The 144,179-nt window shown below is 35.5% G+C and overlaps 2 protein-coding genes and 2 long non-coding RNA genes across 8 annotated transcripts; 2 read left to right on the forward strand and 2 right to left on the reverse strand.

Moving 5' to 3' along the window:
• Positions 1-921: 921 nt before the first annotated feature.
• LOC138403658 (uncharacterized) lies at positions 922-3,295 on the reverse strand. Its single transcript, XM_069505020.1, has 3 exons — positions 2,534-3,295; positions 1,641-1,954; positions 922-1,000 (listed from the first exon to the last, which is right to left on the reverse strand). Exons 1-3 carry the CDS (start codon positions 3,293-3,295, stop codon positions 922-924), a joined length of 1,155 nt encoding a protein of 384 aa, XP_069361121.1.
• A 2,272-nt stretch (positions 3,296-5,567) lies between these two features.
• Positions 5,568-7,475, forward strand: LOC138404384 (uncharacterized). Of its 3 annotated transcripts, XR_011238355.1 has the most exons (3): positions 5,776-5,852; positions 5,961-6,581; positions 6,923-7,475. It is a non-coding gene; the product is annotated as an uncharacterized lncRNA (long non-coding RNA). The 3 variants fall into 3 exon arrangements; XR_011238354.1 differs by lacking the exons at positions 5,776-5,852; positions 6,923-7,475 and adding an exon at positions 5,568-5,747 and having other exon boundaries at positions 5,961-6,618; XR_011238353.1 differs by lacking the exon at positions 6,923-7,475 and having other exon boundaries at positions 5,961-6,618.
• Positions 7,476-14,734: 7,259 nt separating this feature from the next.
• On the forward strand, positions 14,735-103,705 carry LOC117990018 (lachesin-like). 3 transcript variants are annotated; one of them, XM_069506228.1, is made up of 9 exons: positions 14,735-14,958; positions 51,903-52,020; positions 86,229-86,332; positions 90,370-90,555; positions 92,815-93,007; positions 97,058-97,186; positions 99,046-99,165; positions 99,680-99,850; positions 100,290-103,705. In XM_069506228.1, the coding sequence occupies exons 2-9, from the start codon at positions 51,960-51,962 to the stop codon at positions 100,538-100,540; spliced, it is 1,215 nt and encodes a 404-aa protein (XP_069362329.1). In that variant the 5' UTR covers positions 14,735-14,958; positions 51,903-51,959; the 3' UTR covers positions 100,541-103,705. The 3 variants fall into 3 exon arrangements, with proteins under 3 accessions (XP_069362329.1, XP_069362337.1, XP_069362341.1); XM_069506236.1 differs by lacking the exon at positions 14,735-14,958 and adding an exon at positions 50,829-50,964; XM_069506240.1 differs by lacking the exon at positions 14,735-14,958 and adding an exon at positions 51,306-51,426.
• LOC138403987 (uncharacterized) lies at positions 49,668-50,888 on the reverse strand. The gene is made up of 3 exons (XR_011238100.1): positions 50,814-50,888; positions 50,333-50,490; positions 49,668-49,724 (listed from the first exon to the last, which is right to left on the reverse strand). It is a non-coding gene; the product is annotated as an uncharacterized lncRNA (long non-coding RNA).
• Positions 103,706-144,179: the final 40,474 nt, after the last annotated feature.

Genomic DNA, 144,179 nt, shown 5'->3' on the forward strand with positions numbered 1-144,179 from the left:
TTTCTGCAGGTATTCCATGAGTACTAAAAATATCTTTTAATGTATTAATTACACTTGTAGCAGTTTTACTGGATATGTATTTTATCTCTAACCATTTAGAATAATAGTCATATACTACTAAATAACTTTTCCTTCTAAAGTCCATGATATCTATACCTAATTTTAAAAATGGAAGGTTGGGAACTTGATGTGATAATAACGGCTCTTTAACATTACTATTATGATGCGTTTGACAAGGAAAGCATTTCTTAACATACTCTTCAATGTGAGAGTCCATATAAGGCCAGTAATACAACCTTCTAGCTGTCTGCTTCATTTTTGACATACCTACATGCCCTTCATGTAAAGTTTTAATGACATTCAATCTTAAACTCTTCGGTACTATTAACCTATCATTATAGAAGACTAAATTATCGCCCACACTAAGTTCAGCTCTTAATTTATGATAACTTCTTATTACATCTGGAATATGAGAAATTTTGTCCGGCCAACCATTCTGTATAAATTCAATTATTTTTAATAACTCTTCATCTTTAGAACTTTCTGAGATTAATACTAATTTTTGTTCTTCTGTGCATTCTAATTTCTGTGCTAACCCTATACAGTGTATGACTTCATACATATAAGAATCATCTGTATCATTACACTCCTGATACGACCTTGATAACAAATCTGCTATGTACATTTGTTTACCTTGTAAATATTTAAATTCAAAATTATATTTTAACAACTTTAACTTTAATCTCTGTAGTCTAGGAGACGGTACCTCATGTAAATGCTTTTTTAATAAACTTTCTAATGGTTTATGATCATTAACTACGGTAATCTTATGACCATAGATATAATAATGAAATTTCTTAGTTGCCCATACTATACTTAACAATTCTTTTTCAATTTGGGAAAAATTACATTCTGCAGGTGTTAAACTTCTTGAAGCAAAGCAAACTGGTTTACCATTTTGAAGTAAACAGCATCCGAGACCACTCTTTGATGCGTCACACTGAATCGTTATAGGCAATTTACTGTTAAAATTCTGTAAAATGGGTGCTTGGCTTAATTTAATTTTAACATTATTATAAACATTTTCATGAACTTCCGTCCATAACCACTCAACATCTTTCTTTAATAATAACTGAAGCGTTGATGCAATATCAGCCAAGTTAGGTATAAATTTTCTTAAATAATTGACCATGCCAAGGAAAATCTGTAACTCTTTTTTATTATTGGGACTTTTCATATTAATAATTGCACTTACCCGCTCTGGGTCTATTTGCATACCTTTCTCAGAAAAAATATGGCCAAAATACTTCACCTCTTTTAATTTATATTGAAATTTATTCTTATTAAAGCGAACATTATGTTCTCTAGCCCGTTCAAAAACCTTTTTTAATATTGCATCATGCTCTTGTTCAGTTTCACCACATATTAACAAATCGTCACAGTACACTATCACGCCTGGAATATCTCCAAAGGCTGTTTCACTATATTTTTGGAAAATTTCCGGTGCTACTGATAAACCAAATGGCAATCTTAGGAACTTATAACAACCAAATGGACTATTAAATGTACATAAATCATTCGAATCTTCTGAAAGTTTAATATTATAAAAACCATCGGATAAATCTAGCACTGAAAAATACTTTTTATTACAAAGTTTAGTTATAATTTCATCAATGGTGGGAATCAAATGATGTTCTCTTATTAATACTTTATTAAGATCTTTAGGATCTAAACAAATTCTAAGCGACCCATCTTTCTTTTCTATAATAACCAAGTTGCTTACAAAACTTTTAGGGTGATCGACCTTCGCGATGACTTTGTGCTTCACCAGAGCTTCCAACTTGTCCGCAAGGCGATCCTTCAGTGCGTTAGGCACTCGCCGTGGGGGTCGCACCACAGGCTCCACGCCAGGTTGAATGCGTAGCTGCAGTGAGCTCTTAAACTCCCCGACTCCCTGAAACAGTTCGTTATTCATATTAACAATTGAGTCTTTACTCATTTTCATATTAGTATTAGTGCAACTTGTAAGTGTATTAATATTATTATTAGTATTTAAGAGCCTAAGCTGTACCAAAGAGCCTAGCCCTAGGATCGGTCTAACCGGTTCATTAATAATTAAAAACTCAGTGTTGAACCACTCATTGTTATTAATATTATTATTAGAATATACTTTTAATGTGACCTTTCCTATAGGAAATAATTTTCCTCCACCAAAGACTTCTATTATGGTTTTTGTCTCAGACATTTTTATTTTTGTCTCATCATCGACAATTTTTTTAAGGTCCCGCAAACTCAAAACATTTATTTGGGCCCCCGTGTCACACTTAAAACAGACCCTCTTATTTTCAACTTGCAACAACGTATTCCATTCATTTTTAGTAAAATCTATTGAGTATACTAGTCATAAATCATGAATGTTATTAATATTATCAAGCTTTTGATTCTTAGACATACATCCTATACTAAAATGATTTAATTTTCCACATTTTAAACAAGTTTTTCCAAAGGCTGGACACTGCCTAGGACCATGTACCTTATTACACTTTTTACACTGATAATTGTTTTTATTCAAGTTATTTTTATAATTATTTTGACAATTTTTCTTATTATTAATATTATTATGGGGCCTACTATACTTAGCTTTGCTATTGTTGCTCGCCGGGGTAGTCAGCTGCCGGGTTGTGCTTGCTGCTGCCACCGCATTCACCTCCGAGCTGTGTAGCACCATAAGTTGCTGACTGGACAGCTCCGCTGATCGACATATGTCCAGTGCCTTGTCCAGTGTGAGGTCCTTAATTTCTAATAATTTTTGTTGCACTCGTGTCTGTTTCACGCCGATGACGAGTCTGTCCCGTAACATCCTGTCCTTTTGTTGACCAAAGTTACAGCTGTCTGCCAGTTTTCTTAAGTCTGAGTAAAATGTGTCAAAATTTTCTCCGTCTTGTTGTACTCTTCTATTAAAATTGTAACTTGCCATTACTTCATTACTTTTCGGCTTGAAATATTCGTCGAATAACTTGATAACTTCCTCTAATTTCGGTTTATCTTCTTTTTTTAATACGTTGAGGTATAGTTCCAGGGCTGAAGATCCAATGCAATTTAATAATAATGCTGCTTTTCTTGGTTCAGACAACTTCTCAAAACCCGCCGCCAGCATAAATATCTTAAACGAATCCTTGAATTTTTGCCACTGCTGCCAGCACGTATCCAAATCTTCCAGATCTATTCCTCGCGGCATCTTAAATTCGACACCACACATGTCACCTTGCATCGTAGTCGTTGCCCCGTCAGCCATTGTCTTTGTTCAGTCCAAACTTGTAATCCGTTTTAATCTGATGTTTTGTTCGAAAACGGCTGCGCCATGTAACGTTGTGTTAAATAAAATAATGTTTCTTTAAATTATCTGGCTTTATTTTAATATTTACACTTGGATTATCTTAGTAATTAATATTAATACAATGAGCTTAGTGTGCACGGATATGGCCAACTCTTACAAGTGGAAGTCTATCAATTGACGTTGACACATGACAGGTGACACCTACGTACGACATTGACAATTGGTCACTTGTCTATGAGTTGTCTCTGCTACAATAACTATATCAAGTGGGGTATCATATGAAAGGTCTTCACCTGTGCATTCTAAAACAGATTTTTATTTATTTTTATGCATCATAGTTTTTGAATTATCGTGCAAAATGTCGGAAAAATACGACTGTAGTATGGAACCCCCGTTGCGCGAGCCTGACTCGCACTTGGCCGGTTTATGATTTGCCAACATTTACGAGAACATTAACTCTATCAATATTCTCGTTAAGGACCGTATTTTTTATAACTACTTCTTTGAAACAATCTATCTGTACTTTTGATTTTTGAAACAATTTGATATTGCGGTGGTTATTTCTCAATTAATGTTTTGTTTTCTTTATCTCACCTAAAGCGCAAAATACACCTGTAGAGTGGAGTGCGACTGAGGCGCACCTTGTTTTCTGATAACAATTACTTAAGCTTCGCTTTATTTACTTTGACAAAGGTACGATAAACAATAAAAACGATGGCCGCCGTTATGCTACAATTATTAAAGTGGAATTTAAGTTTTTATCATAAATTATGCTATATTTATATACTTATTTTTGATAGTGTTTTAACCTACACTTCAAGGAAATTTCTAAATAAAACTTAAATCTTGTAAAATAATATTTAAAATAGATGCTGTCCTAGCTCCACTCAAGTCTGTAGGTGTGTGTTGCTCCTTAAAGTCACTCCTTGCTTTTTCTAAATACATTTATTTCTACGACTTTCTCTAATGAGAATAAAATTACTATGAATGAATGACACAAGATAGAATGCTTATAATAATGGACGAAGATAAAAATTAGTAATCTCCCAGCCTGTTCTTTCTGTTCCGTGCTCTCCCAGCGAACAACAAGACGTGTTGTGCTCAGGAACTATTTAAGCTATAACGCGCGAAGCAAATGGGTTAATGAAGAACAAAATGACGTCATCCATCTTAGTTGGATTCCTCTTAACTCCACGCCGTGCCTTCCCGCCCTTTCTTCCCTTCATTATTGTTTTTTTTTTCATTTCGTGTGGAAAAACCACCGTGATTTACTGTATTGTTGGGTCGATTGAACCTCACTGTCATAACTCAAACGCTTTCTTCTTTTTAACCGACTTCAAAAAAGGAGGAGGTTCTCAGTTCGTCGGAATCTTTTTTATGTAAAGTTTAGGTATACAATCCTTGTAAAGTAACAGGATTCTTAAACTCAGTCTAGAATATTCGTCGAACGCTAACATTTTTCTTGATACAAGTGAAAAATATTGTGTTATAAAATAAATTGAAAAAGAAAAATATGAATTACTGAAGAATGGAGAGAATTACTTGAATCCACAGTCTGCTGCACTTTACTATCGATGATAACAGGTTTACGCAAAGTTGTTCATACATTACCTATTCTTCCATATGTGTACAAAAAAACGCTGTCATGTTTGTAAATAAGCTTTGTAAATATGGATACAATAGAGTCCGTCTGTCATTTGTTATAAAATCTTTCACATAAATTCATACGTAGAATTAATGTAAAATAGAAGCTTACGAATAAACCGTCTTTTTAAATTCAGTTATAAATAAAACAACAGCAGAAACAGATATTTAAATTGAACAAAAGCCTAAATAATGGACCGCCAAATTATGTTTAACAATTTATATCTTAATTACAAGACGGGATCCTGAGGCCGGGTTGCAATGTTCAAGAAATCTTACACCTTAAAAGGGGCTGTAATTTATAGATGTACTTAAATACTGCTACTTAAAAGAAAGAAAGTCGACAAAAGTGTATGTATATACTTTATTGCATCACAAAACACAAATGACAAGTCACAAAAAAAAACTTAAAATGTAGGTACCTAGCTAGAAAAGGCGGTCTTATCGCTAAATAGCGATCTCTTCCAGCAGGCCTAGCATGGGCCGGGAAATTTTCTCCCCGAGGAAAGGATAAAAATTTTATCCCCTCCGATAGTTATTTCCACTCTCCGAGCATGGGCACAGGGTTGGATATAATTATCCCCGGTGATAAGGCGGGAAAAGACTAGTCCTCGGTTAATGTCAAAGTGTTATTATTTTTTATCTGTGCTTTTGATTTTGCTCGTTTTCGTTACTCGTAACTCGTCTGTGGCTGCTTTTTATTTTAAAAGAGCTAGAAGCCGGAGCCGTAAAATAGTTTAAAAAACATTCACAGAAGATTATGCACGTAAGTATTGTTATTGTTTGTGTTTACTGTTTACCTAACCTAACTCCACTTTTGAATTATCCAAATTAAAAAATAATCGAATAGTTGAAATTCCTAGCTATCACAGTAAGTATCACTAAGACAATTTGTGTTAGTCAGTACACAAAATTGAAGTGATAATATATTGATATTGTTAGCGACAAAGAAATGCATCAATTGTTGTTTTATTTGCAGACATGGAAATATGTACTTGAAGAAGGGCACTGGCCACTGACTGACAAGTATGATGAGGCAGCTCGGGATGTAGGACCACCGGGAAATGTCTCAATAGTGCCGTCGGTCACATATATGAGCACATAAGTGTTCAATATTAATTATCACTGTTGGGCATAAATGCTCAACAGGAATTGGACCTGAAGACTCCATAATGGGCCAGCCAGAGAGATGCGTGTATTAATTTAGTTCTATTAAATGTGTGTCTTGTATAACAAACTCAAAATAACTTTAGGTACCTACCTATTGGAATAGGTAAGTTAGGTACACATCTTATCAACATAAAATATTTTCATTATTGTTTGAGATGATGATAAAACTAACAGTTCAGCACACTGCACTGAGAAGAGTTCAATATCACTTAAAATTGGTTAAGCTGGTATGGTTTGAGCTATTAAACTAACCTAATTTCTTTATAAGCATGTCAAGCCAATGTTTTTTATCTTATGGCAGGAAATCTTTGAAGTGTCGGTGGTGGACTATGGTGAGACTGTCGTTTAACCCACTTTGTACACAGTGGGTACTTTATAAAACCAATAGCCCCGAGTGGTTTTCCTATAAATGCCAATAAATAAATAAAAAGTAAGTAGAGGATATGTACATTTTTGTAATTTGTAAATAGTTATGAATATAGGAAGTTATTCTATGGCAGTGTGGTTTGATTGAACATTAAACTTGTTACTTCCTTTTCTTAAGGATAATAGCACTACTTTTAGATCTGTTAAGTTAACATCAGAGATTTGTGTTCACCCAAATAAACATTGTTTTAATTGGTATTCCTAATATTATGCCTAAAAGTTTGTGTTTGTTACTCAATCACACAGAGTACTTAAAGCAAAATTATTTTTTGAAGAAACTTATTTTTTGTTATAGCAGCAATAGAAATAAGTACAAAATTTCAACTTTAACCTGTTACGTTTCAGGAGACAGACAGATGGAGAGCTGAGACTGTAATACGGTCCCATTGGTACCCTACAGAACCCTAGTAGTAGTAGTAGTAGATATAAGGATGGGTTTGCACAAGGTGGTTTTAGGTAATAGGTACTTAAAGAAATATATTTTAATGCAAATATGTATTTATTATTCCATCCCTTTTTCCCTTTTATTGTCGGGCAACAGTTAGCAGTCTGGTTTGATCCATAGATATGTGAGACTTCTTTATTTGTTACATTTTCTAGTCTGTCCTTTGGTTGTTCCATTGGAATTCTGAAATATACAATTTATACATTAATGATTTTCAATAATAATAAATTAAGAGTAAGAGGATATACTGAAATGGTCTATAAAGTATAATAGGCTAACATATTTACTCTTACAAAACACTTATGATGAACCATTATAATTTGTAAAGTGTTATTGTGTTTGTGTATCATTATGTATTTAACTATGATATAGGTGTGTATTTTAATTTAAGAATTGTTTTGTTAAATTAGACTCCTGCCTATTTTGTTCAAATAAATGATTTTATTATAATGAGTCATTGTGTTATTTTATATTTCCAATAATCCATACTAATATTATAAATGCGAAAGTGTGTCTGCCTGTCTGTCTGCTAGCTTTTCACAGCCCAACAGTCTAACCGATTTAGATGAAATTTAGTACCTACAGAGTTAGCTTACATCCCGAGGATGGACACCGGCTACTTTTTATTCTGGAAAATCAAATAGTTCTCACAGGATTTTCAAAACCTAAATCCACACAGATGAAGTCGCGGGCAATAGTCATCCCATGACCTTGACTTGTATCTCACTGGTAACTACCATCTGCCAAGAGTCTTATAGATGTGAGGACGTAGAATAAATAGGGAATAGCCGCGAATACCTATTTGTAGGTACCTACTACCTACCTAAGTAGGTAACCTAAATTAGGTACCTATTCGTTTGCACAAGATGGTTTTAGGTAATAGGTAAGTACTTACTTACTTTTATGAATCCATCCACCGAATTAATCGGCTTTAGTGCTTCATTAAGCTGCTCGCATAAGTACAGCACATAATATTTGTCCATCCGAAACAAGTGTTGGAACTCAGCGTCGGGAAATTCAAAGGGATTACTTCCATCACTAATTACGTGCTCATGTTATTTTCGTTCTAAATTCTCTATTTCAAACTAATAAAAAAAGCGCGAGACATGTTTTTTGATCTTTTAATAATTGAGTTAAAGTTCTATGAGCTTATACCCACCTCTAATCTCGATGATAAAATTATCCCTCTCAAATGTCAAAAAAGGACAGTTTATCTTCTTTTATTTGGCCCCATGCTATAGACGGTGGATAAATAGTCCCCCGAGTCCCCGTGAAATGTCAAACGGGGATAAACTTCTCCTCTCCCCTGTTGCCGTGCTCTGAGGGGTGGAGAAGTTAATGTTATCTCCTGTGCAGTGGATAAAATCGGGGGATATAATTTTTATCTTCGGCCCATGCTAGCCGTGCAGACAGAAGAAAATGAACAACTGGACAGTGGGAGGTGGTGTATATAATTAGTCTATATACTAAGTGTGACGTATTTCTCTTCTTCATAATTGTGTTCCTTATTGCTAAGGGTCGTAACCCCTTTCCATAAATCTCATAATGGTAGGAGCATGGACATTTTGTAAAAATTTGAACTCGCTAACTCTTACGGTTCATGAGATACAGCCCGTTGACAGATAGATGGATGGACGGGCGGACGGACGGACGAACAGCGGAGGCTTAGTAATAGAGTCCCGTTGGCACCCTTCAGTAAGGATCCCTAGAAAGTGATACTTAATAGAGTTTTCAACTTCACGCCTCAGTCTACTTACTTACATTTTCTTAGCTCCAAGGGCGTTATATTGTATGACATAGAGAATATTAAGCAGGCACTTTACCTAGAGTGCACTACCGTGACGATGTAAGATATTGCTTAGACCTATGATAATATGATACAGTATAACGCCACCGACTGTCAATTATTATAATCATTATACTAAATTAGACCTCTAGAAGGTTTATTCCAAACAAAAATCGTGTTCCCTGAAGTAAGTAAGTCAATACAACACTTGACATCAAGTTGTAGCGAAAACGATTTGCAAACCGCAATTTTTTTATTCAGATTATGACCCTCTACGTAGTAATGCCTATGTATCGTGATTGTTAATTATAATGTTTATTAATAATATGATAAACAAAATTGCAACGATATAATAATATAATATCATACCAACGGTAAGTAACCAATTTTTAATAATTACTTTCGAACTAGTTTTTGACTTAGCGAGAACAAAAATATTATGGCTTTTCCATATTATAGTTTCTAGCCGATCGATACCGTGACTTTGTCTGCGTGGATTAAGATTTTTCAAAATCCCGTGGAACTCTATGATTTACCGGGTATAATATATCGCCGTTCCAAATTTCAGCCAAATCTGTCCAGTAGTTTTTACGTGAAAGAGTTGCTTCAAGTTTGGTTTGAGTTAAGTTTGTAGATAATTTAAATGAGCATAAAAAAATTGCCTTAGATATACTCGTATTATTACCAACTTGTATAGTACGCGACAGGTCGAGATAACAATCCTGGTATGGAGGTATGAGAGGGCGCGGCCGGACGCCCTGCACACCCGCACGTCGTCCCCGCCCGGATTGCTATCTTGACCTGTCGCGTATTGTATGTTAAAGATTAGTGTGTTAGTCTACTTCTAGTCTAGACAGACAAAGGGACAGACGGACAACAAAGTGATCCTATAAGGGTTCATTTTTCCTTTTGAAGTACGAAACCCTAAAAAGGAAAAGTTGTAATTGAGAGTTAAAAAACAAATATTCCTCTCACGATCCTAACTAAACAGATTTGAAGTCATGCTGTCGCGTCGCTCCGTCCATGCGGATATTCCTACAAAGAACCTCCATTAACCAGCTAAAATGAAATATTTTACCCTTAACACCTTTCATTTGAATGCTAAACCTCACCTTTTAGCCGGTTATTTATTGCTCCCTGCCATAATATCTACATCGGATATTATTTTTGTGGATACCCACGATACAAAATAGGTAGATGTTTTTGAAATTCTTACATTTTATCACTCCTTTTCATACATCAAGACTAAATAAGCTTGTTGGCATATTTTAACAAGGTAAGGTGTTTCATGGCTACCGTACCTTATTATACTTTAACCAGCAAACCCAACTTATCCAATCAGTCACACTTAGTATTATGGATTATTTTGTGGGCCAATTTTAATCGTCAAATAACTTTAAAGTGAGTTATGAAGTATTGACAGTTTTTGTGTAGGAAATTTTTCGACAGACAAAGTTTATCTGGTAATTGAAAAACTGATTTACGGGCTAAAGTAGGTACCTTACCTTGGCTTACGTTGGATTCATATTAAAAACATTCAATCCTTTCTATGATTCCAATGCGCAAAAATTTCTGCTCTTACATACCTAAAATATCATTAAAATATCAATTACCAAAGACCAATACAAATATTTTGCGAACAGAACGGTATAACCGGCTTACAATTCAGACTTAGCATTCAAATGAAAGGTGTTGAAATGAAACATGGCCGATTTTCCGGTTAATGGAAGTTTTTGTACGATTATCCGACTGACCACATGACTTAAAATCATTTTAATGAGCCGATATCAACATCCTCTTCAAACACGATTTTTTATGCTGTATTAAACGTTATTTTATTAAGACTATGGAGGGCTATTAATTGGTATATATTTTTAATGTATGTTTTGCTTGCAATACGAACATGGTTATCGCAGACTTTGTATTACTTTGAAGTAAAAACCACTTTACGAACTTTATTGTAAAAAAAATTACTCTACAAGTATTCATCGCTTAGTCAAATGATTGGGATCTAGGAAGTTATTCAACAAAACTGAGTGGTGAAATTGCGAAAATCTTTCTACCAGCGAAAGATTTTTTTAATAAACCAGTGCAATAAAACCGAGAAGAAACAGGAACACTCGCAAAGTAATTATTTCGATTATAAAGTTAGGCAACATAAAGTTGATTCATTTTTGTGACGTCAACTTAAAATGATTTTCAAATGTTACTGTTATAAATTCCGAATCTTCTTGCTTCATTGTAAATCTTGAAAATATAGCTGTTGAGAAGGCCTAGATTGTAAGTATTAAATTATAACTTCAAGCCGAACTACTGTGGTTGATTTTGGTGACCTATTTGACGTTTCTTAGATATAGAAATAGTCAAAACAATACCAATTATAAAGATACATTTTGCGTGGGGGTGTGCACAGCCAGTAGGTAGTTTTTATTCGAGCCAGACATAATAATTACTAGGTACCTATCTAATGGCCATACCAAGGATTTCGTGATAAAAGTCAACAGAAAAGTTTTATTTAACTATTTTTAATTATATATCTGAGTACCTACACTCATTAATATAATTAGAAATTTTCTATTATTTTTATGAACTGTGTTTTTTATTAAACTTTGCGCATCGATTACATTCTGATAGTAATACAACATTATGTATCTACACTCTAGGTTCCATCTTTTCGTAACGAAGGTTCTTCTTATTATAAATTGTTTTTATTTTCGGTAAAATAGTATTACAAAAAATTATGGTACATTTTTGAATAAATTTATTTAAGACATGATTCAATCTATATAAACTTTTTATCTGATTTACGAATAGGTACCTCTGATTTCAACAATTGATCTCACTTATAGTCATAATATGAGTCTAGCAAAAGATCTGCAGACTCTGCTCCTTTTAATTCTCCTAAAGATATCGTCCATGAAAAATATTTTCAGTAAGATGAGTTGATTATCGTCTGATACGTTAAAATAAACTACAAAATTTTCAAATCGAATGCACTTTAAAGTGTCCTCATAACAACTTGTAAAAGTAAAAGGATGAAGTCCGCAAACTTCGGTCATGAGAAGCAATATCGAACTCCCAAGTACCGATTCACAATATCTACTTATTATATTCCGTTTTATTCTTGTCTTTGGATCTGAACATTTATTACTGTCTTATTGCCTGTGGAGTGCCGGGGGCGGTGCGGGGGCAATGTCAACAAGGGGTTATTATGTTGAGACTGGCGAAAATTGAACGAGAAAAGACTGTGCAATGGTGCCAAAAGCTAACGTTTACTTTGTAAACAAATTTCGCAAATTGTTGTTTAGCGCTATTGATGTTATTATTTTAGTCACAAGTAACTTCATTTATCCGAGTTTATTTCACTCTACTCCAGTTATTGCTACCTTTACAGATGTTTTTGTAAGTTAATGTGGCCTAAACTGCAAGGTCCGATGTTAGAAAGTGTAAGGTAGCTTTTATTTTACTGTTTGAATTCAAAGAATTTTAAACCATACCTTAAGATACTTAAGTATATCAATAATTACAAACAAATAAATATATATAAGTTTGCAAACTTAGTACTCAAAGTAAATAATATTTTACAGTATTGGCAGTCACATAAAACGATCGACTTGTTGCTGTACGGCGACTGTTCTTTAGAACGAGAGCAACCCTATAGCCAGCTTTGCTGGGCAAACTGAATAAGTGATGAATGAATTCTAATAAACGAAAATCCTCCTACTTAAATATATAAAAGGAAAAAGTGACTGACTGACTGACTGATCTATCGTTACCCTGGCTAAAATACTCTTGGTTAGTACCTAATCAGTTTCGAAACCACGTAACTTTAATCTGATTTCGTTACGAACCCGGATAAAATATTATTGATTAATAACCAGTTACTAATCTTATTTGGTAGCTGGTTATGAAACTTTGGTTACCAACGTCGACGGAACCAAATGTATCACAAGCGCATGATTTTGCCTTACGGCGGGTTGAGCTACCATATTTTTACTTAAAGTTTATTGCCAATACAGAAGTAAAATATTGAAATGATATAGCACTGTAATAATATGATAAGCAAGCAACAATAAACGGATAGAGATACGACTTATTTGTTGGGTTTAAAAGCGTCGGAGCAAAAAAGTATTTCCGATGTTATGGCATAATGCGTATAAAGGTACATTTGGAGGGGATTTATGAAGGAGGCCTCGGTTGGTTTATGATGACAATGCCGCCGCGGAGCGCCACCTCATTTCCTCACCGAAAGTTATAAAAACATATTGAAAATGAGATTCTCGCGGAGAAGGACCTAGCGAATGTTATCTTGTTTGTGATTTGCCTGTTTTTATGCATGCTCGCGGAGAGTAATCGTATTTCAGAGGAAAAATCTTAGGAACAAAAATTGGTGCGCGTATTACGAATCCTTTCATATTTTTCCATTTTCACTCTTTCAATATGAAGTGTTTTTAGTAATTCGATGAGTTTTGACAGTGGTGGGAGTGCAAAACATTTTAATCAAGAAGTAGGTAAGTCTCGCTCGTAACATTGATAGGTATATAGTACGCTATAGGTTGAGATGGCAATCGGAGTATGAGGCGGGGGATGCCCCGCACACCCGCCCGTCACCCGTGCTCGCCCGCACCGGGTTAGCGCGGGGGATGTGTGGGTGGGTATGCCGGGCATTCCCCGGTACTTGTAACGAGGAGACGAGCTTAATGTATTGTAGACAGGTATAGTGCAGTCAAAATAAACTGGCGGGTTTCCACTTGAGACCGGCATTAGCAATAACAATAGGATTACATTCCAAATGCCACGTAAAAAATAAGGGTAATAAACCAAACACTCATAGAGCCCATTCATTTTTAAAGGAGCCGGTTCAACCTTATATATTTTGTTGCAAACCAATCAGTGTTGATACTTTTAAATTCACCCGCCACGAATGAATCCTATTGTTATTGCTAATGACGGTCTCAAGTGGAAACACGCCAGTTTATTTTGAATGCACTTTATACATTCTTTCAACTTAATTAGTTTGTAGTAAAAACAACAGCATAAATTAACTTTAATTCACGTAAAATAATTTTTATATGATCAGTAGCATAACCTATCAGAATTTAGCAACATGCTTTAAAGTTAATGTAGATAATTGTCAAAATTTAAGAAAAGGGCTCCACAATTTTTCTTTTTCTAAAAAAATTATTTCTAATTTCTAAAAAAGCACAGTTTCCTACATAAGAGCTCATAACTTCTTAAATACCTATTTATTTAAGAAGTTTCACAAGACACGACACGACACAAGGCACCTGTTCGGTTTGTATGAAATAAAATTCAATTTTTTCTCATTCCATCAGATTGTATACGTCCACTGCTGGACATAGGCCTGTCCAAGAGCGCGAAACAAAAAACGGTCCACGGCCTTCCTCATCCAATCACTTCCCACCACCTTTATCAGCCTACTGATTCGCTAACTCAGTGTCTAACACTGAATGATAGCCACTGAGCTCATTTGACATTAATTTATAATCCTTCGAAGATTTTATAAGAAAATTAATTTTAATACCACTCAATGAAGCAGCAATGTAGAACAACGAATGTCAAATGACCTCGGTGACTATCATTTAGTGTTCGACACTGAGTTACCGAATCAACCCACGTCATTGAACGACCGGGTTGGAGGTAAATAAAACTTTCGTACTTACATATGGTACATGTTATTTATTATAACAATGTGAGTACTTTACAAACAAATTTTAGCTACTTTAAAATATACTTGATTAATTCATATAGGGCGACAACTGTTGCAGCCAGTTGTAAAGCATCTGGAAAACAAAGGTCCCGAACGCGAGCGTCACTCGTATGAGAGCTCACAAGTTGCTGTTATCTGTTGAGGGCCCTGTGTACAGGGAAAGATTGTCTTGTCAAGAGCTCAGTGCGACGCGCCCCGCGGATCCGGGCAGACGCTACGACGTAGTACATCACCCGTACCTCGTAGCACTCGCAGCACTCGTAGCGGTCGCGAAAAGTTTTGAGGCTACATTCTTTTTCACCTATGAGATGAATTTTATATTTGAATCCTGATTACGTCCGATAAAGTTTTAACTGACGATATAATTTAGTGTATGCAATGGAAATGCTTATTATGTGGACTTTTTGAGTGAAAAATTTGTAAGTAGTATTTTTCAGCAAAGTTTATTTTATTTTTTTTTAAAGTTTATTTGTTTAGTATCTACTTTCTAGTAATTTAAGCTTCTATAATGTGTTTATTATTTTCTTTCTGTATGTGATTGTGATGTGATTAAGTATAATGAGTACTATAATTATATACACCCTGATAATTTGTGTAATATTTACGAGTAGGTATGACAATATTACTATGCTTATAGGTACATTATGAGTTATGACCAAATACAGAAACTGCTTTTAGTAGTTAAGGGGTGGATCTAGGTTTTCAGATTTTTCATATTAAGTACAACAAAATTTCAAAAATGATGACCTAGTATTTGATAAGCTCTTAAGTTTTTGTTTTAAATATTACCATATTCGGCCATTAGTTATCACTACCCAACATGATCATTGATCAGTGATCATTATTTGGTAATTCTGGACCACAATTTTTCATTTTTATTAAAAAGTATTTCATTAATGTATTTCCCTACTTTTTTCTAGCCTACGCTAGAGCCAAAACAATCACACAAAATAATCAAAATAGACTCAGTAATTTTAAGTTGTAACTATATTAATGTTGAAGAAACCTGCATGCCTGAGAGCTTCGCATAAAGTTTTCGCAGATGTGCGAAGTTTGCCAATCCGCACTTGACCAACATGGTGGACTGAGGCCTAAACCATTCGCATTCCTCCCGGTCCGTGCTTAATAGTGGACTATATAGCGATAGCTTGAGATGAAGATCACATTCTTGGGATAGTTATATTATTGCAGTGAACTTCCACAATCTTCCTCCACACAACTCGACTAAGATGACGGCTTCAGTCAACAGATGTGAACGTTGTCTCTGAGACCGATAGAAACGTAAAGACTAAATTCTTACCTCCAAAGTCACAAATCCAGTCACTATTTGGGTCAGCGTTGCTTACCCAGCGCAATTCATTTATAATATTACTAGCTAGCTGATGCCTGCGACTTCGTCCGCGTGGTTTTAGATTTTCAAAAATCCCGTGGGAACTCTTTGATTTTTCCGGGATAAAAGTAGCTTATGCCACTCTCCAGGTCTTTAACTATACCCATGCGAAAATCACGTCAAGCCATTGTTCCGTTGCGACGTGATTGAAGGACAAACCAATAAACTAACAGCCTCGATAGTACAATGGTTAAAGGAGCGGACTGAAATCTGAAAGGTCACCGGTTCAAACCACTACCACAAGCTTTACACTTAGTTGGAGGGAATATTAGTCATCATGATAAACTTTAGCCATATTCTTTTTAAAAGAAAAAAAAAGAAATAGAACGTACAAACACACGTTCGCATTTTTATAATATATGTGTAGAGATACTGTGTTATCGCAACTAGGTCTTGTAGGGGTACCAAATTATGTAGCTGTGTGGTTAGCCTCCAGTGAAATGATAACGAACACAGCTTAGTACATTCTCAGTCCTAACACAACATGTCTCACTGTTTCAGTAGTTTTTTGAGTATTGAGTAACATTTTGGCTCGCGTAAACCCATCCCTTTTTTTCAAACAAAATAAATACGTATCTTCGCACGGACACAATCCGAACTACAAAGAAAATTACTCCAATGACAGCTTCGCCGGGACATCCCAATTTTCTTTTGGGATGCTTTGTTTTCAGCTAATACCTACGTCTTTTGTCTATATCACTTTATGTTACCATTTCGTCGAAGATAAAAGGAAAATAATTAGTCTTAATGGCGAGGAAGTTCTTTGTGCTTTTGGAGATGGCTTACTAGATCAATAGTGATGTTTTAAGGGATTTTGATTTTGCTGCCTATTCCCCTTATGTATTACTAAGCTCATTGCCTAAAAGCATTCCAAAACAGTACCTAGTAGATTAACTAGATTATTTAAAAACACTTTTGTTCAAGTATCTATTTCTATTATTTAATTAAATGCTCTTTAGATGCAAGACTAGAGAAAGTCTTCATGTTTTACACCATTTAACATGTTATAATGTTAAAATAATAATACATTTTTTTATAATTAAACCTACGCTACGTTAGGATTAATACATGAGCACCTAATAAGCACTATGATAACTAATCATTTAAATATCACTTGCTTTAACGGTGAAAGACAACATCGTAAGGAAACCTGTGAAAAGAAACCTAAGAGTTCTTCATAGTGTTCTCAAAGTTGCGTGAAGTCTGCCAATCTGAACTTGGTCTGCGTAGTGGACTATGGCCAGATTCTTCTTATTCTGAGAGGAGACCTCAGGCTCAGTAGTGAACTGGCAATGGGTTGATGATGATTGATGAATGATGGTACGGCTGGGCAGCGTTCAGAAAGCCTTAAGATGTCTTCTTGTCCAAAATTCCTCAGTGCTTGAAGATCAAAGTCATCGAACAAATCCGAAATTAGGAAATCCGTAGGAGAACTAGAGTAGCCTACATAGCTCAACGGGTTGAGAAGCTGAAGTGGCAATAGGCAGGGTAAATAGTTCGGAAAACTGATTTGGGGTCTCGTGGTGCTAGAATGGCGACCTCGCACCGGAAAACCGGCACAGCGTTGAAACGACGAGATCAGACGAGTCGCAGGGAGCCGCCGGATTCAGGTGGCGCAAGACCATGGCGTGTGGATGTCCATACAAGAGACCAATGTCCAGCAGTGGCCGTCTATCGGTTGATGATGATGATGATGGATGAGAATGGTGTGATTATTTCTTTTTCATTTTTTATTTTAAGCTAGAAAGAAACTCAAATATATCTGTAGGTACATACAGTTGAAGTGGTTTCAACATCAATGGTTGAAACAATTAAACGTTTGCTAACGGTTTGTACATTTTTTATAGGAAAGTAAACATTTTATAACCCTCTAACGGACCTTTGAAAGTTAAATCAACATGAAATCAATATGCGCGTAAAAATATGCGAACTCTTGTTGGTTTTAACTGAACCTAGATTGAATAATTCAATTGGGATGAAATTGAAAATCAGTTGAGAATTTCGGATGATATCGATTTCCATCGAGCTCTACTTTGAATTTAATGGAAATTACAATTGAGTGTAAGATTAATTAAATAATAAGTTATGTTAAACAGTAGATTATGAATTTTTAAAAACCCATTGAAACTTTTTGTTTTCCGGGACTAAAAAGCTGTGCCCTTCTCCGGTTATAGTAAGGGTATTTTAGTATTGATAAAATATAACGTTTGTAAGTTTTTCTTGAGGTACACATACATGTTTTTACTGAGTAAATCATTAAACTAAGAATATAAAACTGTTGGCGTTGGCTTTGGAATCGACGCTCTAACATACAACGTTATTAGAAGTTACAACGTGAGTACGTTGTCCATATTCAAGACAGAACTAGTACAACTACACCGTCAATGTTTTGTGTCACAAAACAGGAAGAGTTGGACCCCCTTTTGAAAATATTTCATAAAAAATCGTCCTTTTTCATATTATACTAACCTTCTAAAAGGTTTCTGAAATCCGCTTACGAGTATGACAGCATCTATCTATTATGTTATAGTTATCTTGTGGAATAAACTATGAGGTGTATAATACCTAGTATGACAGTGGATTTGCAACAGATTTGGTATACTTACTTACAAATCAAGTCAACATGATGTGAATGGGTCTAGCTTTACGAGGCCCATCCTTTTAACGTACAGAGATAGCTTGCATCCCGGGAATGGGCATAGACTACTTTATAGGAGGGCTTTATTCCGGAAAATTAAAGTTTTCCCGTGGGGTTTTTAAAGACACATCAATTTAACAAAGCATGTTGTCTAGGGTTATGTTCTTTCAAACTTAAGTACCAAACTAGCATCAAATACGTTTCAGTTCGTAATGGTGACTAAAACTTATTATGATGTCCTAGAAATTAAAAAAATAAGAACATCTTCTTTAAAAATTGTTGGAGAGAAACTCTTAAATTCTTATAACTTCACTCATTTCCTTTCATCCGGGATTAGTTACTTGTAATAAGATTTGACTTCGCAGCTCTGCTATCAAAGTTTCTGCAGAACGAAAACTCGTTAAGTAATTACTTGCTATTGGAGTGTGAATATTTTTAGCTCACATTCAGAGATTTTCTGCTGAAAATCTAAATTTTGTTGCTTTACCGAATTACTTACTTTTAGAAAAAAAACCCATGATTTTAATAAATAAATCAATGTTATAGGATTTATAGGAATTCTAGAATTGAAAAAAATTCAATCAATTTTAAAAGACTTAATTTATTTAGTTTTTTAGTGTTTTGCTTAAAGGATAAACGGAGAATACCTACTCAGCTACAATCAATTATTATTCAATTCCGCCCAACCGTGCGTACCAGGAATTAACAGTTTGTGTCAAATGGTCGTTGTGTTGGCAGATATCTTAGTTTCGAGTATATGCCTAGTAAGTACGCTTACATTATCAAATGGGTTTAAAAACGCCGTCAAACGTATATAATATATTTAGCGTACCATTTAACAGATTATATTACGTAACGTAGTACGATAAAAAACTACCTTTACTACCTAAAACTAAAATTGTCTAAAATTGTTTATTTTTAAATTTCTCATGTACCTAAGTGAATTCTATGTTCTAAGTGAGAATAAAATGATTATTATTATTATTGAGTCAAAAGTACAAAATTAATTATTCTTAGTATAAAGTATAAGCTGATTGACAACAGTGTAGATATCTTTTAACATTTTAGTCCCGTCACACCTAATCACTAATCATTAAACGTTTCCTCGTAAATGTCCTAAGTACATCCTTATTCTACAGAACATTTAGTCATTAACAGCATCGCTGTTGTCTCAACTTATTATCGCTTAATTTATGACCACACATTCTCGCTCAAGGCGCCATTATGCCCTGCAGGGAAGCCTCGGGAATAAATAAATCCGCCAAAACTTCAAATGATGAACATCGCTGACTCATTACACCCGCGGCGCCCGCCATGTGCAGTCGTTAATTTTCCTCGTCACACAACATCAAAATGTTTATTGTTTCTATTAACTGGTTAACAAAGTTATTTAGTACTGGGTATAAAATACGTTTATCTGCCTGTCGTAGCTCTATCAATAAATCAAGCAAATTGTTATGCGCCCGGTAATTTTATACATTGATATTTTAGTATAATAAATGTTTGTGACTGTCGGCATTTTAAACTTAGAACTGTCTGTAGAATCTTCAATAGCATTCATATTCATAAAGCACAGAAATAGCTGTTTTGCGCTTGAACGCCGATACAGTAAAAGCTTTTGCATTATTTTAACTTTCCTTAAATTAATTTTAGAGTTTCTGTAATTACGCAAATTTTTGCACAGTGGAATACGAATTTAAAATTCAAGCAGATGTCCTGCAGGGTCCCGTATTAAATGGAGACATGTTTGACATATTTCTATTCACTTTAACGTCCTATGTTTTCAAACAAAACTGGACTTTAACCGCATAGTTTTAGGTTTTCTTTCAAAAACTATCGTAGTTCTATATAAAATCGTCCAGTCACGGAAAAACAAACCGTAAGGTCGGGCACCTAACATCTATTACCTGTCTGACATGACGAATCCATGCAGAGAGCGACATTAAAATAAAAGCTGAAGTAGTTTCTGCTGTATAGGCATTAGGGTTCACTTTGTTTTGTGCGGATAAGTAGAAGATTACCTAGACATGCAGACGACGATAAGCGCTGAGTCGTTATAGAGGTTGTCGTAGACCCTCAAAATATAAACATCGTCCAGATGTTGCAGATAAGCGAAGAGAGCTTTTTGCCCTAATGGCAGATTACTTTAGTCGAATATGCTCCTATCTGTCCCCTGCGATCCTATAGACTATAGATATAGAGTATTGAAAAGCCATTCCAGTTCACATTTCAATGATGAAATTACGTTATCAAGTGTATTTTAAAGTAAAATACTTCATTGTCTCGAAATATTCAAGGCTATCTGATAGTTAGGTTTTAAAAACGCTAAATATATCTGGATGAAGTCGTGGACATATATATTTGGCATCAAGGTAGCTTGTATCCCAGGAATAGGCATAGGCTACAGTTTATCCCAGAAAAGCAGAGTTCCCATGGGGTTTTCCAAAAACCTAAACCCAAGCGGATGATGTCACGCACATCATCTAGTAATCAATACAATAAAAAACTGAATTACCCTACTTGTTGCCCTAATTGTAGCCTCTGCGTACAATTTCCATAAGTAAACTTGAACTTCAAACCAACAAGTAAACACCGCAAATTCAAACAGAAAATAACAATTAAAATACAATTCAATTGCTTATTTATGATCAACGTGTAAAATTCATCGCCATTTCGGGCTTGTTAAAACGTATAACGAAAATTTCCCCGACCTCGGCGCTTATAAATATTAATATTTTCTATCTCAGCTGTTAATTATCCAGACAACTACGGATGAACTCCGCCCTGTATTCATTAGGCCAAACCTAATTAGCAGGCAAACTCGCGCGACTCGGGGTACTCTTTGACGAGATCTATTAGCATTATCTTGTTCGCTGTTATGGGGCTGTTGTTTAGATATTCAGGGTGTTTATAAACAAATCGCCAGAGCCCAATGGTAAATGGACGGACTGAAATCTTAAATACCTGCCGATAAGGTTTAAATTAGCTAAATCATACTCTGTGGAAAGATGTTTTATACAATCTGTAATATAAAAATGAATCACTAAATGTGTTGCTCATCGCAAATCTCGAGAACCGCTGAACCGATTTCGCTAAATCTTTTTTTATAATATTCCTTGAAGTACGAGGATGGTTCTTACGGAGAGAAAAATTTAATTCAACCTCCCCCTCAATTTTCTAAACTCCACCCGAGCGAAGCCGGGGCGTGTCAGCTAGTTAGAAATACAAATTATGATATTTACTTCTCTTCCGGGATTAGGGAAAGGGGCTTAGTTTGGAAGTATCATACAAGCTAAACTCTGTACCAAATCCACGAGCCCGCGACTTCTTCGGTGTGGATTAGGGTTTAAAAAAAATCTGTGGAAACTCTTTGATTTTCCGGCACAAAAAATAGCCTTCCTTTCCGGAAAATTCCTTTAAATTCCTTTTCCGGAATGATAGAATCTATCTAAGAATAAAGAAATATTTAAAATTAAATTTAAAGCGTGTAAAATAATAATTATGTTATTTTATTTCAGACGTCTAAGATACAATATTTCATAAATTATGCAATAAACAATGTCAACAACTCTCAAAACTACTAATTATAAATTACTAGCTGATGCCCGCGACTTCGTCCGCGTGGAATTAGGCTTTTTAAAAATCCCGTGGGAACTCGTTGATTTTCCAGGATAAAAGTAGCCTTTGTCACTCTCCAGGTCTTTATGCCCACCCATGCAAAAAATCGCGTCGATCCGTTGCTCCGGTGCGACGTGATTGAAGGACAAACCAACAAACAAACACACTTTCGCATTTATAATAAGAGTACTCATTATTCGGTCATCCAAAAATATTACATTATTTTTTTTATCAAACAATCGAAGCAGCACATTGTTTGCTAAAGCAATAATAAAACGTGAAATAAGGCACCATAAATTTTATAAACAAAATCGCCCCTCAGAGAAACGAAATGTAAAACGGGTTCAAAATGTTCCACGGAAAAGATCCGGACAACAAAATCCGCAATTGTGACATCCCCAGAAGGTTGTCTCATAGCGTCTGTCTAAGCGCTATCACATTATAATAATGAAATTTTGTTAAACAATTTAAATTCAACGAGAGAATTTATTTGTTTTTTTTTACTTTCAATCATTTTTAGGGTTCTGTACCTTAAAAGAAAAAAGAAACCCTTAGTTGTCTGTCTGTCTGTCTATCTGTCCGTCTGTTGTGTCTGTCAAGAAAACCTATAGGGTACTTTCCGTTGACCTAGAAACATAAAAGGTAGGTAGGTAGATCTTATAGCGCAAGTAACGGAAAAAATACGAAAACCGTGAATACATCGCGAAAAAAAAAATGTGTTCATGAACAACTAATTGGTATTTTCAATTTTCAAAGTAAGATAACTATAGGTACATGGAAGGGCTTTAACTGTAGATTCTAAAACAGATTTTTATTTATTTTTATGCATAATAGTTTTAGATTTATCGTGCAAAATGTCGAAAAAAATACTCGAGTACGGAACCCTCGGCCTGAGTCGCACTTGGCGGGTTTTTTTACTTTCAATCATTTTTGTATAGGGCTGTGCATCAAAGTTATTATTTGAATATCATTTGAATATGCTGATATTTTTATGTGTGAAATTTAAAATAAGTATAATAAGCGTGAAAGTTAAGTTCATGCTTGCTATATAGTTTATTTAGTTTTGATATGAGACTTGCAAAATACATTAAAATAATCTTATTTATACTAAACTTGTAATAATTATTCACAACCTAGTTGGAATAGATTTTTTACAGTTTTAACAATATTCAGTCCTACAAAAAGCATTTACTTGCGTTACTTCCTTTAAGTCTCGAAAATAAATACAAACATTGAGACTAATTTACATGAGGTATTATCATAGGTTGTGCCCATACCTGGCCAGGGTACAGTCGAAATAATAATTTTAAAAGTATTTTAGGCTCATGTCAGATCGTACCACGTACATACGTGCGTAATCATACGTGATGCGCGCAAATGCACGACACGGCCCATGCACGGTGTCAAATAAATTGACCCTTACTACCTATTGTGTATGGCACACTGAAATGGATATATATGTATAACTAGCTTATGCTCGCGACTTCGACTGCGTGGACTACACAACCCTCTATTTTACTCCCTTAGTTTACTTTAATTTTCAAAAATCCCTTCTTAGCAGATGCCTACGTCATAATAGTTATTTGCATGTCAATCTTCAGCCCAATCCGTCCAGTAGTTTCAGCTGTGCGTTGATAGATCAGTCAGTCAGTCAGTCACCTTTTCCTTTTATATATTTAAATAATATACAAGCACGCTGGAAAAGGTGTGCCATACAAAATAACAGTTATTTTTAATGCCGATTCAAAGGGCATCACAAACAATTAGTTCCGAGTATGCTCATAACATGACGCTCACTGCTGCTATCAGCGCCAAAATGGTGAAAATCAAGTTGCTTCAAGAACCAGCTCGGATAAAAAGGATATCTGGTGGATATAGGTAGGTGTCTAAGTGTAAAATTGCGAAATGGGATTAGATTGTTTGTACGCAAACAGCCAGTGTCCGCTTATTAGACGAGCCCCCAAGTAATAAAAACATCTCCTTATTACACCGTGCCCGACTTCTCAGAAAAACGAGATTTAAATTCACACATAAAAACGATTTGAATCTTGTTGAAACAATAAAAATACGGTTTAACAATGCAAAGCTTATGCATAGTAAGATCGTCACTGCTAATGTCGATCTTTAAATATGGACAATAAAACACCCTTTGACCGTGATCTCGAGAATTGAGATGTTATTTTTAAGGTACCTATACCATCATGATCAACCTATAGCTGGCTCACTACAGAAAACGGGTCTCCTCTCAGTATGAAAAGGGTTTGGCCTTAGTCCACCATGCTGGCCAAGTGCGGATTGGCAGACTTCACACACCTTTCAGAACACATTTGAGGTACCTATATGTATATTATGTAATAATATTATACCTAGATTGCTTTTTCAGCAGCGCTTCTTTTTAAGCCAATGACTTAGCAACCAACCAACCAAGACATGCAGTTATGCTCACATTATACATGGCGTATAAAATCCGCTGCTCGATTGCGGTAGAATGACAGCTACAATGTCACGATCGCAATCACCCATGATTGGTTGACGCTCGCTCACTATTGGCTACTATTGCATTGTTGCAACAAGAATCGCACAAATTCAGCCAATCACAATCATTGAGATTGTAATAATGATTGATGCAGGTTTTACAAAATCGACATACTGGTCTCCCTTATGAAGGAGACTGCACGGCGGGGTGATTACGTATCTCGCGACAGGCTTGCGACAGGCGTAAATCTCGCGATCATTGCTGTCAAACGTCACACGCAACAGCGGCTAGAGAGAGACAGAAATAGCCACAAAGCAAAATAAGAAGAAGAGAGACAGCAAATGAACTGTCGGATTACTACTGCTGTCGCGTTGCTGTCGCGTTGCTGTCGCTACAAACAACAACAAAGCTACGAACAAAGAAATATTTTACGCATAGTTCATTCAAGGGAGTTAAAACTTTGTAAAGTTGTTTTCAACACTTACAAAACTTGTAAAACTACCCAATGCACTGCACAAAAATAACATTTTAGCGGAAAACAATAAAAATCCTGTGCGTTCAAATTACCTAAAAAAGTGGCGGCACTCTGTTATTTCCGTGTCCATCTTTTCATGCAATTTTAAACAGAATTGCATTTAGATTGCCAACTGCCTGTTACTATTTCCAGCATATAGTATCCCCTTTTAAGCTGTGTACTTTTTGGTACAATTTAATTGGAGCTTTATATGTAAATTGCTTAAATATTGGAAAAGGTTTTAAAATTTTCATTTTCATTTTGAGTAGATACGTAACTTAAGTTTTTTCAAATTCATGTTAGTTAAATTAGTCAAATCAAAATTAGTTAAAAAATAAAAAAGGGTTGACTAAAATCCTATTGTTAAAGTATAAATGGCATGCTTAATGGCATATCACGCTGGAATGCCATTTAGCATGCGTGGTATGCCATAGTAGTATGCCACAACCCTTCTCACTCTGAGAGGAGACCCGTGCTCTGTAGTGAGGGGTTGCCAAAGGGTTGATCATGATGATGATGAAATGTCATGTTTTTTATTTATGTTGTTGTATGTCGGTAAATAATAATTTAAAGTGTGGTTTACAAAAAGATATTAAGTAATAGTATAAATAATGTCCTTTTTTACAGATCAAGTAGGTAAAACATTTAAGTTATAAACTAAAACTCCGTCACTATCTCTCTGTTCTTTATGTACTAGGTTAGTTTTTACAAAATAAGATAATTAGGTACATAATGAACAGCAAAAAATAGTGCGTTTAACATATTTTACGCGTGGTTTAAGTAAAACTGAACGTATCCCAGATTCAATTAATTACGAAAATGAGTCAGTAAAAGGTTTTTTAGCATAAGTATAGAGCTTTTATTCTATGGAACTAAGTATAACCACTTTGTAATTTAAAATATCTCATTTGAAACCAGCTGTTCTATTTGGCGGCCACTTTTGGCAGTCATGATGTACCTATAGGCTATATTATAAACATTACTCCTGTCCGAAAAAAGCTCAATTTCAAGTCGCATTTTAAGAAGTTTTGCTTCTAAAAGTCTAGTAATAATGAAGCAAAATAATATCACAGAGAATTAATAGACCGGGACGGCACGGATGCCTTGAAGGCTAGTGGGCCAGTAAATACGTGCTGTCACTAAACCAACCAACCAACAAGACACATCGGGATGACTTGCGTCTTTATTTTTCCGAGCAACATAAGAATTTCTGAGGACAATGTAGGTATTTACTATACATTGTATGGTCAGGATTAAATGAATGTCTAGAAACCTGCAGAACAATTTCATTTAGCTTTACAACCCTGGTGGGCATTGGCTTGGTCAAACAAACTTCTAAATCAGAGGCGGTACTGAAGCAGCTTCCTTCTTCCTTCTTTTTTCTTAATTTCTAAGTTTCGAACATATAGTCTTACTAGATGATGCCCGCGAATTCATCTGCGTGGATTTAGGTTTTTTTTAAATCCCTTTAATTTTCCGGGATAAAAGTAGCCTATGTCCTTCCCCGGGATGAAGGCTAAATCTGTACCAAATTTCATCAAAATTGGTCGACCTGTTGGGCCGTGAAAATCTAGCAGAGAGACAGACAGATAGACAGACAGACAGACAGACACACTTTCGCATTTATAATATTAGTATGGAAGAATGGATAAATTTGTTATTGTTTTTGTGCGAGTATTAGTTTGTGCGCACATCAAGCAAAAACGAAAAACAGAATGACATGAAACTTTCATTTACACAAAAACTACATTTTATCTAATAAAATAAAAGTTCCCGCGGATTTAAAAAAAAAACCTAAATCCACGCGGATGAAGTCCCAGGCATCATCTAGTTTAACATAGGTAAAGTTCACATTAAATCTACGCCAATAGAGAAATAGATGATAAAATGCAAATCTCCCCACCAAATGCTCCCGAGCGCTTGACAGTAAAGATCCGACGAATTACCGAGCACGTATAATTAAATGCGACATTAACATTGAGCGCGACGTATTATAACTGCATTATCCGCTTAGTATTCATGAGTGAGTAACTTGTCTCAAGTGAAACTGGTGACGAATTCTGGGACTTATCTTCAGCGACGAGCTCCTCCATGAATATGTAGCCACATGAGAACGTAGACTGAGATAAGCTATCTCTCTGTGCTTGTTCTAGATTGAAATTTCATGCTTTGTATAATAAAGCATTTTCTCTTTAGGTTTTGATGATAATTGATTTTTACTACTTATATAACCAGCGAATTGCGATAACGTAAAAACGGAGATACGACGGACGACGGCCTCCTTTCGGGGGTCGGCGGCCATCCTAACTTTTCGGAGCCAGGTGCATTTTAAACAATTAAATATCACCGTTGTCAACAAGTGCATGCCTGAAAGTTCTCCACAATGTTGTCAAAGCTGTATGAAGTCTGCCGATTCACACTGGCCCAGTGATTTAGTATAGTAAGCAGACAATGGGTTGATCATGATGATGATGATTATTATATAACCAGCAGTTGCCCGCTACTTTGTCCTCGTCGTAAATGTATGGTTAAGCACCTTCGCTTAATCGCCCATCAGGTCTCAGAGCATACGAGGTAAGAGACAGAAATTTTTAGAGAAGGCTAATCAAAAGTAGGGGTGGCATCTTATTGGTAGTTATTTTTATCGGAGTCAATACTTAATTCCTACACTATCTCCTCCAGGAATTGTCTAAAGAGAATTCCGATTTAGACTACACTGAACAGTAAAATTTTGATCAAATAATGGTTAGAGGCTTAGGGCCAATATTTCTAACAACACAATGTCAAAATGGACAGAACTCTATACACAAAAGCAATGGGTCAATACCAAAATACTGTAATTAAATTTATCGATCCGTAGATATAACTCGACCTTTGAACTATTAAAGCGCTGTATTGTAACTAGGTATTAGGTTTCAAATTAAGTACCTATAACCAATTATAATTTGTTTATTTGAAAAAAAAAATGAAAAAAAAATTATATATTTTGATGATGCCAACGACTTCATCCGCATGGATTTAGGTATTTTAAAAAATCTTTTTGATTTAAAGATTGAGTTAAAAAGAATCTTAGGTATAATTCTGGTATATCCGTCTACGGGATGCAAGCTATCTCTAAAGCAAATCAAAATCGGCTAAATACTTGGGCTGAGAAATGGTCGCAGATAGACAAACAAACTTTTGAATTTATAATATCAACAGGTAGGTATGGATTAGGTACAATATAAAATGAAAAATAAACATACTCCATACTCCATTGTCTTAAAGCTGGCAAAGATATTGGGTTGAACCCCGTCCTAAGGTCCTGTGCTATCAGCTAAATAAAAATCAATATCACAATCGCTTGCGAGTTCCTTTACAATCCATTTGGTCTAAGAACGTATAGTGCTTTCGCCAAAGGATCTCCGGGTTTCTTATTTCAAGAACCTTTAGGGCCATACTTGAGAAACTGAGCGGTGCCTTTAGGGTCCCTCTTCCGCCCCTCACAGAATGCCCGAGATAAGAGAGACGTTTTGGCGCCATTCATGTTTATAGCAGGGCAAATGGCCCTAGAATACGGCGCACTTATTATAAACAAGTACCCACACTCAGACAATACATTTAAAAGGGCTTACATATAGATTGAAAAACACCATTCGTATTCACATGGATGCAATGAGTTTAAACTTCGTATGTAATATGAAAACTTGTGCTATAAAAACTTTGCTTCTTTGATATTATCAAAGCTTTCACACTTTGGTGGAAACGTTAAAAGCATTAAAACTAATGTTTATTTGTAGAACTAATTAATTTAGTTCTCGATAAAATAAATAACTTTCTTACTGAATTTTCATTATACATATTAATTTTTTTCTATTCTCTATTATAAAATCATATAATTGTTTGATTAAAATTTTACTGGGAATTTGAGTATTGATAAAATACTATAGTATCTAAACTTTGTTAGTTTAATCTGATTCAGTAGCCTATAATTAAATATCGATGAAACATGACCACTGCAGCTCTTTTTTGTGGTTAAAATATTATTTCAAATTTTTTCAGATATTTCTGATAATTAATTAAAAATAAACTTTACCACCAATCATCTGATCTGTACCCTATAAATGAGGGTATTTTACCTACTGATTGGACTGAAATTTCAGAATTTTCACTATTTTATTTTATTAAAATCATTACAATGAACAAGCGAAATTGTGTTATCTAACAACTCCCTTGCGATGAACTTGACTATTATTTTATGGTGTTAAGGGTCATAGGGACGAAATTGCTTTATTTAATTACACTGAGATAGCATAAAATATTACTACCAGGCCTACAAAACAAATTAATGATGATCACTTTCCAACTTTAAGCAACCATTTTTTTAAAATTTTATTTACATTAAGTAAGTCAAACTTAAATATTAAATGTCATCTGTGTACATAAAATATATTTAGTAAATAAATATTAGCGTTATTGGCGAATTTAAAATATAATAATTAGGTATTCATAAAAACATAATATTATAAAATTTATAAACATTGTCATTTGGTACATGTTTCTAAAAATTTAACTGTAATATAATATTTTAATATTCATACACCAATATTCTAAGGTAGAATGCATAAGAAGGCTCGCCAACTAATTTTATAACCATGTTATGTCACCTGCATTATTATGAATAAATTTATTATTTATTTATTTATTTATTTATTTGTTATTTTGTACTCGATTATCAAAATAATTAACTCGAATCGGTATTTATTATAATATTAGCGAACTTCGGTAATATAATAAATCATAATAAGTATTGTAAATCAGTTATTAAATATTATTATACTTACCTATTAATTTGTTACAAGATGCATACATTGTTTATCATAAAAAATAGATGTCCATGGATCTCCTCTTTTCGGAAATCAACACACTTCAAAGCCCAATATTCCTTTTGATTTTGCGGTCAGTTTCCTACGTAGAGGCTAAAACTAGACATGCTTTTGTACTTTAGTGTTACCAAACAAGCTGTGCTGAAAATGTCGCGAACAAAAACGGGCACAGTCACCGATGCCTCGGTTTAGCCGGTCGGTGGCTGTACTCAGGGGACTTTCTAAAACAAACTTTTTGTTTTATCAAACTGGCAATACTCATTTTTTGTTTAATTCCGCGAAAACTCCAGAGATTTATGACCAGCCACTTTGCATTAATTTCGCATTTATTACGATCAAAGCCGTGACGTTTTTCGAATTAAGTGCGAATCACCGATAAATTTTTAAATGTTTGTTGAAGGCATGTTAATCCTACCTACGCGATTATAATTATTAATTATTATCATTTGAATCCTGTTGGTAATGTAATATAAACATGTTTCAAAATAAAATGTCTTTTCATTAAACTTTAGCTAATTAGTTAGTCTGAATCATTATTTATCAAATTAAAATGAGGCTTCAAAAATATTTGGTTTATTGAAAAAAATCATGCATATTTTTAGCACACAATACCAAAAATATAAGTGACGAATATAATATGTTTGTAAACTTCTCTTATGAAATCTATAAAAATAATCTTATTGACGACTACTTAAACAGACAGAATTTTAGAACAAAGTACTGTCATCTACATTAAACTTAGTACTAAATTGATATAAATTACATTCATCATTATGTTGGTTTTAGAATGTACAGAGAAAATTATGCTACGACTTCATTAGTCGCTTATTCGCTTACCCATTGTGTACACAGCGTTTTGTCGTCAACAATTAATCTCCATTAACGTACGCGGTGTGCGGTTTACTTAGTCCAACGCTGGATGACTCCGAACACAGGGTAAACTATTTCAACGCTTAAGCTTGGAAACACGAAAGTTTCCAAGCACATTCTATCTATCCTATCTAATCACCATCATCATCATGATCAACTCATCGCCGGCTCACTACAGAACTCCGTTTACCGGCCCTATCCATGTGCAGATTGGTAGACTTCACACACCTTTGAGAACATTATGGAGAACTCTTAGGCATGCAAGTTTCCTCATGATCTTTTCCTTCACCGTTAAAGCACATAGCTCCGAAGAGTTAGAGGTGCGTGCCCCAGAAGAACAAAACAAGAAACAAACAAAAATACTTTTGCATTAATTATGTTATTATAATCTAAATCTAAATACCTATATAAAAGTAAAAGCTGACTGACTGACTGATCAAACTACTAGACGGATCGATGGCATGGAGATATGGTAATATGATGGGGACATTCGCTAAGAAAGGATTTTTAAAAATTCAATCCCTAAGGGGGTAAAATATGGGTTTGAAGTTTGTGTAGTCCACGCGGACGGACACGGGAATAAGCTAGTATCGTATAATATCGGTTGTAATTTTTTTAATCAGTCTATCTCAATCAATTCAATCATTCTATATCTCTCTGGGTAATCTCTATTATTAATTCCGCAGTGACTATTTAATACAATAATTACATACCTACAGTTTCTCATTCCGGTTCGCCGTCTTATCGCGGAAACATCGAACAGTCTATATTGTACCCGTTACTGCTGGAATCGACTGCGTTCTTAGCTAATGACTCTTTGATAACAACTTTGCCATACTTCGCTCCACAGGATATTCTTTTATTAATATTACTAAAATCCATACTAATATTATAAAATAGATGATGCCCGCAACATCATCCGCGTGGATTTCGGTTTTTAAAAATCCCGTGGGATAACAATAATAATAAAAAAAAGTGAAAATATACGTACCCAAACTTCAAATTAATGTAAATAAAATACATTTAGATAAGTATCATATATTTAAACGGGACAGTCAAACTCGTTTTAAAAAAGTTTCAAATCGTGTAGCGAGGGGTTTCATCCCATTTAATGTCTAATCCACTTTAGCATCCCTCACGAGCAAACTCATTTCATTACAGGCAGCCCTTATAAACGCTGCACCCAATAAAACCTCAGGGTGTCGTTATAGAACGTTGTTGCAAACCCAACATTCAAAATCCATTGAGTTAAATAGTTCATGGAGGCGAAAATCTGATCAAGCAACAAATAAGCGTTCCCAATTATTGATTTGGAAGTGTAAGCTTAGATTTAAACGTTTTTTAAATAATAAAATAAGCACAAATTATTATTAATAAGCTCAAAAACAGTAGCACACCGGCAGAAGTCGGCGATTCTCGGACGGTTCGGAGAGCATCGCAGATAAATTAAATCCGTAAATATTCGTAATTCACACTTGTTACAACACATTATAGTTTCACTATATTATAATTATGATAAATATTTACACAAATAGGTCCAGCTTTTTACAGGCCAATTTACTAATTGATAAAAACCACGACCGAGTAGGTACATGACGTTCGAAATCTCTAGTAATAATAAACTCTTTGCCCAAAATCACTTCTCAGCGTGGACAACTAGGACAACTGGGAATCATTTATCTAAAAGCCGCTCCCTTCTGCTATCAAAACTAAATCAAGTAGGGTGAGTAGAGCACGCAGTACTCGTCTAGGATCTATAAAGCGTACTTTGACTATTCTCAAACTTAAGACAGAGTTAAATCGAGACAGCTTTATATTATTGACACAAAAGCTTGTCTCGTTTTATTTAGTTTATACGCTATAGATAATATACAGACCTCAGCCAAAAAAAAATAATATTTGGGGTGAGAAACACAACTATCCTCATAGTTTAATAGTTTAATGTAGATATAACTAGACCCAATTGCTCTCCCACAGCACTGCAGTCCCGTCGTGACCACGACCCGAGCAATTAGGTCGAAATATCGACAAATAAAAGCATCAAATTAATAGGTGGTATGTTCTCGTTGTCTACATTAAAATAGGTCGTTCAACCACGAAATAAGCTTAAAATCATTAGTTCAATTTATTATCCTTAATCACATAATATTACATTAATAGAAAAAAATAGGAACCTGAGCGTAGCGCGGCAAGAGACGCAAATAATGTTGCAGTCGTGTGAAACACAAACTTTTTCATCTCGGCAGGTACTGTTATGAAAATTAGAACAAAAAAAATAATTTCTTCGTTGTAATAATTAAAAATAAAAATAAAGTTTACCAAAAGATTATGAATAAAAAACTGTAAGGGCGAAAGGCGTTTCAAAAAGTTTCAGTATGTGTTTTTTAGAAATAAAAAGTTGGTACACATGGGATCAGTAGTTCACTCTGTCATTTCACAGTTCACTTTGTGTCAGTGTACAGTTCGTGAGTGTGACGTTCAAATTTCAAAAACCTGTGCCACCCTAGAAGGGAAAATTAATGAACTTTGCCTCGCAGGTTTTGAACGACAAAGAGGGCCTTTCCGAGCAAGTGAGATGAAAAAAATATTTTCTATTGCTGCCTATTTTGTTTCATTGAACATTTTTTGGATAGTTTGCTCGAATTGCATATAATGCTATTTTGAACAAAAACATGCTACTTAATCTAATAAAAACCGGCCAAGTGCGAGTCAGGCTCGCGCAATGAGGGTTCCGTACTAAAACCGTATTTTTTCGACATTTTGCACGATAATTCAAAAACTATGATGCATAAAAAAAAAATCTGTTTTAGAATGTACAGGTGAAGACCTTTCATATGATACCCCACTTGATATACTTAGTCACTCACTTCGAAAGTTGAAAATACTAATAGGCTACTTGAATCATATCTAATTTCGTCCAATAAATGATTATTTATTATAGTATTTTGCTTAAGACAACGAAATATATCAATAACAATTATTAAAAACGCAGGATGGATATATAAATCCAATTTAAAAAAATACAATTTTTATTTTTATTTGAAACGCAGAAAACGCTGTCAGCCATGATGTGACAAAGTGTAAATATGTAAACAAAGAAATGTCATCCCTATGTCACGCGGGGACTAACGTAGTATCCATATATATAAAATTTAGAGTCCTGACTAACTTATATATCAACGCACAGCCTAAACATCTAAACAGCTGGTCCTAGATACATGAAATTTGGTGGGTGTGTTCTTTGTAGGTAAAGAGAAGGTATCCACTAGGAAAGGATTTTTTGAAATTCACCCCTGAGTGGGTTAAATGGAGGTTTGAAATTTATGAAGTCCACGCGGGTGAAGTCACGAGCATAAGCTAGTTTTTTATATATATTTCTAAAAACTCATAGTAAACGTAAAAAAATATCGTTTTTCTCGTTATAAATTGAATAAGTTATTAAGTAAGACTTACAACAAAGTGATCTTTGCAAAAATAAATTTGGGTTGAAGTCGTTAGTCATATAGGATCCCTTTAAGCAAGTCTTTGCGTGTTACGTATATTTATTTCACTGGGCACTCTAATTCACAACTTTCCTGTGGTCTTTATCGATGCGTTTTTTACATTCTTGGATGATACAATAACGATAATTACTATATTTTTCATGTAAACTAGTATAGAAGTCATGTTTATTAAACTTTGGGAGGTTATGCTGTTGTTTACAAATGCATGACGTCAGAGCACAGATAATCTATCGGCCAAACATGGCCGACAGTGTTTTTACCTGTCTAAGAAAAAAATATTTTTAAATTAAAGTTTTACGGTTTTTAGGGCGCAAAAAAATATAGTGTTAATTTTTTTGATATAATAGGACAAATATAACCATTTAAGACCAACTTAAAAAAGTGTCAAGTAGCCTATTATTAGTTCATGACCACAATTTAATTTTTTTTGTGTGATCTAACCCTAAATTCACAGTTTTCAGATTTTTCCCCAAATGTCAGCTATAAGATATAAATCACGAGATACGGTCCGCAGACAGACGGACGAACGGACCGACGGACAGCGGGGACTTAGTAATAGGGTCCCGTTGGCACCCTTCGAGTACGAAGCCCTTAAAAGAACCAAATCCAAAACAAACGATAAAGTAGTATCTTCTGAACTCAGTATCGGAGCTTCATCACATCTTCACAAAATAATATTTTTTTGAGAATAGCCTGTAGCAACTAACTAACCATAAATTAAAATATAATTGTTCTTTGTTCACCCAGTATATAAGTTGATTCATGATCATCAACGAAACTATTTTGTGTGTATGTAAGTAACATTCGAGTGCATAATTACATACTTATTACAATAAAAATAATGGTCTAATTTAGAACCTCTTTTTTGATGTCGGTTAAAAGGGTTTCGCTATCAAAAGTAAATCAAGTAGGGCGAGCAGCATAAATTGGACCGTCCTTGCAGTTAGAATAAGGGTATTTTACCACGGATCACGACACGATTTGCGGTCACGACACGTAACATATTCTCAGCACTCGTTTATTGTTCGGGCCTGCCAAGTAAGATTATAAGAATTGTACGTACGATTCGTAGTTCGCCGCTAACGACTATACAAATTCATAATGAAATACCTACTACCGACGACATACCCAAAAAATCCTTTGCTAAACTGTGTTGTATTGTATGTTGTCCTTATCAATATCTTCACTAATATTATAAGTTTATAAGTTAGGATAAAGGACGAGGAATTACCTACACTATTACTCTGATTTAAAAAAAAACACTGATAGATAAATACATTAACTCTGAGTTCTATAAATTATATAATTTGGACAAAGTCGCTGTTCCATAATATTATATTCTGTAATTGCATGAGTGAAGAGTTCATAAAAATATTATATTATGGCAGTCTTTCTAGCGGGCGATACGATTAAATAATCGTATCGCCCGAGTTAAATAGAGTGAGGGAACTCTTGGTTTAATGCTGAATCGACGATCTGTCAAATATTAGGCTATGCGTGACGTGAAACCAAAGAAAAATAGTCGTTGCACAGTCTAGGTACCTAGCGTCAAATGTAGGAACATTTGACTCTTGCCAGTGACGTCTCGACGTTTTGTTACAAGTTCTGTAACTGTCGTTAACTGTGATATCGCGCAGTGCTTTGTATACAAACGCCCTTAATTTAAGGGAAGTTTGATTCACTTGTGTGACATCGCACGTAGCCGCGTGCCGCCCATCAGGCCTACTAACGACGTCTTCATATTGAGCTTAAATCTCCATTCCACTATTTAATATTATCATATTCATAATGGAATGGTACCTTTTTAAGTTTACTTATTGGTGTTTGACCAGATTAATATCCTTGTTTAATATGAGTAGAGCAGTGATAGTTCAGATTTGGTAAATCACACACACACACTTTATCCATGCAAGTTTGAGTTATGGATTATGGGGAAAAAACTAACTCCCAAAAAAGAGGCCTTCTAAGTTATAGTTTTGGAGTCAGGGCTGAAAAATTTAATTTGTAAAAGGTACCCTTATAGGATCACTTTGTTTTCTGTCTGTCTTAGGTAGGTCTTATATATAATATTATCTGTCCCGGCTTTACTCACGTGTTTAGTCGACGTTAGCCCGACTAGTTTCAAACCCATCCGGGGTCCTTTTCAAAGGAGTCAGTTCGCGCACGTGTCGCGGTTGTAACTGCGAGCTGCGCGTGCCGCTGCCCGTAGAGCCGGGATACATATTATACATATATAAATGTGTTAAAAAAATAATGAGTATTCTAAACTTTCAAAGTAAGATTACTATACCAAATGGGGTATCATGTAAAAGAACTTTACCCGTAGATTCTAAAACAGGTTTTTATTTATTTTTACGTATAATAGTTTTTGATTTATTGTGCAAAATGTCGATAAAATACGACAGGTTAGAACCCTCGGTGCGCGAGTCTGACTCGCACTTGGCCGGTTTTTTCATATATAATTACCAACATTGATATTGTCAATATGAATAAATATTAATATCATAAATTTTGCTTGTAAACCAGGTATTTGCTGACTTTTATTAGTAAAAAGCTGATAGTCAGAAAATGATGTGGAAATGCAACATTATTAATTATTGTATGCCATTCCATTGTTGTTTTACTGTTATCACAAATTACAATGATTGCTTTAAAACAAATTGCAAATTACTCTTTTTAATATTGTGTTCATGTTTATCACAGTACGCAGCAGAAAATAATGTACATCGACCTTTAGAATGCAATTTCGGCTTTGTAGAGCGTTATCTCTGTCACTTATACCTCAACGACAATGTTCTACAAAACCGCTATCTCTTATCTGTACATTATTTTCTGCCGTGTATTGTAACTGATACAATTTTAAAAATATATTATTCATCGTCGAACTGATAAGCAACTCTCCCAGTGTCGATTAATTAAGCGATTAATTGCCGATTCACTTTGTGAGTGGTTTGATCATGAATGGATTTCGCTTGTAACTTCAGACTGAACTTTGCAGCTTATAAATTTCCTATTAGGAATGAGTCAGCAATATTAGTATTATCATACGATTTTTGGTAAAAGTTAAGTAGTTAAAATTTATGTTGGTCTATTTTCTAGTCTTAATTCAAATAGCTTTAAATTCAAACTAATATCTATCTAAATATATAAAATTCAAAGTCCTGACTGACTGACTGACATATATATCAACGCACAGTCTAAACCACTGGTCCTAGAGCCATGAAATTTGAAGGGCGTGTTCTTTGTAATGAGTAGGTATCCACTAAGAAAGGATTTTTCGAAATTCCACCCCTAAGTGGGTTAGGGGATGAAAGTTTGTATGAAAGTCCGTCATTTTTCAAGTTATTTGCATGAAAATTGGTATTTGGGTATTCGGTCACTAATGAAGAAATACGTGTTCCAGGATTTTTGGAAATTCATCCCCCACCTCGATTTTCTAAATTCCACCCGAGCGAAGCCGGGGCGGGTCAGCTAGTATTATTATAAAAGGAAAAGCTGACTAACTGAGTGACTGATCTATCAACGCACAGCTCAAACTTCTGGACGGATCGGGCTGAAATTCGGCACGCAGATAGCTATTATGATGTAGGCATCCGCTAAGAAAGTTTTTTTTTAAATTCAACCCCTAAGGGGGTAATGTAGGAGTTTGAAGTTTGTGTAGTCCATTCGGAAGAAGTCACGAGCATAAGCTGGTTACTTATAAAATGCGAAAGTGTGTTTGTTTTTCTGACTGTCGGCTGCTAACTTTTCCATCCGTTTAACCTCGTTTAGCCAATTTTGACGAAATTTGGTATAAGTACACATAGGTTGTCTATGCGTCACTATTTCGTACAGATATATGTAGGTAGATAGGCCCCCGAAAATCAAAAAGTTCTCATAGGATTTTTTAAACCTGAATCAACGCGGGTGAAGTCGCAGGCAGTTCTATAATAAATATTTATAAATAATAATTAGACTGAAAAATAGTAAAAGTATTCTATATTTAAAACGGTGATACGCTCAGTGTAATAACAGTTTCGGTTTGAAATATCGCCTCAAGAAGGTGCAGGTTCATCTCAAGATAAGCGAGGAGCAGAGCTAGCATCTGGTCTGGTAATTAAGCACATCTGCCTACGTTCAATTTTGAAACCCGCCGGATGGGAGTTGGCCCGTACGCCGTCGGGTCCATTTGGGAGCCTGCGAGGGTAGAGCAAATTGCTAAACTTTCAATTAAAGAGTTGTTATTCAAACCGCTCCCGGTTCCTCGGCGGAATTATGTTTTATTTCGCAGCCGAGAACTCTGATGGATTCTTGTTTCCCATTCTACTTAGCACCAGTTTAATTCTCAAAGAGAACAGTCGCGGATAATTTATTTTCATAATTCTCTAGTTTGTTGGATCCAGTTTTAATTAATCCAGTTTTGTGGACTTATCTTTTAAAGATAATTGTATGGTTATAAATATTAATAGGTAAGTATACCTAATGTACGGGTAGCGAAGCTGAAGTGGCAATGGGCATTGCACATAGTTCGTAAAACCGATAGACGCGTTGGGGTCTCAAGGTGCTAGAACCCCCACTAGGTGGACGGAGTCGCAAGGAGCCGCTGGATTCAGGCGGCGCAAGACCGTGAAGTGTGTAAGTCCCTACAAGAGACCAATGTCCAGCAGTGGAAGTCTATTGGTTGATGATGATGATGTTGATGAAGTATAGCTAAGTTTTTAAAACAATAAGAATAAAGTTGTGTTGCGCTATTTAGGTGAAAAGTAAAAGAACAGTGTTGTAAAAAATTCTCAAAAATCAAGAACGCTTTGTATAAATTTCTCATAGAACGAGTATTCTGTCTTCTTATAGAAGCTGTACTGGCATCTGGAACACAAGTCAAATTAGGAAAATATTTTTTCTTTGTTCAAAGGAGGACAAAGAAATACTTTTTTGACGTTGTCGGTATGAGAGAAACACTTCCTGTACATTTTGCAACCGTTTTTTATTTTAGGTCACGTAGTTTTTGAGATCTGACTGTGTTGTTTTATATAACGCGTTAAATTTAACTCCTCACGCGCCATTTTAACTTTTTGTGTCAAATTCCATGTCAAAAGTACGATTTTAGTCCTTATTTTAAAGGTGAACCGTACTTTTGACAAGACAGTTGACGCATAGAGTTAAAATGGCGCGTGAGAAGTCATTTTTACGGACTATATGTAGACACTAGTGCCTTGCTTTAGAATTTTCAATTTTTGTTCGTCAATAAAAAGAAACCCAGAAAATCCACACTAATATTTTAAAATACAAAAATGGGCCTTTCTGCCTGTCTTCTAGATCTTCACAGACCATCTGCCGCTTGACCGTTTTTTAACGAAATTTGGTACAGAGATAGTTTGCATCCCAGGGAAGGATGTAGAAGAATATCATTTATTTAACACAGAGATACTTAGCTTGCATTCTGGAGACGGGCATAATCTAATTTTTAGGGTTCCGTACCTCAAAAGGAAAAACGGAACACTTATAGGATCACTTTGTTGTCTGTCTGTGTTTGGCAGGTAGGTAGATCTTATAGCTGACATTTGGGGAAAAATCTGAAAACCGTGAATTTAGTGTTAGATCACACAAACAAAATTAAATTGTGGTCATGAACTAATAATTAGTATTTTCAACTTACGAAGTGAGTGACTATATCAAGTGGGGTATCATAATGAAAGGGCTTTACCTGTGCATTCTAAAACAGATTTTATTTATTTTTATGCATCATAGTTTTTGAATTATCGTGCAAAATGTCGAAAAAATACGACCGTAATACGGAACCCTCGTTGCGCGAGCCTGACACGCACTTGGCCGGTTTTATCTTGGAAAAACAAAAAGCTCCCACTTAAAGGGATTAAAAAACTAAATCCACACGGACGAAGTCGCGGGCATCATCTTGCTACATATTATAATGATGATAGATTAGGTACAAGACGACAAAATATGTTTACTTTCACAAGTTAGGCATAATTACATAAAGTCTATACACCTTTTCCAGATAAGTGCGTTTCAATTTAAACTAAAACATCATTAATTAACTTCAGCAAATAAAATAGGTTCTACCTAATGCTATATTCAGTCACTCACTATAGCAATATTTAACTTCTAAAAATCGGGAGGTACGTAGTATATTATTTCTTGTAAAAAGCATTTTTGAAAGAATAATAAGCTGGTAGAAGTCATTCACATGACGTTTCATCGCTGCGTTCGTTCGTTTCACTTTTTGCCGTTTAGCTGGTCCCCATCTTAAACGTCTGTTTAGAGGCTTCACTTCAAAAAGGTTTATCCTCATAAAAACGTTCAATATTTAAATAGTTCACAAGAGTTTCCGTAATGAAAGCATACCGACGACGGCGCCAACAAAATACGAGTATGTAAAAGTCTGCATTCACGGAAGGTGTGAAGTGAAGCTATATTTGTGTTGCCGGTCGTGTCCAAGTCACACTTAGATCACACGAGCGACACAAATTACACAGAAGAATAAGGGTGTCCACACATCGACACTTCACAAAAAGACAAAACGACACGACTGCTCTTGCTCCAATCAGTATTTCTATTAATATTTCATTTAATCAGTTTTACTACCTAGAGAGAGACCCAGCGCATGCCAGACCTTCCTTATTTTATAAAAGCTGAAAGTTTATCTGCCTATTGTCCCTAACACTGCGAGGAACGTTTATTTGGATATCCGTTTGGATAAACTGTATACACAGGTTACATTAAGGTGTAAAAAATCTTACGTCAAAGTATAAAGTCTAATCCATACTAATATTATAAATGTGAAAGTGTGTCTGTCTGTCTGTGTGCTAGCTTTTTACGGCTCAACCGTTCAACCGATTTTGACGAAATTTGGTGCAGAGATAGCTTGCTTCCCGGGGAAGGAAATAGGCTAATTTTTATCCCGGAAAATTGAAGGGTTCCCACAGGATTTTGAAAAACCGGAATAACACGCGTACGAAGTAGCGGGCATCTGCTAGTTTTTTATGTTTTCTTCAGAGTAGAGAAATCACGTCATGCATTGTCGTGCGAACCCCTGCCAGACATACTTAAACGTTAATAATTTATTAAACACACAACAAACAAAGACTGTGGAATTTCAAAATATATGGGCATTGATACTTTATAATATTTTGTCATAGCATAAAAAATATGTTTTTTTTTTTTTTTATAATAGAATATTAGCCAAATTAAATGACTAATATTCCCCTTTCCTCTCCAATTAAGCGTCAGGCTTGTGCTAGGAGAAGGTACGACAATAGTGCAACGGGCGGGATTTGAACCGTCGACCTTTCGGTTTTCAGTCCACTCCTATACCGGTTGAGCTATTGAGGCTCATGATTAGGCGATAAGACAAAAAGTTTTGAAACAAAATCTATATAGTTTATCTTACGCTTAACAGACGCAGCGAGAATGTAAATAGGGACGAGATATTTCAACTCACTGCGATAATATGATGGGAAATGTGAACGTGTTTGCTTACAACAACGGCACTTACACCGTACATCCGTGCTTTTTTTTGCGCTGTGTTCGTCGCTGTGTTCGCCGACTAAACTGATTTAATGGGCGAATTCGGTTTACGTGATATCATCATTTCGACCTTTTATGAGTATGAAATGCCATGTTAGATATTTAGAATACCTCCTTGGTATAAAAGGAAAAAATTACTGACTGACTGACTGACTGATCTATCGACGCCCAGCTCTAACTGCTGGATGAATTGCGCTAAAATTTGGCATGCACATAGCTATTATGACGTAGACATCCGTGAAGAAAGGATTATTGAAAATTAAAAATATCCTACTAATATTATAAACTAGTTGATGCCCGCGACTTCGTCCGCGTGGATTTAGGTTCTTTAAAAATCCCGTAGGAACTCTTTGATTCTCCGGGATAAAAAGTAGCCTATGTCACTCTCCAGGTCTTTATCTATACCCATGCAAAAAATCACGTCAATCCGTTGCACCGTTGCGACGTGATTGAAGGACAAACCAACAAACCAACAAACAAACACACTTTTTTTTTTTTTTTTTTTTTTTTTTTTTTTTTTATTTGACTAACCAACAACATTTACACATACACAAGTATTTACATACAAAAGGATTTATAACTAAAGGACACATAGCATAAACGTTAACAACTGGCTAGTACAAAAGATTTAGGTACAATGATGTTATGACTTTTGCATTTATATAAGGGTACGGATGTGAAAGTGTGGATGTTTGGATGTTTAGATGTTTGGATGTTTGGATGTTTGTTACTCAATCACGCAAAAACGGCTGAACGGATTTGGATGAAATTTGGAATGGAGATAGATTATACCCTGGATTAAGTAGCCTATGTGTTAAGGGTATAATCTATCTTCTTTCCAAATTTCATTCAAATTCGTTCAGCTTTATTACGTGATTGAGTAACAAACATCCAAACATCCACGATTGCTATGCTGGTGGTGTAAGAATAACCTTAACAAAAACATGAATAAATGCAACGTTTGACATTCGTTGAAAGCATAACCGGATAGTCTATTTGCGATATTCGTGTCCGAGTTCACAGTAGCAGTATCTAAATATGAGAATGTAAATAATAGCGAAGGGTTATTTACAACGTTTACACATCCATCGCATACTTAGTCTTAATATGCTCTGAGGAAGAGTTCTGCTTAAATTTATCTTCAAATTATTATTAGACTAGCTGATGCCCGCGACTTCGCATGATGTAGGGATCAGTAGTCAAAATCCCGCGGGAGCTCTTTGATTTTCCGGGATAAAAAGTAGCCTATGTGTTAATTCAGGGTATAATCTATCTCCATTCCAAATTTCATCCAAATTCGTTCAGCCGTTTTCGCGTGATTGAGTAACAAACATCCAAACAACCACACTTTCACATTTATAATATTAAGTAGGATAATGGAAATACTAGATGACTAAGTAGTAAGTACTTATATGCATGCAATGAATTAGTCAATTCTCTGATATGACCAAATACGTACAACTCGATTCCATCCAGCATGAGTTGAGTACTATGAGCCTATTGCTGGACATACCTAGGCCTTTTGGAGAGCGTGCACTACACACAATCTTCCGCCTTCCTCATTCACCAACTTCCTACCACCTTCGGTCGTTAGTCGTTGATCCAGCAGAACGTCCCACACTACACTCTTACCGGTACGCGGTCTCCACTCCAAAACGCGTCTGCTCCGACGGCCATCCGTTCTGCGACAAATATGGCCTACCCACTTCAGCTTGCGAATCTGATGAGATGGCAAGGGTGATCACTGTACTGTCCTATTTGATAATAAAACACACTTACAATCTCACAAGTGAATGTAGGGTACACGAATCACTCGACACGTCCGCACCCGGCCGGAGCTTACGGCAGACAGACGCTTGTTCGCGTACACTACATCCCTTCTTTATTTTTATTTATTTGAAATAATAGTAATAAACATGTTTCATTTAAGTAAACTTTTTTACAAGCGCTTTTGAGTCGTCGGGTAGTTTTAATTTACCACTGGTTCGGAATGCCGTTCCTACCGAGAAGAACCAGCAAGAAACTCGGCGGTTGCTCTTTTTAATTTTTCTATTTACAATGTTATTATACCATACTATAATACAAGCCATTGCAGCCCCGTGCATTGCTGGAGCGAGTCAAATGATTCAAAATTACAATAGCTTTTAACGTTTCAGCTTAAACACCTATAACATGGCAGATAACTAATTAAGTTTTAAATATAAGTATTTGTTATACATTTCTAGCAAAATTTAATACAACAACTTTGGTTTTAATTCTTTTTACCAACATTCGAAACCAATTTACTTTAGTATAAAATATAATCTATCAATCAACAAAGAATCTACGCTAGTTCACCATTTGCTCCTAAATCATTATTACTGCTATTTTGATTTCCAACAGTCCATGAATCATTTACTTTCTTTATATGAACTACGTTTTGGTGACATTGTGTCCCGGATTCATCATCTTGAATATCAACATCTCAACCACTCACGTCCGTTACTGTATGCGTAGTGGGATTGAAATAGTAAGTAATAGTACCATCAGAAAATGTTTAAAATTGACAACTGTTTTGTTAAATAAATATTTCTCATTTTTCCATTTTCATTTTCATTTTCAACTGCTGTCTGTCGCCTTCCTTTGAGATCTCTATACTCCTTCCCTTTTCCCCTTTATTTGTAGATCCCTGTCTCTTATTTCTTCGTCTATTGTTTTGTATCCCATGTCTGGTGCTGCTGGGATCTTGTCTCAAAACTGTCTTTTATAAAATACGTCCAAGGGAGATTTGCTTACAACAGAGTGAGGAGTACTATTATACATCATTAAGTAACTGAAAATGTCCTCTTTCTAATCCCTGTTTTCAGCCTGACAACTTTTTAGATGTTTTAAAACGTCTCGATTTTTTGCCTCACAAATTCATCCTTCATTTGAGGCTAATACGGGACTATATTATAGAATGATTCCACCTTCCTTACAATCGGTTTGATGTCTGCACAAATAGCGATTTTAAACAAGCGAAAATTTAGTAGCAGCATAATCGATAAACAAATCCGACCATTTAGGACCTTTATGTAATAGTGAGTTTAGCTTGAGTCATTTACAACGGACGATGCATCTAGAACGAGTCTGACTGCAAGTAGAGACTTTATCGTCGCGTTGAACACCCTGGTGTGGAATAACGTGTTGTACGTCAGAGCAATCTTGCGTTACAGGACTTAAGTAATCTTTCACTAAATATTCCTCAATTATATTATTGTAATTATTATATTTTCTAATTTGCGTTCTGTCGTATTTTTATAAGTATCTTGCAACCTTGTTCTTCCTTGCCAAGGAAGTTACTCTTAGAGGGAGGTACCTCTTCCAATTCAAAATTGCGTAAATAATTATTTTATTTTATTTTATATGGAAAACCAACAGCTTAAATTAACATATTATAATCTTATAATTAAATAACTAGAAGCTAGTAATAGGTTCTCACAGGTAGATACAAAATTAAAATTCAAAGAACACAGTGAAAAGCAAACTATAACTAAATATAATTACGTTATGCTAGCAAACAAATTTATTAATTGTCTAAGTGTTCATTTGTAATAACACCCAGCGTTTGCGTTTGTGAAGGAGAAGTGGATTGCGTTAGCGGAGCTTGACCAATAATAATGTACCCAAATGTAGTTTGCAATGCGTGAAGCATACCTACCAGGTGGAGCCGCTACGCGGTCTGATAGCAGGATTTGCCTAAACATTTGCGCGCCAAATCATATCAACCTTACTTGGAAGATGGTAGGTATTATCTGCGAATGGTACCCTCTCTAAGTAGTTAAGCAGCCGATAATAATGTGGGTAAGTGAACTGTGATTTTGTCAACAATCAACGCCGTGAGCGAATATGATCTATCGATAAATCGACTTATACTCTTTATTCTACTGGAAGTACCTCTGAACCCGTTCACAATCGCGGGATTTGACTGCGTCTTGACTGTTACTTGACTGCGTCTAACACAATCTTTTGTTATGGTTATGTTGCGATGCGTTATCTATAAGGTATTTGAGGATATATTCTGCTAGAGTCTAAAGTGCGAATGGACCTCGACTTATTTAAAAATATGAATAACAGGAGACACCCATTAAGATTGCGTGCACAATATTCGAAGACAGCGAAAATGCAAAAAGCATAGTTTGTCTCGCAATTAATATTTATAACAAAGTATCAAATGAGATAAAGAAACTGCCTATGACTAGTTTTAAAACATCACTAAAGACATTTTTGATAAGCAAAGCTTATTATTCTATTAATGAGTATCTTAATGAATCGAGCATAATTTAATGATTACTTAATGCACGATTTACTTTTATTTAATATACATGGGAACCCCATTACATTAACTTAAAATTTTGAATAATAACCTCATTTTAACTCAACATTGTTCTTATCCGACTATTTGACATTTTATTCTTATTTGACATATTTCACTACCAGACACATTTTTACCTTATTTTTAAAATATGTACGAGTAATATTATCAGAACTCGATGCTAGGTATAACATAACATATTGCATGCTAATAGGCAGAATTTGGCTGTACCTTTTTGTTCTTGTAACATCTCAACTGTTTACCCATATTCGCAATAAAGAAATTTGTATTGTACCTATTTGTATTGTATTATTGTATTGGAAGCGGTTGCGAGCAAAACGGTCGTGCGCATATTATTATTAAGCTAGTAAAGCGAGACTGCGATTTGACTCTGTTACTTTGTGTCAGAAAGGTCTGCAAGTGTGCGATCACCTTTATGCCCAGAAATCTCGTTTTGGTTATCTCTATGGAGTAGCTTGTGGTGTTTTGCTCCGCAAGTATAAGATTTATCCGATTGGCGTAGCCGATTTTCTCGAAAAGAAAAGGATAAACAAGATGTGCATCCTTGATTAGACTTAGGACAGCAGTTGTGTTTGTGCGTAACGTTTTTACAAGGCAGGCATAACTGATTTTTATCACCAACCGAAATATCAAAAGATTTTGATGTAAGTATATGAAGAGGGTATATTTTTGGCGAAGGTAGTTTGCGTTGGCGCAGATTTTTATTTTCAATTGACGTGTGATGAGAATTCTCAGGAATTCTATCATTTACTTTAGCTGATTATTTTATAACTTATTAAAATTCTCCCAAGTAGATACTTTTTAGAGCGCATATACTTTTTATACAAGTGAGTAAATAAATTAAGTCTTTATTTTCTATATTCAACTTTTCAACCGCTACGATTAATGTTCCCCAAACATCTAAGAACGAGTTTAAAATTAAAGTTAAAGTTAAGAACTTGATCTAGGTAGTTTTAACTTAAGGTGCGAACATCTTGGTATTTCTCTACCAATGTTGAGTAAATAAGCTCATAACCATCCCCAGAGGGCTCAATCCCTGCTATGGAGGTCACGGCAGCGTCTAGAAGCTGGCCTAATAATTATTATTTTTCTACTAAGTTCTTTATTTTTGTGAATTTTAGTACTGAAGCATTCATAAAAGATAGTTGTTTTATATCTCTACCAAATGTATGTAAATTTATAGATGGCAATTTTACCTTAGACTTACAAGACGTCGCAGCTTGACAAAATCTTGAGTCTTTAAAGCCAATGTTGATGGCAAACGCTTTTAATTTGAGTTGAACGGTCAACTCAAATTGAACCCACGAAAACCGATCTTCAATGCAATTAAAGATGGAAAATTCGCGAGATAATCTGGATTATTTTAGTATAGAGTAATATTCAACTTCTTAATAAGGTCTATGTATTCTGTGCATGATTTTATTTTTTATTAGCGGCTTTCAACAGGAAATTTCATCTTCACTTGTCATATTTTGAGACGCGTTATATTTGCAAAATAAGCTCCTACCTGAGTCTCCAATACTAACACTTCTGTACTGACCTTTGGGGTCGAACCTTCTCCTTTCGTCATTTTCGACTTCCGAAATCGGAAATCTCCTTTTCCACGAAAGAAAATAGGTATTCAATAAATAAAGTGAATTATAAAATTATACAGGTAGGTAGATAAGCGAATTGCGTAACTGGCTTGCGAGAAAACTAAGTATGTACTTACCTATTCAATTAATATAGTACGTATGCAGAATTTAAATTCTATAAGCAAGTAGGTAAGCGAGTTTAGTAGTCACGGACCTATAACCAGTAGGTATATATCCCGAATTAAGTAACTAGTCAATTAATTTAAAGTATTCAATTCATATACTATGACGCGGTAGGAATAAAAGTTTTTAACTGTAGGTAGGTAGACAATTTTGCCTACTGAATCTTTCGATACGATTTCGATACGAATAGGTATCTAACTTATGTGATTCACTGAATTCACTTATGCGATTCAATTTAGATACACTGCACTGTACCTAAATATTGCACTGTATGAAAATCTTTCCTGTGTTTTGGATACGATAAGTATGTCAATTATATAGTTACTTTTAATTAATATTAAAATAACTACTTGATTAAATGAGTGAATATCATGGATTTTATCATAAAGATCAGGTTCCATCCAAGTTCGAAGTGACCAGTGTGGATGATGCATGAGTCATTTTGACTCTTATTTTTGCGTGGCTTTTACTGAAAATCAGTAACAGTATTACAACTGCGTAGCCCTATCATACTGTTGCAAGTATTAATTGCGTGGCTTTTACTGAAAATCAGTAACAGTATTACAACTGCGTAGCCCTTCACACTGTAATTTAATCTGCGTGGCCGTTTTTTTAAATCTGCGTGGCCGTTTCATTTAATATGCGTGGCCGTTTAATTTAATTAGCGTGGCCCTTTGTTATTTACTCATTGCGTGGCCGTGCAACTTTTTATATAACTGGATCATCTCACTATAAATTGTGCAAGTATACAAATAGATAAGTAGACAAAATGAGATAAGTGCCTAATTTTAAATATTGTGATGTAATTATTGTTACTAATATATAATGAGATAATCAAAGTAACCAATACACATATTTTCTACCTCGACTTAATCCAATTAAATTGTTATTTAAACTCTCATATTTCGAATTATTAGTTAAAACATTTAATAGTCAAACAATATTTAACAAATATTGCACCAATAAAATGTCTTCATCATTATGTCGATCATAATTTAAGTAAATATATCTATTTAACTATTTAACTGATCGTAGGTAGGCAGCGTTCAGTTCAATTCAATTCAATTTTATTTATAGTATACGTGCACAAAATATTTTTGTGAATATCCATATTATAACCATAGTTTCGCATAATTACGTGGCCTTATTTTCGTTCTATTTGATACGATGCATGACCCTTAACAATGAAGGATATAGGTATGAGTCCGTTTGCCACTAACAATTGTTTACGTATCTACTGTACGTACTCGTGTTCATAAGACGCGATTCTGATTCACTAATTTAATGTATGTATTCTATTAGGTTACCTATACCTAATATACATTAGACAACAATTTGTTATAGGCTATTCGAACCGACGTTAGGCAGGTACACGTAAACAACAGATGGCCAACAAATAATAATTACCTACTATACCTTCCTTTATTTCACTTTTTTTTCCTTTTTAGGGTTACATTTTTTAAATCCTAGTCTCGTCGCCACTTGTACTGTCCTATTTGATAATAAAACACACTTACAATCTCACAAGTGAATGTAGGGTACACGAATCACTCGACACGTCCGCACCCGGCCGGAGCTTACGGCAGACAGACGCTTGTTCGCGTACACTACAATCACACGGATGTTCATGCGTTTGATATTACAGCGACCACGCCTGCCAGCCCCCGCTAGCGGTCCTGCAATTTTATCTACATTACCTACTGTGAAAGCTCACGTTTGAGACTCTAGGGCCTGGGGCCATTGTCATTGGACACAAATTTATTATGTACTTAATTATGTATAAGTAACGAGCTGACAGATCCTGAGACTTCATCCGCGTGGATTTCGGTTTTTGAAAATCCCTGGGAACTCTTTTATGGTTCGTGATAAAATGTAGCCTTTACACGTTTCTAACTATATCCACGTAAAAATAATGTCAATCCGTTATTCCGTTGTGGCGTGACTGAAGAACAAACCAACAAACAAACACACTTTTGCTTTTATAAAATGGGTAGTGATTTAAGTACCTACCTATTCTGTTCTCTGTTACACAAACTGTATACAAACTGTTTCCTCAGCAAGCATAACACTTTACCTACTATAGCAGAACTCGGAATGCGTTGAAAGCATAAACGGATAGTTTGCGGCGACATTCGTGTCCGAGTGAATAGTTGCAGCGAACGGATACGAGATTGTAAACAGGGACGAAGATTTTAGCGTGCAGTCATGTGAGGAATGCGAGGCGAGCCTGTTTGCTCGTGACGTTTGCCTCTGAAACTTGTACGGTCTGATGCACTATACTTACAAAACTACAGCATTTGCCCCCGACTTCAGCCGAGTGAAATTTCACGTGAAATAGTTAATCAGATTTAATCATTTTTGTGGTGAGGATAGTTAGGTACTTCCTACAAATATCATATTTTCCATTTATTTTTAATGACAAAGTGTTTTTTCAAGATTTTTCTGCAAAAAACAAAGTATCAAGTACAAATTACACTGGTCGCAGTATATTGTTGTTTACTTTTTGCAAAAGCGAAATGAAATATCGTTTAAAATGCACAATTTATTAATTTCCTTCACTTAACGCACGTTAAAAAATATTAAATTATCTAAATAAATTCATAAACTTTACTGCTCCAGATTTCTCTTCGAGTAAAGCACTAACTAATGCAGAACTTTGCATCCGTTGAAAGTGTAAACCGTATAGTTTTGTGCGACATTCGTGTCCGAGTGAACAGTTGCAGGGGCTGAATACGTGCATGTAAATAGGGAAGGTTTCAACTCACGTCTCGCAGTCATGTGAGAAATGCGATCATGTGTGCCCGCGACGTTTGCACATCCATCGCGTAACGCACGCTGCGTGGAAGTGAAGTTGAATACTAATGTTGTGCAAACAGATTTTACGCGAGAGCTCGGATTATTGCGCAATACTCTCTGGTTAAAGATAATAATTTATATCTTCCAAATTCGATAGTTATTTTTGACCTCGACTCATTTTAAATCTAATAATAAGTCTACCAATCCGCACATGGCCAGCGTGGTAGACTATGGCCAAAACGCTTCTCACTCTGAGAGGAGACCCGCGCTCTGTAGTGAGCCGGTGATGGGTTGATCATGATGATGATGATGAAGAACTTCTTTGTTAAAATCTACCATAAGGTGAACACACACTTATCCGAGCCGAACGCGCCAAACGAGTCGAAGGAACCGAATTTTAGAATTCTGTATATGAAATCTCATGAAACCTCGCACATTTCTCCGCGTCCAATCGTCCGAATCTGCAAGAAGATCCCCCAGAAATCCTAGATGGTTTCGGATGACGTCATCAGAGAAAATATAGAAAAACTAGCTGATGCCCAAGTGACTTCGTACGCGTGGATTTAGGTTATTAAAATTCTCGTGAGAACTCTTTCATTTTTGAGCATAAAAAGTAGCCTATATGTCACTTTCCAGGTGTTTAATGTTTAAATCCTTTCGACGTGAATGGAGGACAAACCAATAAATCTAAAACCAACAAATAAACACACTTTCGCATTTATATTACAGGTGGGGACTTTATACTTTGACGTCAGGTTTCTTTACACCTTTATTACCTGTCTTCCAAAGCCACCATGATCCAAATTTCCTAGTCGCTGATAATTCCTCCCTGTGTTGGAGACAATAAGCAGAGAAACTTTCAGTTTTTATAAGGTCTGGCACGCGCTGGCTCTCTCTGTATATAAAGGTCGAGCTTCGAACGGTATCACGTTTGTTAACGTTTGACGTAAAGGACGACTCTGTCTGTACTGTTAATAGATGTTTTTACGTATATTATTATAACGAGCAAGTAAAATTATCTGAATAATGTACATATACCAAACCTTTGTTTGTTACAGAAGTGCGTGTGCGGAGTAGTTGCGGCTCGATGCGCGCCCGGCGCCGCACGCGGGAGCATGCTCGTGCATCTATTGGTACTTAGCACCGCATTCGCGGCAGCCACCAGCGGCAAACACGGTATGTTTAAGCCATGTTACAGAGCTAGCGGAAAAAAGCGAGCGAATAAACGCTCCCGAGCCGTGCCACGTCTGAGACACAGATTGGCAATTATTTGTGTGAGGTCACGTTAGACCGTGTCGTATCCGAGTCTTCCAAGCCGCGTCCACGATATTGTTGCGGTTGACACGCAGATTTGTTGCTGTTTGAGCGAATTTACACACACGGATCTCCGCGTGACGAATTTCTGCTAGATTTGACTCTGTCCTTATTGATTAATGTTTAAGGTTATAATTAAATTAATAAGTCATCATCATCATCAACTGATAGACGTCAACTGCTAGACATAGGTCTCTTGTAGGGACTTCAACACGCCACGGTCTTGCGCCGCCTGAATCCAGCGGCTTAGTTTAATAATTAGTGTCTCTCGTTAATATCGTAGTTGCTTCTATACAAAAAACTTTATTAAAATAGTTGTAATTGTCAATTATAATTACTTTTCAGTTAGTTATGTTATAAATTAAAATAATTACACATTCATTTCATCATAAAGGTTGCAAAAGTAAATGAATAACATTAGTATAACTCATTATGCTGGATTTAATTTGGATTAAAATTACAATCAAAGTGCATTTAGACATTTTCGCACATTGGTGTCCAGTGTCAGAGTACAATGGATGTCAGCACAATACAATTATGTTCTGAGCAATTATCTAATTGGCCCGCAAGTACCTATAATTTCAATGTGCTAATGATGTTGTTGACCGAACACTAGATACAATGGTTTGCCAATAAGGGACCGTGCGCAAACTATAGTTTGCGGAAACTCAATTTGGTCAGTCTATTACAATTTATATTCGTGAGTGTTGAATGAAGTTTAAATTGTATAAAATCCGTTCTAGTAATCTATATCTATATCTATGTAAATAAAAGGAAAAGTTGACTGACTGAATGGCTGGCTATCAACGCTTAGGGCCGGTTGTTTCAAACCATTGGTCTTCGTAAGATCCGTTCGTTAAAATTTAACGGACGTAGACGAACTTTAACATCTGTTAATTTAAGTGCGTTGCTTCATTGTACAAAAAACTGTTCGTCATTGTTATTTTGGTTGCGAAACTAACCCTAAAAATTAACTTACTTCTCCGTATCCTTTTCTTATTTCATTTTAAGTATATTAAATTATATACATAGTTATTAATATTGCTACTTCGCATTTTAAACACTTTTTCTTTCTTACAAAATCATCAAAAAAACTATCATTAAAAGCTTTGAATTAAATTTATTCCATTATAATTTGTAAATAAAATATTCCGTTTGTAAGAAGTATGAAGTTACGAACTGATTTGACGATCACCAATGGCGCCAGCACTGGTTAACGTAAACGTAACTTTTTAACGAACGTTAGCGCTAATAGATGCTGAATCAACGCTTTTTCTTTACTTACGTTCGTTAGCGCCATATTTAAAGGTTACGTGTCCGTCAAAGTTTGTTGAAACAACCGGCCCTTAAACTACTGGACGGATCGGGCTGAAATTTGGCATGCAGTTGATGTACCTTATTACCTGAAAACTAGGTAAGTATATGCATGCCGATTGAAGGACAAACCAACAAACAAACATGCTTTCTCACATATAATAGGTATCTACTAGTAGGATACTGCATACCATTATCGAACTGAAGCTGAAAATCCCAGCATGAAAGGATGCATAAAAAAGTAAGAAAATGTGTGGAGTTTTATTCCGAATACCATCGCAGCTATCTACGTTGAAAATTTCATTCGCATTGGGTACAATATATTTTACACGAATACGTAGATTCCGTTAGCAGGCGTCAAATCCCGCAAAAGCCAGGGCAAAATTGATAAGATATGAACCAATGGTCGGAGGGAATCCGACAGGGCCTTACGAACAAATAGATCTGCAAACTACCCCTTTTATATACGCAATTTACAGTAGACACGTTTTTTTTGGGGAGGCACTTCTGGTTTTTTAATTATATTACAGTAGATAGTGGTATGACCTAGTTGTGACGTTCTGCAAGGGCCGCGCCGGGGAATGTCAGAGCCAGTATTTAAACTTGCTTTTCATAAAATCAAATTCTTTTACTTTGTTACTTTTTATTATTTATTTACACTTATGTTACTTTAATACTTCCGCTATCTATACTACTTATGATAAATTAATATTCTATTATAATTACTGTTTATCTATAAGGCTCAGTAAAAATTTATAAAATCTTTATACTATATTTTAAGTAACAACCCTGGTAAAACCCGTTTTTTGAAGCAGACTCGTAGGTGTCAAAAGGTGCACCAAAATCTACCTATGTATAGTACGCAACAGGTCGAGATGGCAATCGGGGTGGGGACGCCCCTCACACCTGCCCCCACGCTAACCCGGAGCGGGATAGCGCCGGTGACATGCGGGTGTGCCGGGCGACTCCCGCCTCATACCCCGATTTCCATCTTGACCTGTCGCGTACCATAGAGGTCATTGATTAAACGTCTTTACTGTTTTGATTTGGATTTTAGATAATTGGTGATATGTATTTTATTTGATCAAATTCCTTTCAAAACCTTATTAAAACGCATTAACCAATAACAAACCTAGCGAGTTATTAGACTTGTTATGTTTTTAAAGTGGTCACAGCAACTTATTAGGGTTCTAATTGATTTTTACATTGGTTAGATAAATAATGTTTTTGGATCATTAATAAAATGACGTCTTCATGAAACTTACAAATTTCGACATTAATAATTTTACAGTAAATTAAGTGTTCATTAGCACCTTCACTATAAATTAACTGAGTCATAGGTAAGAGGATGGTGTGAGCTGTAAAATTCGTAATTCATATGGACATAAAATTTTGAATTCAAAAACAAATATGAGTATTTTAGTTTTCATTCATTTATGAAAACTTAAAGTGTCAACGTCCGTTTAGTTTTTAATACAGGATGGACGCTTAAAATACCAAACCTGAACCTGAAATACCAGACCTGAAAACTAAATTTATGATTAAAATTTTCATTAAAATAATATTATGTTTAAATTATTAACAGGAACACAGTTTTATAATCATGCCTGTAACTTAACATTTTGATGAAAATATTTCCCAGTGAATTAAGTCACAAAGGAACAGATTTTCTTATAATTTTCCTCTCGACTTAACTGGTCTGGTAGATACACAAACTGTATTTTGCTTTAATTAAATTGCGGTTCCAAAGACAGCGTCAGTTTCCCTTGAGACAACCTTACCCTTTGCCTGTCGTCAATGTGGTAAGATTGTATAAACTTAATATTCTAAAATCGAATATTGAATTTTAAGTATAACATGTATGAGACAGTTTTTTGCACGAGCGGAGCAAAACTTTTTTGCTCAAACTACCACTTACCTTTAAATATCAATAGAGACTTACCCCCAGAATCCATCCAAATTCAATCCATCTGCCTGTATGCGCCTTCTGATAGACATTGGATTTTTTGAGAGCGCGACACAAGACGCGGTGCTCCTTCACCCGCTACATTTCCTCATCGACCCATTTGCCACCACCTTCTTGAAGTCATTGGTCTAGTGTCCTGGAGGTGGTCCTGCACTGCTCTGAGAGTTGTATACCTTAGAACTCCAGCTTCGAACTACTTTAACATATTATATTGTCATCTTAACCATACTAAGTAATTCTATAACTAAATGCGAAACTATTCCTGCCTGACAAAGCGCAGAGACGGCTTGCATTCTAAAGAAGGAGATGGAAATGTACTTTTTGCCCCAGAAATTAATAATATTTTCGTTCCTCGGGAACACAGTAAAATAGAATAAAAACAAACTGCTTACCCACATAAATAATGCAGATTATCGAATCAAATATTCAGTATTCAATTATAATTTAAAAAGCTTAAACAAGCTCAAAGTTTTCACTTAAAGCTTAACATAAGCATTTATTGCTCGTCTGTAATAAAGTTAGAAGTTTCAGGCCGAAATATCTTCAGCGCACAGCCCCTGTTGTTTACAAATAATAATATTAGTCTCGGCAAGTTAAAAAAATTCGCGTTAAATTTGCATAAACCCTGCGGAGCCCTGTTCACTTTGGGTACTTTTGTTTTATTTTTTCAGCTCATCCTTCAAGCGGTCCCTCACTCACAGCATTAAAAATTTCTCTGTTTCTTTGATCGTTAAATTAATTTTATAAATAAATTCAAGATTTGTATACAGACTGTAGTTTAATTGATACTTTGCTTATTTATTAGTTGTAAGTAGACAAAAATTAAAATTTTATGTCACGTAAGTAATTAGTAACAAACGCAAACACATATTTTTACGTCATAATGTCTAAGAAAACAGAATTCTGATTTTAATTAATCAATGTTTTTTTCCTACAAATTTTTTCCTAGTAAACAGATGCTTGTTAGACTTATCTTGACTACCAACTTTGCCACTCTAGAGACTGGGGCCGATTTTCTTGTACACAATCTCTAAACTAAACTAAATTAACAGGTCTAAATTTAGTGCTATCCTTTTCCGCAAACAACATTATGAAAGGGATAGCAATAGATTTAGACGTGCCATTTTAGTTTAGTTTAGAGATTGTGTACAACGGAATCAGACTCACTTACATCAGTCGCCCAATATCAATCCTAAAAACGTACATAGTTACGTTCATAACGTACTAACTCCTTATAATTCCCGCACAAAATTAAATAAAGGATGTAAATAAGTGAACACTTAATAGGCGTATGTACTAACTAGAAATAAGTAGCTAAGTATCAATGTAAATGCTGTTTGTGTTCCAATAAAGAGCAAAAAATCCTGACACGAATAAGGAGACGACCTAAAAAATAAACTATGCCAATACAATGTAAGCACAAAGAAAAAGGCAAATATGTACGCGGGAACTTCCTATAAAAAACACCGACCGTTGCCTTTGTGAACTTACAACTGAATCCCTCGAGGTTTATGTCTCTTTGGATCAGGCGGCTTACCGGAGGACGCGCGAGAAAACTCCTTCTTCTCATAAATATTTACTTTATGAAATAACGCGCCCCGAGCTCGGCTCAGTCTTACATACCGGCTGACAGCAGGTGATAACTACTAAATGGCAAAAAACAGTTATTTACTCTCATATTTCTTTTTAGAAAATACTTATTAAGTAATCTCCTTAGACTTCGGAAGGTTTTACTTTCAAGGATGTTATAAGTACCTTAAGAAATATGCTTTTGCTGCTCGAAAGACTAATAAATAGGAAGGTGGTTTTAACTTTTAATTAGTACCAAGATAAAGGAAGTACAAACATGGAGACATCAAATTTTTAATTTTTAACGTTTTACCTGCTGTATCTGAGGTTAAAGTTCTCGTGCATACATATCACTCGTCCTGCACTAATTTAAAAACCAGTTCTAGTTATGTCCTACTTTAAAGTTACAGTTACATCCAATTAGCAAGAATCGATGACGTTAACGCAGCGTGCACCACAGAATTTGACAGCTTCTGATGGGTCGAGTTTCAATTTAATCGATAGTAATTTCTCTGGCTCTACTCGCGTAAAATGAACAGAGCTAATATTTAAGATATCTGCATTGTATATGTAATGATTTATATTAAGTATAGCAAATATATGAACACCTGATTGCTTTTTGTTACTAAGAAAATATTTTCAGCATTTTGTTTGAAGTCCTGCGAAGATATTCTGCTTAAAAAATTAAGTAGTTACTTCCTCAAATCTATATTTATTTAATTGAATGAATTTGTACATTAAATAGCAAGCGTGTCGAAGTTGCGTCGCTACCTGTCCGATACAGCACGGCACGGGCCGGTGAGAACTGGCTATTGGCGCATCGTGCTGCAGACACAACATGCTGCATTGCTCACGCATCACGACTCCATACCTAATACTAAGAGTTCCCACGAGAGTTTTAAACCCCTTTATTAATAAGAACAAAGTCGTGGGTATCAATCAGCTTATTGTTGGGAAACGAATATATGCCACTTTTTTGACAGAACGAAAATAAGGAACTTATTACAAAAACAATATCCGCTTAAAAGATTTCGAAGAAAACAAAACTTTCGTCACCTTGAATGATGATTGTATAAGGAAAACCGCGACGAGTCTCTAATTTGGCAAATTGTTTGGGAAGTTGTTAAAGTCAAGGCTTATTAAAATGAATTTTTATCACAATATTTGGTTGGACATTTTTTTAATTTTTTATTATTTTGAATTCTGGACAGGTAAAAAGACTACCTTACTTACTTACCTAACTAACAGCTTACTACCTAACTGGTAAAATATAACCAGTGTATGAAAAAAAGAGGCATCGGCTGATGGATGAATATGGCGCACTTTCGAATAAGGCATTTAACTAACTATAATCTAACTAAATATAATGTAAATGTAAATAATAAAATTAAAATAAAAAACTGTCTTTTTCCCACAATTGTATTATTAGTTACTAACATTAGTTTTTAAGTAAATCTGTCTACTAACAAATTGAGCCATAGATGCTTTTAATAAAAAGATTTTATTTATTTATTTTATTTTATAAGGAGAAAAAACTAAATACTTAATGAACACAATATAACTGCAGATTGATAAATATCTTTCGCATGTAACAGATATTCCGAACAAGTCTAGAATTATTATCCATCAAAGTACAGAGCTTTGACGGTACAGTTTAGTCTAATTGTTTGGGAAGTTGTTAAAGTCAAGGCTTATTAAAATGAATTTTTATCACAATATTTGGTTGGACATTTTTTTAATTTTTTATTATTTTGAATTCTGGACAGGTAAAAAGACTACCTTACTTACTTACCTAACTAACAGCTTACTACCTAACTGGTAAAATATAACCAGTGTATGAAAAAAAGAGGCATCGGCTGATGGATGAATATGGCGCACTTTCGAATAAGGCATTTAACTAACTATAATCTAACTAAATATAATGTAAATGTAAATAATAAAATTAAAATAAAAAACTGTCTTTTTCCCACAATTGTATTATTAGTTACTAACATTAGTTTTTAAGTAAATCTGTCTACTAACAAATTGAGCCATAGATGCTTTTAATAAAAAGATTTTATTTATTTATTTTATTTTATAAGGAGAAAAAACTAAATACTTAATGAACACAATATAACTGCAGATTGATAAATATCTTTCGCATGTAACAGATATTCCGAACAAGTCTAGAATTATTATCCATCAAAGTACAGAGCTTTGACGGTACAGTTTAGTCTAATAAGAACACCCTAAAATACGAAATAACGTTATTAAATATTATAATAATATCATAGACCGTAATAATTTGTGACTTTGACTAGCAAAGGAGCAAAAATATGACCAAGACTGGAGTCTTGAGCCCTTCGTCTCAATTTAATGGAAGATCCGGAGCCATTTACATTTATTACCGCTTCACCGCAGAGTGTCTTGTTTAATCTTAGTGAAAATAAAATTTACGATCAGTCTGTCAAGCTGCGAACAATTACTGTTCAAATGTATGTCATCATCTTCTAACCCTTTTGTGGTTGTTGGAGGAGTTTTATTGCCTCGGTTATTGGTCAAACTTTGAAAAGTAATTTTCTGAGTTATAATTATTTTATTGTACCCTGTTTTTATTGCCGATTTGCCTGCAGAAGTGAACCTTGAATAGTTAATAAAAATTGGGAGTTTTTTAAGACACTATATACCTACCTACTGTTAGGTGGATTGTTGATAGTGTGAATCGATTATAGTCTGGATACGCCCTAACCCTCTGACGTTTGCTAAGAGTCTATGGTTTTCGAATAAACTCTACACTCTATGGGACGGTTGGAATATGAATAGTTCATTGTACCGACTTGTAAATTAATTTAATAAGAAACAGTGATTAAAAGTATGTTAAAAGTATATCAAAGTGGTTTTCATCTTAACACTACTTACCTAGTAGTTTTATTAAATTATTTTTATAGAATAAAATACGCCTGTATAAAAAGCAATAAATAGAACTGTAGTGCAGAAAATAAAGATAGCTTGATCCCGAGGATGGATATAAGTTAGTTTTTGTCCTGGAAAATTAAAAAGTTCTCACGGGATTTTACAAAAATATAATTGCACATAAAAGAAGTCGAGAGTATCATCTATCTAGTACAGAGATAACTTGAAATGAAATGAAATGAATTGCTTTATTTCACGGAGGACAGCATGTGCTACTTATGATAACATGTCAACTCCACCATGCATGGGTTCGGGAAGCAGATTCTATTGAGAAGAGCATCCTGTATACTTTTTATCCCGGGTAATCGAAGAGTTCTCCTTGAGTTTTTACAACCTAAATCCTTGCGGACGAATCATCTAGTTACTAAATGAATCAAAAACAACAGTTGAGATTTGGCTGCAATGCATACACAACATATTTTTCAATATACAACTCGTACGTATGATAATAGTTCGTTTGTTTTAATTCCAAAAGCTGTGTGCAATCAAAACTATCTCTGGACAAAGCCACGTCGGAATACGAAATACGTGTTAATTTTGTATGCAAGGGGTATCTTTTACGAACAGAGTTCTGATTATTATTCGTTACATAGTTTAGAAGTAGAGTTAGAGCAAAAATGCTTTATATACTACCAAGAAATTAAGATTATGGATTATGGATTAAAATAACAATATTTATTACTTAAGAAAAGCTTATTCGTAGATAGAGTTTACAAATTTAATTTACACAGAGGGGGGATAGTGGAGGGGGAGGGGGATAGTGGAGGGGGGTAGGGGGTATTATGTTTAATTTAAGTAAGCGAGATAAATAAAATACAGCTTCGCTTCTGTATAAGTTTCATTACTCATTAGGTATTGCTTTTTATGTAGCCTGTTTGAGATCTGGAAGGAATATGAATTTGAAACAGCTTTCTTGCTATAACGCGAACTAATCGTTTTGCTAAAATCATCCTCGAACGTGTCAACAAAGTATGTCGCTTTTGAAAGATTGAACCACCTTTAGCTACCTGCCTTAAATGGATTATGATATTGTCATCACGGTCCGTTTTCAGAAGCTTTACTTCGTATTATAATCCATAATAAACCTTAGTAATACCTACTTATTATAAAAGCGAAAGTGTGTCTGTCTATCCGCTAGCATTTCACGGCCCATGTTTAACCAATTTTAACGAAATTTGATGCAGAGTAGCTTGTATTACGGAAAAGGACAAAGGGTACTTTTTATTCCAGGAAATTGAAGAGTTTCCACAAGACTTAAAAACCTAAATTTAGGCGGACGAATTTGCGGTCTTCATTTAATAAATAATAATTGATATATTATTTCATTTCGATAATGAAATAGCTAAAAGACCCTTATCCAGAATCCAGAAGATTGATTCTAATCCAAAGCATTGAAAAAATAATGTAAATATTTATATAACAGAGTTCTAAAGATTTCAAAACTTTTTAATTTAAAGTCATTCAATAAAGCAAAGTCGGAAATGAATTAAAGCTCTACATTTTAAATCACATCGCAAACATCACAGAGTCGACTTTAAATAAAAGGTTTTTATGTGAGGTAACCTAAAGTATTGTCCCACCGCTGACTAGGGAGGGTCTATAGCTATTTTCCCGCTCAAGAAACGTACAATCGATATATGATCCATGTCAATAAAAGAGATAAATTTACTAATAGTCGTTCGCTGACTGTGTACGTAGTCAGTGAAGGCTCTTTCTCTACTAGTTTATCGCAGCGGCAGGAAACAAAGAAAAAAACTTGCTCAGCAACCCTCTTTTGGCGGTCAAAACTCTCGCTCAGTTTGCACAGGGATAGTAATAATAAAAGTCTCGGCCGCCTTTGTGAGCGACTGGTGCGCCCGTCGCACTCGCATACTCGATCATATCCCAGCAACAAAACTATCCCAACTACACAAGCAAATTCTCGTTGCTCGCCAGCTCGTTCTTAGCTCAATTCATTTATCGCTAATCGTTGGCATTCGGACAAGTACTTAAAGAGGCTGATTCAAATGTAAAGGGAAAAGCGAAGATAAATAAAACGGGGCAGAAGGTAATAATCTTTATGAGGTACAAATCGCTCGTTATGTAAATCGAATCTCTTGCAAATTTAAATTGCTTTCATAAGCCAATTTGCTTGAAATAAAAACAATAGATTACTCTTTCGGCCCTTAGACATTTACTGCTTCCTCTCAAAAAACTTATAGATTAAAATAAATATTATACGTGTATGACGAACCGGCTTTACACACGTATTTCGTCGACGTTAGCTCGATCAGTTTCTAACCCATCCGGGGTCCTTTTTCGCAGAGACTCAGTTCGCGCACGCGCGTCGCGGATGAGTTTTAACCCCGGATGGGAAATACCTAAGCAGAGCTGGTGTATAATGGAATTTACTTACGATAGTTTAAACGCTAAAATAAAATAAATATTTTAATCCCTTATAATTAGTCCATTGTTTTTCACATAAAAATATTCGGTTTGAGCTTTTTTCTTTATGTCCTAAACATAAAAAGCTAAGAAGTAAAGTCTAAGCTGACTATGAAAATGATTGCTAACATTACAGAGATTAATCTACTGACAGGAGTCTCCTTTCAATATACTGTAGGCAAGAGCTTTGTTCAAATAACCCTTTTATTAGATAGGTTTCAAATCATTAAATTAGTGATCCGACAATATCGCATACCGAGCGGATTTCATTGTTCCAACAATTTCAGCATTGAACAGCATTAAATCTATTCCGAACAATTCCTAGTTGCTGACTGTGCACACAAATTGACATTGCGATTTCATAGTTTTGACTAAAATAATGCGTTGTTTGACAAAAAAATTACTGTGAATTTACAACAGGTAAAGTTGTTCCATGAAAATCTTGGATAGGTATATAGGTAATCTATGCTTATCAATAGCTTATAAAAGTCCACAGCTGGACTAAATGCCTTTCCCAACCTATTTGCCTATCGTGGTGATTATGGGCAAACAGCCCATAATCACTACGATAGGCAAAAAGGTTGGTGATCGCAGTAGATAGTTATAATGAACTCTGGATGATTCCTGTACAATAAATGAGTTTATTTTGTATTGTAACATTATTATAAAAATAACTTATCACACTTATCTATGAAATAGGTTAGGCGAAGCCGAGGTGGGCCATAAGGTAACATTATTAATACTATTATGATTGATAATAATTATTGTAAAATAATTAGAATCATAAATGTGATTAGGTACAACAACAACATTACTGCCTTTCGTGAGCCAACTCGTAAATATATAACTGCTTATATCTAACAGAATGGACTACCTACTTGAAATATTGTTACAGCAAGAATCTCAAGAGATAGGGACAGTTTAACGCCTGGATAATAAAACCATGTACAATTGCGGACTGGCTTTCAAGTGACAGTAATAAAAAGGAACAAAACGGGGTCACAGTAGAGCGCCACAATGACGTTCTAGACACGGTGTCAAGCGCAGAAAATTATGTCCATTCAGCAGCGCGCGGGGATTAAGCGAAACGAGCCATCTTCAGACTTGACTTACGACCCCCGGGTAACGACAGACAAGTTTAAGCATCCCACTCAAAACATAATACATGCTCGTTAATTGAATTGTAAGTCTATATACCTAACTCTCGTTCATTTGTAAATGTTTAACTGTACATCACGTTTACACACTCACACAAATTAAATACAGTTTTAGGTATTTTTGTAAGCTTTGTATCATTTCTACTCCGTGTTTGTATCCACTGAGTAGATATATTTCTAATCCGTATTTGTATCTTATTGAAAGTATACAATATCGCAAACTTGAACCTCACTGTAGGCCGCGGCCTCGACAACAGCGGCAAGCGGGACACGAGCGGCGGCGAAAGCGGGTCAATGAATATTAATTTATATGCAAGTATCACTCTGTCATCCACTGCAGCTCTGCTGTTCTCCGGGATCATCATCATCATAATCAACCGATAAACGTCCATTGCTGGACAATGGACATAGGTCTCTTGTAGGGACTTTCACATGCCAGGTCTTGCGCCGCCTGAATCTAGCGGTTCCTTGGGACTCGCTTGATATCGTCTGTCCACCTAGTAGGGGGAATACCAACGCTGCGCTTTCCGGTACGAGGTCACCATTCTAGCACCTTGGGATCCCAATGTCTATCGGTTTTTCATATTTTGTGATCCAGGACGGTACTATTGAACTGTGACCATCATTATAAATGAGAAAGTGTGTTTGTCCGTTGCTTTGTCCTTCAATCACGCCGCATCGGAGCAACGGACCAATGTAATTTTTTGCATAGATAGATATGTATAGTTAAAGAGTCAAAAAGCTACTTTTTGTCCCAGAAAATCAAAGAATTCCCTTATAATTTTTACAAATGTAAATCCACGCGGACGAGGTAGTGGACATCAGCTAGTAATAAGTACATAAACGAATGCGTATTGTGTCATCGCCCCGCTACCGCAGCCGCTCCCGCCCATTCTCCCGATGTCGTCGAGGCTGCGGCCTAGATTTTTATATAGACATTTTCTGATTTACTTATATTTTGTGGCAAAACATCCATATTATTAAATTATATCTAGTACTACCCATATTTATTTTGTGGCAACGAATTAAATTCAAATAGCTTCATATCCATTAGCGATAAAGTATCAAATTGTAATAATACACATTATGTAGGTACACCAAAACGTATACACGCCACGCAAATACAATATTTTCCCAATTATTCATTGAACGTAGTGGTCAGTTCACGCGGTGGTATTGGGAAATCATGTTATTACCGATGACCTCATTACGAATATTTTATAGGTCACCTAAAGAAAACAATAAATATTAATAAAATTTTGGACCGTCGATGTTGTGCGTATTATTCCCTCCTCAGCACAATTTCCACAATATTATAAGTTAAAAACGTTCTGCATTTTAAAAAATACTGTCCCGGAAAACGCAGGGCCCAGTTTGTAATAATATACTTACACTCGTACTCGTACATACTCAGCTAATCTCTCACATAATTTATAACCTTTGAGCTAAACTCAAGTAGCGCTTATTAGACAACTGAGGATTTAAACGCGTTTAGAGAATTATACGAAAGGTACTTATATGTACAAAGGTAAATTTTAACAATTTCTATAAAGGGTATCAAACAACACCCTTTTTATTTTTAACAAGAACCTCGTGTCGACAAATGACGTAGATAATGCCAAAGTTTTCTAAAAAGGTTTGAGCCGCATTAAGAGTTAAAACGAACATTCCGAAAAAGAGATTTGAACAGCAGAGACAGAAGTAAGAAGGGGCCGGATAATGTCCTCTGGCACTAATTAAAACTTTGGAAAGAGCGAGAAAAAGGGGTTGAGAAATATGGCGTTCGACGGATAGTAATGGCGCTGCGGCCTCGCTTAATTTCCTCAGTTTTTCTTTCGGCGGATACGAATTAGAATATTAAAAGCGTCGCAACCATTAGAGGAAGAATTTTTCATTCTTTGTTGCTACGGATGCGGCAGCCTTTTGGTGGCTCACCGGAATCGCTTTTATTTGCTTTCCATTCTATTCATATTTAGCTGATGCACATGAATTTATCCGAGAGGAGTTTGTTTTCCAGTCGGTGAAATCTGCAAACTGTGAAACTCTCCCCAAGTCACCAGCGCAACTATCTATGATACGTCTAGCTGATAGTAGTACCTACCTAGTTAGTTTGCACTTACATGCGAGTCACTTAAGATAAAAAGCCATTAATACTTTAATATCAAAGTCTATCTTTACAAAGCAACACAATGATCACTTAATGCAACAGACAGTAAAGCCTCAACCACAACGAATTACGGCTACCCACTACCAAGGCTGTAGCATCAATACGATTACGTACAATAGCCAGTTATGGATATAAAATCTCGTAAGATCATTGACTTCCATCGCTTGTTCCATCTCGTTACTCTGAAATTCTATAAAGCTATCAGACAATAAGTGCATACTATTGAGAACTGTCCACTCAAATAAGATGGAACAGAGACTAACCAAATCAAGGAACAAATGGGACAAGAAAATTTTCCATGAAAAAATATTTTTAGAACTCGTCACAGAACTTTCATTTTAAAAGTAGGTAAAACTAGTTAATGATTTTAACAACAGACAAAAGAACATCTATTGTCTTCAATATTTCAATCTTGAGGTGGCCTGCCTTGTTTTTTGAAGATCAAAAAGGAAGTAGCGTATTAATTAATCCCCTCATCAATCATTGCCACTTTCTCCCTTAATGCCGGCGTCATTCACATTGTTACAAGTCAACAGAATCTGGCGAAAAATAAAAGTTACTGTTATTTCTCCTTTTATTAATCGTGGGATATTGCGTTGGTCCGAATATTGCGTACGTATATTATTACTACTTCATATAAATAGCTACTACATTCTTACTAACCTACCTAAAATTCAGAATTGTATATTAGTAGAAGATAGTAGGTAGGTACTTACATACATTTGAAAGTGAGAAAGTCACAGACTTCTATATTCGGAGGGATACGTCAGGGGTTGGTTCGATCCCGGGCACGCACTTCTAACTTTTTAGTCATGTGAGTTTAAAACAATTAAATATCACTTGCTTTAACGGTGAAGGAAAACATCACGAGGAAACCTGCATGCCTAAGAGTTCTCCATAATGTTCGCAAAGGTGTGTAAAGTTTGCCAATTTGCACTTGGCCAGCGAGGTGGACTATTATATAGTCAAACCCTTCTCTTTCTTAGAGGAGACCCGTGCTCGGATACTTATAAGTATCTTTTGAAAAAGAGGAAAATTTCGTCACAGAAAACAAAAAGCAGGTTAAAATAGATTACATCAGTTCTCGACATAATACGGAGAACCTGTAAATTGATCCCCGGAGTTATTGGATAATGTAGTCAGTCGCTGATCACGGAAAAGTATTTCAAAATCCAACAACGAGCAACTTAATCCAGTTAGGGAGTAATTGAGGAAAATCGATAGAATCTCAGTAAAAGTTTATTTGGTACTCTCCAGACGGACAACGAGATGAGAGGGAAACGTTTTGCTATTTCAAGGCAATCTTTTGACATCCGGTCGAGGCACCATCCAGGCAATTAACTACGGGAAGCTCACTAATGGCGTATACAGACGTAAACGTAATTTTCAAGTCTCAAGCGACCCGAAACCCATAAGGCAGGTCCATTACTTTTAATGGATCATTATGATAAATTAATTATTAAGTTTCGGAACTTTAATGTTCGAAGAATCATAATGATAGGAAATGTTCAACATGACGTCCTTAATAATTAATAGTAAGTTGTTTTGTTTTTCGTGTGTTAAAATATGTATACTTCATACATAACACAAATGATTTCTATTGTATGTAATTCACTAACAATAAAAATTTATATTTGTTGCAGATGTAAGTTTTAGTAAAATTTGAAATGAAAGCCTAAAATTAGATTTAAATAAGAGTATGATAAAAACGCACTTCCAAATATTACGATAATATGAAAATTTAATCTTTCCGGCAAACTCGTGGCGTTAGAAAGTCTTTAAAAATATTTACTTTAAAACATTACTAATTATTGATAAATAATAAATAATAATTAATGTATTTAATGTGTATAATTTGCCAATAGTGGTATTCATGATAATTAATTTAATAATTTATTAACGATACCGTAGTTAACTTTCTCAAATACAATAGAAAAACATAAAATATGGTCTAGGCACGTAACTAGTTAAATCAACAAGTTTGATAAATGTACCCAACCAAGTAGCTGCTAAGTGGAGCTCATTGAAACTTCGTACAAATGGACCGCACAAATTACTTTGCGGATTGTTTTTTGTTGCCGAACCCTTTTCCATGCCTTTTCCTGTAGGGCCCCTGACACGCATTTCATCAATTATTATTGTGTGGCAACACCCACTGTTATCGAGTTTTTTACTGGTCGCTATCAAAAGGAATATAACTTACTAAAGTTAAAAAATTCTTCAATATTCGACCTCTAGCATTCTTTGAAAATGAATAATTCAAGCTGCAATCTCAATACAGTACTTGGATCATTATCATCATCATCATGTATGTTAAATGCTGGTAGCAAATAACTGCAAGTTGCAACAGAAATTACATGCGTATATAATCTTCATCATGATAAAGAAAACAACTCATCATAAAAATAAAAGAAGCCACTTTTAATCAGATTAATGATCATGATCAATTAATTAATATTTTTTTATATGACTATGATTGATTTTAATCATTTTTTAAGATTTAAGTCTTCACATGGATTAACATTTACATGGAAAATGAAAATTGTTCCCTGTAACATTATTATTGGAGCATATTATTATTATGTAGAATTAAAATTAACTGAGCAAGCATACGACTGAAAAACAAAAAGTATTCCGCAAATCAAATCATCGTGATTCGTGACAGCCGTTGTTTTCACCGTAGATGTTTATTGAAACATAATTTTGAGGTTCAATTCCTTCGGCTCCCAAACATAGGAAAGTCCCGTAAGTTTATTCAAACCAAAACAAGGTATGCCCGTGTGAAATCTCATTTACGGAAATCCGCAGAAAAGTTGGGGCGGCAGTTGGAAACATTAGGCATAAACAGATATGCGTAAGATCACACTAGGGAAATATATTGAAACATTTTGTCTTGCCGTCTTTTTGAAAATACAAACCATTACTGCAATGAAACAGATGGCGAAAGAAATTATTCTGTTTTAATTATCGTCACGTCGGTTTTGTTATGTGCCTATACCTACCTACCTACCAACAGTCGAGCTCCTTTGCTTCTCTTGCACTCACACAGCATGTGCAGTTCCTTCCAGTTTAAGCAATTGCACATGCATGAATCGCCCACATGCGCACAAAAAGAAGCAAACGAACACAGCTAAAATGAATTTCCCAACAACCCATGGACAATGAATTCGATAATACTTTCTTACAATTTTTGCACTGGAAAAAGCGGTGCAAAAGCTGAAAAAACGCTGTCGCACTGGTCGTATGTGAGCTGGTGATGCTTATATTTTCGTATTGTAAAAATGGGGTTGGAATTTATTGTTAAGCGACATGTCGCTAGTGTGAACGTATGATCAACACGTGGAGATAGAATGTGAATGATGAACGAAAGAACGAGTCCATTCGTATATTTTTATTTCAATTTCCTTTACCTCCTTGGCCGAGTTCACTTTAAAAATAAGCTTCATAATCACTGGATGTTAAAGGATGAAAGCATATAGCCATTGATGCGTAAAAAATACTAGCTTATACCCGCAACTTTGCCTACATGGACTACACAAATTTCAACCCCTATTTTACCTCCTTATAGGGGTTGTATTTTCAAAATGCTTTCTTAGCGAATATTTAAGTCGTGATAGCTACCTGCATGCCTTTTAACCCGATCCGTCCAGTATTTTAAGCTGTGAGTTTTTCAGTCAGAGACTGAGTTAGTCGGTCAGCTTTCCTTTTAAAAGAAGCTTTTAGAAAGCTTTTAGAAAATTAATTGTTTATCAATCTACATGGCTAGCTCAACTCGCGTCATGAATCTATGTCATACAAATAATATTTATTTTGTGTGATTGTGGTCAAGCGTGTGCATAATATTATAATGAATAAAAAAAGTTATTGCACTTATAGGTACGTAGGTATTCTGTTTTATTTTCCATCTGTGATTCGCTCATTTTTGCTACCCGAAGTAAATTAGGTAATACAGTAAACAGAAATAGACATTTACGTCTTCTTGTCCCTGTTTTTTATTAATTTAATGTTTTCATTTCCCAGCGGGTGCTGAATTTTAAGACGTACAATTTTCATTAAGCTGTATTTGAATTTTATCTCATAAAAATAATGGTCATTGTCATTACATTCTACATTAATTTTCACCTTAATTTCTATTCTTAAATTTTAATTTGAAAAAATGCGCCTAGAATTCCTGGGATGTTTATTTTATCACGCAATGTTTGTTTCGAGATGTACAGTCCGCAACAGGTCGGACATGCGGCGGGGGGACGCCCCGCACACCCACACGTCACCCGCACTCGCCCACACCGGGTTAGCGTGGGGGCTGTGCGAATGTGCGGGGCGTTTCTTCCATATCCAGACAGCTAAACTGAAGTAAAGAGATAAATAAATTGTTGCTCATTGCGTCAAGTTATGATGCAATGAAATTCGGCATGCAGTTATAGCTATTATGACGTACCTGTATATCCGCTAAGAAAGGATTTTTGTAAATTCAACCCCTAAGGGAGTAAAATAGAGGTCTGAAATTTGTGTAGTACACGCGGATGAAGTCGCAGGCATAAGCTAGTTATAAGATACAAACATAGGTACATACATACGCGTACATAGACTGCCAAAATCATAACCCTTATTCGAGTTGTTATTCTAATACCTTCCTTTTGGATTTGCCGTAGTCGGGTAAAAATGAATGAAACCAGTCCGTAGTGCAACCAGTCCCTGACTAGTACGAGCATCACGGAACCCAGTTTTAATGCACTACTAAGTACTTAAACTAAATTACATTATGAGGCGAAGTGCGATTCTTCGTCACGCGATGTCTAACAGCGCAATAAAGTTAGCAGAAAGAAAACTTTGCTCGGCGACAGTGGACGGCCCCTTTGCGTATTATTAACGTCACCAGGATACTCGGGCCGTGCTTTATTTCGCTTTCCACTTTCGCAAGAGCGAAAATAGGTAGAGTTTTAATTTGAATTATTTTTTTATTACTTTTCTAATGTAATCAAATGAAGAACAAAATTATGATGTTTATTTCCTGGATAAGATAAGAGTAACCTATTTTAGAATAGGTAGTAAATTATTCAAAATGGGGGTAATAGGGGTTACGTCACGGGGGCGGGATAAATTCCAATCGTATCGAGGGCTCTCGAGTAACTCTCGAGCGTAGCGAGGGTATTGCATCTAGAATCCTGAGTGAAGCGTGGGGTTTAGGGGCGCCCAAAACTAAGACAGTAAGTATTACCCAAAAGTTCAATACTCTACTTTTCACACCTCGCAAGACCTATCTGTCTTTAGAAGTTTTTGGGAGCAAATCATTTTATTACACTTTGAGCATTAATAGATTCCGGGGTTAAATTACTGCTGCTATTTTCGTCACTCGAGATTATTATTTCAAACTAAATAAATAAGTAATTAATTCACTACAATACAACGTTTCGGATATAGTTTTGGTCTCACTCACCGTAGCTTCATAGATTATTGAAAACTCCCTAGTTTTCAATAATCCATGAGGCCATGGTGAGCGAGAGGGTCGCCATCATAGTCCGTCTGACTGTCTCATGAACCATAGTAGGTAGAAATTTGAAATTTTCACAGAATCTGTATTTCTATTGCCGCTAAAACAATAATACTAAAAATTTGAAAATTGCCACCATGTATATTTAATAAAATTAAATATTTTTTCTTGCACAATGGTACGGAACCTTTCCTGTGCGAGTCCGTCCGACTCAGACTTGGGCGCTTTTTTTTCAAACAAATTTGTGAGTCGAGTCTTATCGGCTGTGTTGTGAAATCTGTCTGTGCTAAAGTCGTCACGTTCAGCCGCTGATGAGCCGCGGACGTGACATCACTCACTCGTACGTGAGCCTCGCTTTATTTCAAAATTCGCGCCTAAACTTTAATGCACGAGTAAAAGCACTCCCCTTAAATACATAGGCGGCGCCGCACTTTATTACATTGTAGGTATTATACTCAAATATATTTTATGAATTAATCTTTGCCGACACCTAATGGGTAATTTTATATACTTACTTACTCCTCTTATAAGCATAATGCTTATGTCCCTCCCCACCCAGTAATCGTTGGGTGCTCTGCACTCGTTAGGTAGGTCCAATTTCGAGAAAGAGATCACCCGCCGAATCCAGAAAAACCGATGCTGGAAGATGCCCAAAATGCTGGAACGGTGACCGCAAAACCCCCCCCCCCCCCCCGCAGGGAGTCGCAGGGAGCCACTGGATTCAGGAAGCGCGATACCGTGGTGTGTGGAAGTCCCTACAAGAGACCCACAGCAGTGGACGTCTATCGGTTGATGATGATGATGGTGATGACTCCTTTTATATCTTACTATCTTATAGGTACTACTACGTCTTATAATATGATACATTTTTTATTGTGTAGGTAAAACTAGTGAGTAAATTTTTATTGGCCTATATAGTTTTCTAATCAATTTTTTTTCTTTGAAATGTTGCTACGTATAATGCAGAGCTATAACATGAAACAGTATTCTTAAGTATCTCATATAAACTGTCTTCATTTAGGTGTACTTGGTAGTATAGTAGGTACGAGTAGGTACAATATTATGAAAACGAGAAAAATGGGAAAAGTTTACGCTCAGTTCATAGAGCTTTGGACTAAATTTTTAATAAAGGCCAAAATGTTGGCTCTTTTCTCGTTCAAGTGGGAACAGGAAAAAATGCCTTTAATGATCCTCGGGGTAGTTATTAATAGGGCAAATTAATCTCCCCCTAAAAGAAATATTTCTTTTGCTGGGATATTAGGGCCTTGTATTTTAAGCCTCCAATTAATTTGAGGATTGATTCAGATTATAGTGTCAATCACATTCCACGTCTCCGAAAGTATTTAGTTTGATTATAATTTACTAGCTTTTACCCGTGGCTCTACCCACATAATGGCATGTTTTAAGAGACTCATTGCATTCTATCTTCTTTTAAAAACAAATCTTGGTATACATAGCTAAAACAAAATCAGTATAACAGCGGGTTTATGGGCCTTTTTCATCAACAAATCTTTTCAAAAGCAGCAAGAAAGTGTTTCGGTTCAGTACTTGTGGCGCAAAAGGGTTACAAACATTATTAGGAAATGATTTCAGTCCGCTTCTGACCAATAAGCTATTGAGAAAACCGAAAATTCTACTTTTTACTTTTAATTTTGTATTATCTTTAAGACTGTGTATTTGCATGCCAACTTGGCGTAGTACAGCTGGAACAATTATTATCATGTATTTACACCTGTATCAACAAATAAATAAAATTGAATTGAATTGAAGGCTTTAAGAATTCAACTTTCACCTTCGCCCTTCTACTATCGTACCGCTAGGCGTCGCCAAGGTCTGCACCCGTACATAGTCGAAATTCCACGAATACGTACAAAGCGATTTGCCTCCTCATTTCTAATTCGAACCGCTAAGATTTGGAACACCCTTCCAGCTTCAGTTTTCCCCTCCAATTATAGTATGGGTACCTACAAGTCAAGAGTGAATAGGCATCTTCTAAGCAAGCGCACTCCATCTTAGGCTGCATCATCGCTATCATTGCTACCAGGTCCGATTGCAGCCAAGCACTATTCCTTAGAATAACAACTCGATGCAATTCTATGTATTTAAAAAAGATGCAATTTCAACAAATAGACTTAGAACTTACTTTCCAGATCGATTCGTCAATAAAAAATACTAAAGACTTTCACTTGTTCTTTTTACAATACAAACTAGCCTTCATAGAGCCTCAATAGCTCAACGGTTAAGGAGCGGACTGAATTCCGAAAGGTTGGCTGTTCAAATCCCACCCGTTGCACTATTGTCGTACCTACTCCTAGCACAAGCTTTACGCAGTTGGAGGGGAAAGAGGAATATTAGTCATGATTAACATGACTAATATTCCTTTTTTTTAAACTTACCAACAGTAAAGGGTATAAAATAGATACCCACCCTAATATCTATCTTAAAAATACAGTATAAATAATATAAAGGTTTTTAAGATAAAAAATAATTCTGGTTTTTCCCCATAGTTACAGCCTCGATCTTATTACAAAGGACCTAATGGCACCCTCACGATGAGTTAAAGGACTGAAATGAAGACTGGGAAATTGACCTTTTTCCTACGATAGGACCGATGTTCTCTTTAATATAAATAAGCAGCTACGAAGAGTTGGGTTTCGATAAACGAAAACTCGTGAAGAATATTATATTTTCTTGGTCTTATAGCTTTTTATTTGTTATCTGTATATACTGTAACAAAAGTATAATATTTTTTTAGGAAGTTCACGTGTACAATAATTGGCCTACAGTCTACACAACACACAGGTATTTTTTTATTCTTACATAGGTATACTTACCTAGAGCAATAGATTCAAATTATGGACCTAAAGAAATCAATAATGCAATTTAATAATATTATTAGATACAGAAATGAAAATAAGTAGTATTAGTAGAAAGGATACTCTATAAAACTCAAAGGAGTAGAAGAACTAAGTGGATACTCTCACTTACTACACGTTCTACTCCCGACCAACTTCTAGGTCAACTCGAAGACGTAGAGGCTATACTACCCCTTTGCTGAAACTTAATATAGTGTACAAAATATTTTCAGCAATATTCAGAACAAGCTAATGCCCGCAACTTCGTCCGCATGATTTAGGTTTTGAAAAATCCTGTGAGAACTCTTTGATTTTCCGGGATAAAAGTAGCTCGACCAGAGATGTCGCTCTCTGGTCTTTAACTATACAAAAAATCACGTCAATCTTTTGCTCTGTTGTGGCGTGATTGAAGGACAAACCTACAAACAAACACACTTTCGCATTTGTAATATGGGTAGTGATGGGAAGCCAACTTATTTAGCGGCTACAAAACCTATCGTCAAAATGTCATTGATATAAAAAAAGATACCGAATTAGCCATAAATTGTAGGACCGTCATAAATATGGGCATGAGCATAGCCAATATATTGTATTACTTTCAGATTTTATGCCTACAATATCAGATTTTTATATAACCTGCTGACATCCTACGTAACATCGAAGTTAGCGTCTATACAATATGATAAATCATAAAGAAATATTATAATAAGTAGGTGGGTTTTGGGTATGCCTCCTACCTACTCACAGGAAGAAGTAATTACGTATAAGGAAATATGAGCACTTATTTTATACTTTAGAATAAGTTATAGTAGGTTATAGTAATTATTATGTTGAATAAAATATATAAATAAGATATGAAACAAAGATCATGGTGTTCGATCAATAAATTTTCATCCTTTTTACTGTTCAGCCTACGTAGGTAGATATTATCTGAGTACCGTACCTGTTTTTTTACGATTCAATGGTTATTATACACGGTGAAATTTTAGTGGTTGTCTTCCGGCAGAACTTCCGGTTGCGGCAGAACGATTTTCCCTCAGTAGTACTATCGAAAATTTGAGTTAAACTTAAAAAATAAAAATGTTTTTGTTTTGAAATAATTATAAAAAAATCGACAACTCGAAAGTGTGAGAAACAATTATAACTCCCTAGACGTAACGTGAATAGTAAGTAGGTACAGCCACTCGAACCGCGCTGCCAATAAAGTGAAAAAGTTTAGAGCAAAATAAGCTCTCGCGCGTAGTGATACGGCATAAACTAGCCTGCACGCGCGCGGTATCACTATTGGTTCGAGGTCTCATTCGATTTTTGTTTTTCTCGACATTTTTGACTGTAATAATTTTTTGTATTTATAAATCGATTGTAATACCAAGACAAAATCATTTCGCTTCGGGAAAACAACCATCAAAATTTCAGCGTGTATAATATAACGCGGCTATTACGGTCATAACAATGTCGAAATCAATCATGTTAGCGCCAATACAAACGGACAGTATTCAGTATCGGAAAAAGCGGAACACAAGCTGTGCAACAACCGCATTAATAATTTATCAGGCATGACGTCTGTTTGCTAATAAAGCGCAAATTTGCGATGGAAATATTAATAAAAGCAGCTTGCACCGGAACTCGACTCGGGACGCCGGCCACCCGATGACAAATGACCGGTTGCAACTTTCATTTAGTTTCCATTTAAATTAAACAAGCAAATCAGCATATATTGTTCATTTGAATTAAAGCGACTTCTGTTTCTTTCGCTTTAATTAAAGGCTTGAACAGACACAATGCGAGCTCAACTGCGTCAACAGTCACGTTAAACGGGCGCGTGTTGTCTGTATGATATATTTTATAACTATAACTGAAGAGCACGCGAGTTTTTGTAGTCCCTCGAGAATACACAGTACTTAGTGGATCTTCTCCTCACACTGCATCACGCAACTGCAGAAGCGAGGCTCTTATGCACACTTCGCAGCGTGAACGTTTTTAGAATGGTTACAGATAATAGTTTTTTTTTGTGAAGCTCGTACGCGTAGCAGTACGCGTGCCGTTGTTTCTATGACCGTAAATGCGCTTTCTAGCGATGTGAAAGACGCCAATCTATATTGTTACTTACTGAATTACTGGGTCGAGCATACATGCTAGAATGATTACGTGCACGCGTTCGGTTTATTAAAGCGCAAAATGTAGTGCATCTGTAAACGCGTATGCGAAAACGCGCAAAAAAATTATAACCTGGAACCACCCTTATTCCTACAGCTCTTTATAAATATTACAACATATAAAAGCTGCGTTAGGCAGGATACCATTGCGCTTTGTTGCCGACGCTTTCAGTTTTTAAGGGCTTCGCTGAAGTACCGATTCGGCTCATAAGGATACAATTTTATTATGTATCGCGCCGCTTTGTTATCACTTATCACGCGTTTTTTGTGTCTAGCCTTTAAGCCTCTATAAAATTATTCAAAATCAAAATTTATTTACTTCATATTATGACAATATAACTATGCTAAGTCTGTATATCTTCGACCGGTTCGGAAAACAGATCCACATACCTACCAAATACCTACACGTTTTATAATAGGTATACCTAGATTATAAAATATCAATATAACAATCATTACATTAATAATAGTGTCTGCTATGAGTTATGACCTTTATAAAATTGTACCTACGTACCTATGTAGTTACCTGCTTTGCTGCTAAAATCAAAACTCCAATTCAAATCATATACCTACTTATACCTATTGACACGAGCGGATACCCGGGCGGCAGCGTGTGCTACTACGCTAAAAACACTCTAAAACCTTCACATTATAGTCACATAAAATCTTCACATTATTGTCTTTCTAATGAAACTGGGTTGGGGCACTTCGGTTGGACGGTTTCAAAGTCTATAACAGACACAGATATAAACTGTTTTATTTTAAGTAATATTAAGATTGGGTACGATTGTACACTTTTTAATTGTCAATTATTGTGAAAATTGTAAGATAATGATGTAATTTAAACTAAAGTTACGAGTGTATATAAGTTATAGTAGTAGTTATTACCGCGACCAAAACAAAAATCAGAATTAGACGCAAGAATGATGGATTATATAGATTATAGTAAGATAAAAATTAAAGTAAATTGAGCTGACGAAGTGAAGTCAACATCCATAATATAAAGTAAGAAACACTAAACTCTGACGTCTTTTACTAAAGTCGAGATTTTTATTAAATTTTAAAAAACGCCGTACGAAACACTGCCGCACTGGTAAACATGATTCAGCATTTCAAGGGCTGCCCATCTCTAATTGAATACTTCTTTATTTTCATCATCATAAAATCCCTTCTGAATCAGATTGTTGACCTAAATAAATATAACCTTCCGCTTTTCTTTGGATTAGGTCGTCTAATAATATCAGGATTAGTCTCATATCGTATGACTTTTATTCAATCTGCAGATACGGAGTATAATAGATCAAGCTTACTGCAGAGTCGGGGCAGAATCGATTACTACCTACTTTTTTCAATATAACACTGAGCTGGTTAAATTTATGGATTGATATCGAAAGTTCAATAAAATATTTATTGCATTTAAACCTACGTACGTATATAAACCTACATATTGAAATTAAGTTGTAAGTGAAAGAGTGCTTTAATAAGTTTCCAAAAGAAAGCGACGTCGCCCACGCGCTTGTTAACTTTTAACGAAGTAGTGTGGCTTCTAAGTATAACCTAATGGAAATTTGATTAATATTAAAAGTTTTACGAGAAGTATATATATTACATTGAGTAGAAGTTAATTAAGAAGAAAAGTAAAAATCGCGCCGAATTGAGAACCTGCTTTTTTGGAAGTCAGATAAAACTCTTTCACTAAAATGAATAGACTAAAATGCTTCATCAACCCAGTTAAATAGCTTTTAACAAAAGTGTCTATCACATTCAATGATTCAACAGTTGATCAGAAAATAAAATTCTTCATTTCTGAACATCTTAAGGTTGTCGCACACAATATCAACCCGAAAACGGATCAGCATTGCATCGTCGTCAACCGAACGAAGGCGCAACTCAGCACCTCCGCCACATCGACCCAGCTTCGGCTAGTCTACGTGAATATACTTCCAATTATTAGTTTGAAGTTGAACATGAAGACGTATAAGCGCTAGGCAGCAGGCGGTTTGCGTTCCATCCTACTTCGGCCAGCAAGACATAAGCTTGAGCAGGGTGAGTTGAATATGCACCGCTATGCCACATGAGTAGATATCCATACCTACTCGTGCGGCTATGCGGTTCGCAAGCTTATCCTGAGGCGCTGATTAGTGTGCATAGCATTAGGGAGTTTCGTACAAAGAATACTGAACAGCTCGAGTTGAGGCGTTACTGATCCGTTCTCGAGTTGATATTTGTGTGTACCCTTGAAACGCTACCAAACTAAGTGTATGTAAGTGTATGCCGCAAGGTAGAATTTGGATGTACACTAATAATACCTATAAGATCTGTAAACTAACCCAAATTCGCAATAAAGAGAATTGAATTGAATAGGTAAGAATACATTACTGCATTGAATGGGGTTTGAACCATGATTCTTTCTGTCCGTTCCATAAACATTGAGCGATATGTGGCCCTTAAAATATCATTTTAGTAAGTAAAAATATAAAAATTTAAAATTTCATGAGTTTTGCTTCATAATACCGCCATCCTGATTTATCACTCACGTGATGGCCGACATCGCAAGGCGCTGTAACCGGGAGATATATGGCCTCTTTGAAGCGCAGAAAGATGGGTAATTTCATTGAATTTATGAACGTATCACCGCTGAAATTGCGATGTTGAAAATTTGGACCCAAAATTGTGATAAACATTGTGTCCAATGTTGTAAAGTGAAAGTAAATTATTTCTGCCCTAAATAAAGTTGAGCGTGATGAAGTATGATACTAAAAGATTATTTTGTAGAGAGCCAGCGCGTGTCAGACCTTCGTTATTTTATAAAAAACTGGCAGTTCTGCGTATCGTCCCTAACGCATGGTAGAACGATCAGCGACTATGAAGTTCGGATCATGGTAGCTTTGGAAGATAACAGATATCAAAGATGTATAAAATCTTACGTCTAATTTTTGTATATTTTCTTCGAAATAGTATTAGACATCACGTCATGCATTGCCAGATACTTAGTGTTGTGGCAACCTCCAGCCAGACGCCCTTAAAGTTTAAAAGTTTAAGGATGTCTGGCTAGAGGTTTCCACGATAATAAGTGTCTGGCAATGCATGACGTGATTTCTAATACTATTCCGAAGACAATATAAACAATTTACTACACTTTGACGTTTTTACACCTTTATTATCTCCATGATTTAAACTTCATGGTCGCTGATCGTTCCTCCTTTCTGCTTTTAGCTTTTATAAAATAACGAAGGTCTGGCACGCGCTGGCTCTTAGTACATAGGTTCAGTATAGCGAACACATTGGTGATAAGTGTGACAATGTTAACCTACTTGCGGCACTATGTACTATACACTATAAATTCTAAATGATTTTCTTTAACTAAAATTTTTAAACGACAAAGGAATTAAATTGAGTAACAAAAGTGCGAAACTGTGTCAAGTTCTAACGTTACAAAGAGCTGTTCAAACTCTTGTTTTATAAAATTAAAACTCGTTTAACTTGCGCTAATCGGTTAAAAAACTTATAAAGGCAAATAGTATTCTATTATGCACCGGATCAATTAAAAGGACGAACATGTTTAAAAAATTACTAAGAGAAGGTAAGTAAGTACCTACTTACAATCAATATCAAATCTAACCTATACTTTATCATCATGATCATCCTATCGCCGCGCTGGCCCACTACTTAGAACGGGTCTCCTCTCTGAATTAGAAGGTTTTAGACCATAGTACGCGGGCCCAGTACGGATTGGCGACGGTCAAAATCTTTTATGATGATAAGTCAGCGCTTTATCGCGATCTCACTTGATGCTAGGTGACGATACAATCTTCGATAAAAGCGCACTAACCGGCATTGTATAAAAAAATTGGCAGTTTTTTAAAATTTAGTTTAGTATTTACATCTGTCGGCATTCCGAGTACTATTAACTTTAGCATTTCGGTGACGCGACGTTGAAGTCCCAAAACTACTTAACGCGACTAAAGAACTTTTCCCTTCCATAAGCCACTTTTTATTAAACTTTTACCCTCATTAGGGCATGGCATCGTACTGAAACCCGTAGACCATCTAGGTACCTATTCAATTTTATAAAAAGAAAAATCCTAACTCATCAGCACCCAGTCTAAACATTTGGACCTAGAAAGCTTAAATGCTCAGAGGTACCTAACAATACGCTTTTTAATGTATCTTTATAACAATCCCACGGGAAAGAAGAAGCAGGCGTTTTGTAGTTAAATAATAATATGAATAAGTAAATATTTCGTTTAAACACACGACGGGTAAATGTTGTAGTAAAACAAAACTGCAACATTTCAAAGATGTCTCACATGTATCACAGGAACGTGTACAACTGCAAGGCATTGCGCAGAACGATTCTTAATGTTGCAAAACAGCGTTTTCGGACATTAAGCTGCAAGATGTTGCTCGCCGTTTGTTACTGTGCGAAATTCTTGCAATTTTTTACAGCGAATTTTTATCATTCGTTGAATACTAACTCAAAAAAACTATACAGAACTTAAGGACTTCTTAATGATGATGACTCACCTTATTTGTAGATTTTGTACTTACTAGCTGATTGATGCCCGCGAATTCATCTGTGTAGATTTAGGTTTTTAAAAATCCCGTGAGAACTTTTTGATTTCCCGGGATAACAAGTAGCCTATGTAACTTTCCGGGTCTTTAACTACCTATATCCATACAAAAATCACGCCGATTCGTTGCTCCGTTGCGGTGGGATTGGAAGACAAACCAATAAACCAACAAACCAACCAACAAATACACTTTCACGTCGTTTAGAATATGGGTAATGAAATAAGAATTTGAGGAGACAAAAGAAGAAAAATGTTAAATATCTAATTAGTGCCGGGTTAAAAATGGGTGCTACAATCTTGAGACACCAGCTGAAAAATTTCACTACGAAGACACCAAGCTCGACCTAAATAGAAATAAGATATTTTGTAAACATTTTACTGCGCCCCAGCCTGTGACGATATTGTGGGAGCTGTTGTTGCAAAACGACACTTTTTACTGCCTTCGACGAGGCCATTCAGCGATGTTATGTCCTCTCCATAGATGCCGTTATACAGCATATTGAGATACCAAATGCCCAGAAAATAGCGTACCTGTAGAATTTTTTTCAAAATTTATAGCTTCCGCATCCGTAGCTTCGAACTTCGATACGCCTAGAAACGGTCATCATTACTTATAACGACCGAACAGGAATTTAAAAAATAGGTTTAACTGCTACGTTTCAAGGAAAAGGGGCATCTTACGGAATCAATATTATAAACATTAGGATGCAGCTAGCACGATACTTTGAAACTAATGTAACCATATAGGTATCACCACCCATATTATAAATGGAAAATGTGTTTATTTGTAGGTTTGTTAGTTTGTTCTCCAGTCACGCCGCAACAGAGCAACGAATTGATGTGATTTTATTCTAGGTATATAGTTAAAGACCTAGAAAAGTGTTAGTTACTTTTTATCGCCAAAAAAATGAAATACTACGGGATTTTTAAAAACCTAAATCTACGTGGATGAAGTTGCGGGCATCTACTAGCCCAAAACTTTTTGTGTTGGGAACGGAATCAATCAAAATCTGTTATTATGGGTAGGTAACACTGTAAAATAACAATATAATGCAATAGTACTTACTTAACAAAATAAAACCTCATGACATCCATCTACCATCTATACGACTAGTTGCAATACTCGTTTGTTGCATAACTACGATAGTTGTACAGTTACACAACTCGTCAAGTTGCACAACTCCGCAACTCGGAGTGTTAAGTTGATATTATTCCACTGTAGCCTTTAGTACAACTAAAACAGACAGTATCTATTGTGACGAGCTCGCAACTTTACGCTGACACGCCAGATAAGCTGAAGCAGGAACCACAAACTTGCGACTACTTTCCTATTTCATTAGTCTTGAGATGTTGAATGCCAACGTCTGTTCTAGTTTAATTAAGCATGTTCTACTTTTATATAAAGTACTAAGTATAAGTAGTTTATATGTACTTACTTTTAATATAGTATATGGACGCGTTCTTTAAAAGGTATAATTTTATTGTAAGCTAGGTACAGTACGCGGCAGAAAATAATGTACCTTTAGAAAAAGATAGCAGTTTTGTAGAGCATTGTTTCTGTCGTTGAGACCGACAAAACATAACATAGGTATGAGTGACAGAGACAACGCTCTATAAAGTCGAAGTCTCATTGTAAAGGTTTTTCTAAAGGCCATTCTAGCGCCTTGGGACTCCAACGTCTATCGGTTTTTCGAATTAAGGGTCATTGCCACTCCTACTTTGCAACCCGTAATTGAACTATGTCGGTTATCCTATGGTTGCTATAGGTTTCTTGATTTCTGATCTAAACATGTAGAGAAAATACTGTAAATTATTAGAAAATATAAACTTATTTTTTGACAATAAAATTATTGTCCACATGCTCCAATAATTGCATTAAGTTTCCTTAAATAGTTTAAAGAGCATTATTAAGAATAAAATAAAAAGTATTATAAAGTATAAGTATAATTAAAAAGTTATAAAGAGTATTGCAAACAAACCTGTCAGGGTCAAATGCAAGAAGCCTGAAACTTTATGGTGACATTGCAGAAGCTCAAGCACGAATTTCAAACTAGTAACTTCCTTGTTTCAATAGCTCTCTGCAGACTATTCTAGCTTAAATGTTTCAAAGTAATTTCTTATTCAATGCTTAAAGAAAATATTGTGTTTTTACCCGGAGCAGGAGTTAGACTTTTCCATTGGTTAACACCTATATTATATCTAATAATAATCAATACTTTAATATAATAATTAATTATATTTTATCTATTACACGAACAATAAAATTAATAGTGAATGTCTTAGTTATAACAGTATTTCTTTTAGGCTTTTTGAATACTAAAAAAATTAATTTACTTCGTTATATTCTATTGGAAAATGAATTTAACAAAAATAAGTTTAAATTCATCTTAGTCCCCAATTGTTTATTGTCTATTATTTTATGATCTTTTAAACTGAATCAGATAAGTTTTTGAATGATTTAATTAATACCTTCCATTAAAAATCTCTTAACATGTACCTAACCGAAAATCATTAACTTTGTTAGCTTACTGGTAGTTACATAACTCGACAATTCCAAGTTCGAGGTTCCAAGTTGACAATTGACACTGTTCAACGGTCTTAGCTAATGCAACTTAAACTGGCAGTGTCAACTGTGAGATGCTTGTAACTTGGCGATGGCAGCAACTCAGATCAAGTGCGAACTGTAAACTTCGTACTCCTTTCCTGTTTCATTAGTTCTTAACATTTGTACCAGCAGTCACGTGGTACCATAATATACATAATATATCTCTCATAATAGAAGGGCTGGCTGATTTTTTACGCAACGGTACAGCCTGGCTGTCCTGCACGGAAATGCGGCCAGTATTCTTGACAGCGTGCCACCCGGGTATGATTTGTATAATATTTAGATAAGGCTAGCTTTAAGTTTTATAATTATTATTGATTAAAGACGGAATTGACGAGTTATGTAACAGAGGTAGTTACATAACTCGCCAATTCCAAGTTCCAAGTTGACAATTGACACTGTTCAACGGTCTTAACTAGCAACTGAAACTGGCAGTGTCAACTGTGAGATGCTTGTATAACTTGGCGATGGCAGCAACTCAGATCAAGTGCGAAATGCAAACTTCGTACTCCTTTCCTGTATCATTAGTTCGTACATTTGCACCAGCAAAGTCACGCGGCATCAAATAATAATATATCGGCATCGTTTTCCTTATGTAGGCTTTTAATACTTCTAAATAATGCAGCTTTTTATCAGTGGAAGAATTTTCAGAATAGTATCATTAGTTCCAGGGATTATTCCTATATCCAAACTTATAAACTTTACCTCTAATTTGTTATTAGTGTACATAAAAAATTCACGTAGGCCAACTTATGACTCTACTGATTCAGATAATAGATTCTACCGAGAAAGGCTGGCAAGAAACTCACCCGTTACTCTTTTCAGATGCTAGATGATGCCCGCGACTTCGTCCGCGTGGATTTAGGTTTTTGAAAATCCCTTGGGACCTGTTTAATTTTCCGGGATAAAAAGTCTATGTTCTTCCTCGGGATGCAAGCTATCTCTGTACCAAATTTCGTCAAAATCGGTTGAACGGTTGAGCCGTGAAAAGCTAGCAGACAGACAGACGGACACACTTTCGCATTTATAATATTAAATATAGTATGGAAGAGTATGGATTAGATACATTAATTTTGCACTTTACCAAATAGAGTTAATAGTTTTAATTGAAATAATTCAAGTTAACCACACGAGTCAAAGAACATTTATATTATGTAGATCTTACGAACTTAATGTACCTACTACGTGACATTTGTGTCGTAATTTTGTGCTCAGTTGGTAGGTACTCTAAAAGCTATTTACAAAGAATTAAATTCAAGTTCAATGTGTTTCAAATTATGATGTATGTTTTATTTATCTTACTAGCTGATATCCGCGACTTCGTCCACGTGAATTTAGGGTCTTAAAATCCCGTGGGAGTTGCTTTTCCGAGGCAAATGTAGCCTGTGTCATTTTCCAAGTCTTTATAATACATCCATACAAAAATCACGCGGCGTGATTGAAGGACAGACCAACAAACAAATTCACTTATAATATGGGTAGTGATTTTTCTGGTTGTACGAGTACCTATACCTACCTACTATAGAAACGTATCAAGTTACTTTATAGTTATAGAAACCACATCAGGTTAGTATAATACCTAATGCACTTTTATACCACTATTCAAATTTGTACCTAAGATGAAATTGTTTTAACCTCGTCTTTCGTCATGAATCACTGTCACTTCATAAATCTTTAACGCGCTGAAAGTTTGCAACTTAGAATGACTTTGTTGTAAAGCGATCTTGGTAACTTCATAATGCAACTAACAATATCACATGGATATTATTAAATGCAACCGCCCAGGTGATTTTGTAGAAACCGTATTGTATTAATTTGAATGTCACGAAAGGGGATTTATTCGAGGATGTAGAAATCATTGATTTTATTTTAAACTAGCTGACCCGGCGAACTTTGTGCCGCCTAACACGTCACTCATTTGTTTTGCCTTCCCGGAACCCCTCCACTAACACTTAAACTTTATGATATGGTATTAAAGTTCAAATTGACTTTTAAGTATTATTACGAATCGTTTGTATGGGAATATATAAAAGTGTTGTTTTTAGACTTTTTCAGGCAACTTTTTCAATTTTTTTCTACGTAAGAATCATCCTCGTACTTTAAGGAATATTATAAAAAAGAATTAGCGAAATCTGTTCAGCTGTTCTCGAGATTTGCGCTTGGCAACACATTCAGCTATTCATTTTTATATATAGAAATTAGTAGAAGCCAAACATAGACATCAAACGAGTCGCAGGAAGCCACTCGTGGCGCAAGACCGTGTCGTATGGAAGTCTCTACAATAGACCTATGTCTAGCAGTGTTCTATCGGTTCTTCGAATTCTCAATTTACAGTGTATAGTTAGCATTCACAAATATCATTATATTTTGATACTTATGAATACTTTACTATGTATATAAATGCATATCTTCATTAAATAATAATATGACCTACAAATTATTATAAATGTAACAACATGTCAAAGCGTATGGTAATTTAAACGTAAAATTGTTGATTCATTTAGAATACAATTATAATTAATTTTTGGATGATTGACATCAAATTGAAAATTAATTAAAATATCCATAATAGCATATATTTGGATCACAATGCACGATTTCACGATTATATTCCGCTTAACGATTCAATTTGATTCGGATCAAGTTTTATTGTACTACCACAATCTCTCGATAATCGAAAACAAATCTATCTTGCTACCATTTGGAGGGAAACTTTTTTTTTTGTTTTTATTATAGGCTTATCATCCGATCATTATTGAAATGCAAGATCTAAGTGCTACATTAGGTAATTACTTATTATTAATATGCTATGCTATAATAGGATTATTCGTTGTTGACAGGTGTGGAGGTACCAGAATTCGGAGAGCCGCTCACCAATCTAACAGTTCCCATCGGGCGCGACGCGACCTTCAAGTGTATTGTCGTCAATTTAGGCGTTTATCGAGTGAGTATAAATCCAGTTTTTGATTAAAGTATACTATTTACCATTTAAGGGTAAGGTGCAGTTTATACCTACAGAACTGGTGAGTAACGGAGGAGTTCTACGAAGACTTTCGGTGTAACAGTGCCAAGCGGCGGTCGTCACGTTAAAGCTGCCACGGGCATTATCTTATCCGTCTTCTGTTATTTTCTCAATTCGCGGATCGTTCCCAAAATTCTATTGTTCAATACTAATAAGACTGATAACGTCTCTATTAGGGTTCCTGTCCACTGAAGGGAAGCGGAGCGAAGATGTGTTGAGCAGACAAATCAGATTGTCGGTGAATAAAGTGATAATTTTATTCCGTCATCTCACAAAACTCTGATTGGTCAAATATAGACATCTCCGCTCCGCTCCGCTCCAGTGGACAGGTGACCTAAAGCTGTGGTTTCTATTATGTTTTTCTATAGTTGAAGACAATTTGTGTGACAACGCTTTCTCACGGCTTTCGCAACGACACAGCTCACGACAGTTGCGGTGGTTGCGCACTGCACTTCCGTCATCCGAGTTCTATCCGTCATCCGTGAGAATACCAGCGATTATCTACGACTTAATATGTCATAAGCTACCATACAAAACAAAAACGTATTTTCACGGACTGGGATCGGATGAGTGCGTAACCGCCGTTAGGTTGTAACAAAACGTCGTCGAGGCAGGCATCAACTGTTCCCAATATTTGACATGTCGTCGATTCAGAATCAAACCCCGAGTTCACTGTAGTTTACTCAGGCAACGATGCAAAAGCCCGCGAGAAAGATGTCTGATGCGATAAAGGTGCTAATTTGTTTATGACGTTCTCAACTAAAAGAAACAAAAGCCAGGCAATCTGCTAGAGTACATATAGCATGCAGCGTTAGCTTCTTATTGTTAACCAACATCCTGGTCATTGTAACTTTAACTCAAGATGGACAGCTTCATCATAAACTCGTAACCTGTCAAAGTATGGAGTAGATATCAAGGGATGCTTAAATTACCACTACCAAGTGAGGTAAGCATATTAATCTTGCATCAATTGACAGGTTATTGGTGTTTACCTAACGCTGCTGCTATCTCACTGTAAACATTAATTGCATACTAATTTACGACGTGGCTGTCGAGTTATTGTCGCACTAATCATCCGTGTTGACTTATGTGATGAAACATAACACCAGATATTGTTTTGAAATCGATCTATTGAACTATGCTTGGAGTTTCCCTACGTGAAATCAGAAATGAAGAGATCCGTAGGGGAAACAGAGTAACCGACATAGTTTTCAACGGGTTCCGAAGCTGAAGTGTCAATGGGCGAAGCACATAGTTCGAAAAACTGATAGACGTTGGGGCCCCAAGGTACTGGAATAGCAACCTCGCATCGGAAAGCGTAGCATTGGAAGACCCCCCCCCCTATCGTAGATTGGCAAACATTAATATTATTACTTAACTGGATTTTGTTCACTGTCCTAAACATTGAACTCGTGCTAATTTTGAACCACTGGCAAAGATTCAGGATGTTTGTCTACGGCCAGCCAGGCCTACTTAGCTGTTTTGGGTACTAAGTGGACTTTCCCATTCTCATTCATCGTCTTTTGAATTTTGAAAAATATTAAAAAGTTCTTCATTTCTGTTAAATCAATTATTTTCTTGGTTATTAAATAAATAAAAATTGTACACTCAGGCTCTGCTAGGTGATTCGGTAACTCAGTGTCTAACACAGAATGGTAGCCACCGAGGTTGGTTGGTTCTACATTGCTGCTTCAGTGGGTGGTAGTAAAATATTTTTCGTAGAAAACCTTCAACGGATTAAAAAATGAGTTCTGTGGCTATCGTTCAGTGCTAGACACTGAGTTAGAGAATCACCCCACTGGGCGTAAAGCCGTATCTTACAATAAATTCAATAAACAAAAACCACGCTGCCATTCAGTTTTTCCTTTTGCAGAAAGTGAAGCGAAAAAGCTTTTCGTTGTATATTTTATTAATGTGGCTATTTAAAATAACAGTGGTGTTATAAATATTATTATGATCCTTGAGTGTCAACGGACTGTAATGGATAATTTTAGCACCCGCATATTTATATGAGCCGCATCCCGACACAAAATATATAATTTTTTTACATCAAGTCACTGATCTCTATTAATTTAGACAAGTACCTACCTACGCTGGACCTGCGATGCCGACCTTTTTTTAAAAGAAACTTGATTTTCGTTATTTTGGCGGTTAACAAAAGGAGCGTCATATTATGAGCGTACTTGGAACTAAATGTTAGTGCTAAAACATCTGTCAACATAGTATCACCACGAAGACCATTTATTATTTTGACACATAGTGTAATAATAAAATAATAAAAAGCCTTTATTCTAATACGTTACAAATAATCACACATCTATGAAACGATACGTCTACTTAAATGCTTAAAAATGTTTTGAGCCTTCATAACATTCTGGGGTCTTATAACACAAAACCTTACTATTACATTTTTATAATTATTTTTGGAGTATGTATTAAAAATATGAATAGAGCTAGCTAAGATTATTGTTAAGAAATTGCAAGATTTATCGTCCTCCCTTAGAGATGGGTTATAAATCACTACATTGTTCAGGTGGGGTTGGTCAAAGCAGACACAAAAGCGATACTCGCGATCCACGAACATGACGTGTTCACGTTAAACTATCCGCTGTCGTCTATATTTTAGTTTTGGTACAGCTTTAATGGTAGATATCTGTTTATACTTAAGGCACTATACAAAATAATCCATATCATACTCCATACTAATATTATAAATGAGAAAGTGTGTCTGTCGGTCTGTCTGTCTGCTAGCTTTTCACGGCCCTACAGTTTATCCTGGAAAAGCAAAGAGTTCCCACGGGATTTTTTAAAACACCTAAACCCACGCAGATCTAGTATCAGCAGGTATAATTCCTTATTTACACTATTCTACACACCACCCTGATACGAATGCAAGAAAATACGAATCGAAAAATATTGTACTGAGATTAATTTTAACTGAACCATCATTTTGTTCAATTTATAAACTACCGCTTGGCTGCAATCAGACCTGCTGGCAAGTGATGATGCAGGCTAAGATGGAGCACGCTTGCTTGTTAGTATAGAGAAATCCAGAATGTTTTCTTGAAAGTTAATCTCCTAAATGATAGATTTACGTGCAGTTAACGTTAAATATTGATTTAATTACCCCTGCTCAGTGGTAAGCACCACCCTAACGGCAAAGCCAAGCGATTTAGAGTTACGGTACAATGTCGTGTAGAAACCAAAGGGGTATGGGTTTAATAAAAACTGCCATACTCCTTCCAGGTTAGCCCGCTTCCATCTTAGATTGCATCATCACTTACCACCAGGTAAGATTTTACTCAAGGGCTAACTTGTATCTGAATCAAAAATAATAATAAAAACTTGAAATGTTGCATCGGGGCTCTCGCATCTCTGAATTTAGATGGTTTTAGTGACAATGATCTGTTTCAAATCTGAGAAAATACATGATAAGACGGCATTGTCGCACAATATTTTCTTCAATTTCAATGGGATTAGTGTCAAAGACTTAAATCTACAACACCTTTATTTACACACAATACCTAAGTAAAATATATTTACTTACAGAATCTCTTAAGCAGCATGTAAGCAATGAAAAAACTAATATAATTTAATTTAATAATAATAGGTACATTTTAAAAAAATAGATGAAATATTATTTCTTTTCAAGAAGGCCAAACGATTGTACCTACCCAGTAATATTAAAATAAAAAACCTCCACATTATATTTTCAATTCGATGTTTACGATAGATCTTAAGAGTACTTATGTACCTATAGTCATGTACGTAGAACTAGCTATTTGTAATTAGTAGTATGCCATGCGTGAAACTTGTTTACGAGTTTATGCTCTCGACAGCTCTCTCAAAGGACACAATGATCTTAGCATTTGAATAGCGAATTTCGTGGAGTTCACAAAATGTTCTATACCCACTTAGTCTTTTTATAGAAACCTGTAACAAAACACTGTGTTGTTTAGGTGGGCTGGGTGAAGGCAGATACAAAGGCCATACAAGCGATCCACGAACACGTGATCACTCACAACCACCGGGTGTCGGTCTCGCACGCTGATCACTCCACGTGGTACCTACACATAAAGAACGTACAGGAGGAGGACCGGGGACAGTATATGTGCCAAATTAACACAGATCCAATGAAAAGCCAAGTAAGTATAGTTAAATCTCATGTTGTTTGTTGTTAAAACTGTAATATATGCCAAATTACTGCCAAAAAACTGTAATTTATGAAGAGCCTCAATAGCTCAACCGGTAAAGGAGTGGACTGAAAACCGAAAGGTCGACGGTTCAAACCCCGCCCGTTGCAATATTGTCGTACCTACTCCTAGCACAAGCTTGATGCTTAGTTGGAGAGGAAAGGGCAATATTAGTCATTTAACATGGCTAATGTTCTTTTCTTTAAAAAAAAAAGAAATAACACAGATCTAATGAAAAGCCAAGTCAGTATAGATTGACCTCATGTTATTTGTTGTTCAAACAGTAATGATTCCCTAGCACAGTGGTAGGCGGTATGGTCTTATAAGTGGGAAGTCCCGGGTTCGATTCCGGCAGGGGCAATTTAGCAATTTATATTTTCTAAATTGTCTCTGGTCTGGTCTGCTCACTGCTGGAACGCTTCAACTTCGGCTAGTTAGCACCCTACCGGCAAAGCTGTGCCGCCAAGCAATTTAGCGTTCCGATATGATGCTGTGTAGAAACCGATTAGGGGTATGAAGGGTTTACTGAAACTCGCATACCCCTTCCAAGTTAGCCCGCTTTCATCTTAGACTGCATCACCACTTACCATCGTGTGAGATCGCAGTCTAGGGCTAACTCAGAATTAGAATTTAAAAAAAAGACATTGTTTTCGTGTGAGAATTCGCGTGCGAGTGCAAAGTGAGCATAAGATAGAAACGTGTTAAATTGCAAGGGGTATGGCAGTTTCATAGACCCATAAGCATAAGCCTGATCGATTTATACGCGGCATTGTACCGGAATGAATCGCTCGATACAGCTTTGGCAGTGCAAAAAACTGACGTTGAAATGGTAGAAAAATGTAATGAACATTGCACCAACTAATTTATTTTATTGCTGCTGCACATAACATAGTTTACCATGCAAAATTCATCTATACAAATAAATATCACTGAATTTTTTTCCTGTAAAATTATGGACTAAGAGCCAGCGGGTGCCAGCCTCTCGTTATTTTACAAAAGCTGAAACTTTATCTCCGTATTGTCCCTAATACTGGGAATAACGTTTTTTTGGACGTATGTATCAAGATATTACAGTATTCGGAATAGTATTAGAAATCACGTCATGCATTTAAACTTTAAACTTTTAAACCATAAGGGTATCTGGCAGGGAGTTGCCATTATACTCAGTGTATTCTATACTATTCTAAAGAAAATATTTAAAGACTTTGTACCTACTTTGACGTAAGATTTTTTACACCTTTATAACTTGTTATCTCCCAAAGCGGTGGCTTTGGCAGATCCAAACAAACATCCACACAAACGTTCTTCCCAGTGTTGGGGACAATACGTAAAGAAAGGTTCAGATTTTATAAAATAACGAAGATCTGGCACACGGCTCTCTTACGGCAATGTACCAATAATAAAGTTACAATTCACAGGCAGTGTAAAGCAAATTGCCCCCTCTGCCTATTTAACATTCGACGCTCCGCTTCAATATATCGCTGAAAAGGTTTCAATTAATTTAAAATGTGATTATTGAGCCGAAAGGCTGTACGAAATAATTCATTTTCTGAAAGCCCGACCGTAAATCAATCTGACCCGGACACTATTTATCCAAGACTCATTATTCAATCTCAAAATGTACCTACCAGCTATTTAGTGGTTTCTCTAGACATACTAATTTATAAAGTACTGTGTAAAAGAAATTTAAAGTAGCTAAGCTTATTAATTTCAAGCAAAAATTTGCGTCTTACTATTTTTATATTATAAAAATTATGTTTACTCTCTATAGAATCAATTGACGCAAGCAAGGTGGGGATAAACTTCAATTATTGATCCGTTACTAAATTGCCCTAAAAAGCATACACACTACAGTACATTATCGAAGATGCTTATCATAAAAGAGCATAAATTTAACTTGTAGCTTGCTCCAGCGATGCGCGGGACGGCTTACAATTACTTTTATACATTGCATAGTAAATTATAAATCGAATCTTTGAAAAGAGCTACCGTCGAGTTTCTTGTTGGTTCTTCTTGGTAGGAAAGGCATTCCGAACCATTGGTAGATACATTTGACGATTCGATGATTAAAAAGTACTTGTAAAAAGTTTATTTAAATAAATAAAAATTCTATTCTATTTTGAAATATAATTAAACAACACTAAAAAAGCAAATCTTTTGAATATAGTCTTATCATACTTACCTTACTTATACATTATTATTTTTGAACAGATGGGGCATCTGGAGGTAGTAATACCACCAGATTTCATAACTGAAGAGACGTCAGGGGACACCATGGTGCCTGAAGGTGGCACGGCCCGAGTATCGTGTAGAGCTCGTGGCATTCCTCCGCCACGAGTAATGTGGAAACGAGAAGATGGACAGGAAATAGTTGTAAGAGACAGCACTGGAGCAAAGACAAAAGGTAAGAGACACAAAATACATTATAATACCAAGCGCACAGGGCGCGGAATTGGACCACGGAGTCAAAATACTTATACATTACCTCCTATGTACCTACAGAAGGATCACTTTACAAACACATTTAAATAAATAGCATTCTTGTTACGGCGCAATATAAAGTGCAATTCAGCTCGCACAGCACGCGTGTCTAAAATTATCTAATATAGTACAGAAGCTTTTCTTTTTATCGCGTAACTCTTATTTCTAAAGGTGGGATTACATGGGCAATTTATTAAGCAATTGTTGCTCAGCAACACGTATTGCCCAATCTGGAGCAATAAGTGGAGCAATCTGGAGCTATTGTTTCGCATAGCATTGCTGACATTTTCAGGTCTTGCTGTACTATACAACTCTTGGCTAAAATTGCGATTACTGTGGCGGTGGAAAATACGAGGTGTGGTGTACGGTTTCTTGTGTGCCGCTCAAGCATCGCCGCGGGGATCGCTGCGGGTGCCGCCATCCGCTTCTCCATTAACAAAATAGCCGCAAGAGGTGCCGCGCTACGAGACATACAACGCGCCGCACAATGCCCAGCTTCTCCCTACACGAGGCCTGACATAGTTCTTTGTACTACAAACCGTATAGGTTAAGCGCGCATTCAATATAGGTAACATCGTGCTGTGCAATTTGCCAAGCACCGCATTTCCGACACGCGTTGTGTGTATTGCAGGCCTAACGTTATAGTATTGAAGTAATTAGCTTCAGAAATTCGAGCGCAGATTTCTGAAAATGAAGATAGAATTACGAGTATATTTGCTGCCAATCTAATTATCGGAGTATAATTTACTTGAATGTTATTACAGAACATTCTGTGTGATAGTGGTTCATAAATTACGAATATAAACCTTGCGTTATGGCAAACACCATAAAGATTAAATCTGTCTACTATACTACTGCTATACTATATTATAATATTTACTATCTCCCGTGTTCCTTAACAGATATTATGTAATATGCTATTTGTACCATTACAAACTTTCATTAAAAAAACAAAACTGTGTTCATATTTGTATGGGAATTTAAGTAGGTACTAATATGGATTGTTTGGTTTTATCGTATAAAATGATTTTTAACCCAAATAAAAAACGTATGAATTTCTCTTTTTATGTATGTAAAAGATTCGAAATTGAAAAAAATAAAATGAAATCCTGGTAATGAGTTACATTTTGCTATTGAAAAAAATGTATAGTCCGCGACAGTTCGAGATGGCAATCGGGGATATGTGGCGGGGGGACGCTCCGCACTCCGTTAGCGCGGGGCTGTGCGGTTATGCAGGGCGTTCCCTCTCCGATTGCCATTTCGATAATATGTTGCATACTATAGGTATTAGGTAGTTCGAAATGATGGCAGTTGCGCCTCATAAAATTATCATAAAAATGTTATTGAGGCTGTCAATAAAGGTTTAAAATAATCAACAGACTCTGATTAAAAATCTGGACTTGGTGACGAGAAAATATTTATCAAGCATTTGCTAACGTTTCAAATTGAAGCTACTAGTCTAATAATAAATTTTTCCTTTCCTAAAAATAAAATCCAATGCCTAAAAAAACAAAACTCCGCAACATTACAAGCAAGAAATTCGAAATAGAAAAATGTTTTCATGTAGACAACGCCCAACGGCTACTTGCACTTTTTAATAAATCATCCAGAAGCTTTATAATTAGAAAACTGCAGCGCTGGGTGACCTCAAATTATAGCGAGCTCAGCGTTCGTGGGAAAAATATTTCATTTGTCTTAGTATATCTGAATAGCGCAAGGACGGCATTGTTTTTCTGCGCATGTATAATACCGTGCGGTCTGTGTGACCGCATTATTTTGAGGCGCGACAATGCGACGACTACCCCGGATGAACTTCGCGTCCAGTATTGTTCAAAGTTTGTCGTAATTAGTAGAGTTCCAGCGTGAATAGACTCCTAGCTCATTGTAGGAATGTTAAAACGCTTTATGGCGCTCGGTGGATTCTTTGGAATTGAGCCTACTTTTGGTTCACTTTCTTTAACAAAAAGTTCCTTTCGCTGATCGTTTAATATTTAAAAGTTAATGAACAATACTTCAGCTTCCTGTTGGAAAGTTACTTTTTATTTCGTAGTAATAATTACGAGTATCTTGGTATATTATTCTCTACCTACATTGCTCATCTCCAACTGACTATTCCAGGCTTCGCGGCAGGTTTAATAATTATTATTATTTATTAAAAGTGAATATGTGATTGCAAACTTGTTTTATACTATTTAGTGAAGAGAGGTAGACAGAAAAATAGGTAAAATTTTATTTACTACTCACTCATATTATACCTACCTAATATGTACATAAAATCCAAATAATAGAAATAAAATAATATTTGTGATTTATATAACCATCCCTTTCAATAAATCGTACCGAGTTCTAATTAGAAAAAAAGTAGCGTATGCTGACCTCAAATAACAGCAAACCCAGTGGCCGGGAATAAAATTATTTCATTTGTCTTACTTTATTCAAATAGCGCGAGGAAAGCATTGTTTTTCTGAATAATATGTATAATAACACGTACATCCGTATGACCGCATTTTACACGCCACAAAACAACTAGTTACTCGGGATGAATTTCGCGACTATTGTTTTCAGTTTGTCTTAATTAGTAGAATTCTCTTAGCTCGCATTGTAAGAATATTGGTACTATTCACACTTTGGATTTATGATATTTGTTAAAGTTCAAAAACTCATAGGTACACTTTTATCTATTCATGACTGAAGAGTAACTAAGTAGGTACATACTTAAAACAATTCAAATACTAGAACCCTCTAGGTGTTTGACCGAAGAGATTAAAGTTCAAAAATATTCCAAATAATATGTAGCGTAAATTTTTTACAATTTTCAATTCGTCATTCATTATTATGACGATAAAAAAATTGTTTTAATTTCCTTAAGTTTTCTTAATTTTTAGTAAGTAAGTACCTTTTCCATTTTGATCACGCACCTTACTAAGTTATAATAATATATACTAGTGGGTGTACTACATCGGCTAGTCCAGTCTTGAAAAGAAGTCGGATCGTATTAATTTCATTTAGGCTTATCAATTATAGATTCAGCATCAATACTTAAGAAAATTATTTATACCTCTAAAATATATATTATGAGTTTTACAGAGTGATGAAAATGCCCACAGACCACTTATTCGCGCTCCAATTAAACGACGACATGCTCTACGCCCACAACTTTGGAGTGGGCCACATTTCGTTCGTCCCTTTTTCAAGTTTTTTAGTTAAAACCTAGCAGCGGTATTCATAATGACCACAAAACCTCTGAAATTTTATCATCTCGCTGTAAAATTTACTCGAGTGCGTATTTTAGGTACGTAATTACTGTACATAAAAAAACGTAATTTACGATTCGGTGCGTAAATAATATGCATTAATACTAAAGATTAACAGAATAATTATGTTCAGTGTTAACTCTTAGGTTTTGTTAATAAAGTAAATTAGGATAAATTAAGTCCCACGACTAGTATAACGCGATTCCAATTCTTAATTTGGTGTTTTTAATGAAACCCGAAAAGTATTTACATATCACTAAAGTTGTTAAGAAGAGTTACTCAACAACTATTATAAAACTTTACTTTTTATTCGTTATACTTTACCCTACTTTTACTCTACTTACTACTGTTACTCTACTTTTTGTTTGAATATCTGTGTACTAATATAATATTAAATTGTATTAGTAATTAAGTTGTACTAGTATTGTATTGTATAAGAGTGTACTATTAACCACGTGGATTTATTTTAAATTCCAGGACAAAAATCCCCAGGATGAAGCTATCTTTGTATAAATTCTTCAAAATTGTGTGTGTGTTAAATGTGTGGACCGTGAAAAGGTAACAAACAGACAGACAGAGGAAATTTTCAAAATAATATTAGTATAGATATTATGCATTATAGATACGACGCAATAAATGAACCCATCCGACCCTTATACTTATATTACGCTGTTCATTCTGGGCATATAATAAGCTATAACTTATGATATTGTTTACAGTGCTAACATACCAGGGTGAAGTATTAAAGTTGACGAAGATATCGCGTTCCGAGATGGGGACGTACTTATGTATCGCCAGTAATGGTGTGCCACCCACAGTTAGCAAGAGGATTCACATAAGTGTACACTGTAAGTTGATATTTTCTATACCTACTGTTCAAAGTAAAAGTGTTGTCAATATAAGTTTGACACGCTGTAACGAAAAAAAACTAACAAAACCGAGGATTCGAGGTATTACAGTCGTATTTTTTCGACATTTTGCACGATAAATCAAAAACTATTAGGCATAATCAGTACCTTTATTATAAATGTGAAAGTGTGTTTGTTTGTTGGTTTATTGGTTTGTTCTTCAATCACGTCGCAACGGTGCAACGGATTGACGTGATTTTTTGCATGGGTATAGATAAAATTTTGGAATTAGGTTTTTTAAAATTGATTTTCCAGGCGGACGAAGTCGCGGGAATCAGCTAGTTAAGTAAGAAATATAATATAAGGCAAAAGACTCAAATATTCAGTCTTTACGATTTTTAAAAATTAATAACCATTCAAAATCTTGTTCTTACCTAATTATGTACTGCTTATTTCAATTTTTTTAAGTTTTTCTCCAATTTCTATCATAATATCGTTTTTGAATGTGCGGCAAACCTTGTTCACCACATAGGTGCTAAATGAGCGTGAATAAGTGAGCGAACGTAATTAACTAAAGCTTTAGAGGAAAAACGAGTTATTTTAAATGTCACTGTGAAAGCAAGCTCGCTATTTATACGCTACAAACGGAAGCTATTTAATTAATTATGAACGACAAAGTCATTTGTACCTACATATAGGTATTTCAGTTCTAAGTATTTTATGTACCTAAATAAACAATAATCCTACTAACAAGCTGCGATTTTTAGAATCATGCACGTATGTGAAGGTGTGTAAACCCCGCGCTATGTAGTAGATATGTGTCGCTATGCGTATTTGTCTTGTCACACATAAAAGCGTACGAATTTTTCTTCACTTTTTAAAAATAAATTATATATGAGCTTTGCCTATCTGGAGGTTTAGGAGTTATAAGGAGAAAATGAAATATAAAATAACAACTAGGATGGATTTATACGTTCTTCCATCTGGGCAGATTTCCGCACTTAAACGCTTCCGTCTATTGTGCGGGACTAATACGTTAAGGCGGATACGGGACAGTTAATCTATTTTAAGAGTTGCTGAACACTTAAATGTTTTAGACAGTCAAAATTTAAGTTTAAATTAAATTCAGTCAATACTTACTTACTGTAACTACCAACTTACTGTAGTAATTCTTACTACATTTTTCCATGATAAAAAGTAGGTAAAATATGCAAGTGCTAAGTAAACGTTAGGAAACAAATCGTAGCACTTTTTTCCGGATTCCATCAACGTAGATTCTGAAGACCGCACTAATTAACAAAAGACGCAATCCAGCGTAAACAGAAGGGGGAAAGCTGTCTCAGAAGATAATAGCTCAATTATTTTTCCGTCTTTGCGACCATTGTAGTCGTTAATCGCAAAATATTGTCCTATTTACTTACTTATAATAATATAGTTCAGAGATTATAAACTTTGGAGTTCTTAGTTGCTGAATACCACTTTGATAAACAAAAGGCGTAATCGTGGACACACAAAGAAGAAGTTGAATAGACTTTTGACTATACTTGTCGCTAATTGCATGGGTATTTTAAGGGGACGTTATTATTCAGAAATGTTAAAAACTTTTCTAAATTTCATGAATATGAACGTAATTATTATGAGTGTGTAGTGTGTGCGTCCGTGCATGTGTGTCTGTGCACGCGTGCGTGCGTATGTGTGTGTGTGTTTGTGTGTGTTCGTGCGTGTGTGCGTGTGTCTGAATACTAGCGTTTTATAGTGATAAAAATCCATTCAATATAGGTACTAGTAACTACCTATACCTACCTATATACTTACTAGATGTAAAAAATATGTTTTTCTAATATTATTTACCTTTTCAGTTCATCCAGTGATCCAGGTGCCTAACCAGCTGGTGGGAGCTCCGTTGGGCACCGATGTTACGCTGGAGTGCTACGTGGAGTCATCGCCTAAGTCTATCAACTACTGGGTCAAAGATCCTGGTAAGCAGATTTTTTATTTGAGAAAAAACATTTTTTGAGCCGGCGGGCGATGGGTTGATCATGATGAAATAACGTAGACCCTATTAAAAAAAGGATTTTTAGAAATTCCACCTATTTTGAGCAAAGCTCCAGCAAATTCCCTTTGACCAAAGGGCCAGATAGTTAATTATATAATATAAGCCACAAAGCCAGTAAATACTAAATTAGAAATTAAACATACCTATTTTTATTTAAAAAATTCAACAAACGTACATACCTACCTATTACTTCAGAATTTTAAAATACAGCAAGAATTTCCCAACAAGTATTTAAAAATTCATATTTAAACGCTAATAGGATTATGATGAACTTGGGTAAAGCATCAAGTTAAAAAAGAAACAAATTATAAAGCGGATATAAAACTCTAGGTGTCTGCCCGAAGTTTTTACATTTTTCATAAAACTTGGCGGAGGAAAGATGAAATTCTAATATTGGATTTGAAAGCAAATACTTATAGTAATAAATTTTGCCACAGGTGAGTTAATAATACCATCTGATCACCACGAGATGGCTGTAAGACAAAAGTCCATGTTCGAAGCTGAAATGTCCATGACCATTAAGAACATTCGGCGTGAAGACCTCGGAAGCTACATATGCGTAGCAAAAAACTCGCTCGGAGACGTGGAGAGCAAAATCAGATTATATGGTATGATATTTCCTAATCTTACTCTTTTAATTTAGAGGAGTAACCTTACTTACAACCAAGCAACTATACCACTTCAACTAAAAGCAAGTGGTCTGAACAGCACACATAGTTTTAATCAACTGTAAGTTGCTTTATGTAGCCGTAGTCTGTACCCGGTCAAACCTGTATACACTCACGTAGCCGACAGCCGTATTTCCGTACTTTGGCTGGCCGCACAGTACCTACTACCAACTGAGCTAGTTGCAGTTTTACTCGATTTCGTATATTTGTGTACCCGAACACTAAGTAATAATTTTTGGAAGCTTTCGCGATCATACAGATACGAGTGATGTAGGTTTAAGCAGCCTTAACTATAGTTAAAAATGTGCGCCCAGCATTAAAGTGTGATCTATACAAATAGTGAATTGTCATGTTTTTAATAAAAATCCTTCTTTCACAGAAATACCAGGTAACGATAGACATATCTATCAATATCCAGACGAGAGGACGACCTCGGACGATGAGTATGGAACAGAAGTCTATGACGACTTCGACGACCAAGAGTCGGAGAAAAGCAACCGCGTACCAGATCGAGCTAACAAATGGTACTCAAACGATGGAAAAGTTATCGTTACTACAAATAACGCATCGATTATTACCGCGACAATGATTATTTTAGCAGTTCTTAGTTTATTAGATACCATATCTTAAAGAATTATGAATGGGGCGTTCCTTGACGTATGACTTTGTGTTGGTAAGTGTCGATACGCAACTATCTATAAAAATATCGGTAGGTATATTTACAAGCAAATGGATGTGTGTTTTATATCATTTAACTAGCAAATACCTGGCATGTGCTACTACGGCTAAAATTTACACCCTATCGTACAACTAAATAAATAATTATTTTGATCGACACAGTTTTTTTTAAACTTCGGCATTTTTTTCTTTTATGACCTTTTTCTTTACGTTTTTTATTAAAACTTAAATGCCAATAATGTGGCCGACATGATTAGGTACCTATATCTAAAATTAAAACTGCATCACTGTAATTATACAATACCTATTTTGTAAAGAATATAGAGCGGTTGTTGTAAAAATACTTAGTATAAAATCATTATCAAGCATTAAGGCATCAAGAGGCTCCAATGATGCATAAATATAAATTTTCATTTAAAATAATGTTTTGTTAGTTCGTACCCAAAGTATAAATTAAGCGTTATTTTCGTAGCAGGGTAGCATAAACAAAATATTATAGAAACCATTCCATTAATGACTATTTTGAAAGCAGAATATGAAAATATTGTTATTGTAAGCTACGTTCTGATAAATTGTATAATATATATGTTTTGACAAAATATTGGTTGATTTGTTACCAAAATAATTGAAAAGGCACCGAGATTATTCAAAATATTTCAACGTTGACAACCCTATTAGCACCAAAATACTACTTCAAATATATTATTAGAGCCAAATATATCAAGCTGTCAAGCTTCAAGCAGAAAAGAATAACAAATTAGGGCTGCCACCTTTAGAAGATACGATTTGATAAATTATAAGCTTGAAGCTGATGTATTTTTTTTTCTCGGAAATTACTGATTGATTTCACTTAATTTTGTAAAAGTCTGATGGTTTTGATGAAATTGTATGGTACATAAACGTATGAAGGTCATACGAACTGAATACGCACCTGATACATTTTTTCCGTCAAATAGGCAGTGTCCCGGTGATATAGCTTTCTTGAAGTCCTTTTTCGTGCATGATGAATAATCTATAATATTTTCAAGATAATTCTCTTCTCTGATTCCATCTTGATCCAGCTTTGTTCCCACGAATATTTGTGTCCGTAAATGGTAAGTTAATAAATTTTTCTACACCCATTTTTTATGTTACTCACATTAAAGTATCTTTGAAAATCCCAACAAGTTAGGATTGTTTTCGGACATAGCACGCACTCCAACAAATATAATTAATACCCAATGTTTATTGTCTAATTTTTCTAAGTTGTGCCTATAAGACCTACGATTTGTCGCTTCGTACGCGTATGATAAGAGAGAAAGAGATATGTCAGAAAAACAGGGCTGCAAAAATCTGTCTAGATGTACCTCTGATATTTTGATATACGTGCAGAAAATTCAGATTAACTTTTGAGCTGCTATTCTAAGCTACAATATTTTAAAATAAACACAATGTGTTACTTTTTAGCCGTTTGGCGCACTATAGTGTTTTGAACTGGTATATTTAGCTCTAAAAAATATGTTGAATCATATTGATATCTAATTATAATAATTATATATGAATATAATGTTAATTAATATATTAAATGTTATAAATAGGTAGCAAGATTATATCTTTCTGTTTTTTAGGGTTTCGTGCCTCAAAAGGAAAAACGGACCCCTTATAGGATCACTATGTTGTCTGTCTGTCTGTCTGTCTGTCAAGAAACCTACAAGGTACTTCCCGTTTACCTAGAATCATGAATTTTGGCAGGTAGGTGGGTCTTACAGCTGGCTTTAGGGGAAAACCGTGAATTTGTGGTCACATCACACAAAAACTTAAATTGTGGTCATGAACTAAAAATTATTTTCAATTATCAAAGTAAGATAACTATATCAAGTGGGGTATCATATGAAAGAGCTTTACCTGTGGATTCTAAAACAGATTTTTATTTATTTTTATGAATCATAGTTTTTGATTTATCGTTCAAAACATTGAAAAAATACGACTGTACAACGGAACCCTCGGTGCGTGAGCCTGACTCGCACTTGGCCGGTTTTTTGTTCAAGCCTCAAACAGCGCGTAACGTGATAATAATTAGAAATAATTTGTAAATAGTTTTTATTAATATAAGATGGAATAATATAATTGAATTAATTTTGCATGTACTTCCTAACATTTAATAGTTAAGTGAAAGTATCAAAGAAACAATACTAAATACTACTTAACAATAATATTATGTTTACATTTAAGAAGCTGTGTATATTGCTAATAGATAATATGTTATGGTGTATGTTGTATATGAATACCTAGATACTATCAAAAATAACATTTCGATTTAAAAGTCACAGCTAAATATTACTTCAGCTTCCTACAAATTGATTTAATGTATTCCAAAATATTTAGCAAATTAAAAACATATTATTAAATTAAAATGTTTTTTGTCGATATTAAAATATAAAATTGCCTCGAGCCTAATATGTTATTTCATATTTTATTAAATTCTTGATCTCATAATTTTTATTTTTAAATTAGCATAGATTTCTTTCTAAATTATTTCCTAGCTATGCGAAAGTTGTACTCTAATGTTTATAATGATAATAATATAGTTCTAATTGAATTTTAAGATTTATATTGGAAAATATAATTACAGTGACAATTCTATATTATATTATAAATAAAGTGCAGTACCTATTATTATTTTACTAGGTGGTCGTCTCTTATACATTTTCTGAATTTTCACTTACCGATTATTATTACTATCAAAATTATGTTAACTTATGGATTTTGTAATTTTCAATTGCAACTTTAAGCACATTCAGGTAGGTAGGTAGGTATCTACCAAAGCATTTTATTCAAAACACAAAATCGATAGAATTCGATAAACAATATCTTTGATAATTAATTGAATAAATACCTAAAACATAAAAAAAAACATTAAATGTTAAAAATATTAGAATGTGTATGTACCTCACAATAATAATTGAAGTTGCATGCGAAAAAATTTTAAACCTAAACAAATAATTATTGTACCTAGTCAGTAAAATTTCTTCTGTACAATGTACGTTAATATCCTAATCGTTGAAAAATAAAACCAAAAAGAGCATATTATAATATTTAATATTTGTTTTTTTTATATAATATATATAAGCGAAGCCATCTACAGAATTATTATTTTTTACCAATCATCAAAATAATTCCTGTAGGCTTAGTAAAGAAGTAAAACGCTTTACCAAAAACATACATAAAAAAGTTATTAATTGCACGTGATTGCTAAACAAGTAGTCCAATCTGAAGTTGGAACGAGGTCAATTTGCGCAAGTACAGTCAAGTTGGAGGTACATAACTGAATGAACAATATCTTTTCCTCCAACTACGCCCGCTAAGATTTTTTTGAGCTAAACTACTTGACGGATTGGGCTGAAATTTTTCATGCAGATAGCTATTATGACTTAGATATCCGCTAAGAAAGGACTTTTGAAAATTGAACCCCGAAGGGAGTAAATTAGGGGTTTGAAATTTGTGTAGTCCACACGGACGAAGTCGCTAGAATAAGCTAGTAATAAAATAAAGTATTATGTAAATTCTACTAACTAATTAATTTTAATACCACCTACTTACTTTGTGATAAAGAACATAGCTTTGTTTAAAACGTTTCCACCAATAGTAAGTTATGTGGAGCAATTGAAATGATTCGTGGATATTACACACATACATAGCAACGTAGCATAGCAAATCTCTGGTGACCTGAAGGCCTAGGATAGTAAAGTAGAGAAAATTCTACTCTTCTGCAACAATGCCTATAGAAAAAGAGGTATGTAATAACCTAAAATTTAATGAAGAGAGGCACAAAATATAATAATGATTTAAGTACCAATTAATAGCAATTACCTTTGACGTTATAAGAGATTAATTAGTCCAATTTACGGATGCTCCGAAATGCATCGATATCATTATTATCTCACTCGATTCCACGATTTCAGAATAATAATTAATTAGTTTATGTTAAATGTTGGGACAATCCATATTAATTTAAGAGCTTTTATATCGATGAGTTAACATATTCAATGACATACCTACCTATTAGGTAGGTAGTAAACACATACTTGTATAAATTATCGGTAATGATGAGTTAACGAGATTTTTTAGGGTTTTAATCTGAGTCACATTACCAGAGGCTCAGCCGCACTCAGAGTCGCTAATCGTTACTTAAGATTCAGTTAAGATGAGACAGATTTATATGAGAGACTAGCTGACCCGGCGAACTTCGTTCCGCCTAACAATCGATTCAATTTTTTTTTTTTTTTTAAATATCAATTCACTATCAGAAATTCTAAAATCCCCACGATTTAGGACTTCAGTACTTTGCAGCATCAGGATTGAGGAGTGAGGATCCGAAGTTCAATGATGTAGCCTATGCTTGGTACCTAAAATAATTTTGCATCATCCGCAGTTCCTGAAACATTATAGTTTAGGAGTGCTGTACCCTACATCATCAGGGTTGAGGAGTTGAGACTTGAAGTCTGAGAATAAAGTCGTTGCTTGGTACCTACAATATGAATTCACTATGAACATTTCCTGATTCTTGATAACTCAGGCGGGCAGTAACCCTGCAGCATCAGGATTAAGGAGTTGAATCCAGAATTTTTTATGTGACCACCACGAAAACTTTTTTTGTTGATTTAAAAAAAAAATTGCAAATCGGCCCAGAAACCTCGAAAAATCGATGTAGAAAAAAGAACCACCTCCTTTTTGACAGTCGGTTAAAAACCAATGACCTTGAAATATTTACGGAACAATTTTTAAAGTATCCTCTTTCTAACAAAAAAAGAATGAATGAAATCGGACTACGCGTTAATGAATTACAACTCAGTATACATTTTAACTTTCATCCCCTCTCCTACGGGAACCATGCTGAATTTCGGAATAAAAAGTATCCTATATTCTTCCTCATAGTATGACCTCAAATCGTACCAAGTTTCATTGGAATCCATTCAGTAGTTTCAGCGTGATGCGCGGCCGTGATACAGACAGACAGACAGACAGACAGACAGACAGACAGACAAAAATGAAAAAAATTACAGTTTTGGGTTCAGTGTCGATTATAGAGTGCCCTCAAAAAAAAATTTCAAAATATCTTCAATGTACAGAATTTGACCTGTTACATCAAATATCTTCAATGTACAGAATTTGACCTGTTACAGTTTTATTATAAGTGTTGATATAGCTCTGTCTCGTTTTAACTAAACTTACCTAAGTAACGATTAAGCGACTCTGAGTGCGGCTGATAATACCTATTAAATCAGACTTCAAATAAAGCTCCCCATCCAGCAAATAGTTATTATACAGCTAATAGTAACAAGAAACATACAGATTGTATGTTTCTTTTTTGTAGTTACAAAGAAAAATACAGATTGTATGTTTCTTTTTTGTAGTTACAAAGAAAAAGAGATTGTATGTTTCTTGTAACATTAGTGTTTGACTTACGTTATAATATTTTTATGAGGAGAAAGTGATATTATTGGCAGACTCCACACACCTTTTAGAACATTATGGAAAATTTTCAGGCATGAAGGTTTCCTCACGATGATTTTCTTCATTATTAAAGCAAGTGATATTTTATTATTTAAATCTTACTTAAAACGCACACTCCGAAGGCGGAGGCGGACTAACCCTCCGGGCGGACTTATCCTAACTACTATGCTTTACAGTTTTGGCCAGCGTGGTAGACTATGGCCAAACTCCTTCTCACTCTGAGAGGAGACGCGTGCTCTGTAGTGAGCCGGCGATGAGTTGTTCATGATGAGTGATAATTTATTATTACCTATTCGCCAGCGTTAAATGGCCTTTAGTTAGACCTGGTGTTTATCAGGTTGAGGCGATTTTCGTAACATTGTTCGCTTATGAGTACCTATGCCATAATATCGCTGATTTACATAAATATAATATTATGAAGATGATACTAGTAGTCCCCTATAAAATACCTAAATTATTTTGACTGAATCTCGCCTCATAATTGATGATAAATTATTTGTTGAGATGCTTAGGTATGATTATTTGGTTAATTGTAGCTCATTTAATTATTTTAGAAAAATAATAAAACTGCATTATTTGTAACTTAAAGTAACTTACCAGCAGTAAAAACTATTTAAAAAATAGCTTTTTCATTAGTTTATCAAGTCTGATCTAATCGGCAATTCACTTATTCATGTGCTAAGTGATTGGTCGGAAAATTAGCTGATCGAAAGACGTCAATCACTTTCACCTAAGCCGAATTCAATATTTGAGATTGGAGATAATTGTCTGATTATAGTCTTCAATAACTTTTACTTAGAATGAAAATTTTGTACATATCTGAGTTATTTGTAAGTTAACTAATATAGGTATTCTGAATCACCATGTGATCTTCTAAATGCACAGCAATTTAATTTTTCAATATTTTTTAGATCTCAAATATAGTTGCCAGTTACGCTCTTTTTTAAATTTTATAAATACAAAAAATCCAAATCTTACATAACCGTATACAAACAGAAAACCATAATCCACACTAATATTATAAAATGTGAAAGTGTGTATTTCTGTCTATCTGATAGCTTTTCAAGGTCCATCCATTTAACCAATTATGACGGGCACAAAGATATCCTAAATGCTTGTTTTTGTGGGCCTTAAGGCCATGGGCTACTTTTTGTTTCGGAAAGTCAAAGAGTTTCCACGGGATCTTTAAAAAATCTAAATTTATCCACACTGAAGAAATCGCGGGCATCATCTATTTGTCACAGATATATGTTGCATCCCAGAAACGAATATAGAATACTTTTATCCCGAAAAATCGAAGTTCCCACGGGATTTTTATAAAACTTACGCGAATGAAGTCGCGGGCATCATTTAACATAACAATATGGCAATAACTCAAACAATAAAGCCTGTTTACGACGAAAAAAGTGTGAAATATTCAACATAATCTAAAGGAATGTGAAAGAGAAGAGTTATCAGTGTCATTATTTTTCTGAAGGAGGATCTTACACTAACGGCCTTAATTTGGGCAATCTAAACATGGCGTGGGTGATTGATGCGCCTTGTCGTCTCAGACTGCGTAACAAGTGTTTTTACGTGACTGTAATCAGAGACGGATTCGGCTACTTAGAAAATTGAATTCGGTGTAAATTCAAATTGAGGGGAATTGGAATGAGGGCACTTCACTGAAGAGAGTCTGCTCCGAGTGTATTAAGGGGAGCTATTGACAATGCTTATCACAGATGTCTGCGATTTTGTAAATGATTACTCGTTTTACGTTATAAGCATTTTTATTAAAAAGCTCGTTTTATATTGTGTGAAAAATATATGTTTGGATTTTTACACTTATAAATGCTAAGATTTTTTTGAAAAACCGACGATATAAAGAGGCCTGGAGGGAAGTGGCTGAAATAAGGAAGGCTGAGGACTGGGTACGGTGGGACTCATCAAAAAATACCTATATCCAACAGTGGACTTCCGTCCACAGGCTAATGATGATGATGACCTATAGAAAGGTAAAATTGGAGCTATGCTGAAAGATAAAGCAGGAATAGAATTCGCCAAAAAAGATATCAATACTAAAAATCATCCATCCATATATTAGACCGGGCTGGTGTTGCTTAACTACTGCGCTAACATACACATAGCCATATTCCCAGTCTCCCTGTAAATTATATAGCAACATATTTCAACAGTTTATGAAATGCAAATTCAACTGAAACTGGCTGGCACAAACAAAACTATGTACATTAAGGGTCCCCGCTCTATCAAACAGTCATTAACTCGAAGTATTACAAACACAGAGGTAATTATTATGTACCTATATTTATAAAGAGACCCGCTGTTTGCTAATAATTCAAGTATGTACTCTACGTAGTTATGCGAAATTGTAGTCAACTTTATTATTTAACTAGCTTATGCTCGCGACTTCATCCGCGTGGACCACACAAATTTCAAACCCCTATTTCACCCCCTTAGAGGTTGAATTTTCAAAAATCCTTTCTTATTGGATACGTCGTAATAGCTATCTGCATGCTAAATTTCATCCCGATCCGTCCAGTAGTTTGAGCTGTGCGTTGATAGACTAATATTTAGACTAATTTAGACTAATAATAGTAAATCGGAATTATAATAGTTTTCAACGTAGATACTCGTAGTTTTGTTTGTTTCCTATAGGTACGATTAGATAGTGAACAAAAGAATCAACTAGATCAATTGTGTGCTTACTGACTGTTCACTATAACTTGTCCCCTGCTGTCATGTTAGTACCATTGCCTTATTTTCTTTATTCCTTAGAGCTTAGGGTATATTATTGTGTAATTTGCAATAGTGCCAACATGACTTGAGGGGACAAGTTATAGTGTACGATCTATAGTGGGTACGCCGTACGAGATTTTACATCTCTTCAATGTCAACGTTGATAATAGAATTCTAGCGTCAAAACTTAATAATTTCAGGGTAAAATGGACCTAAATTCCTTGTTTCATAGTAAAATATTAAGCACAATCGATTTTAATTTTCTAAGGTTTACGCTTGGAGTGCTGGACTGTAGATGTGTGGACAAACTTAATCTTTAAAATTAGTCAGTCAAGGTCCATTTTTGTATCATGGTTTTAATTAATATTTTTTTAAAGTTGCTGTCACTTTGTTTTTCTGTTGTTTCAATCTCACCTGATGGTAAGTGATGATGCAGTCTAAGATGGGAGCGAGCTAACCTGGAACTAACTATATCATTGGCTAAAACTATCTCGCAACGAGACTCGTTATTTGTGATTACTTATTAAGTTCACAGCCAATAGGTATCGTGAAACTTTAAATCGAATTGCAACGAAGAAAACTATTCTCGGAGACAACCAATGAAACACCTGCGCTCCGTGCTGTGAAATGAACATTACTTTACGTAATTATCTTGATACTAGACTTAGGGTGCATTCACACTAAAGCAGAACGGAGCGGAGGAACATGATAGTTTTATGAAGTCATCTCTTAATAATCTGATTGGTCGTCTCACAAATGCACATCTCAGCTTCGCTCCGCTTCAGTGGAAACGCACTAAACACAAACAGACTACTTTTTATCCCGGAAAATCAAAGACTTCCCGCGAAAGATGAAGTCGCGAGCAATTAGCTAGTTTATAATATTATTAAGATTAAAGTAAGATTTAAGTTTGTATCTTAAGCTTTTTACATTTAAGAGTGCATTCAAGTTTACGATTTTTTTTGAGATTCATTTAATATGCATATTATTATGTTCGATTATTTCATCACGTCGCGTCGGCCGATTGTTTCCAATACACGTCGCCAACAAAAATAAAAGGCATACCTGCCTTTTGTGAGGATTTCCCAAGAGTACATTATTCCCAAGCATGAAATGCTCTTTTATTTCTGTTTCATTATTTGATTGCCTTTTGTTTCATTATTTTCAATTCAATTTCATTACAGTTTTACTTATATTTCATTGCATAACAAAATATTACAAGATTCTTCATCTTAATATTTGAGCTTGAGTAATATGTATTTTCTAGTAGTATCTTGAGCTCTAAACACCCAGATCCCGTAGTGGAAGTGAAATTTGAAAATACTGCTACGGTAGGTATCTCATGGTGGTAACTGCAATCTCACCTGGTGGTAAGTGATGATGCAGTCTAAGATAGAAGCGGGCTAGCCACGCAATATTTACGTAAGTACATACCTCAGGTGATAAATCTTATTACTTACATAGTCGAACGGCCGAAGTGGCATACAAACATTATCAAATAAGATTTTCTACTTTCATTTTTTACAATATTTCCAATGCTATTAATTTTCCTCTTCTGTCAATTGAACCACAATTTAAACGTTTCACGAGGTATTTTTTATGCATTTCATTTATATTTTTGTTCTATATAATAAAGGTCCACCTGTGCGAAGTCAGCGAATGTTAGATAGTTTCTTCATCAAGGAGTCTGTTTAGGTATATTCAATACATTGACTACAACTTTCTAAATATCCGGACTTAAGACCCGAGAAAATTTTCAGAACTTTGAAACAACACTGCAAAGTTTACAAACGCCACTGCAAGTTTCCACAGAAGCAATGGAAGGTAACAGTACCGTAAATGTTGATACAGGAAACTCGCATCTCCGCGATGAATTGGTAATGTTTGACTCAGTTTCACTAAATCCGCTGATGTAGTACTAAATTATAGACTAGCTGATGCCCATGACTTCGTTCGCGTGGAATTAGGGTTTTAAAAATCCCGTGGGAACTCTTAGATTTTCCGGGATAAAAAGTAGCCTATGCCACTCTCTAGTAGGGCGATTGTCTAAAACCTGCATCAATCATTATTACAATCTCAATTGTTCTGATTGGCTGAATTTGTGCGATTCTTGTTGCAACAATGCATTGTAGCCAATAGTGAGCGAGCATTAACCAATCAGAGATGATTGCGATTGTGACATTGTAGCTGTCAAGCAACCGCGCTAGGGCCACACGAGTAGATATTATAGACCAGAGGGGAAGCTTCACACTAGCTCACGCACACCACGACGTGCCACGGTAGCTCCGTGCGCCCAGTTTGGCGGCAAACGGAGCGTCCGTGACACGTCGTGGTGTGCGTGAGCTGCGCTAGAGTGAGTGAACCTACAGCCAGCCGCTAGTATGAAGCTTCCCCTCTGGTCTATATATCTACTCGTGTGGTAGGGCCACAGGTCTTCAACTATGCCCATGCAAAAAATCACGTCAATCGACGTGGTTTTTTGCATGGGCAAAACAAACCAATAAACCAATAAACAAACAAACACACTTTCGCATTTATAATATAGGTAGTGATGTATAATAATAATATGAGTTGAAAGCAATCCTATTATAGATAGTTTAATTCTACCGTTATCTGTTAACTGTATAGGTAAGACTTTGTCGGTAGTAGTAAGTGCTTTCCGGCCAAGCGCGAGTCAAACTCACCTCCAATCCTCCTTCCGTACCTTAGTACGGAACCTTTGGAGGTGAGTTATAGTAAGAAATAAAGAATAAACTTGGGAATGTTAATTTATTTAAATTGATGCTGTGCCGACTTATTTAAATTAATCCCTTTTGCTTGGAATTGCATACCTTAGTTTGTCGCTTCATGAGGGTTTCTTATATATTTTTTTAAAGATTTATTTAACTCTTTACTTAAAAATCTCATATTACATCACTGTGAGATTTTCGTAAGGATCCGTAGCACACTCCACGCTAAGACGTGGAAAGTTCCTAGACTTTCCTCTAGAAAATATCGTACGGGATACAGCAATAACTTAAAATAAATTCAAGTCCGCTATATATTGTAACTCCAAATGTTGAGAACCAAATATACGCGAATAAAGCAATTATTATGCAGCACGTTTCCAGCTCCACGAAAAGTTATTTTCCAGCTTATTTCCCATTCCGAGCTTGCCTTAATACCTCCTTCAAATATATAACTTAAAGTTGTTACAGATTTATGAATCGGCATATTACACTCTTACGAACGAACAAGTGCACTTTAAACTAAAACATTCTTGAATTTAAGAAAATTTTAAAAGCTATATCAAAGACTAGTTTATGCTCGCATTTTCGTCCGCATGGACTACACCTACACCACGGGATAGGGAATGAAGAGGACTTATATTTTACCGAGCGAAGCCGCGGGCGGTCGGTAGTAATGAATAAAGACACGGCTTATGTGCACACCATTAGCTCCGCGCGTTCTAGTAACACAAAAGCTCCTCATTGTAATGCAGAAAGGATTGCCATTGAATCAGACTTAATTAGCCGCTCACGTCTATTGTGCCTATCAGTAATCGCTTGATTCGCTGCTCTATGAATAAAAGCTCCATTATCACTCAACCTTGAACAAATATTAAAGAGAGCAAGCAGAAGTTGAACTCTAACCTTATAGTCCGCGACTGGTTGTGATGGCAATCGTGGTATGAGACGAGGGTGTGCGACCCGCCCGTCACCCGCGCTCGCCAGCACCGGGTTAGCGCGGGGGCTGTGTGGGTGTGCGGGGTGTCCCCTCCCCGATTTCCATCTCGACCTGTCGCGTACTATAGCTAAAACATAATCCATGGATCCTGCAAAGCTAACGCTGTACTTGACCGTGAAAAGATAACAGATAGACTGACAGACACTTTCGCATTTATAATATAATACTAACTGATGCCCGCGACTTCGTTTGCGTGGATTTAGGTTTTAAATCCCGTGAGAGTTGTTTGATTTTCCGGGATAAAAAGTAGCCTATGTCGCTCTCCAGGTATTTTACTATACCCATATTATCACCTCGATCCGTTGCTCCGTTGCGACGTGATTGAAGTACAAACCAACAAACCAAAACAATTTCGCAATTATAATAAGGGTAGGTACTGATTTATAATATGGGTAGTAATTAATATATAGATCAATAATTAATCTCACGAGTGGATTACGTGTAGATTACATAGATAAAAAAATATACGATCTTTTAGGTTCCTATACTATTACAATAGCATCAGTAACTCCTGTAGGTAACAAATAAAATAAAATACCACATTTACATCGAAACTGTACTCAAACAAAAAACGTGTTGTATCGAAATTTAATAAAAGCCCGCACGGCTTGTTAACTACAAACTGGTGAAATAATCAAATTAGCTACTGCGCAAACCAACTGCCATAGCTGTTATGGCTACATATTTCTGATATCCAATTTAAAATAAAAAACGTTCAGTTTTCATTATATTTTAGTTGCATAATGTTTAGGATAAATAAATTAATAGCCTACCGGGCTTGCCTAGAATTTTTGTTTTTCTACGGTAATAAGTATTACAGTCTGTCTACAAAATATAAACTCAGGGCGTTTGTGGACACATCCGTGATTTCACGGAATCGTCAAAAAAATACGAATCGAATGTACGTATTTGTATGACGGCCTCTTGGAATAATCACGGATACAAACCGAATACGGATGAGTGCACAAACGCCCTATCACTGTATTAATTATCAAAGATGATTCAGCAGAATAGCCGTGAAAAGGTAGCTAACACAGACTACAGACCTAGCTTTACTAAGCTACCCAAAATTAGGTAACAATAATAGTAGGTACCTATGTCCTATACCTACCTATGCTGCCTTCTTTAATACCGGGACAACGTGTAACTGCCACACACATACAGAAAAAAATCCATACATAATTTATTACCAATGCAAAAGTATGTTTGTCTGTCTATCTGCTAGCTTTTCACAGCTTATCAATTTAACTGACTTTGATGAAAAATACAAAGAAAGCTGGCATCCCGGGAAAGGATATAGGCTACTTTTAGTCGTCGAAAATCAAAGAGTTTCTACGGGTTTTTAAAAACCTAAATCCACATGGAATAAGTTGCAACATGATCTAATTGGTACAGAGATAGCTTGCATCCCGTGGACGGACGTAGACTTTTTTTTATCTCAGAAAATCAAAGCATTCCCAAGGGTTTTTTTGAGAACTTAAATCCACGCGGAACAAGTCCCGGGAATCATTCAGTTATCTGTAACATCGGAAACAACGGAAACCTATTCTGCATTTTGTAGTAGGTACCTACGTGCTCAAATTCACTATACTCTCGTAATCTTAGTAGAAGGTTAATTATTACAAACTTTAACCTTGTAATCTAACGGATACGATAGTATTATATTGCTCTAGTTAAGCGAAGTTGTAAGATTCAATTTACCTACCAACTTAGATTTTCTGCTGTTTCCCGTGTTCGAACACGAACACAACCGTATATTGTTAAAGTGGGTTTACTAAGAGTTTACCTTTCTACCTACAATTTCAGCTAAGGTTAGATCTACAAATATATAAAAGGAAAAGGCGACTGACTGACTGATCTATCAACGCACAGCTCAAACTACTGGACGGATCGGGCAGAAATTTGGCATGCAGATAGCTGTTTTGGCGGTAGGCATCCGCTAAGAAAGGATTTTTGCAAATTCAACCCCTAAGGGGTGAAAGATTGGTTTGAAAATTGTGTAGTCCACGCGGATGAAGTCGCGAGCATAAGCTAGTTTTTACATAAGTAAATTTATCAGTAGAACAAACTTTTCTGAAATGTCTGAATATTTCATTAATTTTAATCATCTTTAATCAAAGTTGAACAATCTCTAATTTTTACAAAGCTCATTATTATGGCACTTCTAACTATATTCAACGAATAAGTGTTTAACAAGAAGAGTTTTTATAGTGCCATGTTCTACGAAAGAAGAAATAAATCACCATCAATCAAAAACAAACAAATTAACGTTTCCAACAAGACATCTGCTGTATAATCAGTGCGACAATACTTTTCCTTTTTCCTGCTTTCGTAGTCTTTTCCTCGACAAAGCTTTGCAAAAACCGTGCGATAAATGTATCGTTCTAATTGTGCGTAATCGCAAATTGAGCGGTGATAGCCTAGTGGGAAAAAGGTCAGCATCCTGTTCAGGGTGCTTAGGGTTCAATCCCAGTCACGCACTTTCGGAGTTAGGTGTATGTGCGTTTAAAGCAATTAAATATCACTTGCTTTAACGTTGAAGGAATACAACGCGACAAAACCTGCATGCCTGAGAGTTCTCCTTAATGTACTCAAAGGTGTGTGAAGTTCAAGTACCAACCATCACTTAGCCAGCGTGGTGGATTATGGTCTACTCACTACTAGGCCTAAACCCACGGAGTACTCCGTGCCTGAACCCTTCTCATTCTGAGAGGAAACCCGTGCTCAGTAGTGGACCGGCAATGGGTAGATGAATTATACCTAATGATGACAAAATGAACTTGGGATCTGTAAAACAACATTTTTGTCTTTTTATACTAGACTAGCTGATGCCCGCGACTTCGTCCGCGTGGATTTACGTTTTTCAAAATCCCGCGAGAACTCTTTGATTTTCCGGGATAAAAAGTAGCCTATGTATTAATCCAGGGTATAATCTATCTTCATTTCAAATTTCAGCCAAATCCGTCCAGTAGTTTTTGCATGAAGGAGTAACAAACATACACACACACACACACACACACACGCATATACACACACATACACACACACACACACGCACACCCATACAAACTTTCGCCTTTGTAATATTAAGTCGGGATAGTCTGTCATCCATGCTTTTTAACCGACTTCAAAAAAAGGAGGAGGTTCTCAATTCGTCGGAATCTTTTTTTTGTCTATCAACTACATTGTATCACTAAAGAGGTGTGTTTTCCCTATTCCATCTGAAATTATTTTCACCTTCGCTGCTCAGACTCATTCTCAAAGATATGTAAAGTTGTAGCAACGCAAAAATAAGATGATAAATAAGAGGACAAGTCAAATTACGTCACTTTTTCTGGTAACATACGTGAATATCTTGCGAAATCTCATAGAATAAGATATCTACAAAGATTTGTCTTACGCGTAAATATTCGAAAATATTTGGAGTTGACATTACTATAACATTATGATTATGTAATGTAATTTTATGAAACCTTTTTTAGAATTAAGGATTCTGAAAATTTTATCTTTCTGTTCTAATGATGCAGTTCTACAGGGAACATAAAGGCCTGATTTTATTTACCAGGCCTGGGTCGAAAGAATACGCATCGCTCGATCTTTGCGACTTGTCACGTGAGTGAGTCGTGACTCACGCGGCAAAACTCAACCCGTGAAAATCCAGCTTTAGATATTCATTTTAAAGATACCAAGATACCAGCGCAGCTTTGCCAGATACAGCTACAATTTTATCGCCACTCAATTCAATTATATAGTTACTCCAATTTTAATATGGATACCTTCAAGTGAATAGGCATCTTCTAGGCAAGCGCACTCAATCTTTGGCTGCATCATCACTTGCCAGCAGGTCTGATTGCAGTCCGGTTGTAGAAAAAAGAGGGTGGAATGAGGTCAAAAAGCTTCTATCCTACTAAATTTACTGTCACTGTGTTTTTCAAAATAAAAATAGCTATCGAACGAGCAAGCAGGCGGATCACCTGATGTTAAGTGATTACCGCCGACCATGAACATTTGCAATACCAGAGAAACCGTCAATGCGTTGCCGGCCTTTCAGGAATTTATTGGTCCGCCACTTGAATAACCCCATTATAACATGTTGTAATCTAGTGGGAACACAGCTGAAGGTTCAAAGTGATAAACAGACTTGGAATATTAATTCTAATACAATTAAGTTTAAATTTTACTGTTAAGTAACTGTCACCCCAAATTCTCCTGAAAGTCAAGGAATATCATTATCTATCTATAATATTGCAGAAAGTATTACAAAATAAGTCATTTTAACTCTAAAAAGCCTTCTTGTCAGTCTGTCTATTCTGCGCTAAATTACCAAACTTGGCTTAAATTTTGAAAGGGGTGAGGGTAAATGATTAGGAAAATAGAGGTAAGTGACGTTATAATCAATTCAATATGAAAATTTAAGATGGTAATGTTCTGGTACGTTTTAAATTGAAACCGTATCTGTACAATCTTACGTTGTTCTAAAACACTCTTCACCGCGATTACACCTTTCTGTTCCGTGGATTACACCCTCGCACCCCGATTGCCAACTCTACCTGTCGCGTACTATAGATATAAAATGCACCTATGTACATTCTATTTTTTATATGCAATAAAGAATTTAAAACGAAACAAATTTGATAGTTTTTGTAGTGCGGTTGCGGGATCGGCCACGGCAAATCCGCAAAGATAATTGAAATGAAATTATAGTTCCATCTGAGTGAACACGGCTGTGGTCTTATATTAATTACGTCAGCGTGTAGGATTATTTTTATTGCATAAATAAAACAATAAAATACAAAATAGCTGATCCAGTAAGCTTCGTGCTTTTCTTTGTTGTTCCGTTTCCGTTCTTCGATATATTATAATTTATTAATTTTAGTGAACTTAGGATTGTGTACTACTAATACTTGAATCCATCCTAATAATCCATACTAATATTATAAATGCGAAAGTGTGTCTGTCTGTCTGTCTGCTAGCCTTTCACAGCCCATCCGTTCAACCAATTTTGACGAAACTTGGTACAGCGATAGCTTGCATCCCGGGGAAGGACAAGGACAACTCTTTAATTTTCCAGGATAAAAAGTAGCCTTATGTCCTTCCCCGGGATGCAAGTTAACTCTGTACCAAATTTCATCAAAATCGGTTAAATTGTTGGGCCGTGAAAAGCTAACAGACAGACAGACAGACACACTATCGTTGGCCTTTTTTTGCCCAACAAATATTCGACCCATTTTAGGAAAATTTGTTAGCCAGTTAACTTAATGGAGTAGTAGAAAACTATATTATCCATTTTAATTCTATTAATTCAAAATTATTTCTGTCCTTTGTTTTGGCACCAATCTTGATGTTTTAGTTGCATTCTAGAGACGGACGGAGTTTACCGTGAGAAACTATCATATAATTTTAATACAAAAGTATAGCACGCGACAGGTCAAGATGGCAATCGGTGTATGAGGTGGGGTACGCCCGCACACGCACACCCGCATGTCACCCGAAGCGAGTTAACGCGGGGGCTGTGCGGATGTGCGGGGCGTCCCCATCCCGATTGCGATCTCGACCTGACGCGTTCTATAGATTTCATGTTGAAGAAATAAAATGAAGACACGGGTACTTATTTTAATTAAATTTTTCCAAGGTGTTGGAAATATTTAAAAGTTTTTTTTGATTAATTCTAATGTAATATTTAGGTATTTCTATTTTCTATTACTTAATTAATTATATTTTAAAAAATCTTTTATGAAAGGGATAGTAATAGTACCATTTACAACATAAGTACGATAGACATTGTGTATACAGAGTTAGCCATATTATTGATTTAATTTAAAATATCTTTGTTGCTTTATTGTTTAACTATGACAAAAAATAAAAAATACAAAATATGCTTAAAAACAAAGGGCGACCTTATCACTACCAGTGATCTCTTCCAGGTAACCCATACTTAAGAACTACTATGTTATGCACCTGTTATACTACTATGTGTACCTACTATTATGTCATTCACCTGAATCTACCTTTAAGTAAGTACGAGTAATGAGAAGTGACATGCAGCGTGTAAATTCGTCGACGGACTGACTTTAACTAATTCCGTCCGTTCTGCGCTAACAATTTGCTAATTTATGTTTGCTTGCCGGATACAACTCGCATTCCGAGGAGTTGTGCTAGATCCGATGGATTTACCGACGTATCAGTTGGTTTGGAAACTAGTTTGTGTTTGAACTTACGGTTTGCGCATATTAACTATCAAATAACAGGTATTAGCATTTTGGCCTGTTTTTTAATTTCAGTATGCTCCTGTAACAGATTTCTAAACAACTCTCCAGCTCTTACTCTCCATTATTTTCAAAATGGCTGTGACATATAGACAGGCGGACAGACTGACAGATGGACTGGATGTAACTATACCTATGCATTTCTTGTTTTATAATGGAGCCGCAAAAAATCTTTATTTATCAGGTTGGCGTAAAAGTTAGAAAAGTAAGTATATTAATAATTTAACAGTATTCATGTTATAAAATTAAGTAGGTAGGTACCTAAAGAGGATTCAACAATTTATCAAGTAGAGAAAAGTATGTAGGATTTCAAAATTATTCAACATAATTAAATATACTTACAGTAAATACACCAGCAAAGCTCCTTAAAGGATATCAACAGAAAATTATGTATATTTATTCAATAAGTTCTTGGAAAAATATTCACTTGGGTTAGGTGCGTGAAAATACTGCCACTTTGCCCTTTTCGCTTATTCCTCGCCCCATATTTTTCTCTTTATATTTATCTTATTTTGCTTGGATTCGTGTTTTTCTTTTATTTCACCAATATTAGTACTTTGTTTTTCGTAAATTTAAAATGCGTATTTTTTATCTACTTTTTTCCTTAAAACAAACTTAAGTTGGATCAGCGGTACAAGCCTCTTTTCAGTCGTGTAAGTTCATTCTCGCATCGTAAGCTATCACAAAACCACTGAACTAGCGAGGAGCGCTTCTGCTGCTTACCTTAGCTGTTGAACTAGCTCAACCTTCATTATATTTTTCAACGTGATATGCCATTAAATAGTGCCTAACTAATGCCTACTCTGGCTTCAAACACTGCACGCCACTGTATGTGAAGTACTTACCACCAATCGTCGCGTCCGCAAAGTCCACACCTTGCCGCGGCAAGCGTTACCGCGCGTAGACGAACATCACGCCTTCGAAGTGCCGGCACTTACCTAATGAGTGCCTACTCTGGCTTGAAACACTGCACGCCACTGGTCCGCAAAGTCCGCACTACGCCGCAGCAACCGACAGTCGCGTCCGTCGTCGCGGCCGCAAAGTCCTTACTATGATGCATCAAGCGTAGCGGCTCTACAGCTACGTTGCAGCAACGACGGATCACCTTACCCAGTACTTACTTACTAATGCCTAGTTTGGCTTCAAACACTACACGCCGCTGTATATGGAGTACAGAAAATCGTCGCGGCCGCGGTGTTCACACTTTGCCACGACAAGTTGAACCTCGTCTCGCGGCTATGAGTGTCAGACATTGATTTTATCTTCCAGGTGCTGGCGTGTTATTCGTCTTAACGCCTATTAGCACACCAACGCATTCGCAAGCGGTATGTTTTTATGCTATAGGTATTTAAAAAGGGTAAAATCGTTTCGCTACTGCATGCAAATGCGTTGGTGTGCTAGGTATACATATAATCGCATACATTTAAGAGGAATTTTAACTTCACAAGGAATAAATTTACTATTAATGAGTTGACACGCATCTACTATACCTACACTTGAAGCAATAATATCGCTGTGCCTATTCATTAAACTTCGGCTTATACAGATTATAATTATTATTTGATATCATGAAACGTTTGCATTGAAACTGATATTTTGAGTTCAAATATACGAGATTTCAGTAATCCTCAATGGATTATTAAAATATAAGGCCAACGCATACGTACTGAGCGTGGCGAGTGATGGTGAGTGTAGTCGAGTTGATGCACGATATGTGGCGATTCACTAATACTTAAAAGCATCGTGTCTGCTATCGCCCTAATAAGGCGTTGTCCTGAAAATATGCCATCATAGTATTCCGATGTCCACCTCCTACTTCCATCATCAGAGATGCTCGATGGAATCATAATCATCTATTGTTATCCAACTCCCACATACTGTTAAATTTCAACTCAATCGGACAATGGAAATAGCTGAAAAATCAGGTATCAATTTAGACGGATTTTGTTTCGAAACACACAAACAAGTCGAACTAATAAAAATTAAACACATTTGATATTATTTTCGTAACTTAATTTTTGCGCTGTCATTTGGAATGCGAAAATTAATTTGAAATTTCATAAATGGAGCACGGGTCTTAAAATAAAACTTCTTAGTACAAGAACATGTTTGCGTCGGACAGATAGCAGGGTCGGCGAGAAGTGACAAGTGCAGTTTGTGGTATTAAATTGTTCTACAATTTTGTACGTAAGCATACCTAGCATACGTGACAGTTGGAGATGACAATCAGGGAGGGAACGCCAGCACACCCGCACAGCTCCCGCGCTAACCCAGTGCGGACGATCGCGGGTGAGGTGCGGGTGTGCGGGGCGTCCTTTCGCCTCATACCACGATTGCCATCTTAACCTGTCGCGGACTATAGTACTGTAGTATTTTATAAGTAGCTGTATCCATCTGTCAGAACTTAAATTAATCCTAGAAAATTATTACAACTACCCACTAAGGGCGTGTGCGCACTCATCCGTGATTTTACGGATCCATAAAAATACGAACCGAATGTACGTATTTATATGATGGCCACTTCTAAGAATCACGGATACGAACCGAATACGGATGAGTGCACAAACGCTCTAAGAATAAAGAAAAGTCAACCAACCAAGTCTTTCTGTTTTAAAACGTTCTTAAATTGTAAACCATACTGTAATAAACACTATCCATTATATAATTCATAGACTAGAGAAAAGGTCAAGACCCTCAGCAATGAAGAATACCACGCATAGAGAAACGACAAAAATGTCTACGGACTTTTTTTTTTCTTAAAAACTTACAAACTACCTTATTACCTACAAACGGTTTGTACAGTTTGTCTGTACTTATCTACCTCTGTATAAGTAGGTATCTACTATCTATTCCCAGTGAGCGAGTCGGATCTGACATGCAAACACACATTAGCAAACTGTTAGCGTAGATAGAAGCGATTAGTTCAAATTAGCCCTAACGAGCTTTCACATCGCACGTTTAGATTAATTTTATCAATAGAACGTTTAAATGAGCTGTTAGCACAGAGCGTCAGAAACCAGCTTTTATTACTTTCTTTATACATGTTTTACCTGCACTTTTTTATCCAAAATTAGATGAAATCCGCGACTTTACTTGGATTTAGGTTTTTAAAATTCCTGTGGGAATTCTTTGTTGTTCTGGAATAATAAGTTTTCTTATTTAATGTAGGTAGATAACGGGTACATACCACGATTAATTTGAAGTCATTTTTGTGATTAAAATAATATGTCTTAAACTAAATCATAAAAAGTATTCTATTTACGTTTCCAGAATGTAAGTCATCACATTTTGTGTACCTACATCACAAAAAAACAATTAAAATGTGTTCATGAACTAATAATTAGTATTTTCAACTTTCGAAGTGAGATAACTATATCAAGTGGGGTATCATATCATGAAAGGTCTTCACCTGTAGGTACATTCTAAAACAGATTTTTATTTATTTTTGAATTATCGTGCAAAATGGCGAAAAAATACGACTGTAGTACAGAACCCTCATTGCGCGAGCCTGACTCGCACTTGGCCAGCTTTTTACTCGATCGATCCGTCCAATAGTTTGAGCTGTGCGTTAATAGAAAAGTCAGTGAGTCGGGTTTTCCTTTTATTTTATTTATCAGTAGGTACACTTATTATAAATGCGAAAGTGTGTTTGTTTGTTGGTTTATTGAATTGTCCTTCAATCACGTCGCAAGGGAGCAACGGATCGACCTGCTTTTTTGCATGGGTATAGTTTAAGACCTGAAGAGTGACATAGGCAACTTTTATCCCGGAAAATCAAAGAGTTCCCACGGGATTTTTAAAACCTAAATCCACGCGTACGAAGTCATGGGCATCAGCTAGTGTAGTAGGTATATATAGCAGTTTCAAATGGCATAAATAATATGGACTCGATTCGTTGTATGTGATAAGGACAACTGAACATTTATAAAATTGTAAAAGTATTTTTATGAAACGACAAAATTTAATAAGAACCAATTTTATCCAAATTACGTATTCATACCATTTGAGCAGTATACAAGTAGGTGCCTTGTGAGGAAAAAGTTGGTAAAGTCGAACGAAATTTTTAATGAGCTACGCTTTTCATAAAAAGTTATAATTAATGTACCTATTAATCAATTACAGGCTACTCTTATTTCCTTACATATTAAGTTACCAACAAAATTATGAAATAAATTGGTAAATGAATAATTTGTTTAATTGGTTAATTAAGTTATTTGCCACTTGTTTAATCGATGCGAGTTTTTGATTTCTTTTTTTTTATTCCATTACAACTTAGCTTTTGACTGCTATCTCACCTGATGGCAAGCGATGACGCAATCTAAGATAGAAGTGTGCTAACTTAATATGGCCATTCTATTAGCCATACCTCTTAACTGTTTCTACGTGGCATCGTACCGGTACGCTTAATAACTTTGCGATACGGCTTTGACGATAGGGTGGTAACTACCACAACTGAAGCCAACCACCAAACCAGAGACAAGCCAGAAATAATAAATTACCAAAGTGGCCGTACCAGAAATCGAACCCAGAACCTCCCACATATAAAACCACAGCGCTCTCCACTGTGCCAGGGAGGTTAAAAATCAAATGTAAGTATTTAGTACAGCAGTAGAGGAAGTAGGTCCCTTTTCCGAGAGACCATCTATCTATTGGTGAAACTTGAAAAAAAAAAGTTCTTTTACTAATATTCTGAGATAAGAGTCATTTCAGAAAGACGCAGCGGACTGATACCTCACCCTTAATAAAATATATTATTAGGTACTATAATGAACAAAACTAAAACTAAGTACATACAAACTTTAAATAAAAATAAATGTATCTATTGTGCACTGCATTAAAATACATCATTAAACTTTTGTTTAGTTTGTATCAGAATGAAGTATAACCATTAACCATATTAAACTAAAGTTTTGTCTGTTTTAGTACAATGTATCCAACTGAATTATTTTAGCAACAGTAGGCTGTCTGAACTCAATATTACCTAATGCAGTGTTTGAAGAATAAAATTATCCGCCAGTTTATATTCTAACATGAATAACACTAAAAATAATGAACTGGTGGTAATTTTTTAACACTAGATGATGCCTACGACTTCGTCTGCGTGGATTTAGGTTTTTAAAAATCCCCTGGGAACTCCGAGATATAAAGTAGTCCATATCCGTCACCAGGATGAAAGATATATCTATACAGAGTAGACGATGCTCACAACTTCGTCTATGTGGGTTAAGGTTTTTAAAATCCAATGAGAACTCTTTGATTTTCCCAAATCGCTTAAATAGAGCCGTGAAAAGCTAGCACACAATCAGACACACTTTCGCATTTATAATATTAGTATGGACTAGTCTGGATGAGCTTAATTCATTACAGTTAATTTGACGTTAGAGGGTTATGTCGTAATTATCGCGGGCCTAGCATTAAATGTGGGTATTTAACCGTTATGAAAGTCCCCAGGGACAGCTTAAATCAAGTGTGAGTTTTAATTAAATTTGAATGGGAATATTATAACAGACACATTTAACATTATAGTACTCAAGAAACATTACGTTCAAGTGTATTAGGTGAATTCGTTTCGCGTTTATGAAATTTAATTGAGGGTCTCTATATTATATCAAAAATTTTTATCCAAGAAGCTTTTGCGCTTGAAAACAATCGTACTTAATGGAATGGAATAGTGAGGTCTACATTAAAGCGCGCTTACCTAGAAGATGCCTATTCACCATTGCATTGAAGTTGCGCAAGTTATACGTGCCAGAAAACACGGTTTACGGTACGACCATTAGCTAATGCGCGGAGACGAAAGTATCCATAGATACATCAAATTAAAATGTTTACTTCCAGTTTTTTTACAATGTCTTCTGGAACATGCTTTTGCCAAGTAGGACCTATATCTATTTGTAGATAGATGCAAATACACTACTGAAAATGCAGATTCTACTGAGAATAAATTAATAGGTGTTTTCTATGACAATTACCCGTTTTACGGTAATAATCTTAAAAATATATATTATAAATATATTATTTAATATACCTAGGTAATAGATGATCTGCGACTTTGACTACGTGGACTTAGGTTTTTAAAAATCCTGTGAATTTTTTTGATTTTCTGAAATCAGATCCTATGCCAAATTTCATCAAAATCAGTAAGTAATTAAAGAAAAGGGCTGTGTAAAGCAAGCAGACAGACAGGCTCGCAATATTCGTTTCGATAAAGTTATATAAGTACATCTGTCTGATGTGCCTTCATCATACATATAATAGGAACAATTAATCAAATTTACAGAACAAACAAATAATACAACAAGTTCGGCGCAATGTGGTGAATATTGCAGTTGGCTGTTACACAAATATACAGTGAGGGAAGCCGGCGCAATTTATAGCAACAACAAACGCTGTAAAGTTTAAACCAACTCAAATTTCTACTACTACCGAAGTTTTGTTGAATTAATGTTTCTATTCTGGGTAGTGGGCCGAACAAAAAGTTACTTTTCTTGATGTTGCTCCTTCGACCACTCTATCAGAAATAGAGTGGTCGAAGGTCTAAGGAAAAATCACTCTGGAATCATCAACCGTGCACGTCTATCGGCATAGTATACCTATACTATGCCGAGAAACCGTATAACATTTGGCATAAATTGTCCCATTGGAATTTTATTCAAGAACAGGTACGTAGCATCCTGTATTTTTTTTTAATTCCTTGATTTTTGGTGATAACTCAAAACTACTTTATGCAGTTATATAGGCTAGTTTTTATGTCGGAAAATATTTTTAAATACAAAACCTATACTAGATTAGTAGGTAGTAAAAGATTTTGTATAAAACTATTTTGCCAATGAATGAATGAAGTCGCTAGTAAAAGTTCTTTGCTATATAAGTGAAATATTGAAAGCTATAACGTGGCGGAAATATCTGCGTACCTCGCTGGAATGCGCTTCCCCTCGCGGTTCCTCGCAACTCGCCCATTTTTGTCTATCCAGTACCGGTGCCAACGCGAGCGCGCTGCATGACGTCACTAAGCCAGGTTCGCAGATATTTCGGCCGGCTTATACGTGAATATATACGAGCGAGCCTTTTTATGAAAACAACGATAAACGTGCATGCCGCGACTCCCGCCACACACATGCGTCCCCGCGGAGTATTCGCGAGAATGAACGGAAAAAAGTAAACAAGTAAAATAAAGTGAAAACATTGTCGTTCTCATGTGTATTACCTGTATTACCTTATGTCGGATTATTTCAGTTGACGGCGATGTTTCGCTGAACAACAAGCTTCAATCCTCCTCCTTGCATCGATCCCTCATTACTGAGGATTGTGGCTCCTACTTGATGTGACGATATTTACGACATTTGCTTATTCTCCGTCCTATTATAAGTACTAGGTCACCTACATTTGAAGATTATAATATTATCTTTGATAAATGCTACAAAAGCGTGCGACGAATGTCACTCGCTCCAGCAATGAGTGGGGCGGGGCTGAAGCTACTTAATAAGTTCATGACATAAACTGAATATTTCAAAAGACTTTAACCTACTAATGCAATCTAACTCGCAACGATGCGTGTTCTCTTTCACCCGCTCTTTAGCTCAGGTTGAAGATAGTGCACGTGCAAAATTTAAACAATAAAGCGGCATTAAAAGAAGTTATAATTCTCAAACTTTATGAGATTTTGCTTTGTAATTTTTCACAGGCTACTTTAAGGAAGGTAGCAAGTGTTACGTATGAAAATACTTTTCACGTGTTTTTTCGCATGCTATCTGTGAAATGGTCTATCTCTAGTAGTAAGATAATACTTGTTCAAGCTGAATATAATATGAAGGCCTACGCAGGAATGGTATCACACCTTGGGAGACCCTTATCAAACGCAATCGGCTTACGTCGGGATTAACCGGACAAATGGAATGTGTAATTATCTGTTTCTAACTAATCGCGTTCTGCAAACACGTACGATGTTACCGCAAGGCTTTTTTTTTGATTAGTGGTAGAGTGGTGGTGGTGGTTTTTAAAAAATGTTTACATAAAACAGAAATAACAAAAGCAACAGAAAAATTAAGCAACAGAAATTACAAAAAAGAAAAAACATTAAATAAAAATATTGGGAGGACTTTCGAAAAATCCTTTCTTAGTGGATACCTACTCTTTAAAAAGAATAGACCCTCCAAATTTCATGTATTTAGGACCAGCGGTTTAGGCTGTGCGTTGATATATTATATGTCAGTCAGTCAGGACTTTGAATTTTATATATATAGATTATATAACAAATAATATAATTATTATATTAACTAAAGATGATTTTAATAATAGTGATAATTACTTAAATTACTCGCTCGTTATTTATTTTATTTTTATTTAATGAGTCGTAATTTATATAACACTCGGAGATTTTTATCTGAAAGGCAAATTGGATATAATAGAATATAATAATGCGCTCGTCGTTCTATCAATTATAAGGAAACATAAATAGTGTCTGTTAATTAATTAACTTATTGAACGTGAACGGTGAAACATCGCACTCATTAAATTGACGCTTTTGTTAACGTGAAAGCTGATATCAAACAATTATAATAGTAAGTACTGAAACAACTTGAAATTTTAATGAGAGGTGCCATAGTGTACATTTTCAACTAATTATAATTATTATTTTGGGACCTACACAAAGTCGATTTTAAGATGAATAAGTAACAAATATTCAAACTGCCCTGTGGCTCTGAAAGTTAACGTTAACTGTCAATAAATATGGACAGAAAACGTTGTGATTTGATATCTTGTTAACGTTACTTTGAAAAGTTACATTAAAAACTACTCTAATAATATTTTGTTGAGAAAGATTTGAGCGACAGCAACTATGTCTCGATGACAACCCGACGCCAGAGTGCACTAGAGTGATCGATCGAGATTTCATATAAATGTATAGTACGCGACAGGTCGAGATGGAAATCGGGGTGGGGACGCCCCGCACACCCGCACGGCCCCTGTGCCAACTCAGTGCGCGGGTAGCGCGGGTGACGTGCGGGTGCGCTAAGCGTCCCCACGCCTCATACCCCGATTGCTATCTTGAACTGTCACAAACTACCTACCTGTACTAACTATAACTTTTTGAACATTTTTTAAAATTAATAACTGATAATGACACTTACAATAATTATCTAGTTGTTTTATTATTTTTACACATAGACCGTATGTTCTGAAAAAGTTGTGTGATCCGCCTTCGGCTCGGGTATAAGCGCCTCAACTGTAATTTTCGCCATACTGCACTTGCAACATGATAACAGTTATTAGATATGGATAAGTATAGCTAGCGAAGTTATGCGGCAACATCATATGATACATGTGTGTAAAACGCGTTCACTAAGGTACAGATAATTACACATTCCATTTGTCCGGTTGATCCCGACGTAAGCCGATTGCTTTTGATAAGGGTCTCCTTCGAGGTGCGATGCCACTCTGATGTAGGCTTTATTATTCAACTCAAACGAATAATACTGCCTATTTTTAACTACATAATATTATTAATTTATTATCAATCTATGTATACGTGTAAAACATCCTGACTGGCTGACTGATCTATCAGAAATTTTGACAAAAGGTTCCTTTTATGGCCTGCTGAGATTTTCGGAAACTCCACTTATTTTGGAATAATGGAATAAGAACTTTTTTCAACCGTCATTTTCAAATTAAGAAATACGTATTTCAGGGTTTTTAGAAATTCCACCGTCAAAAGGGCTGAAAGTTTGTATGAAAGTTTGTCAGTTTTTAAGTTATATCTATCTATGAAAATTGGTATGTGAGCTTTCAATAAAAAAAGTTTTTGAAAATTCCACCCCCTCACCGATTTTCAAATAAGTATTTCACACGAGCGAAAGCGGAACTGGTCAGCTAGTATATTACATTTGATATAATAATGTATTTTGTATCTATCAAAAAAATTGTTTGACTCGTGAAGGATTTGAACCTCCGGCCTCCGATGGTCAAGAATTCATTTATATCGGCGCTCTAACCTACTGATCTTACGAGTCTTGTTAGTACTTTAATGAATTTTGGCTCACTTTTCACAAATTGACGTCATGTTTCGTATGACGTATTGCCTATTATTGGTATCATCAAAGTGTTTTTTTTTTCGGATAGAAATGACCTCTGTGATGCTTTAAAATTTAAAATTACTCAGTACGTACTATCAGAGTGAATTAGTCATTGACTTATATATTACTTCGTATGGACAGGGCTATCGAACAAACAAAATGGCACCGACTCAGTGGTGCTTTAGCACCAATGTAACCTCAGTGACGTCTGGATTTCAAACGGGTCGTTCATTAGTATCTAAGAGGTGGCGCTGATTTATTTGGTTCCAAAACCGTGCAAAATTTTGTTCGCTTGGCCATATCTTATATGTCATTTATATAGATGGAATTAGTACCTACTATTTTTACTTTAGCCGAGTAAGCCACACGTGCCAAATATTTAACAAATGCGGATGACGTATTTCTGCACGCATTTTCAGTAATCAAAGAGACATGCAAGCGTACATCGCACTGAGACTAAATGTATGGAACGCAACAGACCGCGGTGGACGCTTACTATAAAATTCCACAGAGCATCATATATTTTGTCACAGTGCGCGTCCTATAGTGTACGTTCGCTAGATATACCAAGTTCTAAAGTGCATCCAAAATAAAGTGAGTTTTTTAGAAATCCACGCGAACGAAGTAGCGAACAAAAGATAATAATACGGTATTTGACAACTATTCAAAAACCTTTTATCAAACGTCAAAACGCGCGCTTAGTACCTATGCGATATTCTATGAATTAATATTAAAATGTGACGTCACATCATAATGATTTTTTAGTTTAATCGATAATTTAAAATGGTTGGACGTGGATTTTACGTATTTTGTAAGACCCTCTATTTAATATTCACTGAGAAATAATTTATTTTTTATGTAGTCAAATACCCAACTATAACAGGTATAGCTGAAAAGGCATAAGTTCGGCACAATGTGGTGAAAATTGAAACAGTGAGCTAAAGCGTAGCTCACAGTGCAGCGATAACTCCAAGTCTAAACTAACTTCAATTCCGATTGACTGAACTCTACAAACATCCGTATTGGATTAATATTGAATTTAATACCTACTCAATGAATTTTGCCCCTGTGCCAGTCTGATTTGTAATCTTTTTTTTAAATTTATACCTGGCAAGTTTGCTGGCTGGCTTGACCTGGTGGCAAGTGATGATGCAGCCTAAGATGGAGCCCGCTTGCTTAGAAGATGCCTATTCACTCTTGACTTGAAGGTACCCATATTATAATTGGAGAGGAGAACTGATGCTAGTAGGGTGTTCCAAATTTTAGCGGTCTAACCTAACCTGTGGTGCGGTGGTTTGTGACCTAAGTCGAAATTCCGTAGTCTTAGTCATATGCGGAAGGATCTGGCAACCCACTGCATTATTATTCCAAGGAAACTTCTATGATTATAATATGACTAGCTTATCTCCGCGACTTCATCCGCGTGGACTACACAAATTTTAAACCCCTATTTTAAAGAGGTTATACTGTCAAAATTCCTTTCTTAGCGGACGTCTACGTTATAAACGCTATCTGCATGTTAAATTTCAGCCTTATCCGTCCAGTAGATTGAACTGTTTGTTTGATAAATCAGTCAGTCAGATTTCTGTTTATATATTATATAATAGCTATACATATATATTAATAGACAGAGGTCACAGCCCTCAATCATCATCGCCATCAACCCCAAATATGCACCCACATACTACATAGGCCTCTTTCAGGTAGCGCATCCAATGTTATGTTAGCCATTTTCTTTTCGGATATCATCACTCCACCTTACCGGGGGTGCTCTACACTACGTTTGCCGGGACGTGGTCTCTACTCGAGAACCTTACGATTCCAACGGCCGTCGGTACTCCAACAAACGTGACCTGCTCACTGCCACTTCAACGTGCTACCGTGAGTAGGTACTTACTACATCGGTTAATTTAGTTCCTTTGCGAATCTGTTTCAGATCTTTTCTGATATCTTTCAAAGAAATTCCAAAATTCTACCCCAAAATAAATTGCCAATATAGAGAATCAATATTTGATTTACCTCAAGCATTCATACGTTTTAGATCCTACCTAAGCCAGCTATCTCTCAGATATACACATAACATTATGTTAGTACCTAAATAGAGTTAAAAAAGGACAATAACTATGGTAATTTTGTCGAAGGGCCGCAAAGGTATTGAAAACAAAACGTGTTGTTTCTCTTAAAACAGCCCGCAAACAAGGTAAAGGTCCCAGACGAATACATTAGTCCCCGCGGAGTATTCCCGACAACAAGCAAAAACAAGTGAAATAGAGTAAAATAAAGTGAAAACATTGTTGTTCTGTCGGTGGCACTCGGTGAAACATCATCTTGTAATAGACTAGTCTTCTTTTGTACTTATTTCTTATACCGCTGTACCTACATGACATTATAAAATAACATTGTGTTAAATCTAAAGTTTTTTTATAGTAACTATTAAGTTTGAGACCTCTCTTAAATCTTCGGCGTATAATGGGGCCGATTCTCTAGTACACAATCTCTAAACTAAACTAAATTAACAGGTCTAAATCTAGTGCTTTCCTTTTCCGCAAGCAACATTATGAAAGGGATAGCAATAGATTTAGACGTGATAATTTAGTTTAGTTTAGAGATTGTGTACAAAGGAATTAGCCACAATATTTGATTTTCTATTCATAAGATCATCGTAATATAATTGATAGGTTTGCGCTAGTCGGAGTAGATGCAAGTAGGTAGGTAGAGTCCGAGACAGGTCGAGATGGCAATTGGGGTATGAAGCGGGAGGAGGCTCCCTACAACCGCACGTCACCCGCACTCGCCTGCACTGGGTTAGCGCGTTCCCTCCCCGATTGCTATTTCAACCTGTCACAATTACCTTTGTGGGGACGTGCTTTAACAGTCTTAAGTCGAACCTCAGGTTTCAATATCAAAGTTTCTGTTGTCTGTTGGCAATGTTGTTATTTGTCAAAAGGGTTACAGTTTTTGAGAAATAACAACGTTACTAAACAACTTATCGGCAGATTACAGATAGATTGAGTATTGTAAACTGACGTAAAATCACTTGTAAAGCCGACACTGTCACAAGAGTCATTCGCATTTCTAAGTACTGAATATAAATAAATGAGAGGCAAATATCCAGACAAGTTATATTTCTCCTAGATAATCAGCATTGTACTAGAACCAAACACAAATAATACTTAGCTATTTTACGTTTATTTTGGCGTTACAATAACGTCTGTCAATCCAATTTACAAAATGTTTCATTAAGTAATATAATATTTCATGCATATTGCATAGAGCCCGTTGATTTCAGATGTATCCTGAGCGCGTTTAGTTAGGTAGATAAGTACAGATTGTTATTACACATTCTGTTTGTCCAGTTAATACTTACATAATCCTATGGTATTTGATAAGGGTCGTCTTAGGAGGGATGCCATTCCTATGTTTGTAAGCTTCATAATGGGCTTTAGAAAATACAACTTTATATATTTTGTATGATTTAAGTTTATTGTGGGCTCTTCTCAGACTTAGGCGCGTTTGGAACCCTCGTAGCTTTAGTTTATTTAATTATTTATCACCGCTATATTATCATCTTACAAATTACCAATTTTGACTATCAGTAAGCGTACCATGTTACCTATTCTGAATAAATAATTTGAGTTTGAGTATAAGTATCAAAACCTTGATTCCCAGCAGCTCTATAAATCTCGTAAAGTACAGCAATGCTCGTCTTTCATACGTACATTAATTGAATTTGCTAACATGAATTCAAAAACTTCGAGTATCTAGACACGTTAAGACCAAGGAAATGGGTCCCCATGAAATATCCTTGACGAGCTTTACAGCACAGCTATTGTGATGTTTAGTCAAACTTGCTTGGAACGAGTAATTCTAGTAAATATATACAGGGTGAACACTAGCAAAAATTTAGCGTTATTGTTATACTACCTAAACACAATCCAATACCATTAACCAAAATTGCCTCATTTTGTAGATTTAGTGATTTAGTATTTTTCAAACCCGCAATGTACAGCGTACAAAACTCTGGTCAATGCCCCGCCTATGACGCGGCAATGAAGCCAACTGGCCTTCTTGCGCAACGTTCGATGATTTCTGCAAATTATCATATCAGTGATCATCAGTACAATCACATGTCTTCGTTTTTGCCAGCGTTCTGGTTACACCATGTATGTAAATATAACATGTAGGTAATTGATTTCTCGGAAGTGGCTCTAATAATGATATTATACTTTTCAAGTTTATCTGGATAAGTGGCATCCAGATAAACAATTCGAGCGAAGCTGTGAAGCTCATTCGCACACAGGTTCTATTTCCTACATCAGTCCCTCAAAATTGAGGGCTGTGCCTCTCCTTTGATAGGACTCCTGCCTGCTACGTTATTCCATTTCTTCTGTTACCAGCCGCGTGGATTGCATCGCACATAGCTCTGAATATTCTTTGAAAAATAAACTTTTCAAAATCCAATCACCCATAAATGTCTTCGATATTTTTATCATGCATTGACTTTATTTTCACAAACATATCATTCAACGCGAGCGTTGCGACGGTCTCTGTGTCACATTTATGAAACAAATTAATTAACGAGCCAAATGAAATTACCTTCTTTCTACCTTTAATGAATTAATAGTGTGCGAATAAAAGCCTCTTACAGTCGATCCATACTTATCAATATTATAAATGCTAAAGTGTGTCTGTCTGTCTGTAGGTCTGCTAGCTTTTTACGGCCCATCCATTTAACCAATTTTGATCAAATTGTGGTATGAATGGTTTGAGTGTTAAAATCTACATTAACTCAGTTTAATTACAATTAGACCATAGAGGGTTATTCGGTAATTACTACAGCACGGACAATAATGTGGGTATTTATCCATCATGTAGGTCACCAGGGACAGGTAAAATCAAACGAGAGTTTTAATTAAATTTGAATAGCAGTATCAATATTGCAGACTAGCTGATGCCCGCGGCGTTGTCCGCGTGGATTTATGTTTTTTGAAAATCCCGTGGGAACTCTTTGATTTTCCGGGATAAAAAGTAGAATATGTCACTCTCCAGGTCTTTATCTATATCCATGCAAAAATCACGTCAATCCGTTGCACCGTTGCGACGTGATTGAAGGACAAACCAATAAACCAACAAACCAATAAACCAACAAACAAATACACTTACGCATTAATTGTACTAAGCATAAGGGTACATATTGTGCATAAGGGTACTAATTGTATATAATTTATATCATCAGATCAATCTAAAGTCCGCTCACTTTTGATCACTCCTCTCCTATCTCTCAGAATGAAAAGGGTTCGGCCGTATTCTACCACGCTGTCCAAGTGCAGATCTAGCAGACTTAGCAGTTCACATACCTTTGAGGACGTTATGGAGAACTCTCAGGCATGCAGGTTGCCTCACAATGTTTTCCTTCACCGTTAAAGCAAGTGATTGCTTAAAATGCATATAACTCCGAAAAGTTAGTGGTGCATACCTGGGATCGAACTCTGGACCCCCAAATAGAAGGCTGACATCTTATAACCACTACGCTACACAGCATTATATCTACGATGAAGGAAAAATTAAGTAACGACGATGTAGAACCCAAAGGAAATAGGAACCCACAGTTATGATCCCTTTAATATACCTACAAAGGTAAATATTGCATAAGATTACTCGGTCGAAAATGGCCTTTTAAATTTTATTACACCTTTACACCGTTCAAATAACCATAAACCGATCATGACAGGTAATAACTAGATGTAATATTTTTCAGATTCATCGTAACTTTTATATCACAATAAAAAAATTGGGACGCAATATTTACAAAAACGCATTTTTTCAGATAGATCGTAACTTGTTTATAACGGGATATTAAATTATTTTAACAGAGTGGAAAACACTATCTTCCCTCATAACTGAATGATATTTAATGATTGATGAATGAACTTAATATTAAAAAGTTATCATTAATCACATAAAACACGCTAACACACACACATACAGACAATCACAAACTTTTTTTTGCGTTAATGGTTTCTTCATTATTATATATTTAAAAAAATCATAAAACTTCATAATGTTAAAATTTTGAATCCAGCTTTCTACGGCATTAACGATAAAATTAAATAGGTAAGTAAGTATACATGTACTAGCTAGATACCTTCTAGTAGAGCAGAATGACCGTGTAAATTTCACATGCAGAAAGTCACGAGAGCTTAATGGATTCAATTAAAACTCGTCCCGAATTCCGCCAGTTACAAACTTAAAAATGTAACTGCATAAAACTACAAAAGTCTGTAGTATGTTATTTTGTGAAACATTGCCAACTAGAAATACCCAAAATAAGGTAATACGTATGAGGACAACAGTGTATTCACTTTGTTTTTTTGCTTGGTTTTGTTAATTACCGCCAACACTCCGTCGCGTCGGGACAGTTTCGTATGGAAGGGAACTTATTTTTGGAATAATCCTAAATTGACATTACTAGATGTTGCTCGCGACTTCGTCCGCGTGGATTTAGCTTGTTTTAATTTTTTGGGAACTATTTGTTTTCCGGGATAAAAAGTAGCCTATGCCCATTACTTGTATTGTATGCAAGCTATCTCTGTACCAAATACCTAGATGATGCCCACGACTTCATGCACGTGGAATCAGGTTTTTTAAAAATCCCTTGGGAACTCTTTGATTTTCCGGGACAAAAATAGTATATCCATTGATGGGATACAAGCTATCTCTGTACTAAAATTCGTCAAAATGGCTGCCGATGGGCCTAAAACTAGTAGGTACACAAAGGAGAACGTGAAAGACAAACAGACAGATAACTTTGTATCCTAATCCTAATCCTAATCCTAATAATATTATAAATGTGGAAGTGTAGATGTTTGGATGTTTGTTACTCAATCACGCAAAAACGGCTGAACGGATTTGGATTAAATTTGGAATAGAGATAGATTATACCCTGGATTAACACATAGGCTACTTTTTATCCCGGAAAATCAAAGAGTTCCCACGGTATTTTTAAAAACCTAATTCCACGCGGATGAAGTCGCGGGCATCAGTTAGTATAGTTTAATTATTATAAGTTTTACTCAAAAGTAGATACATAATATTTTTTTTTTTTTTTTTTATTAGTCCACAAAACTGACTACAATTATTGTATGATAACAAGTTAAAAGATATACAGAAATGTTAGTTGTTAATTGTGTCTACTAGATGTGGACGTGGCATGCGCGATTAGGTGGTACAATAACTACAGCGCAACAAACAAACTTATCAAAACAAACTAAACAAGAACAAAACTTGTACAAAATAGTTTCTAACAAACAAAAAGAAAAAAAAAGGTTAACTTACAACTAACAATGCACAGATTTCCTAACTTACTAACTTATCAAGGTACTTAATTTATTTTTTATTGTGGGTATACTGTCACAGAAGATATCTATAACATCTCTATGACAATTTGCAAGGAATAGCATTCTATATAGCGGACTATGAAGTCCGAGATTGGTCTTGGCTTGAGGCAAACAGAAAGTCTTACGATTGTGTAAGCGGCTACAGTCACGAGGCACAACGAACTTTAAGCGTTCAAGTAATTCAGGTGCATCAATGAGACCCTTCATTAGCTTTGCCAGAAAAATAACATCCGCAATCTTTCTACGATCCTTTAGCGATTTCATTTTATAGTAAGAGAGACGAGAATCATACGAAAACAATGTGTTACGTTTGAAGTCCTTGTAAGACAGATGGTATAGAAACCGTTTTTGAATTCGTTCTATTCTATCGGAATGAACTTGATACCCTGGACTCCATACTGTGCTGCAATATTCAAGGATGCTACGGACAATACTATTGAAGACGAGAATAGATAAACTGGGATCCTTGAATATTTTCATTTGTCTGAAGACTAGTCCAGATATCTTTGAAGCTTTCGATGTTATTTGCTCGATATGTGGACGAAAACTTAAAGCGGAGTCTACAATTACACCAAGGTCTCTCATACTGTAAACTTCCTTAAGAATAACCTCGTTTATTTTATAGACACAGTCTAGCGGATTTTTTCTTCTGGTGAATTTAATGTGGAAACACTTTTCAATATTTAAGGACATACCATTATTGGTGCACCAAGAGTGAACAGCATCAATATCATTTTGTAGTGTTATCACGTCAGCTTGGCTGTTAATAGTTTTGTAAATTTTCATATCGTCTGCAAACATTTTGAATTTAGAATTTAACTTGAGTGCCAAATCATTTATAAAAATTAGAAAAAACGTGGGACCTAGATGTGATCCTTGAGGTACACCCGATGTTATTTTTATCTCATAAGACTTAAAACCATTAACAGCAACAAGTTGCGACCGATTTCTTAAGTAAGATTCACACCAACGTAACAATGAGCCATGAATTCCCAAAAACTCAATTTTTAATAACAAGATGTTATGGTTCACCATGTCGAATGCTTTTCGAAAATCAGTGTAAATTGCATGTACCTCACCAGTAGCATCGACAATCTCAGCGATGTCTGAAATATAACTAACTAAGTTAGAGGTTGTAGATTTGTGAGGGCGAAACCCATGTTGATTAGGATCAAGATAAGGAGCTATGTGAGAATAAATTTGTTTTTGAACTAAGCTTTCTAAGACTTTACCACAAACTGATAAAATAGATATAGGCCGGTAGTTTTTTATATCTTTTGAGTTGCCTGACTTATGGACTGGTGTGATATATGCAATTTTCCATTTGGTAGGAAATATACCCGTTTGCAAAGAATAATTATAGATGAGAGTTAGTGGCTTAACTAATTTGTGGGCGCATTTTTTAAGAAATAATGGGGAAAGAAGGTCTGGGCCGGGCCCTTTAAGTGAATCTAAGTGTAAGAGATGTTTTAAAACTTCTTTTTCAGTCAGTTGACAAGTACCGAATGAAGCAGTGGGAATGGTATTGTTTAGGATTGGTGAATTGCCTACTTGACAGTTACTGGTGTTTGTGTAGACCGATGAAAAATGTTTAGCAAAGGCGTCGCATACATTCTTTCCTCCTTTGGCTACAAAATTATCCAGAATCATTTCGTTCGGAATACAATTGGTACCATTTTTACGCTGTTGTTTAAAGAACTTCCAAAAGTAGGTAGGATCGTCACGAATACATTCAACAACGCGTTTTTTAAAATTATTATAACAATCTTTCACCATAATGGCGCAACGTTCTCGTAGTAATTTATATGAAAATTTATCCATTGAATTATTATATTTTTTGCTTTTATGGTGGACTTTTGCCTTTTCCTTTAATGCTCGTAATAGTGGACCTGAGAACCATATAGGATTGTGACTATCTCGCGATTTCCGCATAGGCGTATGTCTATGAATAATGGGCATTAGTGTCTGGTAAAATATGTCTAATTTAGCATCGACCGAGTGAACATTTTGAAAAAGAGACAACCAGTCTATTTGATCCAGTTCGTTACAGACATTATCATAGTCACATAAGAAGAAGTTAAGAAATGGTGTTCGAGAAGGTTTCATGTGGCGGTTACAATTTACTTTTAGAATAATTTGTAGAGGTGGATGATGGTTGTCAATTTTAACTAAAGCATTATCTTCTTTTTTTACTTGTATCCAATCAGAATTATTTGTAAGAACTAAGTCTAAAATACGGTCGTTTATATTTTGAATAGGATTACATTGTTTCAAGTTATTGAAAGCAATGTTTTCCAAAAAAACACTATCTATATTGTTACATAGTTGACCAGACACTAAGCCACTACCATTTAAATCAGTTACCCAAGAAATGTTAGATAAATTAAAATCGCCAACGATAAGAGTTAGTGAATCTTGACATATTTTGTTATTACAAATATCAGTCACACTTTTAAAAAAGCATTCCAAGTAATCTTCCTTAACTGGGGGAGGAACGTAAACACCACAAACATATATAAAGATGTTATGACTAACTTTAATCGCTATCCATAAATCTTCACATTCAGATTCCCATTCGTACTTCCTCACAGACTCAAATTTTTTACTAACGGCAATTGCTACCCCACCGCCTTCTTTTTTATGGCAAGATAGTGGACACGAAGAGCGATCTCGCCTGTGTAAAATATAACGACTATCTAGGATTTCATTATCAAAAACCGTTACCATAGAAGTAATGCATAGTAACGAAACATTAGTTCCCCTCAGAAAACTTTAGAAAACTTAGAAGCCTTCTACTATTCAGATCGGAATAGAATATTATCTGACTACTAGGAACTTACTTGTTTTTTTTTTTTTTTTTTTTTTTAAAAGAATATTAGCCATATTAAATGACTAATATTCCCCTTTCCTCTACAATTAAGCGTCAGGCTTGTGCTAGGAGTAGACGTACGACAATAGTGCAACGGGCGGGATTTGAACCGTCGACCTATCGGTTTTCAGTCCACTCCTATACCGGTTGAGCTATTGAGGCTCTTGGGATAAAACATCGGTCTACGATACAACAGCAATAATTTAACCAAGGACTTAGTTATATTACAAAATAATATCTAAAATTCCGTGTGATATTGCAGTGTTTATTTAATAGAAATTCGAGTTGGTGCTTGATGTTGTTATTACAAAGCACGTCGCCATAACTTGCAGCTCTATACTTAAGTAACAATAACCTATGATTTTCGCCACATTGTGTCGAGCTTGTACCTGCTTATTTACATAAATTGATTAATTATTTCGGCATAGGTACGTACATCTAGTATGTTTACTAGCTTTTGCCCGCTATGTCGTCCCCGTTACCTTTAGTTTGTAGGTACTCGTGGATAATGTAGCTAGGCATCTATCAATGAAAGAATTTTCCAAATCGGTTCATTAGATTACCCTACATATTACAAACTTACAAAGTAACAAATAGGAATTTCTTTATAATATTAGCATATAAAACACGTACCTAAATGTAGTCTTTAGTCGACGCCGCCGGGGCGAATCAGATAGTATAATAATAAATCTAGTAAAAAAACCGGCCAAGTGCGAATCAGACTCGCGCACTGAGGGTTCCGTACTACAATCGTATTTTATCGACATTTTGAACGATAAATCAAAAACTACTTACTAGATCTCGTTCAAACCAATTTTCAGTGGTAGTTTGCATGGTAATGTACATCGTATATTTTTTTGTTTTATCATTCTCTTATTTTAGAAGTTACAGGGGGGGGGGGGGACACGACACATTTTACCACTTTGGAAATGTCTCTCGCGCAAACTATTCAGTTTAGAAAAAACCGGCCAAGTGCGAATCAGACTCGCGCACTGAGGGTTCCGTAGTACAATCATATTTTATCGAGATTTTGCACGATAAATCAAAAACTACTTATTAGATCTCGTTCAAATCAATTTTCGGTGGAAGTTTGCACGGTTTGTAATGTACATCCCATATTTTTTTTAGTTTTATCATTCTGTTATTTTAGAAGTAACAGGGGACGACGACACACATTTTACCACTTTAGAAGTGTCTCTCGCGCAAACTATTCAGTTTAGAAAAAAGTGGCTGTGACATACGGACGGACAGACAGACATGACGAATCTATGAGGGTTCCGTTTTTTGCCATTTGGCTACGGAACCCTAAAAAGGTTACCACAGAGCGGGCCATTGCCATTTGGAAACATTTTGGCAACACAAACACTTTCCTTTATAATGTTCCGTACCCGAAGGTGCCAACGGGAACCTATTAATAAGACTCCGCTGTAAGTCCATCCGTTTGTTTGTCAGCGGGCTGTATCTCGTGATCCATAATAGGTAGAGACCTGAAACTTTCACATAATGTATATTTTTATTGCCGCTATAAAAACAAATACGAAAAGTTTCAAAATTGCCGCTACAAAAATTAAATAAAAAAATGATAGTGCCATTTCTTTCCGGCATTCCGAACCAGTGGTAAATTAAAACTACCTGACTATTCATAAGCACTTGTAAAAAGTTTACATGAATAAAAAAACATTCTATTCCATTCCATTCTATTCTATTCTATTATATTCTCGATCGGTTTTCATAACATTTAATATTTTTAAAACATAGAAGGTTATAGAAAAAACAATAAATACGAAGAATAGTCTGTTAAAAATAAAGTATTATACTTACGTGCACTAACGAAACAGATTTCACGGTAGCGAGTAATAACTACCACCACAGGCCGAGTGCAATTGCAGGTTCTCTTGTTTCATAATAATAAAATAGCCTCCAGGTAATTAATGCTAGACTCTTTTTCCCGAGCCATGCCCGCAGTTGAATAATTGTTTTATACACACTTTTAACGTATGATGTTAAGTACGCGTATACATATTATTCTGCTATTTTTACCCACAATAATACGAAAATAGTAGAATAATAAGTTAAAATTAGTTTTGAAGTGAAGCTTCTTAAGGGACATTAATTAGATGATGCTCGCAACTACTTTTAAATTTAGGTCTTTAAAAATGGCCTTTAAAAAAGAGTTCCCCTCTTTGATTTTCTGGGATAAAAAATGGCCTATGTTACTCTCCAGGTCTTTGACTAGGTATTTCCATGCAATAAATTATGTCAATTCAATGCTCCGTTGTGGCATGATTGAAGGATTGAACAAACAGACTTTCCAATTAATTAAATAATAATGGGTACCTATTGATGAATGAAACGCATCTCATTGGCTGGTAAATAACTTTGACGATAGTGTAAAATACTAGCCAAGTGGCAAGTACCAGATTTATGTCTCTACTGTAATAATTTACACAACAGGACGTCCTTATCCTGCTTCGTTAGTTTATAACCCGCCGTATTGGCGCCACTAAACAAAAGTAAGTATATTCTTACGTAAGTTTTAAAACGAGTAACTATAGAGGTTGCTTCTACAACTAAAAGATGAAATTATACTTATGTACCTAACTAATAACTAATATGTTTCTTTTTTATAAATTAGCGATTGGCTGCAATCAGACCTCCTGGTAAGTGATGATGCTGCTTAAGATGTAGCACGCTTGCCTAGAAGATGCCTATTCATTATTCGAAGGTACTTATATCAAAATTTGAGGAGAAAACTGATGCCACAAGAGCGTAGATGCCATATCCTAGCGGTTTAAGTTAGTGAGAAGTAATACAAAATATTCTCGTAAATATAATATAGCTCTTGATCCTCCAAAATAAAACTACACACAAAATCTCAAGTTTCTAGTTGAGTTATACGTTGTTTATGCCAGTCAGTTAGCTAATCCTGATTGAAATGCACATGCAAATGTAAACCTAAAATTCTAGCCGAAGTCGTCTTACATACGAATAGGTAGGTAAGATTTCATTTACCATTCATTCAACTATGATGATGTGATGTGATTTCATTTAGTTCTATTTTATTTCTTTCGTCAAAAGAGGAATTACTATTGTCACTGAAATATTGAAACTGAAACTGAAAATTGTTGTCGCGTAATCTTTATTTAAACCTTTTATAAAAATAAGGTAAGATTCCCGCGGTACCCGTTTATCCCGAGGGAGTTTTTGTAGAAATAGGCAAAAACAAGTGGGAATAAAGTGAAAACGCTGTTATTCTCGCGTGGATTACCTCGTGGCGAGTTATTCCAGCTGGTAGCAGCTTTTGCTAGATAACCAACTAGACTTCACCAGCTTTGTAAATTTTTTCAAAAATTATTTTGATATTTGCGGAATTCGGGACGAGCTCTAATTATCTTTTAAGCTTCCGCGACAACAGAGAACACTTTGCCTGAAATATCTGGCCATTTCTGCTTGCATACTCCGCCGCTATTTCGTAATTTAAATTTCGTTTTACTTTACTAGCACATTAGCACTCACTTGATTTTTATTTAAGAATACCCAAATATTTATATTTAGAAACTTTTCATATATCTACTTTGTCTCTATTTATTTTTGTAGACTAAGTAAGAAAGGTTTGTGATAAATTACATATTTGATTTCATTTTATAATAAGGATTACTGAATAATAAATAGTAGGTATCAGAAAATTATACGAAAAGACTAGAAGTAGGTAACTAACTAATGTTTCCAAGCTTAGGTATTTGTACTTGTAGGCACTACGTTCACCTACTGAAAAACAAAATTGCTAAACTCTTGCCACCATGTTTGGTACAATTACCTCAAAAAATAATTTACTTGCCATTCTTATCTAAAAATTATCTAAAAATTATCTAAAAATTAATCATTATCTAAAAATTGCTACCCTTGTTGTGCCCTGCCCATTGCAACTTCAACAGCTATAAATTAAGACCCGTCATTTTAGTTTGGTTTAAAGACTGTGTAAGTTCAACAGAATTATCCGCAATATGTGGTTTTTTACAGCAATGTTTAGATTGTGATCGCAGTTTGGTCATGTTCGGCATAACAGCAAACAATAGCGTGGTCGCAGAGTGGTGTATTTGCGAGTGTAAATTGAAACATGTCGAGAGTTAATTGCGTCAGGTTCTCGAGAGCTCGCCCTACCTTCCGGCCCTTCAAAAGATGAATTTAGGCCAGTGTGAATATGACCTTTTCAGCCATCATACTTTTTTCGTACTTATTTATTTTATTTATGGTTCAGTCACTAACCTTTCTAAAGAATATTTTTGTTACTTTTTTTAACTGCCATATAGCATCTACTGACAAAAATATAATAAAATTAATTACTCGGCCTTAATTGAAAATCTACCTTAAAATAAATAGTTACACGCAATATTTTCTAAAGCAACATCAAACAATTATACCTACATGACGTGGCTATAAAACATAATATTATGTTTTTCTGGATGTTTGGGCTGTTTGAAAATATAATAACGTATGTTTTGTTTATTTAGTAGGCACACGGTCGTACGGATGTACATATAGCTAGGTCACACATAATAATCCGTGTAGGTAAATGATAATTATACGAAAGACGGAACAAATTACAAATATAATTTTGTTTTTTGAAATAATGCTTTTCATTTCGTTTTAGTATAAACAAAAAACGAAACAAGTGTTGAATATTTTTACATAAAGAATAGGTACATATATACAAAATTTCAACAATATTTAGTGAAAATTTAACAAGTTATAAGCTTGATGTTTTGAGTCGTTGTCCTCGCAAAAATATGATCACCCCCCAAGCAACGATTCAACTAGATGTTTAAACTTGCAGGATTTTAATATGCTTTTTGGTCAAAATATAACACGGTGTAAAAATGATTGCAATCAATTCTGTTATTGATTCTGAACAAACTACTTTCAGGTTTTGCTTATACTAAAACTAACGTTGTTGTTGCGCAAAAATGAGATTTCAACTATACAAAAGCTATGACTATAAAACTTTAGAGCAGTGTTGCATTCCCTGGATAG

Source organism: Maniola hyperantus, chromosome 2 (assembly GCF_902806685.2).
Source record: "Maniola hyperantus chromosome 2, iAphHyp1.2, whole genome shotgun sequence".
NCBI lineage: Eukaryota > Metazoa > Arthropoda > Insecta > Lepidoptera > Nymphalidae > Maniola > Maniola hyperantus.

Excerpts from the sequence above, each read along its gene's own strand:
- LOC138403658 (XM_069505020.1), bottom strand. The coding sequence starts at position 3,295 with ATGGCTGACGGGGCAACGACTACGATGCAAGGTGACATGTGTGGTGTC. Across the intron at positions 1,955-2,533 it reads AGTGTAAAAAGTGTAATAAG|GGAGTCGGGGAGTTTAAGAG; the intron begins GTACATGGTCCT and ends GAACTGTTTCAG. Across the intron at positions 1,001-1,640 it reads ACTAAACTTTGTAATAAAAA|TGTGACGCATCAAAGAGTGG; the intron begins GTATTTTTCAGT and ends ATAACGATTCAG.
- LOC117990018 (XM_069506228.1), top strand. The coding sequence starts at position 51,960 with ATGCTCGTGCATCTATTGGTACTTAGCACCGCATTCGCGGCAGCCACC. Across the intron at positions 52,021-86,228 it reads AGCCACCAGCGGCAAACACG|GTGTGGAGGTACCAGAATTC; the intron begins GTATGTTTAAGC and ends CGTTGTTGACAG. Across the intron at positions 86,333-90,369 it reads TCAATTTAGGCGTTTATCGA|GTGGGCTGGGTGAAGGCAGA; the intron begins GTGAGTATAAAT and ends TGTGTTGTTTAG.